The 144,179-nt window shown below is 40.9% G+C and overlaps 3 protein-coding genes and 1 long non-coding RNA gene across 4 annotated transcripts; 2 read left to right on the forward strand and 2 right to left on the reverse strand.

Annotated features, from left to right (window-relative positions):
• Positions 1 to 34,897: 34,897 nt before the first annotated feature.
• LOC124271234 (peroxisomal membrane protein PEX16-like) lies at positions 34,898 to 46,949 on the reverse strand. Its single transcript, XM_046706314.1, is given in 12 exon segments — positions 34,898 to 35,200; positions 36,345 to 36,409; positions 37,152 to 37,271; positions 38,623 to 38,695; positions 39,474 to 39,562; positions 39,564 to 39,617; positions 41,458 to 41,561; positions 43,167 to 43,293; positions 43,915 to 44,051; positions 44,053 to 44,058; positions 44,469 to 44,581; positions 46,796 to 46,949. Coding segments are annotated over 12 exon segments (1,071 nt in total). The 5' UTR covers positions 46,917 to 46,949; the 3' UTR covers positions 34,898 to 35,138.
• Positions 46,950 to 47,419: 470 nt separating this feature from the next.
• On the forward strand, positions 47,420 to 88,148 carry LOC124271233 (LARGE xylosyl- and glucuronyltransferase 1-like). The gene is made up of 20 exons (XM_046706313.1): positions 47,420 to 47,541; positions 47,826 to 47,927; positions 50,488 to 50,584; positions 61,029 to 61,131; positions 61,943 to 62,069; positions 62,868 to 63,039; positions 64,360 to 64,394; positions 65,587 to 65,682; positions 67,041 to 67,120; positions 70,568 to 70,649; positions 73,637 to 73,768; positions 75,007 to 75,132; positions 77,785 to 77,946; positions 79,611 to 79,916; positions 80,504 to 80,659; positions 81,100 to 81,206; positions 82,674 to 82,746; positions 83,179 to 83,303; positions 85,139 to 85,237; positions 86,774 to 88,148. Exons 3-20 carry the CDS (start codon positions 50,488 to 50,490, stop codon positions 86,859 to 86,861), a joined length of 2,166 nt encoding a protein of 721 aa, XP_046562269.1. The 5' UTR covers positions 47,420 to 47,541; positions 47,826 to 47,927; the 3' UTR covers positions 86,862 to 88,148.
• A 7,849-nt stretch (positions 88,149 to 95,997) lies between these two features.
• On the forward strand, positions 95,998 to 96,379 carry LOC124271236. The gene is made up of 2 exons (XR_006896979.1): positions 95,998 to 96,043; positions 96,168 to 96,379. It is a non-coding gene; the product is annotated as an uncharacterized LOC124271236 (long non-coding RNA).
• On the reverse strand, positions 96,188 to 140,455 carry LOC124271232 (vesicular glutamate transporter 2.2-like). Its single transcript, XM_046706311.1, has 13 exons — positions 139,689 to 140,455; positions 129,199 to 129,317; positions 128,160 to 128,277; positions 114,370 to 114,457; positions 112,053 to 112,139; positions 111,213 to 111,346; positions 108,032 to 108,178; positions 107,660 to 107,792; positions 106,796 to 106,906; positions 102,360 to 102,487; positions 102,102 to 102,186; positions 97,928 to 97,977; positions 96,188 to 96,745 (listed from the first exon to the last, which is right to left on the reverse strand). The coding sequence occupies exons 1-13, from the start codon at positions 140,055 to 140,057 to the stop codon at positions 96,557 to 96,559; spliced, it is 1,758 nt and encodes a 585-aa protein (XP_046562267.1). The 5' UTR covers positions 140,058 to 140,455; the 3' UTR covers positions 96,188 to 96,556.
• Positions 140,456 to 144,179: the final 3,724 nt, after the last annotated feature.

Raw genomic sequence — 144,179 nt, forward strand, 5'->3', positions numbered from 1 at the left:
GCTAATGCTGATGCAGCTACTACTGCTTAATTTTATCATCATCGTCATCGTTATCATCACTATCATCATCACACTACCACCATCATCATCATCCTTGTCATCGTTGTTGTTTACGTAACGTTTCGGTTGCAGACATGAGCGGTCCCATCCTGACGTGCCCCCCGCCCCTTCACCAATACGCTGACAGCATCCAGGTGACGACACAGGTAGAGTGGGAAGAACCGATGAGCTATGACGAAGAAGACGGGCAGATAAAGTAGGTTCTTCAATATTTCATTGTGCTTCTCCGACAGCAGGGTTAAACCATTGCATGTCAAGCAGCCTTAAGAATTGAACGCGAGCTTATTCGGAAGTGCGTGCGTCATATACCAGTTTTATTATTCACGCTAAAATATCATATTATGATTATTGAAATGATGGTTGTTGCATTTTCTATAAATGTTCTAAAGTCTCCATAAATAATTATTGCGACGGCAGACTTGGCCTTTCGATCTGAATTCTATGGCCTGCTTCAGCGGAGAAATTTGAGAACTCGGCCCTTCAAATGCAAGCAAACTATTTCAATAACAGTACGACAGCAGGTTTTACAGGTATGCTGGTATACCTAGTATTCAACCGACACCTGCTATAATATTTTGTGTCTGTGTTTCTGGATACTGAGTAAAAAAACATATACCAAATTTTGTTACAATGTCAGTTGCTTAGGCTAGCTAAATTTCATATCGCTGAATTGTATCGCATACACTACAATTTTCTTTCCCAGTACACTTCCCCTTCATTTGGTTTTGGAGACACTGTCATGACAGAAAATAGGCACAGATAGAAAATGAAAACAAACATTCAGTTTGTGTCGGAGGTGAGGTGAGGTGAAATTGGGTTAAACGTCGTGTTTGAGAATATTTCGCTCATATGACGACACGCATGCGTGTGTATGTGTATGTGCGGCTGCTTGTACTAGCCCAGACTTAAGCTGGTTTTATAGTGCTAGCCCACGGAGATACCATGCAGCAGTGAAGCATGAATACCCCATTCAGACACATTATACTGACTCCGAGCCGACCAGTCCTTGTTGTGGCCATTAATGCCGAGCGCCAGGCAGGGACCAACAAGTACCATATTTTAACGTCTTTTGGTATAACGCGGTCGGGGATCGAACCCGCGACCTTCCGCTCTCCGGACAGACGCTCTAACCACTACACCACGGAGGCGGTAGCTTTGTGTCGGACTGGGTGAGTGTTGTTAATGTTGTACGCTGCTGTTAATTTTTTTTTTTTATTTTTTTTTTATTATTATTATTATTATTTTTTTATTATTTTTTGGGGGGGGAGAAGGAAGGAAGAGAGGAATGGGGGGGAGGGTGTGTGTGTGTGGAGGTGCAGTGTGCGCACCGCCCCTTTTGTCCTGAGAGTTTATTAATTGACCATTGAAACTCTCGTGAGTTCTCAAGAGTGTGCAACCCTCCTTTCTCAAAAAGCTGTATCCGCCCCTGTTATTGTGGATAGACGAGTTTGGGCAAGCAAACTTATGGTTGATAGAATGAGCACCGATGTGGGGACTTGTTCTGTTCCCCATGTGTGGAATTTTAAGACACCCATTTCTTGAGTCAATTGCTGGAATATTCTTAAAGCGGCATACAACGGCATTCGCTCGTCTATTCCGATCATGGAAAACCTATGGGGATATATAGGTGGGTGTTTAACAGCATAATTCTTTCACTGATTTGGACCTAATGAAGGCTCTATGTACCACGTTGTTTGTTACCACAGACCAAAGAGATATGGCCCAGGACCCAAATATACATTCGGTGAGGGCGTGAAGACTGTGCTGTATCTTTCTCGAGACAAATCGGGCAATTTGGGAAAATGCGAACTCAACGTTACCGTTGAAGGTATATTATTGTGGATCATTGTTTGATTGTTGTTTAACGAACCTGTGAATAATCTGTCTGAATCAAATAGAACAGTGTTATTGTATGCAACGTTTGTGTGAGAACGCTAGTCAACCATGTCTGAGCACACGATCCATATGGTGGCATCTCACGTAGGGCTGGGACGGGTAGGAATAAATTGAATCGAGTACCCGCATATGCTTACCCGAATCGGAATCGAGTACCCGGAAATGTAAGGAATACAGCGCTTCTGTCAACTGTCTGAATATTCAATCACGGGTTGACAGAGATATTTATAGAAACTTGAAAGGATGGCAATAAGACATTAAAACAGATCTTAGGCTATTTAATTTACGTCTATTTAACCAATATAAAGAGTATCAGCATTACTTACATTCCTCGTTAAAACACAGAACTTTTCGTTCCCGCCGCTCATGCGTAGATAAATTACATTCGTTAATAATAACCTTCATTAATCGGACAATACCAATGATGTAAATGTGTGTTACGTCAATTATGAAAAAGACAAGTTATTATCTGCCCTTGTCATTACAGAGTTCTCTCCCTTTCCGGGGACTCGATTCCTAGAAATAGGACTCGATTCCAGGTGTCCCCGACCCGGATTCGAGTACCCGTCCCAGCCCTAATCTGACGACTTGCATTGAGTCCCAGGGATCTAACCCGGGATCTCTCGTCTTGTAGATCTCCGATATAACTGACCCGTGAAGATCTGGGTTAGAATTGGTCTTCAGTAGCCCATGCTTGAAGAGGCGACTAACGGGATCGGGTGGTCAGGCTCGCTGACTTGGTTGACACATGTCATCGGTTCCCAATTGCGTAGATTGATGTTCATGCTGTTGATCACTGGATTATCTGGTCCAGAATCGATTATTTAAAGACCGCCGCCATATAGGTGGGATATTGCTGAGTGTGGCGTAAAACTAAACTCACTCACTTATAGATTGCAGCGAACACCATGCCATATAGCACACAATTGTCAGTTTGAGTGAAAACCTCGTTATATCAGCCAAACAAGTGGTTGCAATGACGTCATGAACAACGCTCCACGCTGTCGGGTCAGGATGACCCGCAATCAACCAAGTCAAACATTTCAACCATCTGATCAATTTTCGTGATGTCAAAAATTGAAACCACTCGCTAAGTACCCTTTAAAAGGTAGCTATCGAGCGCCAGTTCCAAGCGCTGCTTAATCCCATCACGACTGGTCGTGTGTTCTCAACACTTGTGATTTCTACACTAAACGTTTTAATGTTATAGTGTGACGTAAGTGGGTCACGTTACTTCTGCAACGTTTTGTATATCGTTCAATGGCATACTCTGATGATATCTTCCTTCAGTTGTACGATGTAAAATGGAAGCGAAGTTGGATTTCCCTAACGGCCATTACTCCTGCCACCCGAACAGCGACTTCGTGTACGGGTCGACGTGTGAATACGGATGTTACGAAGGATACGAACTCGTCGGTGAGAAGAAAGTCACTTGTCAGAAGAGTGGCAAATGGTCGCACGCCATTCCAAAGTGTAAACGTAAGTTGATAACACCTGTGGATCCAAAGGGGATAGGATCCGGGGTAGTCTGTCTCACAATCCCTGAATCACATTATTTTACGTACTGCCCGGCCATTTCTGTAATGCTGATTTTCCCAGGTAGTGAACCTCCAAACTCAATGGGGCTCCATTTAAATATAAATGGGTTTATTTGTAGGGGTGTGGGGAGGGTGGTCAGAGACTGTGTGTGTGTGTGTGGGGGGGGGGAAAGCTTTTGAAAGTATTTAAGACTATCGGGTATTAAGTGAGAACGTATTGTAACACACAGGAGAGAGTATTTATGCATATGTTTTATCACAACTATCAAAAACATTCGTAAGTCATCTGGCTACCAAAATGCACCACTCCCCGCCTGTAAATATTTATGTATCTTTTCAGTTCTGACTTGCCCCTTGTTGCAACCATTCGCGGCCGGCACCTTCACGTGCTCCGACAACAACAACTACCGCAGCATCTGCTCCTACACCTGCAAGAAGGGCTACGTCATCACAACGGGCATGTCGCGCATCCGGGTGTGTATGGCGGACCGGTCTTGGCGTGGGGAGGAGCCTTTTTGTGATGGTAAGTCTACCGTTTCTCGTGATTTAGATTTTCAAAATTAACTGCCGGGCAAAAGAGAGTGTACACTTCAATACTGGATTTGAACACAAAATTCACAAACGTCACCATGATGAAACCAGCTGCCGAAACACACACAAAAAAATCCCAAACACAACTATGTGACCCGTATCAAGTAGATCGCCATCGAAAAACCATTTCTCGTTTTTAACGATAATAATAGTTTATAATGCACACATTTCCACGTCCGTAAGCATGTTAGGCGCTGAAAGGTTATAGTCACATTTACATGGGCTGATCCAGGAAAATTGAGAGGGCGGAGGTGTTTCAGGGAGAGTTCGAACACCACCACCCCACCCACCCCCACCCCCCTTGGCTCCGCCAACGCAAAAAAGAAATCTTCAATGTGGTCTTAAGTCATTTTCAAAGAGAAACCCCACCCCCCTTGGAACTGCCCATGATTTATCCCACCGGGTACCCATTTTCTGCTGGGTGAACAGAGGCAATTTTGAACAAACTCACTTGCCTTAGGTGAAACCACATGTAGAACGTGTGCTCCGTCGTGGGGCAGGACAGAAGTCCTAGAAACTCTCAGGTGTCAAGCTGCCAAACAGGGTCACGAAGTCTCCACGCCCAACGATGCTTAACTTCAACTGATTTGTGACCTGACCTGCACAGGACCACACGCCGCCATACTTTGTTTCACTGTGAGCCACCATCAAACATGGGTGTATGTTTTAGTCCCGACACTTTAGACTGTGTAGTGAGGGAAGGTTCTAGTTTTGTAACATTATTTCCTTAGCTATGTTAAACTTAAATTTGAATTCCATCTACCTCGTGACCGGAAATATGAACCCTCCCGAAATATGGACAGTCACCACAAAGTTCCAACGCAAACCTGAGACACTATGATTGGTTAGTGGGTTTGTTGTTTAACGCCACACTCAGCAATATTCCAGCTATATGGCAACGGCTGTAAATAATCGAGTCTCGGCCAGAAAATCCAGTGATCAGCAGCATGAGCATCGATCTGCGTAATTGGGAACCGATGACATGCGTGGACGAAGCCAGCGAGCCTGACCACCCGATCCCGTTAGTCACCTTTTACGATAAGCATGGGTTACTGAAGGCTATTTCTAACCCGGCTCTCCACAGAATGTTACGGCGTGTGTTCAGGCTAACAGCCCAGCGGAGTTGTAGTGATTCTATGAGTGCTTCAAAATAGATATCGGGAGCGGGCATGTCATCTTAAATGAAAAATGTATCTATTAGACTATTACATTTCCTTGCATAGTATCAGATCCCGTATATTTAGGTTCCAGAACCATATAACTGGATGTTGACAAAAAATGTAAATTTCAGGAAGTCATCATGCTCGACTTAAATGAAATGTATTTTGTAGCACCTTTATTAGTCTTAAGATCATCGAAAGCTGATGTTGTTGTTGCCGTTACCGAAAGTTTGTATTGTATCTTGTTGTTGTGATTACTCTATTAAATTGTTACGTAATGTTTTGTTCTTAATAATATAACAGCACCACTACGTTTATAACGAACACATACAACAAACAGTATTTTAGCCCCGGCCACTTTGTCTACATGTTCGTCGACATTCTTTATAACGAACTACAATTAGTCATCCATTTGAGCTCGTTGTAATCGTAAAGTGCTACTATTGTCATTAGTCTTCTAACCATTATTTCAAGACAAGGAACCACCAAGGTTTACCAGTTGCCCAGGAAGTGTGACAGCTGTAACAGACCGTGGTTCCATGTCAGCCATGGTCAAGTGGGATGTGCCCCAGGTTCGTGACAACAGTCAGGAGAAAATCAAGTCAGAACGTCACAGTCAGATCCAGAACAACGAAATGGCAAAGATCGGAGTGTATGACGTGAAATACGAAGCTCAGGACGCGGCAGGCAACAGTGCAAGGCCATGTAGATTTAAAGTTATAGTGAAAGGTGTGCTGGTAAAACTACAGCCATATTGTTCTAATACCATATCAGAGTCACTGTGTTACTGGAATACATTGAAACACCAATAAGCGACCCCGTCTTTGTTAGAGTAATAGCACATTACTGGAATACATCTAAATCCCCTTTATTTGTTCGTTCGTTCGTTCATTCATCAATCCATTCATTCATTCATTCATTCAATACCCAATCCTGGTCAATCAGTTAGTGAGAGAGTGATAGGGGGAGGGAGGGGAATTCGAAGGTTTTATAATTGTTCCGTTCAATCGTTCCTCCTCTTTCCTCTGATATTGATTGCTTCGTTACAGCAATATCCTGAAACACGGCATTGTCCGTATTATAGTTTATAACACGATTACTTCAGTATACTGATGCTCAGATCAGCCTGAAATTATACACACGGCGATTCTACTGTTCAGAGCGACGTTAAACCATTAGATGTTTTTTATAAAGCGCCCATTAGAAACCGCCCCTGTGATATAATATTACTGTGAAATGATGGAATTTCAGGAATATGATCATTCACATTCCCTCTACCATAAATATAAATTATATATACAAGTAGTTTAGCTTTTTATCAATAGAATTTTTAACAATTAGAAAGCTTCGTTAACATAGTTTTGGGGGGGTGTTTTTCAAATGCACCAGGAATTTTGAAATAGAAGGAGAAATGTATTACGTTAAAAGTTAACATATCGGGAAACGAAGAACCCAATATATGTGTTTCAGAAATAGTTAAACATGTCCAAAAATTGTGTTTCAGATCTGAAGTGTCCAGTTCAGTATGCCCTGCCCTACATGAAGGTGTCCTGTGGGTCGGGCACGGGGATCGGGTCTAAGTGTACCTTCAGTTGTCAGGCAGGATGGATGCTGAACGGGACAGAGAGCACCCAGTGTCAGGTATCCAAGACCGTGCCGCCCTTCGCTACCTGGGACTGGTCAGCTGGTCGACCTATATGCAACGGTAGGGGTTGTCCAGTCGCGGATTAATAGTGTAATGGGGGAGAGGGCTGGTTTCATAGTGTAATGCTTCCTCCCCGCCAGCCCCCACACCTCCCCCGTGCGCAAACCCAATAAACCCACTAACGCCTAAATGACTTCACCATTATCACAACCACCACTACATCCCCTCACCCCTTTGGAATGTACAACATAATTTTCTCCAGTGGCTAACGGTATGGTGTAGTATGCACCCGTATGACAAAACAAAACACTCACGCTCACGCACACGCACACACGCACACACGCACAAACACATGCACGCATACATAGTACAAATCCCTGACAAAACGCTATTTGTTTTGGCCAAAGATCGGTTTATTACTTCTTCCTTTCTCGCTTGGAAATAATTGTCTGAGTTGGAACTAGTTGACCTTGCCTTTTGTCGCTGACCCACTAATAGTATCAATGCGCATTTTATACAAAATATTTCGAGATTTTCGTCATTTTCGACGATAAAAATTGGGACTGATATTATGAATCATTTTCAAACGTCTGACCTTTTTCAGCCAAAGACCCATGCCGTAAGCCGGATCCTCCGATCAACGGTGCCCTGGCCTGCGACTTGTGGGAGAATGGGCGGTTTTGTCAGATGCAGTGTATGAAGGGGACAGACATACCGCCTAGTTTCACAGCCTGGAAACTCTTTGTTTGTTCCGAATCCGGAAAATGGAACTTTAAAGGGGCCCTCCCAGCTTGCGAGAGTGAGTTGACCAACATATAAAGATCTCATTGTGTGGGTGTTTTCAAACCTCTCAACCGTGACATTTTATTCAAAGTGCTTGCGTGTAGGTAAATATTGCTTAGATGCAAAGATATGGAATAGGGTGATTTAATCTTAAACGTATGACGGATAAAAGTTATGTTTGTGAACAACATTTTTGAAAACATTTGAAAGAGCCCATCATTTGAAAAGATCATGCTGAGAGTTGTATGGAACTAAAAGCACCGAGTGTACTTACTGTATTTCCCGTGTTCCCATGATGAAACTTAACGTTAACCAGAAAACGGTTCGTTAAGGAAGCGGTGGTAACATTTGCCTCACTTGACCAATAGTCAAGTTCCCCGAACAGGCTAAGTATTGACGGTAAGAATGAACTCGACACAATTGCTGGTCTTATTGCTGGACTTCAGCGATGAAGCTCTTGACATAGGAAATATGATTGGTTACCGAAACCCACACGATTTGCATAATTGTTTGTTGATAAACCCCATGGTATTTATCATGTTCCCTTTAAAGTCTTTAATAACGGTAAGGCGGTTATTAATTAATCCCTCGATCTTTGGGAAAACTGTATTAATTTGTACAATACAGATTCATAATTATTTATATCTACTTTTTAAACATACTTGCCAGTTTTCACACTGATTACAGACGGAATAACAAATAATAACACATATGTTAGGGCTGAAGTAACATTGGGAACAATATTGCTGAAAGAACTGATCTAGTGTTTTCACAATTATTGTTGTATACCATATTCGACAAATTATGTAAGTATTCCAACGACCTGTCCTCGTTGCTTTACATGTATCAAGTGTAATGAAGGGCAGCGAGAAGACTCCCTTTTGACCAAACAAATATGCATATTTTTTATCATTTTTCAATATTAAATATTTGTACGTTTTGGACATAAAACAAGACCAAATGTGATGTGTATTCTGGAAGACTGTTTAGGGTATGTGAATATGATCAAGTTTTGGGCTCACACTGATACCCCTAGATGTCTGGGAAAAGGGTACTTCTTTGATCTTTGAATTCTGACAATTGGCAATTTAAGGCTAACCTGGAGCTATTGGCAACTACTACGAGAAGGGTGGGCAAGGGTCAAGGAGTTTATTTATCTTGCTGAGTAACACGGATGGTGATACTATAGTGGTACGTGTGTACACGGCCGACATGGGGGAATAGGCTTGGCCTTTCTCGCTGTGATATAAGTAAAATGCTGTACAAAGCGGCGTAAAACACAGCTCATTCACTCATTCAGTGAAACGTGAGTGAGTGAGTTTAGGTTTACGCCACACTCGGCAATATTCGAGCTATATGCCGGCGGTCTGTAAATAATCGAGTCTGGACCAGACTATCCAGTGATCAACGTCATGAGAATCGATCTACGCAATTGGACTCCTTGAAAAGTCACTCGAAAGAATTCATCAGTTTTTTTCCACTTGCTAGTATACATTAACACTGTATTGAGATAGAACAATGACGGAAGTTTGTACGCCATTTTGTTAAAGCATTCGCTCGTCACAGCGCAGACCCGGGTTCGATTCCCCACACAGGTACACGCGAATTCCATTTCAGTGGTGATTTTGCTGGAAACATTTCAGCAGCACACAATCCTCAAAATATCACACCGAGGTGACAAAATCATCCCCATCGTTAGGCATTGACCATTCAGGGCACTTATTCTCGAAACGTTCGTAGCTCTAAGAATTCTTAACTTTGATCGTAGCCAATGTGTTAAGAATGGGCTTAAGAAGTTCGTAGGGCTTAATAAGTTTCGAGAATAGCTAGCCAGTTTATTAAGGTAAATGTTAATGCAATGAAAATATAAAAATGATATTTCATCTAAACCAACATATACTCATGCCAATAACGATTGTCACCCTCTTCAATTTTTTTTTTATTGGAGAGAGGGTGTGGGGTGGGGGTGTGAGGTGTGTGGGGAGGGGGTGACAACCATTATTGGCATGAGTATATATTATTTTATCTACCCTATCAACACATAATTGATGCGGGAAAGAAATATGAGAGCAGGTTCGACGTTTATCTTCACAATCGTCAATTATTTTGCAGCAGAATACTGGATGTTCATACTTTATTCACATATCCGAGCTAACACACGCATTTGTGCCTGAAGTGGAAAGTTCGCGCTACGAGTCGGACATTAATTTTTTAAACATTCAATAAAACCCCTAAAAGGCAAGAGCGTAAATACATTACTGTCCTACATTGTGACGCGAAAATGTCACGATTCAGTCATGATCGAGAGTTTGTGCACTGTTTCATGTGAACACGATCGCGTCTGGGACGAGAACATTTCGATTCCCAGTCGCAATCGATGAAACTTTCGTGCTGAACAATCATTTAAACAGTGTTTATTTTCAGTTTGTTCATGAAATATGCACTTTTTGCATCGATGATAATAATAAGTATTTACATGGAGCCGAAAGGAGCCAGAAAGTGATGTTGGGAATTATTCGTTTTGTTGAAAAACATTTTCTTGGACAGGCAGAAATTTTGTAACCTCTAAATTTGTTGATAGACTACACAAAGGTTTATTATTCTCTTCCTCAAAATCATTTTTTGAGATTTCTAGAATGTTTTGACTTTCCTACACGATTACTTGTTTTACTCAAGTCTTTAATGAGTGAGTGAGTGAGTTTGATTTTACGCCCTTTTAGCAATATTCCAGCAATATCACGGCGGGGGGACACCCGAAATGGGCTTCACACATTGGGCCAAAAGGGGGAATCGAACCTGGGTCTTTAACCACTAAGGCTAGCCCACCGCCCAAGTTTTTGATGAATCTAGATCTCAACTTGAAATGTATTCGTAAGGGCAGGAACTGACTTTAGCGAAGGAATATATCAGGGCGATACTAAGTGAGTGAGTGAGATCTTAATTATTTATGTACTTCTGTTTTCTACAACATATTGCTATCAGGGTAGCCGAGTGGGCAGGCGTTCGCTCGTGCACTTGAGCGGGCAGATTCACTTCACCGCAAGAGTTTGGTGCTAAAAGTGTCGCAAAAAACATATTCATCCAGAAACTTACTCATATGTCTAAAACATACCTAGGGAATCAGCCGACCCGTGAAGGTCCGGGTTAGAACTGGTCTTCAGCAACCCATACTTGTCGTAAGAGCCTACTAACGGGATCAGGCTAGCTATTCTCGAAACGTTCGTCGCCCTACAAACTTCTTAAGCCCATTCTTAACACTCTGGCTACGATCAAAGTTTCTTAGAGATACGAACGTTTCGAAAATAAGGGCCCAGGTCAGGCTCGCTGACGTGTCATCGTATCCGAGTTGCGTAGATCGATGCCCATGCTGTTGATCACTGGATTGTCTGGTCTAGACTCGATTATTTACAGACCGCCGCCATATAGCTGGAATAGTGCGGCGTCAAACAACAAACCAAGCAGACCTTATTCACATTGTATTATTCGCAGAGTCTAATCGAGCGAAAAAGACGGTGATGTCAGTGTCCATGCACTACTACGACGGACAGTGCCCTGACCCCGAGGTCAAGAAACAGATCAGAAAGAACTTCATCGCCGCCTTGAAGGACACGCCCTTCGCTGAGACCTGGAAGAAGACGGACAGTAAGCCTGAGAATGTGCGGGTATGTATCCGTTGAATTCATCTAATCCATCCGAATGTTCTTAATTTGTTAGTTGTTTAACGCTGAACCAAGCAATATCTACACTATATGGCGACAGCGTGAAAATAACAGACCATCCAGCTGCTGCTGCTATCAACAAAACCATTGGATCTGTAAAATGGTCACCCACGAGATTCGATATTTGGGACCGTTCCTACCGTTGTATACACAAAGGCGGCTGTCATATAGTTGAAGTATAGCTGACTGCAGCATTGAGCAACAAGCTTGTTGACACTACTGTTCACTTTCAGGTGATGTGTGGCAAAATACGACTTAAACGAAGTGTAGACGGAAAGAAGAAGTTCAAAATAGAAATGAAAGTTGACGTCGAAACTACTTTAAACAGCTCCATGGGTATCCAAGAGTCGATGGAAAACGTGAAGACCAACGCCAAGAACATCTTGACCTTAATGAAGGAGGACGTAAAGGGAGATAAATCTAAACTACTTCCGTCAAGTCTTGCTCCTAACAGGAAGGTGGAAGTCGAAACCGATGGAGTCCAGCTTCATTGTCCTTCGGGACAATTCCCATCATACAGAACGTATGGCTGTGGTAAGCAAAGAAAGCAAACCCCTTCTGAATCACTATCGATGCAGAGTGGCCAAGACTGACTGACTGACTGAGTTTAGTTTTACGCCGCTATTAGCAATATTCCAGCAAAATCACGGCAGGGGACACTAGAAACGGGCTTCACACATTGTGCCCATGTGGGGAATCGAACCCGGGTCTTCGGCGTGACGAGCCAACACTTTAACCACTAGGCTACACCACCGCCCCACAGAGTGGCCAAGAAGCCTAAGACGCCACAATTCATTGTTCAGAGTTGCGTTCATCTTTGACCTTGCTTTCGAATCAACGTACCCAGATTGTGTTTTTAGGTTTGGGAGCACCAAACTGGTGCCACTGGGCCAAAGTTGCATACTTCTAAGACCTGAATCACAGATTTCCCTCCCCCATAAGCTGACTTAACAGAAAACAAATTAAACCAAATTCACTCACTCACTCGCTCGAGTTGCACTACATGTTACTTGACAGAGTCGTGTCACTTAGCTGGTGTCCGCTTTCGCGGAAGGTATGGTATGCCAGGACTATTTCTGGTCTGGTAGGTTTCGCTATAACACTGCACTGGGCCTCGCTAAATATTATCAGATATACTTCGATCTGTACAGACAGCATGGAAAGGAAATGCTTGATGCTTGTGTTTGTATTGGCGTCTTGATTTTATGACAAATCGTTTTCTATTTACAAATTGACATTTTCATATTGAAGTAAAGAGCCCAAATCAATAACATTATGAAATGATTGTAAGTACCACACAATAGATATTGTCTTCCCCTCCACACCCTTCATCTTTGTACCATATGATCAAGTATTTGCGACCATCTGAGGGAATACCGAGGTCTTGTACCAACTATCTAAGACGTACCTGTGTAGATGGTAGCTTCGACATTGGTCAAAATGCGATCAGTGTCGTATGCAGATATCTCTATTAACTCATTGTTATATACAGGTATTTCAATACATGGAATTTGTTTGTACTTGTACATGGAAATTTATAGGGGATGGTTAACATCATCATCTTCATCTATACATGTGTGTCCCTTTACCTGTACTTCCAGTGGGGTGTACACAAGGCACCTTCTTCAACACAGACACCAGGAAATGCGAGGAGTGTCCTCGCGGACAGTTCCAGACCCAATCTGGGCAGAACGAGTGCGTTCAATGTCCCCTTGGCATGACAACGACGTTGACGGGAGCTACCACTCTGGAACAGTGCAGACGTAGGTCATCATAAGTTATATTGCTGTATATACAAATTAATTTGAGATCAAGGCAAATGCATATTTTAAGTTATTATTTACACTTATATATTTTCGCAGGCTTGACTTTATGGCAATGATCTGTTAAAGTATTGTATATTGCAGAAGTTTCGTAATTTTGCACAAATTGTTATAATAATATGTTCATTCCTAATTCACCGTTAGTTTTGACTATTGTACATGACACTGGATCCCACCCATCGGCCATTGTCTAGTGTCAGGGCGATTTTATACTTATCGTCTGATATACCGTTATAACTAAGGCTTAGTGGCCGACCACTACATCTTCAGACAGTTTATGTCAGAGAAATACATCGCAAAACAATTGATCACAAATATTTGATATCATTTAATAAGAAATGTAAATCGATGTGTGATCATTAATCCTAGCTATTGATCCAACCGGAAAGTGTTGTATTGTCGCTTATTTCAGAAATTCTATCCATACAGTTTAAACCAGCCATAAATATTTAGTCTTGAGAGAAGTAGGGAGACGTTCTGTGATAGTCTGCCTCCTGTTTGCCTTTGAGTTTGGTAGGACTGACTGACTGACTGAGTTTGGTTTTACGCCGCTTTTAGCAATATTCCAGCAATATCACGACGGGGGACACCAGAAATGGGCTTCACTCATTGTACCCATGTGGGGATTCGAACCCGGGTCTTCGGCGTGACGAGCCAACGCTTTAACCACTAGACTACCCTACCGCCCCGAGTTGGGTAGGAACACCTAGATGAATGATAGGCACATGTCCATGGCAATCACCGGCTTCATGTGCTACTCTCTCAATAACCGTTAACCGTGACATCTATTTCAGCTGAATGTCAAGCAGGCACCTTCTCTGCTGAGGGCGTGGAACCATGTATGCCATGCGAGGAAGGTCACTACCAGCCAGCAAGGGGAGGTAAATCATGTCGGCAGTGTCCTGGTGGTAAATCAACCATGTTCCAGGGATCCAAGAACGAATCTGACTGTGAAGGTAACATTGTATTCAAATAGTCATCGTCACGTGCAGGTATTTTGTCACAAAATATATGTTCTTGAAACACATTTTACTAATCCTTCTGAAACATGCGTTTGTTTGTTCGTCCTTATGTCGGTGATAGTGTTTGTTGTTGTTGTTGTTGTTGATTGTTATGTTTGGTGATTAACGCCCCACTCAGCAATATTCCACCTATATGCCGACGGTCTGAATAATCGAGTCTGGACCAGACAATCCAGTGATCAACAGCATGAGCATTGATCTACGCAATTGGGAAAATATGACATATGTCAGCCAAGTCAGCGAGCCTGACTACCCTATTCCGTTAGTCGCCTCTTACGACAAGTATGGGTTGTTGAAGACCAATTCTAACCCGTATCTTCACGGGTCCTTCTGAAACAATATTGAAAGGATTAATAGCTTGCACCTTGAGTCTCATGACAACGAATGCCAATGTATACTTGTCGATGGTTTTTTTTTTCGAATACAAACTGTGCTCGTGCTGTGAGAAAATCAGAGTTAGATGAATTAAGAACATCAGAACACATTTCAGTCATAAGGTGTTCCTTGAACGAAGTGAGGTGAGGTGAGGTGAAATTGGGTTTTACGTCGTGCTTGAGAATATTTCGCTCATATGACGACGTGCATGCGTGTGTATGTGCGGCTGCTTGTACTAGCCCAGACTTAAGCTGGTTTTATAGTGCTAGCTCACTGAGATACCATGCCGCAGTGAAGCATGAATACCCCACTCAGACACATTATACTGACTCCGAGGCGACCAGTCCTTGTTGTACCCATTAATGCCGAGCGCCAGGCAGGGACCAACAAGTACCATATTTTAACGTCTTTTGGTATGACGCGGTCGGGGATCGAACCCGCGACCTTCCGTTCTCCGGGCGGACGCTCTAACCACTACACCACGGAGGCGATCTCCTTCAACGATATCTCATCCAGTACATAATACACAGCAATAGTTGTTCTTTAACCAATATCGTAATTCTTTGTAGATTTCGACCTGTTGTTCTCAAACGGAGGCAGTGCACGTGATGAGATTGACCTTGATGCTGACAGGCATGTGACTGGTTTCGTGCTATCATTCTGGTTGAAATTATCGTCATCCGGGCAATCTGTATCGTCATCCGGGCAATCTGACGTCATGACCTTAGCATCCCAAAACACCTTACACTGCCACATAGACGAGGACGGAAAGTTTGTGGTACATTCTGAAAGGTGAGGTCAGTTAACGAAGTGTATCTCGTCACTTGCATTTGGCTGATGTATGACATGCATGTCCATACTTCATATCTATATTTCACAGCCTTACTTTAATAAATAAGCAAATAATTTCCCTGGCCCTTGCGGCACAAAGTTGCTGTAATCTGTTGATGGCTATTCAGTATCAATATAATCAGAATATGTTCATATTCATCTCGTGTTTATGTTTTAGAAATGCAAGTATACTGAAAAACATCACTTCCGACCGATGGGTGTTCTTCCATATTAAGGTCACAGAGGAGTCATTTGCTGTCACCGTCGATGGCGAGACATCGACACATCAGAGCTTTGACGGCGATGCGGTTGTTCTTGCAGAATCTCTCAACATACAGTTAGGAGGTACAGTGACGACCATTTTCATACCCGTCGATATTTCAGTGGTTTATATGTGTATGTCCCCCCACCACCAGGGCATATCCACATCCGATATGCAGTGAAGTTGTGACGCCTATTTATTTTAAGCCACGTAAAAGGTGTGTCTTATGACGATCAGAACTCCGTGCCGGAACTTGCATGACCCCTACCGTTGCCAGGTAATGAGGCCTGGGCCCCGTTCCTCAAAGCGATCGTAGCGCTAAGATGATCGTAACTCCCATACTTTAACATAGACTTACAACTGTCGTAGCGCTACGATCGCTTTGAGGAACGGGGCCCTGGTTTGGAGAAGGTGGCCGTGAGGCTATAGCACGTGCAGTCATTTCTGTAATTTCTGATCGCTCATTGTTCTGTTCACATCCTCAGGAGATGGTTTCGAGGGCAGCTTCCACCAAGTCAATGTATGGAGTGAGGAAGAGGCTCCCGAATCAGACGCTCAACACAAATGCTCATACGTTGATACCGGGGATATACTGTCGTGGACTAGACTGGCGAAAGTACGACTCTTACACGGATCACTGCAAACTCCAAGTATCTGTGATGGTACGGAACACTGTCAAGAACACAGGGGTTCGACTTTTACAAAATTCTACCGCTACACTCATTACGTATTTTATGTATGGAGTGTAGCGGTAGAATTTTCTAAAATATTTATTTCCTCACCAATTTCGTTCAAAGCTGAAATATGTGTTAATCAAAACATATAAAAACATTATACGATTGCAAAAGTCTAGATTTTTATCTTTACAAAAAAAAATCCAAACAGAGTCGAACCCCTGTGGTCTCAGTTCACACCTTACGTCTGTGTCATTAACATGAACATTCGTTTATAGGGCTTTGTCACTGAAAAGAGAATGATTGACTTGCTAACAATTTTAACGTTGGACGTAAGTCATGAGAAGTCCATGGATAAGTAAACAAAGTGTCTAGACGCACGTCTCCGACTACGAGACTTACGCCTCATATGTAGTAAATTGTTTTTAACTGTTGCTTTTCAGCCACAGACGACTGCCAGACTTCTCCATGCCTTCACGGAACCTGCACTGACGGCCTGAATACTCACTTTTGTGACTGTGAAGAAGGATACAAGGGGGATAACTGCGACAGTGACGTGGATGACTGTCAATTCAACATGTGCGAGAACGGAGCGACCTGCATAGACGGAGTTCGAAACTACACGTGTGCCTGTACGCCTGGATTCAGTGGCCAGTTCTGCAACGACGCAGTTGGTAAGAATTTGTGTGAATTTTGAAAGGTTTCAGTTTGATCACTGTGACATATATTTTCCTACATAATTGTCTTCAAACATTGGCTAAGTGATGATGACCCAGTCGTCAAAATTCGCTGTGCAGAAACACGTTTTCGTGGGTTCTTATGAATTTTCGAAATTTGTCACCAAAGTACGCGTTTTACTTCGTGCTTTTCTCCAAGTGTTTCAGTTTGGTTTTTGGAAAAATCAGATTGATAAAACTACTTTACGTCTAACCATCCACATTTGATAAATAAATAAATAAATAAATAAAAGTGTTAGATATGCCATTCCGCATACTGTGTGACTTAATGTTTTTCAACACTCAAATCTTTTGATGAATCCTTTTGTGTTGTTATCATTCTCAGGATACATGAAATATCGACGGTGCACTACTTTTAAAATTAAAGAACGCTTGATTTGTTTCATATGACTTCTGATTGTCACAGCAAGATAGTATTGCAACACAGCGTTCTGTCTGAGGTTTGTCAGCGTTCTGTGTTCTGTTTATCGCTACTACAGTAGTACACATTAAGGTGTATTTTCTCTTTTTAGACGCACATGCTAACACATGGTACTGACAACCATAGAAACAGAATCTGGCGATTCTGGGATTCGAACCCACGACACTGCACATCGAATCGCGGTCTTGTTCAACCGTGTCCCCCGTGCCAATAGTTCGAGTCTTGTGAGCTGAAAGCTGTCTTTTTGGATATATGTGTGTCCGTTGGTTTCAGTGAATGGGGGATGGGGCGCGTGGAGTCAGTGGTCGGAGTGTTCCAAATCCTGTGGGGGTGGGAAAAGGACGCGAGACCGACGTTGTGACAGCCCCACCCCCTACAACGGGGGCACACCCTGTGGCGGAGAACCCAGTGAAACTGAGAAGTGTTCTAGAAACAGCTGCCCTGGTAGGGTATTACACAAAGATTCTTTCACATTTTTCCAAATAATGCAACTGTTCATTATATCATCGAAAATAGTCGAGGGATTTGCATTATTCCCTGTGTCGATGTGTTCCGTAAACCTACCATACATCCATCTTTGGATAACTTATTATAGAACTCCTTAGGGTTTTATCCGAGGTATATTTGCAAACACGTCAATAGAAAGTTATGCATTCATTCATTCAGTCAGTCAGTCAGTCAGTGTTAGGTCAGGTCAGGTCAGATTCTCATAAAAACCGTCCAATCCCATCGTATTGACAGAAGTGTCAGATTGTTTGTGTTTTGAGTCTGTGTTCTATTTGTCACTTTCAGAGTGTGCGCGGTTAGTTGCACCAGACCATGGCACCCTGAACTGTGAAGAGTCCACGGGTTTACTGAGGTGTCACGTGAGCTGTAAGGAAGGGTACGCTTTGGAAACAGAACCACGTGACTTCTACGAATGTGGTGACGTCACGGGTCACGAATGGAACTTCCGGTCTGATGGCCCCGACAATACGTCTCTTCCAAGATGTTTGAGTGAGTGGTGCCCAAACAAACTGACCATTATTCAAAGACTGCCATTCTATATCGGAATCCAATGTGTTATACACTTCGCCCACTATTGTATCACATGTACAGTACTGCATCCTATCAATACTCGCTGACTTGCTTGGTGCATATCATTGTACCCCATGCGTAGTTCGAAGTTCATGTCAATCACTGGTCCAGGCTCGAGTATTTACAGACTGGAATATTGCTATACGACATTAAACAAAAAACACAAAACAAATTGAAAATTGAAGCGTATTAACTATCATTGTGATCCCTGGAAACTTGCCAACGCATGTCAGTTTGAATCAAGACAAACATATAATATATCAAACTTGCAGATATGTTTATCTTCGTTGAAATGTGAAACTGAAAGGTTCAGCGTATTTGATCGAGTGGTTGATTTAATTCAGTCAAAAGTCCTCTGTTAAAGAGAGAATACATTTGAAACTTAGAATTGAAAGCAGTCGCTGAAACTGTGCAAACTAAGGCCCACATACACGAATATGGTACCTTTATAAAATACATCACTATCGAATCACCTTCTCTGTTTATTCCTGTGTTAGCCCCGTAGAGCGGAAGGTCGCGGGTTCGATCCCCGACCGCGTCATACCAAAAGACGTTAAAATATGGTACTTGTTGGTCCCTGTCTGGCGCTCGGCATTAATGGGTAGGACTTGTCGGCTCGGAGTCAGTATAATGTGTCTGAGTGGGGTATTCATGCTTCACTGCGGCAGGGTATCTCAGTGGGCTAGCACTATAAAACCAGCTTACGTCTGGGCTAGTACAAGCAGCCGCACATACACATACACAAGCATGCACGTCGTCATATGAGCGAAATATTCTCAAGCACGACGTTAAACCCAATTTCACCTCCCCCTCACCTCGTGTCCTGTGTTAGCCACCATCAAAGGCGATACTTTCCTTTGTCCGTACTTGTGTCCCGGTGATATTCCTGGAATACTTCTAAAAGCGGTGCAAAACCATTCTCACTCTCTCGCTCGCTCCTTTCTCTGATAGTTTAACGTTCAAATGCCTATATCCCAAAGGCTCATGGTTTCCAAGTAGATGCAGTAATATGGCATCGGTAATATTGTGGGAACTGAAATCACAGTTTGGAAGCGCGGACCTACCGCCAGACAGGAACCACGTTCATGCCTTTGTTCATGATAAAAACATAACCGGGAGCTCCCTGGACACGAAACAAGGAAAGCCCACATTGCAGATATGCTCTGTAATCTACTGGAATCAGAGGCTTGCTGTAAATCCAGAAACATAATTTCTTAACAGGCGCAGTATAAAACAAGGTCCCATTATCGAATACATTTACCATGTGTCTTTTGCGTGACTTAAACGTGTATTCCGATCTTTTCTAACAGAGGTAGACCCTCCTAAAGAGATGGAGATAACCTTTAACGCTGGGTATGGCGATCTCTACTGTGATGCCAACGTCGATGACGTCATTTCCGTGGTGAACAACTCGGCTAAGCGAGTGGCCGAGAGTCTTCCATGTGCCAAACTGGGTCTCTGCTTAGTGAAAGCCACGGGTGTCCAGAACTGCGAGAGGGGAGGAAGACAGAAGCGGGAGGCGGGAAAACCTACCGTTGCATTCACTGTCACTGTGGCCAACACACCTGGATCAGGTAAGATGTTAGATGTTGTCAGCACACGAGCAACTGTTTGGAGACCTGGGGTTCCTTTCACAAAGCAACCTTTACTAAGGTTAACCTTAACTCCCATTCTTTAACATTGCACTAAGGTTACCTTAGTGACTTACGATAACCTTAGTGCTTTGTGAAAGGAGGCCGTGTACAGGTTTTATTATTAACATTTAAATAGACTTTTGCTTAATAGCAATGTATATGAAACCATACTCTAAAGTTTTACGATTAGTGTGAATCATCTTACTCTGTTCCAACAGATACATTGTAGTGTGGACAATCTTGACAGATTGCGATCTTTGACATTAAAGTCCGATTCTCTTGGACATTTCAGCCATTATTATCACGATTTAAAGATATTTTATCATTTTTTAAAGAATACGCTATTATTTATTTATGACTTGGAAATAGATTGCATAGATGAATTGGGCGTAAAGATATATCACAAACGGATGTATTATTTGAAATAACAAGTCTCCTGAATCAGTTTCTAAGCCTACAAGATTTATGACCATTCGCATATCGTTCGATAATGGTGGTCTGCTACAACCATCATGACGAAAACGCCGTACCGTTTCAGAAATATAATACTGAAATAAAGTATGCGCAGTTATTTTATTCCGGTTGTATATGATTATTGTACATTGTAAATAGACTCAATGTGTGGGGAATCGTCCTTGGTCTATAATAGGAAAGTCTTCATTGATCAGACCTTTCCGGAAGAGCGGCACACGTTATGAACATAATGAAATATCGCGGGTTGCTTCCCTTAGACAAGTCAGGATTCAGTGAGTGTATGTGAAACTTGATTGGTCAGCTACGCAACCGTGGGTGTTACAAAGACGGTAATCGGCTCAGACCTTCTGCCAAGAACTTCTTTTCAAAGCGTTATAAAACCAAACTAAATCACATTAAGATACCAATCAGTGTGCAATGTGTGGGTTTGTGTTAGTACCTGCTTAAAGTGGTGACAATATTTTTTGCGCTTCCAGGTGTCCAATCCAGCATGCGTCAGTTGAATGGCGCTTTGATCCATCTCAAGGACGCTGCGCAGAAAGGCAAGTTCACAGTGTACGTCGCCGAGAAGAAACACGACTTGTCAGGCGAGCCTCGGGTCATGGCGGGGGTCACGTGTGAGGAAGGGTTCACGAGGGTAGACACACACTGCAGTAAGTAGAAATGGGAGTTATTTTCTCATTGAAATGCCTATGTGCATTTATACTGACAGGGGTTTGAACGTTCATTGTATGAATAAGCTAGCTTTGTACAGTGTCTATCGCTGAAAGGCACATGCACCTTGAAATAATACCGTTATATGTTCACGTCATCTGAAACAAGGACACCCCAAATGTGTTACATTCCAGCAATATATTGTGCACTCCGATGTTGTTTATGTTTGGTTGTTGTTTTACGCCGCACTCAGCAATATTCCAGCTATATGGCAGCGGTCTGTACATAATCAAGTTATCAATATCATGAGTGAGTGAGTGAGTTTAGTTTTACGCCGCACTCAGCGATATTCCAGTTATATGGCAGCGGTCTATACATAATCGTGTTATCAATATCATGAGTGAGTGAGTGAGTTTAGTTTTAGGCCGCACTCAGCAATATCCCAGCTATATGGCGGCGGTCTGTAAATATTGAGTCTGGACCAGACAATCCAGTGATCAACAGCATGAGCATCGATCTGCGCAATTGGGAACCGATGACAGGTGTCAACCAAGTCAGCGAAACTGACCACCCGATCCCGTTAGTCGCCTCTTACGGCAAGCATAGTCGCCTTTTATGGCAAGCACATGGGTTGCTGAAGACATATTCTACCCCGGATCTTCACGGGTCATCAATATCATGAACATCGATTGAGATACACTGACATATGTCAACCACGTCAGCAAGCCGTAACCACCGGACGCTGTTGACGCCTGGAAATAAAGACCTTTACAGATTGAATCGAGTCTGGACCAGACAATCCAGTGATCAACAGTATGAGCTTCGATGTAGTAGTGTAGTCAGTGTAATGGGACAATGTCTACCATATACCCTCAGTTCCGTGCGCTCCGGGGACGTTCTACCACCACGGGTACTGTGAGAAGTGTGGGAGGGGCAGCTACCAGCCCCTGGAGTCCGAACTGTCCTGTCACGACTGTCCGGCGGGGGTCACCACAGTCGGTCGGGGTGCGACAGCCATGGAAGAGTGTTCTGGTATGTGAACAGAACACAGTTTGTCTCTAACGTGATACCTGTGAAAATAGAAATTATGTTTGTGCTCATTTAGGTTGAATATTTAGGAGATAAACATCATGTGTTGGCCAATTTCCGGGTGTTATTGAGTATTTGAAGCACGGGAATTCATTTGGAACCGACGGCGTCAGCCGGAGGTTTCAAATGGAATATTCCCGTGCTTCAAATACTCAATAACACCCGGAAATTAACCAACACATGATGTTTATCGACATAATAAACACAAAAGTAAACCAAAAGGTCCACACACGTTTTTGTGTCTGCACTCATTGACATAGAATACGGGTACAGCAGTGCAATGTCATCAGCCGGCCGTTTCGGCTGTCTCGCATGGTAGCATCTGGAACTGCTCATTTGTGACGTCATTCGGACTTTACGTCACAATATGATTTGAATGACGTCATCTCAGCTGACGACGTAACAATACAATGGTGTGAGCGATGTTTGTATGTATTAATACGCAGAGAATTTCCGGGAATCGAATACCATTTGATCACGTTTTTCAACCAATCAGATTAAAGAACACAGTGACTTTTGGTTTACAATTAAGTATGATTTTCTTATCATCTAAAACAGGCTTCCACAGGAGAAAGCTTCCGTGAAACCAAGACCTTTAAACTCCACTGTGACGTCACAGCTTACTATGACGACACAATAAACATGCATCACTAATCTCTCCTTAACAAAAGCTCGATAAATTTACTTCTGTTACTGTTTTAGCTAGTTTCAAAAATGATTCTTGTTGATTCATATGCATACTTATATATCAAAAGTCATCTGTGATATTCTCTATTCCTAACAACAGACTGCATTGAACTTATATTAATTTGGTACTCTAACAGCATTATCGTCATCGAGAGGTAATTCGACATAAACGGGACGGCTTTCACATTTCGACTGATGTACTCGCACATATGTTATCCTGAGATATAACTTTGTACATTTTCCTTATATGGTTCTAGTGACCTGTGACGCCGGACACTACATGAAGGACAAGGACTGCCGACCTTGCCCTCAGGGAGAGTATCAGAGTCGGAAAGGTCAATCGTCGTGTCATCAATGTCCTAAAGGGAAGACAACTCTTCGCGATGGCGCTATTAACGATAAAGAATGTCAAGGTAAATAAAAGAATAAAATAATATCTGGACTCATAAAAAGTGGGTTTTCGTAGTAACACAACTCCCTCAAGGTCGTTGCTACAAAAGTTGTTTTTTCTAAAATGGGTGATAATTGTATAATTCTATTTTCTGTAAACATATTGTCCAGGGCATAGATTTTCGAAGCTCTCTTAGCGCTAAGATAGTCGTAAGTGCCATACATTAACATTAACTTACGACTATCTTAGCGCTAAGAGAGCTTCGAAAACAGAACTTCCGTCTTTTCCATATATAGTTACGGAGTTTCGAAATTTCTTTTCCGCTGTTTTCAGAAACAAACTAATTGAATCAATAAACAGCTTTATTAGAATCAAGTTAGGTTCCTTTTAGTTTTCACAAAACGTAAAACATACAATCTTGTTTTCAGCATCAGAAACGCCCCCTGACAAAGAAGGAGCAGGTAATATATATATGGTCTAGATGTGCTACAACTGACCCTCAAAGTGCGGTGGAAGTTGTCAGCGATGTACTTGCAAATGATATTCATAAAGACATACATCCACCTGTCCATATTACACGTGTGTTGCATGTTAATTGTTTCTCACAAGAAGATATCGTCCGCAAAATTCCGTGTTCACATCTGTTGATTTGAATCATTTCTCACCACCATACACGACTACCTGTTGACGGGGTGAGGTAACCCTAGAGTCGTCACCCAAGGCAAGCACATGGCCCCCTATAGGTATGAAGCCCATTACAGGTGAAGCCGTACGTAGCCGTATGTGTTATTTCAAATAAAACAACGTTTTGTGATGCTCCATTCTTCAAGTATGGCATTGCATAAATAGGTCCACTCTGTCCTTTTCTTGCAAGCAAGTGTTCACAAAATATTGTTATTTCTATAGTTTTTATTATTACAAATATATATTTTAGCACTTGTCCTTAACACTGAAAATAAATGCCAATTTCAATCCGACCCCCGGTAATTCGCAGGAACCACGGGAATGGTTCCTGCGGTTGGTGCAGGTGTACCGATATGCGACTCCTGGATATATAAATTCTTCCTGTATCTCTAGACACCACCCCTTGCAGTCGTCACTGCTTGACACCGCCTTGGAAGGGATTGCACAAGTCATCGGACTTTTGCTTGGGGAATTCTTCGCCATCAAGGCGTTGGCAAGTTCCACAAGCGTCTGAGGACGATTTAAGGGCGTCCCATTGATGCTCGATCGGGTTCAGATCAGGCGATTTGGGAGTCGTGAGGTCGCAGGATTTGGTTGATGTGTGATTTGCTGTGAGATTGCCTTGAACCAACACTAGCTCTGATCTGACCCTGTAGGACAAGGCTCCCCACACCATGACCACCTCATCCATCAAATCTGCCCACATGTCGAACGCAGTTCGGAGCAAAACATTCGTGTCGACGTCGATAGACATGTTGTCTCCCATCCCGTCGATTCACGAGAAAACGCGATTCATCGCTGAACCAAACGCGTCGCCAGTTCCCCAGGTTCTATGCCCGTACGCTGTTGCACCAGTGGACACATCGTTGTTGGTGTAGTCGTGTCAGGACAGGTCCAATGCTCGAATTCCCACTTCTCTCATACGATTTCTGATGGTTTGGTTGGATATTCTTGGAAGACCAGGCACCTGTCCTGCAGGGTCCGTTTCTGTAGCAAATCGGTGACGTGGGTGAAACAGTCGGTTCTGATCAGGATATCAGAGCAATCTTGCTCTTCCACTTCTGGGACGCTCTTGGGTCGAATTCAATCGGGTATATCGATGCCATAATCGAGATAGGGTGCTGATATGCAGGTTGAAGTGTCTTGCAACGGCCGACAGGGACTCCCCTGCTTCCAAACATCCAATGGCGATATTTCGGTCAGCAGCATTCAATCTTGACATTTGTTATCATCCTTTACGTCGTAAATTTCGTAATAAAATGGGGAACTTGGTTTTGCCTTTATATAGTCGATGTCTCTACTCATGTGTCCGACACATTGCATTACGTGGAAAACCTTTTTCTGCGTGCACTTTTCATGTATCGTTTTCATTTCTAAATGACAGACATTTACACACATTTTGGGATGCGTTTGCGCGGAAAACAAAACAACCACGACATGATTAACGGGATTCATAGGAATTGTCTTAATGACGTTGGTACAAAACATATTTTTTTTTTACTAAAATGGATGATAATTGTATAATTTTATTTCCTGTAAACATACTGTCCAGGACTTCCGTATTTTCCATATATATTTACGGCAAAGAGTTCCCGAATTTCTTTTCCACTGTTTTCAGAAACAATTCTCTAACGTAAATAAGTGAATCAATAAACAGCTTTATTAGAATAAAGTTAGATTCCTTTTAGTTTTCACAAAACGTAAAAAATAACAATCTTGTTTTCAGCATCAGAAGAGCCCCCTCACAAAGAAGGAGCAGGTAATATATATATATATATATATATATATATGGTCTAGATGTGCTACAACTGACCCTCAAAGTGTCCAAAAATATATCGAAATGAACTGAAGAAAACGCCTGTGCAATTTGGTTATTTGTTTAAGATTGCATGAAGAGGATGGTAATTCTGCCACAATGATTAAATTCTACCACAGTGGGAAACAGTAATGATCTGCAAGTAATTCAACATATGTTTATGTTGGAAAAAATAAGTGAGCTCCTGAACATTGAAAAACAAAGGCAGTTCTCAAATTCGTAAGGTACATCGCGTGATTCTCATTTCAGCTGACAAGAGCTCAGACGGCGACGAAGCGAAAGTAAATCAACCCCACTTGGATATACCGATTATCATCCAGACCAGGAAGTTCCCCGTCGGCATCGTCATCGGCGCTGTCGGCGTCTTCTGTCTGTGTGTAACGGCATTCGTCCTCATCGTGTGTAAAATCAGGTAGGTTGGTAAATGTTCGATTGTCTGCAGACTCCTAGATCCAGGCCATAGACTAAGTCCAAGACAAGTCTAGAATGGCTGGGCAAGTCTCGATCACGTCAGTTCTAGCCTTGAAATAAAGCATTCTCACCAGGCTCCTTTCAAATTTTCTTTATCTTTGTAAATACAATGACCTTATTTCTGGGACTCAGTATCAGTCTAGATGGTTAGGCGGACACTTGATTATTTACAGACCAGGGCCCCGCTTCACAAAGCTATACTGAAGCGCTAAGACTCTTCTTCCTCCTATTCTGTAACATGGACTTACGACAGTCGTAGCGCTACGATAGCTTTGTGAAGCGGGGCCTTGAATATTGCCTTGTGCAGTGTTGAGCAAAAAAAACCATTTTCCCTGAGTGTTTGATCCTCTTATCCGTCTAGACACAACCGGTTCAACAAGATCAGGGTGAAGGAGATGGAATCTCAGCTCCAGGCCATAGCCCGGGCCGTCACCTACATCACCGTCCCCATCACCGGCATCCAGCCCAACAAGGTGATGCTACAGCCGGGGCACAAGAAGGACATCTAGCCTCAGCTTCACTTGGTATCAGGCAAGGATGTCTGCTCTCGGGGGGTCTTAGGGGCTATACTCAACAGAGTTTGATGACAAGAATTTTGAAATCTTAGACATTGATGTTATATTTATTGGCAGTTGACGTGGTCTTACAACTGCATGCATAATGGCTTGGTGCAACACTTGATACTCAATTTATATATGTCACTTTTCTTTGTTACAATCAGCATGCTTTTTTCCTGTCATGAGGATACAAATATTTTGCAGTTTTGTAATGAAATCATTACATCTATTTCTAACAGTAATCAACATATACAGAATGAATAATTAAATAGTTAGCAATATTTTCAAAGATGTTTCAGGGCTTTGGGGTAGCCTATTGGGTAGCCTATTGGTTAAAGCTTTCGCTGGGCTTCCTGAAGACCAAGACCATTGTACCCATGTGGGGTATCGAACCCGGGTCTTCGGCGTGACGAGCCATAGCTTTAACCACTAGGCTACCCCACCGCAACCGCATGCTCTTACAGGAACTGCTTGTGTTATAGTTTGGTTTACAGCAATTCTTCAAACCCACCTGCAGTATTTCTTATGTTCAGGTACACACGATATTAATGTTGTTTCTGTCATGTTGTTATGCTGATGTTTTAAAATGGAATTGTCAGTTTTTTTCTCTTATGGTAATCTATGTAAGGAGAATAAATGAAGAGAAGTATCACATCTGTGAAGAATGAGTTCATCGAATATTTTTGGATACAAAAGAAAAGTGGAAGTAAGAAATGCACAGAAATTCAAGCTGGTACTGTTTACAATATATTGAGAGCTGACACTTGTGTTACCATTCAGTACTTAGTTTGAACCCTTAGCATCATGTATGAAAATGTGAATTAGAATTACATTAGAATAAATTATGTCCTTATGATTATACGATTATGTCATCTGAAAGGGGTTGGGTAGAGTCTCCGAAACAAGCTCTTTCAGTAAACGTAATGTGGGAAGTCACTTTAACAAGCGATTTTAGTTTCAAATTACATTTGTATGCACTTTATGCACACAGTATCTGCGTTTGATTCTAGACGACTTCTGCCTGTCTCAAACACACAAAATGTTTCTTGCATATTTGGTTTCCTGAAGTTTGTGATGCATTTATTGCGGTTTTTTGGGGGGTACCAAGATAAAGCGTCAAACAAACTGGGGATCGTGTGGCTGGAACAAGGCAAAGGCAGTTTGCTTGAGGTTGACAGATAATATGTACAAAAATTAAACATAAAAACAGCTGTATTTGTATAATTTTCTAGGTAAGGCCGACTACTTTGTTAGGCCGACTACTCTCACCTACTTTGTAGATTTTCCAAGTTTTATAGCTAAAATACATGGAATTATCATGAAACGGCCCTCCCATTATAAGAAATTATAGCTAAAATACATGGAATTATCATGAAACGGCCCTCCCATTATCAGAAATTTGCGGGCCGCTGCAAATGATATTGGACCGCTCAACCTTAACGACGGGCCACTATCAGTTCTGTTGTCAAGTGACGTCATAGTGGGTGCGTGGGCTTACGGTTCATTCGACATTAATTGGCTTTCGACTGGCAGATATTCTGGGTCAAACAAGTCAAAGCAACCCGAATTCCCGCTTTAAATAGCGGTAATATTGGCTTTCTTGTTGGTGCTAACCTTAACAATTGCACTATTAAGGCTGTTGATGGACCAAAACCGAACACTGACATAGTTTGACATGTTGCAGGCTATGGTCTTGTCAAAGGCCAAGGTCGAATATCGTCACTTTCTGTTGTGACGTCACTTGAATTGTTCGATGACGTAATTGCATTCGGGCAGTCAACCCCGTCAGAAGTTGATTTGGGTAAACTTACAGTCAAATTCCTTCATTGTTTCCTTTTTCTTTTCAACACAAATTCCATGTATTTTAGCAATAATAACGGTAATGTTATTTTTGAGGGCATTATCATTTGCAGAAGCCCTCGGTCTTTTTCAACTGCCCTCCTTCGTCGGGCAGTTAATGGAAGACCTCGGGCTTCTGCAAATGATAATGCCCTCAAAAATAGCATTACCCTTATATTATAGCTAAAATACATGGAATTATCATGAAACGGCCCTCCCATTATCAGAAATTTGCGGTCCGCTGCAAATGATATTGGACCGCTCAACCTTAACGACGGGCCACTATCAGTTCTGTTGTCAAGTGACGTCATAGTGGGTGCGTGGGCTTACGGTTCATTCGACATTAATTGGCTTTCGACTGGCAGATATTCTGGGTCAAACAAGTCAAAGCAACCCGAATTCCCGCTTTAAATAGCGGTAATATTGGCTTTCTTGTTGGTGCTAACCTTAACAATTGCACTATTAAGACTGTTGATGGACCAAAACCGAACACTGACATAGTTTGACATGTTGCAGGCTATGGTCTTGTCAAAGGCCAAGGTCGAATATCGTCACTTTCTGTTGTGACGTCACTTGAATTGTTCGATGACGTAATTGCATTCGGGCAGTCAACCCCGTAAGAAGTTGATTTGGGTAAACTTACAGTCAAATTCCTTCATTGTTTCCTTTTTCCTTTCAACACAAATTCCATGTATTTTAGCAATAATAACGGTAATGCTATTTTTGAGGGCATTATCATTTGCAGAAGCCCTCGGTCTTTATCAACTGCCCTCCTTCGTCGGGCAGTTAATGGAAGACCTCGGGCTTCTGCAAATGATAATGCCCTCAAAAATAGCATTACCCTTATATTGTGTGTACAAGCAATAATGTGACCAAACTCAATGCACTTACTACCTAGATTATAAGGTGGATACAATTTATTTCAATTTCAGCAATAAAATAATTCTTTCAAAAACACCAAACCTTTATGTTTGAAACAGTCAGGGCAAACTCCACGGCTGCCCATTAGTTTCAGCCATGTGACAAAGTATGGACACAATGAAACTTGCTGGCCTCTCTGTTGTCTATCAGCAATAGTGTCACTTGAATACCATCAATTTTATTCCAGATATCAATATATTTTTGAATTTTGTTACACAAGTTTAAGGATCTGGTAACATTGTAAGCTCAAACAAGGTAATCAGAGAGAAACACTTCTCAAAGGAAAAGATTTGGATGGTGGTTGGGTTGTTGTTTAACGCCCCACTCAGCAATATTCCATCTATATGGCAGCGGTGTGTAAATAATCGAGTTTGGACCAGACAATACAGTGATCAACAGCATGAGCATTGATCTACGCAAATGGGAAACCATGACATGTGTCAACCAAGTCAGCGAGCCTGACCACCCGATCCCGTTAGTCGCCACTTACGACAAGGATGGGTTGCTGAAGATAAATTCTAACCCGGATCTTCATGGGTCAGAAGTTAAAGAGCTCCTGATTCTTTCATATTTGCCATACTTATTCTGTCACATTACAACTTGATATCCTCATCAACCAAGGATCATAATCCAGGTAAACATGGCACCAAGTCTCATGTGTGTAATTGTCCCTTCGCACCAGAAACAGGGATTACATCAGTCACTAAAGAAAATATGAAGGTCAACAAATAATCCATCCAGCTGATTTCGTATCATTTTTATTGAAAATATATATTTTAGTAAATCATGTATTTCTGAACAAATCATTGCAATTCACATAAACATCATATAAAAGTTCGAAATGTACAGAATATTGAAATGGTGATAAAAACAGAAATGTGCTCCTGAAATATTGCACAAATGACTCGAAGCAATAAGCAGCAATATGTGTTGACAGCCGCAGACAAGACCACTCCTGTAAACCATCTCTTGTATTATTAACTTCCAGACAAGAATTGGAGGAAGTTTCTATCCAATTAACCACATATTTTTTCAAATATTTATCACTATTTCAGAACTAGCCCTCCCCACACCCTTCCGGAACACACCCGATACCATTGACTTCATAATTATATTATCATGAACCTATGTGGGGCTATCAAGAGTGACATGCATTTATAAATACATATTTATTCTCAAAAATTATATTTTCTTCGGGGCACTGTCCACTCACAGGAAACAGATAACTCTGTCAAGTACAGTTTTTGTTATTGTTATTTATCTTGTGCTGTGTTCCTCTTCAGGGCTTTACCCAAAACCTGTTTGTAGGATTAAAACAATGTTTTGTTATTGTTTGTTACCCCACATATACCTGGGCTACACTGACAAGCTATAATTCTATATACAAGCTGTACTTGATGTACTGCCAGACTCTCAAACAAAACATATTGTATATTACCGTCAACATAATCTTTATCAATAATCCATTGTGGTGGGATATTAAAGCAAAAAGTAAAAAAAAATGGCAGAATGAAAACTAGCCCTCTATCAACATCCTTACAGCTAATATAAACAAAGCTTAAGCCAGTCTCCTACATACAACATATACAGGATGTTAACAATATTACCCACAAAGGTCAATCTCCAGACAATTACAGGTCCTAACTCTGCAGTTAAGTGATTCTCAATGCTGATTGGTGAGTTCAAGTAATATGATAATACCCTAAAAATAATCCGTTCTTGTGATCAACAGGTGGACCGGACTTAGTTCAAGTTTTTCTGTATGGTGAGGTGAGGTGAGGTGAAATTGGGTTTTACTTCGTGCTTGAGAATATTTCGCTTATATAATGATGTGCATGCATGTGTATGTGTATGTGCTGCTGCTTGTACTAGCCCAGACTTAAGCTGTTTTTTATAGTGCTAGCCCACTGAGATACCATGCCGCAGTGAAGCATGAATACCACACTCAGACACATTATACTGACTCCCGAGGCGACCAGTCCTTGTTGTACCCATTAATGCCGAGCGCCAGGCAGGGACCAACAAGTACCATATTTTAACGTCTGTTGGTATGACGCAGTTGGGGATCGAACCCGCGACCTTCCGCTCTCCAGGCAGACGCTCTAACCACTACACCACGGAGGCGGTTCTTCTGTATGGTTACATTATATATACTTTTCTGCATGTTTTCTGTACTATTCAATGATCAACATCTACACAGAGACCTCAGCCTTCCACTCTATAGGCGACTTGACCATCAAGGTGTTTGACAGAGAAGAGTATAATACTTAGTACTACAGAAGCCATCACAATGGTCAACCACTGATAAACAGAGGCTATTAGAAATTGCAATCTCATTAACATCTGACTGTTTACTCTATGTAATGCAGAGATGCCAACACTAATTTAGCCCAATTAGTATTTTGGCCAAAAACTGATGCAAAAATTAGTATTTTGGGGCCAAAATTAGTATTAACTTTTCCAAAGAATTTTCATATTAAAAAAAAATAGTATGTAAATATATAGTCTAAGACCTTGTTATTAACATTGTACTCATCTAAATAAGCCTTATAGTGAATAAATTATGGTTGAAATATATTGTGTATGGTATGTATGCTATTTTATACTTTAATTTAATGTTCTATTTTTAAAAATTCATATATTTATACTGCTATGGTAGTCGCGTATTTTGTGTTGTTTTTTCGTAATGAATACGATAAAATCATATGGGTTGGCATCTCTGTATAATGCCCAAAACTACCCGCGTGAAGATCTCAAAACCCTGAAGGGTGTATCACCTAGACGTTGACTGCCCATTACATGGAGATGCCATGGCGCATGGAAATGGCTGCCTTCATACACAGCCAAACTGTAAGATGTATTCAGAAAAAGACGTTAAGTTGGATTTCAAGCTACAGAAATCAGACTCACTGTTTTGAATGCTTTGCTTCCATGAATTTGAAGCCATGATGTTGATCTGACAGGTTGATAGATCAAGCAAAGATGTATCATATCACAGTAAAAGATCTGTCTTCAGTTACATAAAGGTGCTGGACAGTTAGCTGTGTAGTGAGTGAGTGAGTGAATGAGTTTAGCTTTATGCCGCACTCAGCAATATTCCAGCTATATGGCGGCGGTCTGTAAAGAATCGAGTCTGGACCAGACAATCCAGTCATCAACAGCATGAGCATCGATCTGCGCAATTGGGAACCGATGACATGTGTCAGCCAAGTCAGCGAGTCTGACCACCCGATCCCGTTGGTCGCCTCTTACGACAAGCATGGGTTACTGAAGATCAATTCTAACTCGGATCTTCACAGGTTAGTTAGTTGTGTAAAATATGTATTAATTAATAAATCTTTGGCAATCTTGGACTACACATTTACATCCATCTACCCCTGGCAGAGGCGTACATCACAGGACAATCGTGCACAAGAATCACCGAACACAAACGTTACCCAGAACCTACAGCTTGTTCAGCTTGACCTGAGCTACTCTACATATGCATGATCCGGGAGGTCAAATGGCACAAACGGCAGGTCGAGTTAACTTCCTTAAATAGGGGAGCAAATAATGTTATTAATGTTGCTGCTCGCTGCCTTAAAGCTCGAATCGGAAACAATAAGCCATCTGAAGTTTCTTTTTTAAAGAAAGTTAGGACATTGCTGAAGATTTCTCTACACTGAGGTGTCAAAGGGCGACCTTGTCTCGACTGTTCGGACATGTTGACAATCAATGCACCCCTTCACAATAATAGACCCAACCAGTTGTGACACGGTCACGCAATGCATTAGTATTCACTTGATCAGGTCAAGCTGAACCAGCTGTACATCTGTATACAGAATGTCTTCGTTTTTCCTTGGATCGAAAACCCATTTCAATATGCATATTCAATATAAACAAGAATATAGAAAACACGTCAAAATGATCAAAATATTTTAGAAATATGAATGATGCTCACATTCTGAAATGAAATCAAGTAAGGTCTATTGATGATCCCTTTTCCACATTACACAGACAGACCAAACTGTCTATTTCACTGTTTAAGGTTTAAACACTCTTTTCAGAAATATTTTCACAGAATGGTCCCATAGAAAACACACTAATACAATGGGTAGCTACATGACACCGTTTCGGCCTATGTTCTTATCCTCAACCCAGACATTTCAAAGAACACTTTGTGACTATGTACAGAAGTTGTTGTAATAGTGATAACACAGGAGACTACATAACATGAATGGCATTTCTAGCTTTACCATCACGTAAACACAACCTAAAGCAGCTGGTTAGGAATGCCAGGTAGAGACCAGGGCTTAGATTTTCGAAGCTCTCTTAGTGCTAAGATATGTAGGTTAGTGTTAATGTATGACACTTACGACTATATTAGCGCTAAGAGAGCTTCGAAAATCTAGGCCCTGGGTCTACAAATGACTTATGATACAATGTCAGTCTGGGTTATGGTAATTCACAAAACAAGAGATCATTGTTGTATGATTACAAAAATAGACTCCGACAGGTGCGTAGCTACCATTATAAAAAAAAGGGGGGTTACACATGACTGTTGCTAAGAAGGTGGGCAAGCTCTCAATGCTATCTAAATGTAAAGCTTTGCAACCTATCGAGCTTACAAGAAAAAATTTGGCTTGCTATGCACCTGTCAGAAACCATTGTACAGTATACATGACACTGTTTCTTCACTATGGTTCACTAATCTTTCTATGTATAGTCAAATTATCACATCGTTTGTGAGTTTGGTTTAAAACCACTTTCAACAGTATTTCAGTTATATCATGTCAACTTGAAGATGGTGGAAAGCTGGAGGTGATGCAAGTCTTAGACGCTTACCACCTTGGTGAAATCCATACAAGGCTATGGTGATGACAAACCCTGTAACATAATGAGGGCAGACAGAGGACATGAACCCATGACTATAGGTTCATGGTACACCCAAGGGACACGACTCTGTACAGTCAATTGTGGCACCTCTGACAACTGTTCTGTAAATGCCCTCTCCTGATCTTAACCTACTCAAACATGATGTATGTGGTGTTTCATCCCTTTAACAGCGCTAATTGCAATGGACAAAGGTATAATGATGGTGCAAAGACACAGGTTAATCTGGAATTCTTAATGGACTTTCCAAAGGGAGACAATTCAATGTTCGAAAAATTCAGACTGATTACATGAAATATTTATAAATGAGTTGTTGCGCTTCACAAAATACCGGGACCAAATCAACTGGTCATGTTAACGATGTTAACTACTTTTCCATCAACTATGTTTGTGCATGGTTCTGTGGGCTTTGGTCAGTGGTCCAGTGTGTGTTGTTTAGGCTGACCACACATAGAAGTATACCTTTTGCCACGTGGGAAGGTACGCCAAAAGGGGCCCTGTGGAAGAAATCAGAATCAGTTACCATGGCGATGATCAAAACAGACATGATCTGATAATCAGACAGTGTGCTAGTTATTTGTCAACATTACCACAACCTGCATCAGCCTATAGGCATAAATTCACCAGAGCTCCAGATAAGATTTAGCTCATGTGGGTACTGTACCCAACGTATTTTTTGGGAGTGGGTATTATGAATGTTGAGTGGGTATTTCATTTTCCGTTACCCACTGCTTTCAAATATGTGCGTATTTCAGTCATTTTACTCACCTAAGTATTATGTCATTGAGTAAGTTTACTAAGCAGGTATGTTCTGCCTTATGTCATACCTAATCAAAACCAACTTAAATATAATGGAAATGATTTCATAAAAAATCCCTCATCCTATACTGACAGTTCTATACAAGTTCTATAGTAACAGTACAACGTGATAGCAATCCATGTCTTTTTCATTACGCAAGCGTTTTTTATAAATATATTTCGTACGCATTAGTTTTAAACATTTTGCGTATCTAACATTTTAAATGCGTAATTGGTATGCAACAATTATTTTTCAATGCGTAATTGGAAATTTTCTATGCGTATTTTACCCGTATACGCAGCTTATCTGGGCCTCTGAACATTAACACAACCTGCATCAGCCTACAGGCTTAAATTCACTATGTTTTTCAATCATACATAGCTCTTTTGTTGCTGTATTTAACCAACAATGTAAACAAATGTTTAGTTTCTGCAAGACACAAGAAACAACAAATGGTGCCAACCCTCTTTTGTATGTCAAATACCTGCCCCTGTATTCCACAGACACCAATGCAGGATGTTTGATGCCATTAAATGTTTATAAAGTTCTTTTGGTGTGTGCATGCCAATATTTAAGTGATGAAATTAATTTCAGGGTATGTTTTGTTCAAAAAGAGACAGATCAATCAAGAATTTAGCTGATTATTACGAGCATTGTCCAGAATTCTATGTGAAAATCAGTGACTAATTATTTGAACCAACTCTGACCACTGATACGACTAGAGAGACACGCTGAATGTCTCCTGGCCGACTCACTGATCTGCCCTGGGATCTCTACAGGGGGAACACGATGGAATCCCCCTTTCATGTCTTATCGATGGCACTGAAGCTACACACACTTACTGATGAGCAAGGAGGTGCCAGGAATGTTATCAGCCAAGATCTTCATCAGGAATATTATCTTCGCTCTGCAACAAGACCACAGAATAGCAATTAGTTTCTTTGAAAATGGACAGTATTCTTCAGCCATGTTGCATCAAGGACAAACCACAGCATCATCAGTAGTCATACAATGATTTTTTTTGTGGTGTGTGTGTGTGTGTGTGTGTGTGTGTGTGTGTGTGTGTGTGTGTGTGTGTGTGTGTGTGTGTGCTGATTGGTTGAACAACATTACATGAGATTGGATTCTTGAAAACCTTTGGATTTGTCCCTAAGCATGAACACTTTCTTTGATAACTTAAATTTATTTAATATGTATTGTCTAACGTCTGTAAGAATCAAGTAAGAAGAGCTGATAAAAAGTGCTGACATCTTGTCGATTTTCAGATTTTTACATCATATTGTGTATTCAATGCCGGGGAATCTAACATATCTGAGAATACATGTACAGACTATCTACTTGCATGAATACTCAATGCCAATTTGAAAGCGGTCAAAAGTAACACATGTTATATTTCGGATTACAGTTTCTCAGAATTCCAGTACTTTAGTTGGGTGGAGACTGCTGTGGGTGAGTGGGTTAGATCGTGACCTTGTGTGCTGAGAGTGGGTTCGAATTCAGGATGGGACTCAACATAACAAAAGTAAAAGAATCTGTCCTGAGAAAGTGAAATCCGAAATATAACATGTTATATCTATGTGTACTGTGTGCTGACATCAGGGAAGGATGCTGACTGGATAATGTCTTCATATATATACATGTTAACATACTGTGAGTATCTGTCATAGAAGGGGGACCTCAGCAGGTAATAGAGCAGCATGAACGTCCTCCGCCGCAGTTCACCCTTCTCATTCTGGTTCAAGTCGGCCGGGTCGCCCATCATTGTCAAACTACACACAGAACAAAAACATGGTTAAAGTTGGCCTCCTTATAATGGTTGTCCATTTCAAAGTTTGTTTGTCTCTTGTTTCTTGCACTCAGCAATATTCCAAGGCTGTTGTTGACATGTCTTTATCTGTTTACATAGGTGATTCAAACGTTCATCAACATAAATACTGTTCTCCCATATTGTGCATTATAATGTATCAACTAATGTGTCTCCAATTCTTGAGAGAGACAACCATAGACAAAATATAATTATAAAATGATACAATTTCACCTGCCTACACTAACAATTTCTCACAAGACCAAAGATAGACTGTATCGAGATACAAAGAAGGGGAGACTACCTTAACCAAGAGTACAAAATCTCCTTTGACTGTAATATCAAGTCTGTATGCGAAATATGCATTATGTCGCAAGCTCACATTAAATCTCCAAATCATCATCATCATCATTATCATCATCAATACCAAGTAAGGATACGATATATGGATGAACACTAATGTACCCTGGGATTTTAAAATGGGGATCACATCAAAAGAATTCAACCATCCATCGACTGTGACCAAGGCTATTACATACCCCAGCTTACCATCATGTCATCCTACACTCCAGTGAGACTTAATCCTCCTGTGTTTTTACACAACTGGCTTCATTTGCATTTACCTTAGATCTCCTGCCGTGTATACTTAACAGTCTCCTGTAAAAATACTACTTAATAAGTGTATAATGCCTCCCTTCACTACCCTGTACATCACTTGCTTGATAACAATGTTAGAATCTACACAGAAACGTCGTTCCTCATTGTAAATAACAAAGGTGTTCATCAGTACATCTTATCCTCACTTAGTACTCACACTTCTGTATGCCTCTTGAAGAGGAACTGAAATATCCCCATAGCTTGCGTTTCAGTGAGTGAGGGGCAGTGGGGGAGTCTAATGGTCAAAGCGTTGGCTCGTCACGCCGAAGGCCCGGGTTCGAATCCCCACATGGGTACAATGTGTGAAGCCCATTTCTGGTGTCCCCCGCCGTGATGTTGCTGGAATATTGCTAAAAGCGGCGTTAAACCAAACTCAGTCAGTCAGTTTCAGTAAGTGACTCAGCATTATTTCCACAACATGACAGCAACCTCTAAATAATCAAGTCTGGACCAAACAGACTGGTCAGTGACAACAGCAACATCACCAGCTCCAATGCAATCTACCAGGTCTCGAGTCCGATCACTTTAGTCACGTTGTTCCACAAGCATGGGTTGAAGGAAATACAAACCTGGAATACTATGGTCCCACTTGTCTAATAGAGCTGACAAGTACCATAACCTAAGAGGACCACATGATCAACAACAAAGAAAATTCTCACCTTGAGATGTCCATCCCACATGAGATGAGCCAGGGTTTCCATGATGACAAGCCAAAACCATACATACTCATCACTGACACTCATTAAGAAATACATGACATTATGAATATTATGATTATGTTAATAATAAGAGATGAGATATGCCAAAAGGCCATTCTAAACAATATGCCCCTGGCTGGCAAACTGGCAAAGGTCATTGTAATGATTTTATTGAAAGCTATTTTTAGCCACCATGTTCAAGGTCAAAGAAGTTCATTCATCCAGCCCTACATCTATGTTGTACATGGTGTCTTTACAGTTTTACTTCAGTTCCAGAGTAATCATCATGAGTTTGATGAAAGTGTAACCCATACATTGGTCGACCCCTTTCGACAGACTGCTTGTTTGGAGCCTCAAACATTCGGCTTATCTACTGTCATATATACGGTATCAGTCAGATAATGAATAGTCAGTTATCATCTTGTTCAAAACTGTGATATCTTTAAAGTTCTCATTTTCTCATATTCAGAGAATTCTTACCACTGCAGTCAATACAGTCCTTTTCCTCTACACATTCTTGCCCTCGAAGAAATCACCAAAATATGGACTGGGCAATTTCAGTTTTCAATTTGACAATTGTTCTTGATATCAGCATTTGGTCTAGACAAATCCCAGAATGTAGATGCTCTAGTGATCACATTTCATTCCTGGCGTTTTGTAAAGATACAGATGGGTGGGTGTTAGATAGAAAATCATTATATCAGTCAGAACTCAGACCTTAATTTTTTGTAAATGTAAATTCAGCAATAAATGTACAAAGCAAATGACTTTTCAACTGATTAAAAATGACAAGCCACGAGTTACAAGGATACAGTGGACAATAGGTTTGACAATGTGAAGTGTCTCCGCCCACACTCTCTGGCGAGACAAGGGAGTTGGAGCCAGATCCTTTCTCCTCCCACCACGGGTATCTGTCTGGGTGGGGATGGCCCATGTCCTCATGCCCAGGGGAAGGGCTACAACGGGAGAACCCCACATCTTACACACAAAACATAATACACTCAAACACCTCAGCATCAATTTTGACATTGAAGTCACTTAATACTTCATTTCAACATAAAGTGATCTTTACAAGGACTATTAATATAGAAAAACAGTAAAAATAACATGTAAGAGTAATATTAGTCTGAAGATGAAACTCAATCAGTGAGCCATGCTTTCAACTGTAGATTGAAACTTTAACTCATTCGCTAATATACTACTCACACTTTGCTAATGATCACAGTAATTCACAACTTTACTTAAACGTAGATATATAATTTGAAATTGTATCCATGGATAAATAATACTATGGTAACCCAGGGGTGGAAATGACCTATTGCCCGACACTCGAGTCCAGTGGTTTTTTCTGTCGTGCAAGCAAATTTGTATATCACACTGTACCGGTGTCCAGTTGACTTTCCAATATTAATTATGTTGTTTATTTAAAAAATCAAAAAGAAAACGGCCGGTATAGTGGAACTATTATCAGGGCAAGTGATTTTACATGTGCCACTGTACCGGAGTACACTAGCAATTTTGAAGTTACTTCCACCCCTGTAACCCCCGCTTTAGGCAAACAGCAGGGATTGGGATAGAGAGCTTTGACAATGAGCCATTTTCAGAAATATTTACCATACCAGAATTTAATGGGCCATTTTTTATTCTAATGTGCAAAATGACCCAGGGCCTCTGCCTTTCCCAATCCCTGAAACAGTCACTTTAATCTAACCTTATGCACTTGATACATGAGTAACCATTGAAATGGCTTTCATGGCACCAATGAACCATTTTGCAAATCAAATCATTGACAAATACACAACAGCTGTCAATAGCAGGTATAGGTTCCACAAGATGAAATGACAAACTGAAACCTAGGATCCATGCTTACAAAAAGCTTACACATTTAAACCAAATTTGACCCAACATCATAGTTTTCCATTGAATCCATGATTTGATCCTTAGCAAAGTGTGAGTAGTATACATGTCAGTGCTCGAGATATAACATGAAAATCAAAACAAAGAACCTTAATGCAAAAAACTGAAGTCTTGGGGGTTCCTTCTTTATGAACCTCAGTAAAATGAGATCTATTACTCTGATACAATACTTCCTTAGTTTACAGGGGCGGTGGTGTAGCCTGAAGGTGAAAGCATTTGCTCATCACACAGAAGATCCTGGTTCGATACCCCACATGGGTACAATGAGTGAAGCCCACTTTAGCACCCATTTTATTGCTGGATATTGCAGCATGAAAGTAAACTCACTCATTCTTTAGTTTAATCTGGGACATCTGAATGAAGCATTCAGACAATCACTCCTTATTTCGCCATTTTGAAAACCAATATAATGAGTGAGTGAGTGAGTTTAGTTTTACGCCGCACTCAGCAATATTCTAGCTATATGGCGGCGGTCTGTAAATGATCGAGTCTGGACCAGACAATCCAGTCATCAACAGCATGAGCATCGATCTGCACAATTGTGATACGATGACATGTGTCAACCAAGTCAGCGAGTCTGAGACCCATTAGTCGCCTCTTATGACAAGCATAGTCGCCTTTTGTGGCAAGCATGGGTTGCTGAAAACCTATTCTACCCCGGATCTCCACGGGTCTACCAATATAATGAGGGAATTCCAAACTTATGTTATGTACTACTACATGATTTTGCATTCTGGCATTTCTGAGTGCATCTCCTTCCAAAAAAGATTCCAGTTTTGATGGTACACTTGATTGGGATGTTTAGTCTTGCATTCTACGACCCCCTTAGCAACATGCACTACAAGTGCCGACTGACTGAACAGACCAACTGATGCTTACCAGCTGATATTTTCCTCATGACTTTCCCAGACCGTTTCAAGGTGAAGGTCATGGGAGCAGTAAAACCATTTCTGTATCCAGCTTCTCCAGGTTCGGGAATCCTCCTGCACATAAACAAACTGCCATTGTAGCATTGTCAAATTTACTGGGCTTGTATGCAGGATGTTCTGAAGTCACCTGTGAATACGCTTGCTGCTTTGTGGCTTGCCACAGCCTGCTTTCATTAGTTTCAACGAACACCAGAACGTCATGACACCAATAGGTGTAGGTGCGTCAGATGTTTGCGGTATTCTTTCCATCACATTCTACATCCTTGGGGTTATCTATTGTAGGAACTCCTTCAATGTCTGACTGACTAACTGACTGAGTTTAGTTTTACACCGCTTTTAGCAATATTCCAGCAATATCACGGCGGGGACACCAGAAATGGGCTTAACACATTGTGCCCATGTGGGGAATCGAACCCGGGTCTTCGGCGTGACGAGCCAACGCTTTAACCACTAGGCTACCCCACCGCCCCCCTTCAATGTCTGACAGTGGGATGGTTCACACAAGTTTTACAATGGAATGTGGCTCATTTGACGTCAGTGACGTTCTCATTGCATGAGCTTACCAGACCTGGGCATGTTACCATTACAGATCACAGTGACTGAATACATGCATGGGTGATGGAGAAACAGTGTATAAATAACAATGCTATTATAGTCTCACTTTTACCATTATATAAACACAAAATGTCATTGATTTCATTTAGTGACGATTTCAACAAAGGTAACAACTTAACAACTGACTTCATTTCAGCATACACTATCATTTCAGCATATCAGCTTTATACTAAAACACAGTGTGAATTTAGAATATTTCATTTGGTTGACAGTCCATAGCAGGTGTCTGTTCTGCACTGTACAGTACTGGACAGCCATCATTGTGTCAGATGTTAGGCCACTTGTCTTGCCTATTGTGTTACCTGTGAACAGCTTCTATGTTATCTGCTGCCAGCTGTTGACTTACCCATTGTGCTAGCTGTTGTGCCACCTGATGTGTCAGCTGTTGCTGCCTTGTCTGTTAGCTGTTGTGATACATGTTAGCTGTGGCATTACCTATTGTATTACCTGTTGTGTTAGCTGTTATGCTACCTGTTGTAACCGTTTTTGTTATCTGTTGTTACCTGCTAATAGCTGCTATGTTACCAGTTGCCTCAGCAATTATGTTATCTGATGTTAGCCATTGTATTACCTGTTGTGTCAGCTGTTATTCTACCTGTTGTTACTGTTTCTGTTATGTCAGCTGTTATGCTACCTGTTGTTACCGTTTCTGTTGTGTTAGCTGTTATGCTACCTGTTGTTACCGTTTCTGTTATCTGTTGTGTCAGCTGTTATGCTACCTGTTGTTACCGTTTCTGTTATGTCAGCTGTTATGCTACCTGTTGTTACCGTTTCTGTTGTGTTAGCTGTTATGCTACCTGTTGTTACCGTTTCTGTTATCTGTTGTGTCAGCTGTTATGCTACCTGTTACCGTTTCTGTTATCTGTTGTGTCAGCTGTTATGCTACCTGTTGTTACCGTTTCTGTTATGTCAGCTGTTATGCTACCTGTTGTTACCGTTTCTGTTATGTCAGCTGTTATGCTACCTGTTGTTACCGTATCTGTTATCTGTTGTGTTAGCTGTTATTCTACCTGTTGTAACCGTTTTTGTTATTTGTTGTGTTACCTGTTCTGTTAGCTGTTGGGCCTCCTTGTTTTTCTTGGAGACAAGCTGGCGATCAAGTGGCGCTATGGGTGGCATGGGCTGGATGCCATGCTTGTAGGTGGCCAGAAGGTAGAAGCGCAATGTGGCTCTGAAATAACACAGACATCAAATTACATGGGGATGTGAAATTGTGTCTTTCATGAAACTCCCACATGTATTTTCTACCACAGGGCATTCACAAATATGTTTAGCTTTGTCCATTTGAAGTACAGGGTGCCAGTTAGAGGGCTATGTTTGATCCACCTTCAAACAAAGAGAGCATGACAGTGTCATTTCACAAAGATAAGGTATTAACCATATACAGCTTACAAACTACAGCCTCTTCCTTTCCAAAGAGATTTAAAACTGTATTAAACAAAGTTATTTTGTGAATCATAATGTGCACAGAATGAGTTTGTATCATTCAGTCATGTCAAAGTTGAAGCACCTCTCCCATTCCTTTCCACAGTAAGCAATTCTGTCATTCTGCCATGGGAATTAATTCATGTTTCCTTAAGACATTTAACCCAGTACCTGTCACATTGTATCTTACAGTCTATGATCCTGGGTGGCACAAGACTCAAAACATGTAGCACACAATTCACAAAGGTCAATGTTGTGTAGTCAGCCCAAATCCTGACAAGCCCAAGTCAACATCACAGAGCTCAGTGTATGGAAATGATCAGGGTCAACATCATTTGTAATCTGATGAATGAAGTTGAGAACCTACTTGCATATCTGAATAGTTGCTATGACGATCCACTTCCCTACTTCTCCCCAAAGTTTGTTAGCAGCGACCTCAACAAACACCTCTACGTACTCCAACACCGTCAGCGTGCCAGCAGCTGCCCCAGACGGCTCCTGAGACAGCGCTCTGAAATGTATATAATGATGATTGACACAAACTGTCTACAGTCCAACACATAATAACCAAATATCATGATGAAGTATACAAAGTCTAAACCATCCTGTTACCAGCTGGTTATTGGTGATTCACTCAATTAAATGAAGATTGATTGGTGGTCCAAAAAAACAAGCATTTGGACGCCATTATCTATGATTTATGACAGCTTACCAGTGCTACCACGTGGGATATGTTGTAAGTCCAAACAACCAAGCATTTGGACCCCATTATCTATGATTTTAGACAGCTTACCTGTGCTACCATGAGGGAGTTATTGTGAGTACAAACAGGATATTCACACAAGGAATACTTACTGCTTATATCTTCAGTGCTTCAACTACTGATAAATGTCAACTGCAAAATAAATATGCTTAACCTACCACTTTGGGAATAATCTTGGCTGTTTGCTTGAGGATGGCATCATTGAGAAACACCAGTAGGTTTGAAGATGTGTACATCAGCTCGGACAGAACCTGTGCATTGCGCAGTCGACCTGTTGACAGAGTTTTATTTAACAACAGTCAAAGATAGTCTTCTCCACCTTACCCAGCTTGGGTTTGCCACAACATTTCAGTCATGACACAATACCTCATGATATTTTCCACAATTATCGGGGAACTACCACATCTTCCATGTGCCCTGGCTAACATTAATGACAAGAGGGTGTTTCAGTTGCTAAGTATGTGTTGGTGCAAAAGACTGGATAACTAAATGTTTGTATTGAGTTATGTAGTTTTGGCCAAAGGTGCTAAGGTAATGCTAATCATACTAATTATCAGATTGGGTTATTGAAAAACTTTGCACAGTGTTTCTGCTGGACATTCTGACTGGCTAGCACTTCGAATACCGGTCATTTGTAAAATTTACCGGTCAAGTGATCATGCTTTTCATTGTAAGCGAGACCTTGCAACCTAACAACCAATAAAATATTTAGAAGGTATTTCAAAGCATCAATGCCACTATTTTTAGCCTGGCGTTTTCCAAAACTACTATTTTTTTATTTGACAACACCTTGATGTCATTGTGAAAACAATCTTTTTTCGAGGAGAAATAAAATTGACAGAGGTAATTAGAAAATTGATTTTTATCTGGTATATACCAGATAACGGAAACACTGTTTGCAGATATTACTTTTTGGAAAAATCATTATCCATGAATGAAACAAATTTTGTACCACAAACTAAACAATATCGTAATGTGATTTTTTTTATCAATGTAAATTCATTCCTTGGATGCAGGTAGACAATACTAAAACTGGAATATACTGAGTGAGTGAATGAGTGATGTTTTATGCCACCTTTACTTTAGCAACATTCCAATAGCTCTGTGGGGAACACTAGAGTGAGTGAGTTAAAATTTAACGTCACATCGGCAATATTGCAGCCATATCGTGACGAGGGGGACACTAGAAATGGGGTGAAATATAGAGAACGTCACACTGTAATAGATTTCAAAAAGCATTATGTGGAGGAAAGTCACATCACAGCTTGAAGTTAACCAGGCTAATGATTAAGTTTCTTAGCCCACAACCTACAATGTGACCGTAAGGGTTATCACCAAAAAATTATACCAAGATTACCAAGTCAACAGCATCCACTTGGTCGTTTTAAATCACATGAGCAGTAGCCATTTTCTCCATGAAACTCAAACCTTGACTACATCACATCACCCTGCTGTAACAGGGTTTATGTGATGAGGGATGTGCATCCAGTATGAACTAACATATACCATGTATACAATGGCCACAGACACTGATACTCATTGTATCCAATTCTAGATACAAATTATATAGTTCCAGAGGCCCAAACAAGCTGCGTATCCGGGTAAAATATGCATGGAAAATTTCCAATTACGCATTGAAAAATAATTGTTGTGTACCAATTACGCATTTAAAATGTTACATACGCAAAAGGTTTAAAACAAATGTGTACGGAATATATTTATAAAAATCGCTTGCGTAATGAAAAAGACATTGATTGCTATCAAGTTGTACTGATAGTATAGGACAAGTGTTGTACTGTTAGTATAGGATGAGTGATTTGTTTATGAAATCATTTCCATTATATTTAAGCTGGTTTTGATTAGGTATGACATAAGGCAGAACATACCTGCTTAGTAAACTTACTCAATGACATAATACTTAGGTGAGTAAAATGACCGAAATACGCACATATTTGAAAGCTGTGGGTAACGGAAAATGAAATACCCACTCAACATTCATAATACCCACTCCAAAAAAATACAGTGGGTACAGTACCCACATGAGCTAAATCTTATCTGGAGCTCTGTAGTTCCTGTGAATATAACTTCATAGAATACTGTACGATTCATCCTTGTTGAATGAAAGAAATGCCTAACCCATACCCTACCTTACAACTAACCCAAAGGATTGTAAAAGTTAAAAGGGTCCGAAAACCTGCTCTGTGGGTAACGGAAATGGTGTTGGCATATACGGTGTTAGCAAAACGTCACATCTATTGCAATAAAGTTGCCGATTCATAAATTGTTTTCCTTTTCTTAGATGTGTGACCCAGCAGAAGATGGGTACCCGATAGGATAAGTCATGTGAGATGTGCATTTCCCAAAACAAAGCGAAAATAGAAAACGTTCAAAGGTTGTGATAAGGCCGAAATCGAGCCTGGTCTAACCCGTGTCTGTTAATTACACGACTGCCACGACATGTGACTGTCTGTGACAATCGCCTTACCTGCAATGACATACGATAACAAACGGAATGTCGTCTCAACCTGACCAACTGTGTCAGGATTTTCGCGAACACTCCGTTTGTATTTTTCACACACGTTCTTCAGCAACTCCGACATGTCCATTTAGTGTGACGAACCGAAAGTGTTTGAAACGTCAATGTTCATTTGTTGTTATATTTGGTGTAGAGCCAATCAGAGTCCGCGTAACATCTGCAGCCCCTGGCTCTAAGCTGGTTCCACACAGTGTTTTAGGTATCGCTGTGTTACATCTACATCACCGAAGGTCGCTGATGAGAGCTAGAAGAAGAATGTGGACGTATTAACCGGATGCAAGAAATTTGGAACATCATTATGTTCAAAAGTAAGCTCGTTTTACGAAACAAGTGGACGTTACAGTCACCAAATATACGGCCTGAAAAAATTACAGTAAGTTGCTTTGTTTAAATCAGTGTATCCATGACCTAAGCATTGAAATACATCACGAACATACGCGAACTGATTTGCACCGAAAGATAATTTTTTGTGCGCGAATTTACTTATACGATTGGTTCGTTTCAGACATTGGTAATACTTTTGTTAGTTTGGTTAACATATGAACACTCTTGTTCCGGATTTTTGCATGACCGTTGTAATGTAACGTTTCATTGGTTGTAGCCATGTTGACAAAGAAAGATAATCTATCGTCCTCCTCTTCCGAAAGATGAATCAGAAGTGATTTCTGTTGTCTGAAACTATTACTAATTCAGAAGTAAGTATAACACGCTAAAAGAAATCTGGTTGTAATCAACGTTGAAAAAAAATAAGAAAACACCGCAAAGACACCTATTTTCGATATAACGTTGTACTCGACAGCTCGGATGGCATGTGACAATGACTTGAAAGAATACTTTTCAAAATATATGGCAATGATAAATAACCACATTATTGTATGTTTTAAATTACAAGACGTAAATAGTTGCAGAAAAATAAATATTAGGATTTACGTGAAATTATTAAATGTCATTCTGATATGTTTTTGTTGTTTTTTTTCAGTTTTTCTTTTATCCAGGAATTTACAAGTATAACTACTAAGGACATGTCAAATATCAAGTGGATGTTGTCAGTTGCTGGTGCTGAGATTTGAGCCTCCCCAAGGTAGATCTATTTGTGTTCGCCTAAACATTGTCACTTATAGCAGAACATAACAAAGCGTCCATGCAGTAAATATCTGAATATTTATGAAAATCCTATTTTGTGTATACTAAGTAGTCACACCTGTTGCACCCACTGCTTGAATCAGTCATTGTTCATAGAGTGATTCACTCAACAGGCACCTGTAATAAATTATCAGAATATAGATTTGTTCCTAATGGGCCCATGGGAAACTACACTCCAAATATGTCTCAGACTTCAAGCCTTAAACAGCAAGATATATCCTTTGCAGGATTTCTTATGTTGCTTAAGGACATATGCTATACTGAAAGGTTTATTGCAATGAAAAATAATAAATTTAGTTATTTTACTAGGAAATGGCATAACTAAGATACCCTACTCTGACATTTTAATTTAGCATGCATACAATTTGACTTACTCAAACTAATGTATCCGGCCTACCTTTAGAATACAGCACCACAAACTTTAAAAATACGTCATAATACCCTTTTACGTAATATAATGTGATTTTGTTCGAAAGCACGTTCTCGAAACAATGCCCTATGACGCCTGCATGGCAACACGGTTGTCTGGCTCAGCGAGTGCGTATAAGCTCCGCTCACTGGTGTTTCATCTCTACGAGCTATGTCATTGCATAAGCCCAACGATGTTGAGAGTTTCCAGTAGTTGTATACCGGGGATGCGCAATATTTTGCAAGCACCAGTTTGAAATATTTTTCTTTTTTCACTAATACGCTCATATTTATTTGTATTACGGGCTGCTGAGGTGTTATGTTTTGTGTATTTTGTATTTTTTAATTTTTTTAATTTACATATATATATATTTGTCATTCAGTAATTTGCACCATTACATAGAAAAGTGTTTTATTAGTATTTTATTTTTCGAAGCGGTAATAATGCATTACACTAGACACGTCAGTGGTGTTTGCGCCTATTTATTAGGATTAATTCAAGGGATTGGGGTTAGGGCTAGGGCTAGGGCTAGGACTAGGGTTAGGGTTAGGGTTTAGGGTTAGGGTTGGGGTTGGGGACCTAATGCAATATATAGTACGTACATGTCCGGGTGGTTCGGTCAATGCATTCTATTTATTAGGATTATTTCAAGGGGTTAGGGTTAGGGTTAGGGTTAGGGACCTAATCCAATATAGCAGGTACATGACCGGTGTAATACGTGAGTACCATTTGTTGTTTTTCCTTTTTGCATTTTAATACTTTTTTTTCACACAAAAACGGGAAACCAAAAACGTCGAAAGTACATTATGCAATGGGTTAATGTCGAAATTTTGGGCTAATGGAAATTGGTCTGGAATTTGCACTCAAGCCTCTTTCACACGCAACATAAATTTTGTAAAGTAATGATTCGAAGGCTAACTCACCCGAGTGCCGTCACTACACATGCTTATGTCTCCCTCGTTCCTTAGTGCGATCCACATTATCCTTACAGTGTTCCCTACATCACTTTTCTGTCACAAAATCACCGATTTATATAAAAAAGCGTCATTCATGCATGCACCGTGAAATCTACGTCTGACGCCTGGCGTCAACAACCCTTTTCAGTTTGAGGCATATCGGCTCATTCCACGCCACACGTTAATTTGTAGATTACGGAATGGTACGAGTGTGCCAAATGGCATCGGATCCATTCGGCAATTGTCCGGAGAATAAAATCACGAGACACCAAGTCTACCCGTAGCATTCGTAATTGTCCGTGACCTATTCGACTCTTTCCATTCATTTCCGTGACGTCACAGGAATGACTCGATAAATTTGCACATTGTGCAACAGTGTGGACGTAGCTCAGTCGGTTAGCTGTCGAGCTAACAATCCGAAGGTCGCGGGTTCGCCTCCGACGGGTTCTCACAAACTGGTTGCTTGTCTTAATGACACGTGACCTACGGCAGAGATCGTCCTCACGAGAAGTTGTGGTGCTGTATTCTAAAGGTGCTCCATGTATCCAATACAGTTATAACATTGTCACCTAGCTCCTGTCTATCTATATAAGTACACCCTCATATGTGTGTACAATTTTGTACATCAACTTGATGATGTAACTGCCAACACATGTCACTCTTCTGTCTGTACATGCAACTTGAAATGGAATAAAAAAGATAAAAAAAATAAGTTTCTGACTCTCTACTCCTTGGGTCGGCACTGTGCTACAGTGTAATCAATTCCCTCCTAATTCTCCCCACTACTTGACTTTCAAGGATCCATGAAGATAAAGTAGAAACAGGTTGTAGTGAAATTTGTATTGTGTTATTATTTTATGGATTTCTTTACTGTACATTGCTGAACTTAGCCTCTTTACATATATTGATAAGTTCATGACCTTGTGGGACAATGCAAATACATTTCACTTTCATTTTTGGCTGGTATCCTGAGTTTATAAACTTATCTCTCTTGAGATATATTTGTCATATTTGTCCCACAAAAGATTCAGGAATTTCTTGTCAGATTTGAACGTTTACCCCACTTACTTATAAAGACTCCTATACACTCCACAGCTGTTGTTGTGTCTGATGTTAGTGATGTTGTGTTGTAGATGTTGGTGCGGCTTAAGAAGAAGCTGCTGCTCCTGACACTGATCCTGGGTGCCATTCCTGTCATCTTCATGCTGTACCTCGTCATCAGCACAGATGGTGAGGGATGCCTTTCTGTCTCAGTAGATATTATTTTAAGTTATCTCAATTACAGTGACGTGACCTTCGGTTGGTTGCTTTGTTGTTTAACTCCGCACTCTGCAATATCCCAGCTATATGGCAGTGGTGTGTAAATAACTGAGTCTGGACCAGACAATCCAGCGATCAACAGCATGAGCATCAATCTAAGCAAATGGGATAGTTAGTGAGCCTGACCACCCAATCCCGTTAGTCGCCTCTTACGACAAGCATGGGTTACTGAAGACCAATCCTAACCCAGATCTTCACGGGTTGACGTTAGGAGTGACAGAAGCTTATGAGTGTGGGTTTATCATTCTTGCGTTTGACAGCAGCATCACACCCATGTTTCTGTTTCTAGCCAAAGTGGTAAACGTTTAAAATCTACATTGCTTTGTGCCCCCATGAGCTGACATGACATACTATAACTGAAATCCTATTGTTAGATCCTATTGGTCGACTACTGTTAGATGAAACTCATGCTCTCCGTATCTCAATTTGCATATTTCAAAATCTTAATCAATATGTTTACAGTATTTCACTTAATTGTTGTGAATAAGTGAGTATGGTTTTACATTGGCTTTAGCAATATTCCTTCAAAATCACGGTGGGGGACACCAGAAATAGGCTTCACACATTGTGCCCATTAGGGGAATTGAACCTGGGTCTTCAGCGTGACTAGCAATGCCTTAACACTAGACTAACCCACCACCCTCTTAACTATTGTGCCACAGCAATACAACACTCCAGGGTTGGAAATAACCCATTGCCCGACGCCCAAGTCCAGTGTTTTTTTCTGTCGGGCAAGCAAATTTGTATATCACACTGTACCGGTGTCCAGTTGACTTTCCAATATTAATTATGTTGTTTGTTTAAAAAATCAACAAGAAAACGGCCGGTATAGTGGAAAAATTATCAGGGCAAGTGATTTTACATGTGTCACTGTACCGGAGTACACTAGCAATTTTAAAGTTATTTCCACTCCTGCACTCATTTTAGCCACAACCTTGTAGATGTGGTAGACATTGTGTTGTGGTAACCTGACCATGCTAACAGTGTCAGGTGTGTTCCAAGTCAGCCACTGGATGATAGCGTAGCCGATTGGTTAAAGCAATGTTTTTTAACGCCAAAGACCCAAGTTAAGTTTCACATGAGTACAATGTCTAAGGCACATTTTTGGTTTTCCCTGCTGCTGTGATATTGCTGAAATAAATGCTAAAAGAGACATGAAACTATACTCACCTGCTCACTGGTATGTCTGGTCCAGACTCAATTATTTACATGCCAAAATAATACAGCTGGAATATATTTTTGAAAGAAGCACACAATATTTTGTCACTGTTGCTTAAAAGAAGTAATAGAGAATCTTGCTAATTTATTAATTTCATTTTGACTTACCACTTATGTAAACTTTGTCCAAGAGATGAAAATATACATGATTGCGTAAAATGCTGTATGCAGTTATTTTATGTATTGTTATGCGTATTTGTTTGTTTTGTGGTCAGTGTGGTATTCAAGTAATGCCATCCATCTTCAGTATGATTGCCAGTTTTGTAAGTGATGAGCACAAACTTTCAGCCAAAGGTTCTGCCACCATTTTTATCTCTCCCTCAGAAATAAAGGGGGATTTGAAGGGTTTGAAATCATTGCTTCCATAGATGAATGTCACTTTCGGTTACCAAAGTCATGAGGTAGCTGTACACTATTATTAAACATTCAGGTAATGTTTCCATCTTTACACTACTGCCTAAAAGTTAGTTCCCTTTACATGCATGTGGAAACCGTGACACAACCCGTGTGACACACCTGTTCGCCATTGACGACCTTCGCCTTAACCTGCCCCACACTGAAAAGAGTCAGCGATTTGATGGGACATATTTTATTTTTAGCAAATGAGCTCCCTTGCTCTTTTCAGTGCGGGGCAGGTTAAGGCTAAGGTAAATCAATGGCTTAACGGCACTGACTACTAATTCAGTTTGCGATAAATAAATGTACGTAAACTCATTATGACAGTGAGATGTAAGTGTCTCCGAAAGAATGGCGACTAGCACGCTCACAGGCGCCATCAGTTCAACATGTTTTGGTGCATGTTGTTTGTGTATACTGTGAAATAAACAAGAAAATGGGTGAGTTACCGCTACAAATTCTGAGCAGGGATTTTGGCTCGGAATCAAGAAATCACGATTTTTCGAGCTTCCGAAGACCCTAGTTCCCAAAGTACTGCTTCGTGTTTTGTGCTGTATGTCTCATTTTGTAGGTAAATCTATTTGCTTGAAATGTGTGCATACTTTAAATGGGATTAATACAGTGAGCAATGTTGAATTCGCCCTGAAACGAACCTGGTGTGTTGACCTCGTTACATCCCTTTCCTTTTATATAGTACTAAGACCCCGTCAGTGACAGTATATACCTTGATGGCAGTTTTTAGCATTACAATCCCCATTGTGACACACCTTGCTCACGAGTCGCATTGGTCACTCGTGTGCAACACGTGCCACACGCATCTCGGAGGGAACCATAGGAGGTCATAACAGAGAGATCAGTTTTAAATGATCTGATAAGGTCTTTTAAGATGTGATCTTGCAGGAAAATGCGAGTGATGTAATCAATCAGGCCTATCTTATATATGACCTTTGGTTTGTACATGCGTTAAAAATGATAATAATAATAATAAGGGTACTTATACCGCGCAATGCTCCACATCACAAAGGGGCATGCTCAAAGTGCTCACAAACACCACAACATTATTAACCCGGATACCCAAGCTGCCTGTAAGGCGCTAGAAGGTTATAGTCATTTGACTTATCTTTCCGGGTACCCAGTTTCTGCTAGGTGAACATAGGTAATTTTCAACAAACTCACTTGACTAAGGTGAGACGACATGTATCACGTGTTCGTTGTGGGGTAGGACTGAAGTCCTAGCAACATCTCAGGGGTCAAGCTGCCAAACACAAACACCCATCCAAGGGCTGTCCGAGCTCGACGTTGCTTTGTGACCTGAGCTCTATGCACAGGACCATGCGTCATCATAATACACGCTTTGACATGGTGTTCTTGTCATTGAAAGGTTTGTGTAAATTCACATTAAACAATGTGCTAAAGTTGGTACTTTACCCACTGCACAAGTGGTTGTCATCATTTCCTGGTCATCAGTATATTGCTTTTTTGAGCAATTAGTGGTACCACCCCCCACCCTCTGCTGATGACAAATAAACAGGTGTAGGTTTATATTAAAAAGATCATGGTGATATGACAGCAAGGGAGTATTGATTGCTGTATTGCATGCAAGTTTAATTGCCCAAAAAACTGGTCACGAAGTGGGAATGGGATATCGGTTTGAGTTCCATCTCTCCATCCGAGATGATGGGGACAGATTTTCTCAAAACACGTTATAGATAGGTAAGCCAAATTTGGTATGTGTTTTTTGGACATGAATGCCTTGATGGAGTTCAAAAACTGAAACCACGCTACAATTTGTATGGCCCTTGTTATGCGTTTCTTGGCTTAGTGCACGGTATCACCAATGTTGACAGATTTTCTCAGAAACCGTTATAGATAGGGAAACCAAGTGTGGTATGTATTTTCAGGACACAAAAAGCGTTGATGGAGTTCGAAAACAGAAACTGTGTTATGATTCTTTACAGAGTTATAGCCCTTGCCATGCCTTTCTTGACTTAGTGCACGTTATTGCCAATGGGAACAGATTTTCTCAGTAACCTCTATAGATAGCCAACTGTGGTATGTGTTTCCAGACATGAATGTTGTGGTGGAGTTTAAAACAGGAACCAATAGGAACAGAACACTGTGGAATGGGATAGTGATGACCATGTCTTCTTGTTATTTATATGGTTACAGAGGCCCAGATAAGCTGCGTATCCGGGTAAAATACGAATAGAAACTTTCCAATTACGCATTGAAAAAATAATTGTTGCGTAACAATTACGCATTTAAAATGTTAGATACGAAAAAAGTTTAAAACAAATGCGTACGGAATATATTTATAAAAATCACTTGCGTAATGAAAAAGACATCGATTGCTGTCAAGTTGTACTGTTAGTATAGGACAAGTGTTGTAATGTCAGTATAGGATGAGTGATTTTCTATGAAATCATTTCCATTATATTTAAGTTGGTTTTGATTAGGTATGACATAAGGCAGAACATACCTGCTTAGTAAACTTGCTCAATGACATAATACTTAGGTGAGTAAAATGACTGAAATATGCACATATTTGAAAGCAGTGGGTAACGGAAAATGAAATACCCACTCAACATTCATAATACCCACTCCAAAAAAATACAGTGGGTACAGTACCCACATGAGCTAAATCTTATGTGGAGCTCTGTGGTTACGTGACGATCTTCCTGAACCAGCGCCTCGACTTTCTTCACAGTGTCCATATCATAGTCAGCAAGGGGAGTCCACTTCTTAGCTTATCTGTGAGGGACATATGACCGATTTGAAAATTTCTTTCCATCTCACAACAGTATCATAAGGTGGGCGATCTTCACCATAAACAGATTTCATCTCCTCGTGAATCTGTCGGACAGAGCAGCCCTTCAAGTGCAAAAACTTGATAACACTGCACGCCTCAATTTTCTCCATAATGGGGTTACTCATGTTTTGGATCAACAAGCACAAGATTGAATAAAGTGAAGTAAATAGATTTGTTCCATTTACTTGATAAGGATCACTGATGTTACCTTCAAATTTTGATCATAATTTCTCAATATATTCAATGGCGATAATTAGAACATTTTGATATCCCTTTGTGTTACAATCAGACTAAAACTACAGGTGATATTTTCAAATAATGGCATCTGATGGGCATCCACCATTCTTATTATCTCATTGCTTAGATTGAAGAAATTCTGCCAAGGTAGACAGCTGCCCAGTCCCTGTGTCTGTCACGGTCGAGGAAGCAGGTGCTGCCCAGCCTTGCAGCAAGAAATTGGTGGCGCGAAACATGATTCGCTCTGCATCAGTGCCCCTTTAAAGTATGCAGGAGTGAATTGTCCCTGTGCATAATAAAGTGGGTTAATGCCCGTTGTTTATAAAGGAAAAATGGAAAGAACCTTTGTTCTCTTCTTACAGACGAGTTACAAAACATTGATTGTCGGCTTGATGAACCCGAGAGATGAAGCCTAGATCTATATATATACATCAGGGGTGTTCTGGAATATGGTTCTTCGGCACCTAATGCCCTTACTGTCTTAAGTCAGATTTATTAGTATTTCAGTGTTTTGTTTTTGTAAGGAAACTAGCAGCCAGTGAATCTTCCACCTAGCTGATGTTTGCCATATTAATTATTAATATCCATTTTCTGTTGACAAACAAAAGAACTACAAATATAAACACTGTCAAACCTCTCGGTAGAAGCGGACTTCAAATTATCAGTTATTTGCGCACTGATTACTTGACTCAGGCTTTCTGGGTCAGATAGTGATTTAGAGCGAAACGTGTGACATGTCTGTTGTGCAACAGTATGGTAGGCGGCGCTGTGATGTTGCTACCAACCATACATGTAGCAGACGTAAACAATCATCACGATGGTGTGAAAATAAGGTTATATCTTGTTGCATGTATCTTCTTAAAAGGCCTTGTCCATTCATAAAATATCAAATTTATCATGAACTAGCGAGACAGCCAAACACCTCTATTATTTGGAAATGTATATGGTTTAACATATTTTTTACTTCTGAAATACAAGGAATGTGGATCTGTGAACAAGCCAGGCGCTTATGCACACACCTCTCCCATACAACATAGAGAAAATAAAACACAACTGTGGTGACATCATAGAATAATCATTTGAGTGTTGTTGGCAAGTGTAATCAATATAGCCGTAACAATGTCGCATATCAATCAACATGATAACAGTATATTAAAAGGTATATGGAATAATTATGGAATTATGTTTCATATATTTGCATCTTGCGAAATTATGGAGTTCTCTTACCTACGAGGGTGAACATATTGGGGTTCATATTTTTCATATGATGCCCTAGGGCAAAATATCACTTTGTCATTGTACGTGATGTCATGAACAATGCTATGACGTCACATTTCTTCTATGATGTTGCGTTCTACATGAGGCGACGACAGGTAGCCAGCCTATATTTGAAAGTAGATTTGGGTTTATTTTCCTCAATTTGACAGAAATTTTTCGGTAATAAATAGAACATTATATTCATGCCCATATCCTACTATGTTTATGACACTCATGCCTAAATATCGGTATATCCATCGCTCTCGCTTTTGAAATACCAACATTTAGGCACTCATGTCGTAAACATAGTATGACATGGGCACTTATATAATATCCTCTATATATGTTTCATACCTTAGCATTTAACAAAAGCAGGAAATCTACCTGATAAAAGTATGAAGATGTGCACTGATTTCAAGATTTCCATATTTGTTTTTAAATTTGAGCTGGAATGATCGTAAAGAATAGATTTAAATCAAATCCTTTAACAAAGTAATACGGAATTTCTCTGATGAAATCATAATTGGAGCAGACAAAGAAATAATGTAGATTGTCTTCAATGTGGTAGCCACAGTTACACGTTACACTCTCAGGTACATATATCTACTAAATTTGTCAGCGTAGAGATCGCTGCAAGCAAGTTGGAGGCGGAAGTGAATGATTTGACATAGTTAGGTTTGAAGTCATTTGTTTGTTCTTAATCTCTATTTGAATTAACCAAGGGAGGAGCAATTGTACTGTCTGAGGGTAGAGTATTCCAAATATTGAATATTTCAGGAAGGAATGATTTAGCACAGTTACAAGATGTACAATTAATCCTTTGGATGTTTGGATGGTTTCTTAAATTATAAGTGGTTGAATTAGATACTTTATGTGGTAAGGGAGATGATAAATAAGGAGACACTAGATTGTTTCCATTTTATAAAGCATACATAGCTTTAGAAAATGTCTCCTTTTATCTGAAGGGGTCAGATTTGTTTCGTCATATGGTTTATCATGACTGGTGCCACGGAGCTCCAAATATAGTTTATCATGACTGGTGCCACGGACAGCTCCACATATAGTTCTGACTGCATCGAGGTGGAACTTTTCAATAATAACTTTTGTTCATTTGTAAAATTGTTCCAATATGGCTGGCATAATCGAAAATAGGCAGTATAAATGATTTTTGCATAGTTTCCAGAGTCTTTCTATTGAGGTGATACTTAAAACTTCTAAAAAAAGGTACGTATCAAGTAAAGTTGCTATATTAGATGTAGTCCAATATACTGGCAATCAGTTTTCCGTCACAATATAGATGACGCAATGCTGGTAGGGTGTAGTTCATTGACACTGTACATTCTGGGGATTGGAAAGAAAGTCTCAGGGGGAAAAGCCTCAATTTTGGCTAGGACAAAAGTCACAGGGAAAAAAGTCACAATAAACAATTTTATGAAGTTTTGTTCTAAGATGCCTGGCGGTTAGAACAATAAAAAAAACAACCCACATTATCAGACAATAAAGGTATAGTTTTTTTGATGACGTAACAATTGAATGACGTTATCCCGTCACTGCGCCATTCTAGTGTGTCCCCTCATAATCGAACCATTTTACATTACGTCACAATGTAAGCGACGTCACGATGCATGTCAGTTGTCATCGCCTCGTACGGTAAACTACTCCGTTGCATCCCGTTTCTTGGTTTGCTGTTGCTTCACGCAGCTAACATCACTGGTGGAAACATTACGTTTATGTTTTACGACGGTTATAATGTGTCAATTGGATTCACAAGTTTTCAGCGACACGGTAACGTTCGCAATGTTTACATTCCCACAATGCAATCGTGGAATGTCGCTTGACTACTCAGCTTCATCTGGATGTACTGATCTAAACTTATGTTGGTAGTAGAAATGCAACGTTCATATTGCCCCATATGGTTTACGTTAATGACAGATGTAATTAAAATAATTCAGAGAAGATATTTAATCTGAACGTAAACCGTCATCAAACTGTTATCATTTGGGTTTTTTCTGGTAACGTTCGTGTTAACATAGGGGGGCAGACACATCAATAGAACAGTGCACCAGTTAGCCATGTGCGAGGATTCTTAATTTAGGTCACCGACACCATCGTTTGTTTTCTGCCTTAAATTAATCGTAATTATCCTTAGAAAGTATTAAATTTGGCATCTTAGAAAAGAAATACAGTTAGCTCTTCCACCATGTATAGTGTAATAAAACACACTTTCGCCCTGAACTATTATAGCGTTAAAGCACTTTCGGACGCCTTGAAGCGTCCTCGTACTTTAACTATAATAGTTCAGGGCGAAAGTGTGTTTTATTACACTATACATGGTGGTAGAGCGAACTGTATTTCTTAATTAATGTCATCATGATCATAAATCATACATTTTTAAATGAATAATAACTTCAAGCACTTATTTAATTAGATAATTGATTAGCGTTCTACTTGCTTTCAGAGATCAATCAAAATTTTTTGTTAAGTCAGATGTTCCACCCAACCCCATACAGGAACTCTGGGACTGATTTGCACTCTTTAACCTCGATCCTTGCACAATTTCTGAAGCTGGAGGAAAACCATATCTAAGTATGTCACCAGGTTATCGATGTCACCAGGTTATCGATGGCATCAGGTCCTTGGGGTTTCATGGAACGCAGGTGTTCCATGCCCTCTTTCACTTCATCTATTGATCTAATGCCAGGCCATTGAGCATGCCACAGTAAATTCGGAATTCTTCGTCGGCTTAGTAGTGTGGCGCCAATCTCAAGTCTTGTATGTTCTTTCGACGTGTATGCTGACTCCACATTTGTCCTTCAAATACTATTTTCAAACCGCCTTTGTTCCTCTTATAAGTATAATATGGAAATGTAAAAGGGAAAAATCTAAAAGATATATATACACTGTATATTCCCTTTTTGCTTAGAAGCATGTTTCATATCCTAAGAAGTAAAAACAAAATGATCAAAAGTGATTGTGGTCATAGTGTTTTCAAAACATTTGAAGTACTTTGAAACATGGTATACTCACTGCTATATTAACAAAGTATAATCAAAGTAATATACTAAGTAATTGATTTGATTAAGAAACAGTTACATCACGTTTTTTGGCAATTTCAGCATCCTCCTCCTATGTTATGTTATGTCAGGTTAGGGCATTAGTTTTGGTGACTATGTTCTGCCATAAGTACTCTATATAAAGGCTTTTGATAATATTATCTAGAATATATCATCCAGACCCACTAATTAACACCCAAACCTGCAAAGCCTTAGGCATATTTCTTATCAAAACCTGCCTTCTAGTTCGCATACACACAACTAGTGCTAACTTAAGAAATACAAAAACAAAACATAAAAGCAAGCAAAACAATTACCAGCCAAACCATCCCATAGTTCATCCCCCCACCACTTCTGGCAAATTTCGGGGCGGTGGGGTAGCCTCGTGGTTAAAGCGTTCGCTCGTCACGCCGAAGGCCGGGGTTCGATTCCCCACATGGGTACAACTTGTGAAGCCCATTTCTGGTGTCCCCCGCCGTGATATTGCTGGAATATTGCTAAAAACGGCGTAAAACCATACTCAGCCAGCCAGTCTGGCAAATTTCCGATTTCAGAATTCATCCAAATTTAATCATGCAACCCTAACACAATTCGTCAAATTCAACTGAAACTTGGTCCCATGTTACACACATGGTACACACGTGTGTGTCTCATTGCACATGGCGTGGGACACAGGATTCAAATGTGTTGCACACCTGTGTGACACAGGACTCACAAGTGCTGCTCGTGCATGTCATATGCAGGCTGCACGCGTTATCAACGCATGTAAGGGGAATGAATGTTTAGGTAGTAGTGTATGTCTTATTGTCAGTGTTTAAGACTTGCTTTGATCTTCAGTTAATGGAATCAGTTACATTAAACATGTGCAAGTGGAGTAATTTCTTTAGCTTACTGTAAACAACGGTTATAACAAGCTCATCACATTTTTTGGGTCGTTATATCCTAAGTTTGTTTTAAGCATTTTGACAGTGTATGAAATAAGCCAAAAACCCAGCCAGACATCAGGGCTGGTAACTTCAAAATGTTACCAGTCCAAAATGGATTTAACCAGACCAGACACCAAGATATGACTCAGATGTAAATAACATCTCAATTTTTTACCAGACCATCGGGCTGGCTAGCTGTAAATCTAGACCGCCCGTCTGAAATCTAACCTGTCTCGGGCGGTCGGACGGGCCAGACCATCGGGCTGGCTAGCTGTAAATCTCGACCGCCCGTCTGAAATCTAACCCGTCTTGGTCGGTCGTACAGGCCTTATTTCATACACTGATTTCGACTAAAATATCCAGCAAGTATCCAGAGCAAAACATGACAGATTGTTGTGTCCATCAGTTTATTAGTGTGTAGTGTGTGTGTCTGTCTGTATATATGAACTCTGTGACAGATCCTTACAGTGCTGAGGGCAGCGCCGGTCACCTGGAAACAAGGCTGGCCGAGAGGGTCAACATTTTGGACGAGCAAAACAGACTGCTGAGGAAGCAGCTCAGGTAATACCTTGGTAATATGCAAACCTTGTAAATACAGACAAATCATTCACACACATGTTGTTAACACATATACCTTGCAAACACGCACACTCGCACACGCGCGCACGCACACACACACACACACACACACACACACACACACAGACAGATATCTTTCAGGGAATTGATTACTAAATAGCAACCTTAATTCTGCAATCACATGATTTTTTTTTATCTTAGTCTATGGTGAATCCTTTTTGTTCCCTTCTCCATATCCTCTGGCTTCTATTCTCTAACTATATCCTCTTTCCACTCTTCTGTCTCTATCCTCTTCCCTTTCTCTATCCTCTTCCCAATCTTCTGTCTCTATCCTCTTCCTTTTATCCTTTTCCCTCATCTGTTCTTCCTTCTAAACCCCTCTCTGTATTTTCTCTCTATCCCTTCTCCTTCCACCTCTTTCTACCCCAATCTCCCTCCCTTCCTTACTCCCTTCTCCCTCTCCTTTTGAGACACTCTCGACTCATAAAGATCCAGGTTAGAATTGGTCTTCAACAACCCATGTTTGTCAAAAGAGCCGACTAACGGAATTGGGTGGTCAGGCTCACCCAGTTGGTTGACACATGTCATCGCATCCCAATTGTGTACATCGATGCTTATGATGTCTGGTCCAGACTTTATTATTTACAGACTGCCAACATATGGCTGGAAGATTGCTGAGTGCTGCATTAAACAACAATCAAACCAAACCAGAAACTTCCTCTTTATCACCACCAAGGCTTTAGCTCCTTCTTTCTGTTCTCTTTATCACTTTACTATATCCATTTTTATCCAGTCAAGCCCAGAGTCAGCTTCTGAAAGCGCATATGAGTCTGGCAGCAGAGAACGACGTTGTATCTCAGACCGGCAACAAGTCCAGGGTCAAGTGCATCAACTCTGAACCCGAGGTGCCCAAGTGTGAGGTACAGTTTCTTAATATTGCTCCATTTGTACAGGATCCGCTGAAGTAGTCCTTAACGTGTGTGAATCCAGTGACAACAGGTTACAGATGTTGGTTACATTCCACAGTACCATCTCAGTTCAATCCCAGTTAATGTTTAATGAATGTACGCACCTTACTCTCAGCCTAGTGGTTAAAGCATTCGCCTGTCATGCCGAAGACATGGGTACAATATGTGAAGCCCATTTCTGGTGTCCCCTGGCTTGATATTGCTGGAATATTGCTAAAAGCAGCACGAAACTCAACTCACTCACTCACGGTTTCCCCACCTCGCTTGATTCTTCACAAGTGGCCATGATAAAACTGGAATATTCCTGAGTGTGGGATGAGCTAGCAGGCAATGATTGTTGCCATGGCTACAAAGCATGTTGACATGACTTGTTATGTATGGTAAATATATAGTATTGCTTTCTTGATCACAGGAAACGGTTAGTAATTTCATTCATGTTAACATGTTAACTTTCCCAACAAAATGAAAACATGCATGATTTTAGAAATACCAGTATCTTTTCAAATGTGTTGTGATACATATCCATTAGTATTTCGTTCAGTGGTATATTGGTAATATAGTGCACCTAAAAATATTTTTAAATATCAAATTGTTTAAATCAGGTGAACTAGAAACATTGTGTAGGTTACAGTATAAACACTGACTCTCCAGGAGGTTTGCATAGATAGACACACACTGCTTATAGGACAGACATGTCAGTCGTGAGACTCAGTTGGTATCCAAATTAATTCCACTTTCATATTGTTTCAGGTGATCCAGGTCGCAATTGTCTGTGCGGGTTACAACTCAACACGTGATGTAGTCACGCTTATAAAGAGTGTGTTATTCTATCGGCGAAACCCACTTCACTTCCATTTTATCTCAGACAGTGTCGCAGAAATCATTCTCAGGAATCTGTTTACTACTTGGAATGTTGCTGGAGGTGAGATCACCAGTCTGTGGTTTAACATGTGCTTACTTTAGATGTTTGGTGATTCTGGATAGAAACGGTCCCCAGCAGCCTGTGCTGGTCGTAGGAAGGGTCCAAATGGGAAGGGTGTCCAGTTTGTGGACATTTTTTATAATGTGTCTTTTTTCACAATGAAATTGATTGTTGCTGACAATGTCAATCACAGGATTTTCTAGTCCAAACTCCATTATTTACAAGTCACTTTCACGTAGCTGACATATTGCAAACACATTCATGTTTGCAAATTGTGTTTTGTTGATCCAGAAAAATGTCAACTGTTTTATTCCCTTTATATTCTTCAGACCAGTTTCCAGTTTATTCTTATAATTTATTTGGCCACAATAAAACATTTGTAAGATTTCATCAAGTTTTACATACTAATGTGAAGGTGGTGACATTGTAGCTAAAATGTATTTTTAAAGAAACTGTTCAAGGAATATGTGTATGTAACGTCTTTACCAATGCGATTCATATACAAGCTATTTCATTGTGGAACTTAGTGTATTGAAACTGATTTGGAAAATTGTTGTGGGCATTGAAAAGCATGAATATTTTATGGAAATTAATTTGAAACACTTACTGAATCCAAGAAAGCATTGCTAATAATTCATGAATTCATCGCTGTGGGCAAGCGGGGGCGCGGTGGGCGAGCTGTCTAAGGCGCCAGGCTAGTAATCCAGCAAGCTTGGAGATGCTGGGATCGAGCCCACCTGTGACCGGGTGTAAAAAACCTTGGAGTCAACTTTGTCTTTCAGTGTTGTCACAACCCCTAGTGTACAGTACACAACTCTGTGCACTTAAAAGAACCCACGAATCTGTTGGTAGATGACCAGATGGTGGTCACATGAATACGTGCAAACACTTAGTTGCAGGTACAGCAACGTGCAGTAAAACTTGGACAAAGTGCTGTGACTATTTGTCCCAGTCCACCCAGCTGTGAATGGGTACCTCGTAAGGATGGGAAAGCCACATTAACTCGGTGCGCCTAGTAGGCAGCAAGAGTTGTATGCTCCCCAGGGAGTTGAGATTGAAAATACGATGTGCCGTTGTGATGGACATCCAATGATCGAGGGAAAACAAAGCGCCTTTGAGCAGTTGTACTGGATATCGGCGCTATACAAATGTTTGTATGTATGTATGTATGTATGTATGTATGTATGTATGTATGTATGTATGTATGTATGTATGTATGTATGTATGTATGTATGTATGTATGTATGTATGTATGTATGTATGTATGTATGAATATGTATGAACTGATAATATTTAATATTAAATATTCTCTGCTTCCAGTTGAAGTCAGCTTTTACCCAGCAGATGCTGTTAAGGTAAGATATTACTCATTACTTTACCTTGCATTAACACATTCCTTTCTGAGATAAGTGTACCTCACCATCATTTTATATACCATGCTGAGAACTGCTGAAATTATTGTGTCATTTAGTGACCTTAAATGAGCATATCCAGTTGTCATAAAGGGTGATAACTCTAGATGTGTTTATGTAGTCTGCCAGCTGTCAAGTTGTCCATTAACTGGTTGATTTAGCTATACTTGTGAAGACATTTGAGGTCAATGGGAACAACCATGAAGTGGCTTGAGGTGTACTGGTTTAGAATGTATTGGCTTGAGGGGTACTGTCTTAGGGTGTACTAGCTTGAGGTGCATTGGCTTCGGGTGTATTGGCTTGAGGTGTACTGTCTAAGGTGTATTGGCTTAGGGTGTACTTGCTAAGGGTGTGTTGGCTTGAGGTGTACTGGCTTGAGGTGTACTGGCTAGGGTGTACTGTCTTAGGGGGGTTTGGCTTGAGGTGTACTGTCTTAGGGGGTATTGGCTTGAGGTGTACTGGCTTATGGTGTATTGGGTTGAGATGTATTGGCTTGAGGTGTACTGGCTTAGGTGTATTGTCTTAGGGTGTATTGGCTTGGGGTGTACTGGCTTAGGGTGTATTGGCTTGAGATGTATTGGGTTGAGGTGTACTGGCTTGAGGTGTACTGGCTTAGGGTGTATTGGCTTGAGATGTATTGGCTTGAGGTGTACTGACTTGAGGTGTACTGGCTTAGGGTGTATTGGTTTGAGATGTACTGGCTTAGGGTGTATTGGCTTGAGGTGTATCGGCTTGAGGTGTACTGGCTTGAGGTGTACTGGCTTAGGGTGTGTTGGCTTGAGGTGTACTGGCTTAGGGTGTGTTGGCTTAGACACTGCATATATATCAGACCATATATGTGTTCTTACTATGTTGACTATGGGAATGACTGAGATCATTTGACATTACAGTGTGAGTTTTGTACGTATGACACGTGGTGAACTGGGGTTTAAGGATGCACTAAGGATTGTTGCATGATGTGGGCGGCTTCACGTACTGGTGTGCACTGGTGCCACAGTATAGTTATCATACACTGACAGTTTGCACAGTTAAACGTGGATACCACTGGGACACATCAGACCTTCAACACACCATGCATGGAGTCTATCCACAACAACATGGAGACAGGATCTTTGACAACTGTTGAATGTTTCAGCCGGACGTGTCGTGGATCCCGAACCGCCATTACTCCGGAGTGTACGGCTTGATGAAGCTGACCCTGCCTAAAACATTACCTGCTGACCTAGATAAGGTACACTTGTACATTGTCACACTACTTCAACCACAGACAGCATCAGATTCGTATTCTTGATAAATTCCTTGATAAATTTGGATATCACCTTTACCAGGGCTGTGTATTTATAGATATTGATAATCGTTAACTAAATATTAATAATATCGAAGCAGCCCATGAATAAAAGATCTAACTTTGTATATTGTGTGAGTAAATTAAAACGTTTGTCTACAACAAAAGTGAATGTACGATATTATCGCTAACTCACTTTTCATTTCGATAATCATGAATAATATATAACATCCATGATATTATCGATCATTTTGGTTGGCCTTAGCTTTCACATATTTACTAAACCCCAACGCGCACACACACACACACACACACACACACACACACACACACACACACACACACACACACACACACACACACACACACACACACACACACACACACACACACACACACACACACACACACCTCGGATAGCTAAGTGCCCATGGCATGCAATTTTTGGGGGAAATGTCTATTTCTATATTTAAAAAGGTATTTGTTTATATATATTTATTTTCTTGAATTTAAAGCTATTTGGACGTTGAATTTTGACATTTCATTCAGTGAAAACCTTTTCCTCCTTATTGGCTATGTTTTAGTGAAATGCATAGCCATAAAATAGGATGTAAATTATTCATTATTACCTTAATTAGTAATTCAGTTTGCAAATATTTTTATGACATTTGTGCAGTTGGGACCAAATATTGACCTCTCAGCAGGTCATGGTAAATCCTCAGCCACAGCTTCATTTTGAGACTGATTAGCATAGGTACTGATGGTAGTGATTGAGATGTTGATGTTTTACTCTCGCTTTTATGCTTTGATTGTGAACTGATCAGTGGTATTTATAGCATTAGAACAGAGACTTATTCTGTTGAAAATTGAGCATATCAAGTGCTGATTCTGAAAGACTTGTGTTTGCAGAGTGAGTCTAACATTCTGCAGTTACTGTACCAGTCGCTGTCCCTGGGCAGAGTTATGTCCCTTAACATGCCAGGATACTCTAACCATGGGTTTGAATCCCAGACTTTGTGGTTTGTCTGCACCACAGCCACGATTGTGGGTTTGATGGTGGTGACGTCACAATCAGTGGGAGATCACAGGGTACTCCATGGTAACATAACAAGTAACAGTAACATGATGTGTAAAAGGTCGACACTTATTCAGTAATGGAAATGTTAATATATGTATGATTTGTTTGGTGCCTGGGTCTGAATACATTTACAGCTTTAACTGAGGGGAGCAAGATAAGATGACATTATGCTGGGTCACCTGCTCAGGGATGAAAATCTCAAGCACATAATGTTTTCTGTTTGCAGGTGCTTGTTTTAGATACTGATGTTACATTTGCAACTGACATAGCAGAATTGTGGAAAATATTCCGCGTTTTAAAGACAAACAGGTAGGTTTAGAACTTTGATTCCCTGGCAGTTATTCTTATCCATCTTGTTCATCTTGTTGATAATCTTCAGCATTACTTTCTACTAATCATTATTGTTTTCATCAATATATTGGTGATTGAAATATACAAAAAAAAATTCCTTATCCTGACTCATGCTAATTATGCTTGTCTCCTTCTCCTTGCGAATGATAGTGGAACACTTGAAATCCCTTGAAGTTCCCTTCTAAAAAGCGGACGTAAAATCACTACTCACCCAGGAGTTGCCTCCCTTGCCCCTTTTCCATCAATAGACGTGCTAAGGACCTGGTACGTAGGTATTCACAAGTCATGTCTAAATCGAGTGATTGCGCTGATAACCGTGTGTTATCCACTGCTGCAGACATTCATAATTCCAGTGAATTGCCGAACGTTTCTCGGGAGCAGGTTGATGTACCAGTGGGGAACGCCGGAGGCCATAAGACATCATCATCTACTGAGCTGACCTCATCGCAGATGAAGAAGGCTAAATCATCTTCTACGCAGAAGAAGAAGGCTACTACCATGAAGACTTCATCGAAGTCTATATTCAGTTCTACGCAGAAGACGAGGTCTTTCTCAGCCGAGATTGTTCCTCCAGGAGAAGCACAAGTTTATGATGATCCACCAATCCTCATACCGGAAGTCTCCATCGTCAGTAAGAAGACGAAGCCTGCTTCTACAGCTACATCGGCATTGGTATCAGCGCAGACATTGACAGAAGACTTTCTATTAAATTGAGCCTTTGGGGGGACCTGGTCCCGTACCACCATTGTGTATACTACTGGACTACCTGAAACCATATCTCCTATGGTGGACTCGGAAGTCGAATGTTTGCGGAGGAACCTTTTTGACAGCCAGTTTGCAACACTCATCTCTACGTGGATGCCTCCCTACAAGGATGGGGTGCGCACTTCAACAATGAAGTGGCAGCAGGGAAGTGGTCGAGTCAGGATCAGAAGTCACACATCAATCTGTTGGAGATGAAAGCAGTAATCAACGCTTTACAACATTGGTCCAGCGTACTAAAGAACGCTCGACTCATGGTACACACGGACAACTCCACAGTGGCGTTTTACATCAACAAACAAGGGTCAACAAGATCAACAAGTCTGCTACAACTCAGCTTTCTCCTGTTCAGCATAGTCGACGACCTGAACATCTACATGAAGGCATGCCATATTCCGGGAGCAAAGAATGTCATAGCAGACGCCCTAGCTCGTCCACTACAACCATCCCCGACGAAATGGATGTTGCATCCAGAAGCATTCCAGTTCATCATACAGACTATAGGATCCCCACTAATAGACTTGTTTGCAACAAAATTCAACAAACAGCCACCAACATTCGTCTCACTGATTCCAGATCCTCAGGCATGGGCAACAGACGCTCTAAGCATCTCATAGGAAGGACTAAACGCTTACACGTTTCCACCTCCTGCACTGCTACCACAAGTACTACAGAAAATCAAGCAGACGACACTGTTCCATCTACACGCGTGGAGCGTATTAAAGCTTGCCTGAAGACCAGAGGGTACTTCGCCAGAGCAGCGAAAGCAGTTACACTAGCGCTACGCGGATCAACTCGCAACTTGTACGACGACAAGTGGCAGAGATTTGAACAGTATGCAAAGAGGAAAGGCTTTACAGCAGTGAAAGCAACACATCCTCAAGTGGCGGAATACTTATCTCATCTACGACAGACGAGACACTTAAAAGGTTCATTACTCTCAACTTACTTAGCTGCCCTCAGTACAGTTATCACCATGAAAACGGGTATCAAGCTGACCAAAGTACCAGAGATTCTGGCACTACTACGCTCGTTCAAGTTGGAAGACCAACAAAAGAAATTTAAGGCTCCTGCCTGGGATCTCAACATAGTGCTACGACATCTCACCAGTGATGCCTACGAGCCTCTAGAACGGACATCCTTTGAACTTCTAACTCAGAAAATGCTGTTCCTGATCGCCCTAGCAACAGCTGCACGGATGTCAGAAATAAATGCTCAGGACTTTGAACGAACACGATTTGAATCAAGACATCGTACATCTTGGATTGAGATGGGATTTTATCGCCAAGAACCAACTGCCCGGTCAGCCTGACAGACAGTTCCACATCCCAGCACTATCTACAGTCCTTGGGCCACAGGATACGCAGGATCTATCCTTATGCCCAGTCAGAGCACATAAAGTCTACCTACAGAAAACTAAAACAAGGAGACGAAAATTCAAGCGCCTATTCATCCCCTTATCCACTGAGACGCCCACGGAAGTCTCGCGGACAACGATATCGATCTGAATGAGAGCCGTTATACTATGGGCCTATAAAGCAGCAGGACTTAAACGAGCCTCCAACCCACACGAAGTCAGAGCCCTGGCGTCAACACTTGTTCTGCATGGAAACTGCTCGATTACAACTGTAATGGAGGGCTGCTTTTGGAGATGGAACACAGTGTTTGCCAACTACTACCTCAGAGACATTGCAACCGAAGACATCTCAGGCCTTCACCAGTTTGGGCCACTTGTTGTAGCACAACAACTAATGGTTCCACAAAGGCGCTGAGTAAATCTCACCCCTTGTTATCAAGTGACTTGTGAAAACCAATGCTCTGGAGAGCAATGGCTATAAGTCCATGCACATGTCTAGGACAGACTAGCATGAGTGATCGACCCTGTACTTGTATAGGACATACTCGTACATGAAGAAGGGTCGCATCTCCACTTGATGCGCACATCAAGAGATGGAGTTGCAATAGATAACTAATGGAATATTAGTATATCTAAATCCACAAGAAAATGTCAGGAGAAGTTTCGGAAGAAATCTGACAAGTTGTGGTTCCCCCCAAGGAGAAGTTGAAAGAACAGAAGCTTCAACAGTGTTGTCATAAGTTCCCATGGGGGTAATACAGGACATAAATCAACAACTAGTTAATCCAGAACATGGCCTGACCCACCACCGTTTCCGACGGATCCTGCAAGCATAATTAGCATGAGTCAGGATAAGCAAAAATATGTAATTTTCTGACTAAAATTGATATTTTATACTTATCCTGACTCATGAGGGTAGCCCTCCCAACCTCCCCTCTTATGGCACTCTGGATTTCCCTGTAAATCTGGGTGTCAGGCATTCATTCGGACAGAGTGACAAGGCATGGTCGGTCAGGTGACCAAAAGGGCGCCAAAGGGGCAAGGGAGGCAACTCCTGGGTGAGTAGTGATTTTACGTCCGCTTTTTAGAAGGGAACTTCAAGGGATTTCAAGTGTTCCACTATCATATAGCAAGGAGAAGGGGACAAGCATAATTATCATGAGTCAGGATAAGAATGAAATATCAATTTTAGTCAGAAAATTACATTTTGATGAGCATGACAAGAGCACTATGTATGTTGTTGCTGTGCTACATTGCACATGAAGTGACTCAGTCTATATTTTACAGGCTATAGGTCTTGTAGAAAACCAGAGTGATTGGTACTTGGGGAAACTCTGGAAGAACCACAGACCCTGGCCAGCACTGGTGAGTTTCATGTAGACATATGGTCAAGATCATTGTTTGGACTTATGTCTGGGTTAGACAATGGTCCAGTGAAAATAACAGCCTGATTGTTTATGTGTAACCTTGGACCGAAGGGGATAACTCTTGACTTTTCCTATGTGGTGTCCATGTAACCATGCTTTCAAGTTTTGAAAATTTCCTAATTCTCCATCCTTACAACTTTCCTGTATAGATATAACAGACTTCAAAGACATCAGTTTGTTACAACTGATAATGTTACTTCTGGGGGTGTCGCGATCTGGCGAATGACATCCTTTGAACTACTAACTCAGAAAAAAAATGCTGTTCCTGATAAGCTCTAGCAACAGCTGCACAGGATGTCAGAAATAAATGCTCAGGACTTTGAGCGAACACGATTTGAATCAAGACATCAGCGACATCATACATCTTGGACTGAGATGGGATTTTTATCGCCAAGAACCAACTGCCCGGTCAGCCTGACAGACAGTTCCACATCCCAGCACTATCTACAGTCCTTAGTGGGCCACAGGATACACAGGGATCTATCCTTATGCCCAGTCAGAGCACTTAAAGTCTACCTACAGAGAACTAAAACAAGGAGGCGAAAATTCAAAGCCTATTCATCCCCTTATCCACTGAGACGCCTACAGGAAGTCTGCGGACAACGATATCGATCTGGATGAGAGCCGTTATACTAAGGGCCTATAAAGCAGCAGGACTTGAAAGCGAGCCTCCAACCCACCTGCGAAGTCAGAGCCCTGGCGTCAACACTTGTTCTGCATGGAAACTGCTTTCGATTACAACTATAATGGAGGGCTGCTTTTGGAGATGGAACACAGTGTTTGCCAACTACTACCTCAGAGACATTGCAACCAAAGACATCTCAGGCCTTCACCAGTTTGGGCCACTTGTTGTAGCACAACAACTAATGGTTCCACAAAGGCGTTGAGTAAATCTCACCCCTTGTTATCAAGTGACTTGTGAAAACCAATGCTCTGGAGAGCAATGGCTATAAGTCCATGCACATGTCTAGGACAGACTAGCATGAGTGATCGACCCTGTACTTGTATAGGACATACTCGTACATGAAGAAGGGTCGCATCTCCACTTGATGCACATCAAGAGATGGAGTTGCAATAGATAACTAATGGAATATTAGTATATCTAAATCCACAAGAAAATGTCAGGAGAAGTTTCGGGAAGAAATCTGACAAGTTGTGGTTCCCCAGGAGAAGTTGAAAGAACAGAAGCTTCAACAGTGTTGTCATAAGTTCCCATGGGGGTACAGGACATAAATCAACAACTAGTTAATCCAGAACATGGCCTGACCCACCCACCGCTTCCGGCCGGATCCTGCAAGCATAATTAGCATGAGTCAGGATAAGCAAAAATATGTAATTTTCTGACTAAAATTGATATTTTATACTTATCCTGACTCATGAGGGTAGCCCTCCCAACCTCCCCTCTTATGGCACTCTGGATTTCCCTGTAAATCTGGGTGTCAGGCATTCATCTCTGGACAGAGTGACAAGGCATGGTCGGTCAGGTGACCAAAAGGGCGCCAAAGGGGCAAGGGAGGCAACTCCTGGGTGAGTAGTGATTTTACGTCCGCTTTTTAGAAGGGAACTTCAAGGGATTTCAAGTGTTCCACTATCATATAGCAAGGAGAAGGGGACAAGCATAATTATCATGAGTCAGGATAAGAATGAAATATCAATTTTAGTCAGAAAATTACATTTTGATGAGCATGACAAGAGCACTATGTATGTTGTTGCTGTGCTACATTGCACATGAAGTGACTCAGTCTATATTTTACAGGCTATAGGTCTTGTAGAAAACCAGAGTGATTGGTACTTGGGGAAACTCTGGAAGAACCACAGACCCTGGCCAGCACTGGTGAGTTTCATGTAGACATATGGTCAAGATCATTGTTTGGACTTATGTCTGGGTTAGACAATGGTCCAGTGAAAATAACGCCTGATTGTTTATGTGTAACCTTGGACGAAGGGGGATAACTCTTGACTTTTCCTATGTGGTGTCCATGTAACCATGCTTTCAAGTTTTGAAAATTTCCTAATTCTCCATCCTTACAACTTTCCTGTATAGATATAACAGACTTCAAAGACATCAGTTTGTTACAACTGATAATGTTACTTCTGGGGGTGTCGCGATACGCGAATGTATCGATGCATCGATACATTTTTACTGACGATACGATACGCGATACATGCTTGCGTGTATCGATTCATATTTTAAAACTTTATCAATTCAAATTTTTATGTTATATCCATCTCCTTCAAAGTCTTGATAGTAAAATTATACGAGACCGCTCCGATAAATAGATGTAGCTAGCTTTACTTAAAAAATAGGTTGGAAACTAACAGCTTTTGTGATTGGCTTGACTATTTTGATGGACCAATCAGCGAGTGCGTACGTTGCCGGTAAGGTTATGCTATGAAAAGGCGCGAAAATTATGTATCGCGATACGTATCGTATCGTGACCTTAAAATCGTGATACGTATCGTATCGTGAGATTGGTGTATCGTGACACCTCTAGTTACTTCTGGAATTACTCGAAAATGGAGGGTGGTTGGTGGCAAGTAGCCCAGAAAATGGTTGTAGTGCTATGATCTAAGATTGAGTATCTTAGTGCTACACTTTGTGGAATGGGATACAGTAGCCATGGTCTCTCAGTTTTCAAATTCTTCATTTTCAGTTACCTTAATTTACTGGTTGGCTTTTAATTCATTTGTGTTTAAAACTTCACAGCTTTCAGAGGCATTGAGAACTGTTGTTCATGAAAAGATGAAAAGAGGTAGAAAAACAAGTTAATTGCACTACTATTATCACCAGAATTAAGCAGAATATTTGTCCATATGGAACATTTTAACTGCAAATAATATTCCTTGAAAAGATTCACAGCTTCAGACTGAATGAATAGCTTGGATATGTGGAAGACATGCAGATTCCTGTTTCTCTATTTCCAGGGCCGTGGTTTTAACACTGGTGTAATACTCCTCGATTTAAAGATATTAAAGGAACTAAACTGGATGCAGATGTGGAGGCTAATTGCAGAGAAAGAGCTGATGAGCATGCTAGTTACAGCTCTGGCAGATCAGGTCAGTACACATTATAGACCATACACAGCACACACACTATAGACCATACCCAGCACACATAGTATAGACCATACACAGCACACACACTATAGACCATACACAGCACACACACTATAGACCATATACAGCACACACTATAGACCATATACAGCACACACACTATAGACCATACACAGCACACACAGTATAGACCATACACCGTATACACAGTATAGACCATACACCGTACAAACACTATGTACCATACACAGTACACATACTATATACCATACACAGTACACACAGTATAGACCATATACAGCACACACACTATAGACCATACACAGCACACACACTATAGACCATACACAGCACACACACTATAGACCATACACAGCACACACACCACAGACCATATACAGCACACACACCACAGACCATATACAGCACACACAGTATAGGCCATATACAGCACACACAGTATAGACCATATACAGCACACACAGTATAGACCATACACAGCACACACAGTATAGACCATACACAGCACACACAGTATAGACCATACACAGTATAGACCATACACAGCACACACACTATAGACCATACGCAGCACACACACTATAGACCATACACAGTACACACAGTATAGACCATACACAGCACACACTATATACCATACACAGCACACACTATTTACCATACACAGTACACACAGTATAGACCATACACAGTATAGACCATACACAGCACACACACTATAGACCATACACAGCACACACACTATAGACCATACACAGTACACACAGTATAGACCATACACAGTATACACACTTTAGACCATACACAGCACACACACTATAGACCATAGACAGTACACACACTATAGACCATACACAGTACACATAGTATAGACCATACACAGCACACACACTATAGACCATACACAGTATATACCAGACACAGTACACACACTATATACCATACACAGCACACACACTATAGACCATACACAGTACACACAGTATAGACCATACACAGTATACACACTTTAGACCATACACAGCACACACACTGTAGACCATACACAGCACACACACACTCTATAGACCATACACAGTATACACACTATAGATGATACACAGCACACACACTGTAGACCATACACAGCACACACACACACACACACTATAGACCATACACAGCACCGTGACATCCCAACCCTGTATGTTGTGTGATTAATGTCGGTGATGTTGCAGGACATCTTCAACGCGGTGCTGAAGCAGCACCCCTACATGGTGTACAAGTTGCCATGTCAGTGGAACGTCCAGCTCAGTATGAACACTCGCAGTGAGCAGTGCTACAGTGACGTGTCAGACCTCAAGGTGGGTTCACTCCTCTCTCAGTAACCTTGGCATTCAGAAATCTGTACTGGCGGAAATTACGTCACAGACATGTATTCTGACCATAAAATTGCACTAATCAGCAGGCTAGTGATTGTGCAGAGTCAGTCGGTTTCAGTTGAATGATCAAGTGTTGCAAGTGTCATAAGTTTATATTTATGACATAGTGTTCACAGCATGGTGTCTATAAGAACTTATGATTCTCAGACTCCTTGTATGCACAGCATGATGTTACGTAAGTTACCATTGCTTGTTATTTTTACTTATCCTGACTCATGATCTTTGCTTATCTCCCTTTTCTTTCATGCGATTGGTAGTGGAACACTTGAATACCTTTGAAGTTCGAAGCGGGACGAAAAATACACTCACCCACGAAGTTAGCCCCTTTTCTCAGCGCAAACAGTCATGTGACCAGCCTTACTTGTCACTGTCTCCCTTTTAAGCCCAAGCCGATGGTTGGCGGAGCACTGGAGTCCCGATATGACGACATTATATCCTTTTATTTAAGGTCCTATTCTTCAAAATTAGGCTGTGTATAGATTTGGCAATAACTACTATGTATTTATATGTAAAGAAATTATTTGTGTTTGTGTACTTAAAAAATTACATGTTTGTTCAGCATTCTAGAAGTTGGTGAGTCAAAAGAAGCATACGAATATATTGATCACAATTTCTTGTTTATTGCACAGAAGCGCTACCTTTCCATGTAGATTCTTACACCATCATCAAGCTGGAAGTGACCACTAGTCTGCAGAGGAGCCTGCCCTTGTGAACTGTAGCATGAACATTTACATTCCTTCAGTAAAGTGTAGTAGTTAGATTTTTACATTTCTGTAGCTTGATGGCCTGTTTTTTTTACAGTAAGCATATGCTTTTGGATCTAGAATCCAGGGGACCTATTCTAACCTTGATTCTCCATGGAACTAAGGCACAATGTGTACAGGAGCTCTGTGTTTCAGATATTCCACTGGAACTCGCCCATGAAGCTGAAAGTCAAGAACAAGCATGTAGAGTTTTTCCGCCAACATGTACCTCACCTTCCTGAATACGCGATGGCAACTTGCTGCTTGAGGAGCTGTTTGGATGCGGAACACCGGGCTCAGCCAATCAGGTTCAAGAACAAGGTTAGGTGATGTCAATCACATTTATAGACCCAAGATCAACTTAACTTTTGGCACCCTGTTTTTTCAAGCACTTACATAAAACTCCTGAATATTTTTTAAAACTCCAGCTCTACACAGTATATACCAGACACAGTACACACACTATATACCATACACAGCACACACACTATAGACCATACACAGTACACACAGTATAGACCATACACAGTATACACACTTTAGACCATACACAGCACACACACTGTAGACCATACACAGCACACACACACTCTATAGACCATACACAGTATACACACTATAGATGATACACAGCACACACACTGTAGACCATACACAGCACACACACACACACACACTATAGACCATACACAGCACCGTGACATCCCAACCCTGTATGTTGTGTGATTAATGTCGGTGATGTTGCAGGACATCTTCAACGCGGTGCTGAAGCAGCACCCCTACATGGTGTACAAGTTGCCATGTCAGTGGAACGTCCAGCTCAGTATGAACACTCGCAGTGAGCAGTGCTACAGTGACGTGTCAGACCTCAAGGTGGGTTCACTCCTCTCTCAGTAACCTTGGCATTCAGAAATCTGTACTGGCGGAAATTACGTCACAGACATGTATTCTGACCATAAAATTGCACTAATCAGCAGGCTAGTGATTGTGCAGAGTCAGTCGGTTTCAGTTGAATGATCAAGTGTTGCAAGTGTCATGTTTTATTTGCGACATAGTGTTCACAGCATGGTGTCTATAAGAACTTATGATTCTCAGACTCCTTGTATGCACAGCATGATGTTACGTAAGTTACCATTGCTTGTTATTTTTACTTATCCTGACTCATGATCTTTTGCTTATCTCCCTTTTCCTTGCGATTGGTAGTGGAACACTTGAATACCTTGAAGTTCCCGAAGCGGACGTAAAAATACACTCACCCACGAGTTAGCTCCCTTTTCCCGCGCAAACAGTCATGTGACCAGCCTTACTTGTCACTGTCTCCCTTTTCGCCCAAGCCGATGGTTGGGCGAGCACTGGAGTCCCGTATACGGCATTATATCCTTTTTATTTAGGTCCTATTCTTCAAAATTAGGCTGTGTATAGATTTGGCAATAACTACTATGTATTTATATGTAAAGAAATTATTTGTGTTTGTGTACTTAAAAAATTACATGTTTGTTCAGCATTCTAGAAGTTGGTGAGTCAAAAAGAAGCATACGAATATATTGATCACAATTTCTTGTTTATTGCACAGAGCGACCTTTCCATGTAGATTCTTACACCATCATCAAGCTGGAAGTGACCATTAGTCTGCAGAGGAGCCTGCCTTGTGAACTGTAGCATGAACATTTACATTCCTTCAGTAAAGTGTAGTTAGGGTACATTTCTGTAGCTTGATGGCCTGTTTTTTTACAGTAAGCATATGCTATTGATCTAGAATCCAGGGGACCTATTCTAACCTTGATTCTCCATGGAACGAAGGCACAATGTGTACAGGAGCTCTGTGTTTCAGATAATTCACTGGAACTCGCCCATGAAGCTGAAAGTCAAGAACAAGCATGTAGAGTTTTTCCGCAACATGTACCTCACCTTCCTGGAATACGATGGCAACTTGCTGCGGAGGGAGCTGTTTGGATGCGGAACACCGGGCTCAGCCAATCAGGTTCAAGAACAGGTTAGTGATGTCAATCACATTTATAGACCGTCAACTTAACTTTTGGCACCCTGTTTTTCACAATTTACATAAAACTCCTGAATATTTTAAAACTCAACTCTGTTCATATGGTAATTGTATACTGTGACCTAACAAGATATTGATTTTAGTAATTCTAAAACGATTATTAAAGATTTTGCCTTTAAACCTGTCATATAATAATTGTAAAACTGTAGAGAGTTTTACGAGGGGTTAACGCACGTGATGGAAAAGCCAACAACATTGTAAAATGTGTGTCAGCGTGATATGTACATGCACGGGTATTTACATTAGCACGCTCAAGTGATGTCAAAGATCGTCAACACACAGGTTGTGGTAAAAATGATGTTGTACAAAGATGACCGGTAAATCATCAAAAGAGTTCACAACTTTCTCAAGCGCAAGGCAAAGGGAAAAAAAACCTCTTTTTTCAATTGAGTGTTTCTCCTAAAGACACTTAATGCCACCAAGATCTGCAAAAGAACATAGCAAAGAGTTATCTCCCATGACACTATTTCAGAGACTGACGATGACATGACAGTTAAATCGGGGACCGTCTCAAAACATGCAAAGAAAAGATAGCTCGATGAATTCGATAGAAGGGTTTTGAGGGACGTCATGCGTCGGTTAAATCGATCCAGTTAGTCCATATCGTTAAGCAAACTGAAGAAAATTTTGTTCAAAAGAAGACCATGACATCAATGTATCAAAGCATACCGTATGCAAGCTGTTGCTCAATCTGTTACAAAAGATTGAGCAACCAGTATTTAAAGACTTCAATAAATCAACTTGAATGGATTTGTGATGATTTTACAGTCCCTTTCGATTTGCTTGCAGGCATAACAATGTAAACAAGATGCACGCGTGTCACACCATGTTGTTTGCTGTTCCATCTTATCATTTTACTCCCTTGTATAACTACTTCTATTTTTCATATTTTTATAAGATGGCTTCTTAAGAAGAAGCTTTAATAATTGACATAAAATTATGAAATTTAAACCTTACATAGGTCATAAGATATAAAGAGCGTATGCCTAAAAACATTTTGAAGGCATTTTTGGTTAAAAGGTAAATTGTGAAAAACAGGGTGCCAAAAGTTCAGTTGACGGACTATAGGAATACAGCGATTTACTAAAGGATTATTTCCTTTCTGAGTCTATCAGATGGGTTGGTGCCATGGTGCTGTTCAATTTACCTCCCCCTGTAATGTCACCTATCCTTGGTAACATCCTATTCATCTAGATGAGACGTCCACATCCATTATTGATTAATGGAACAGCTACCTGAATGCGGAAACTTGTCATGTGATATGAAAATAATCCCTGACAAGAAGTATGGTAAGATGATGTTATCCCATACCACTTGGTAATCCGAAACATATACAAACCTCAGTGTCTATACCATATCGCAGCCATATTAACAGTTGCAGCTCTCAGAGACAGGAGCTTGTGCTATGGCAGGTAATTCTGGGCAAATTTTCTAAACATGTACATCTGTTTTGTATACTGTAAACGTACTTATTTTCGCGTGGTGCAATTTTCGCGGAATTGACAGTTTAGACTACATCGCGCGGTCAATTATTCGCGCATATATATGTATATACACACACTTCACAAATTCCTAACAAATTTCAAACTGACTTTCAGTTGATATCCAACGAAGACGACGAGTGTTATGACTTTCGGCGGGAGCGTTTACTGGTCCATCGTACCCACCTGTACTACTTGAACTACAACTACCAATACAAGGAGGATGATGTGACGTTGGTTTCGCAGCTCAGTATGGACCGTCTCCAGATGCTGGAGATGATCTGCAAACACTGGGAGGGTCCCATCAGCATCGCCCTCTACATGTCGGACGCTGAGGCACAACAGTTTCTCCGCTATGCACTGGGCTCCGAAACACTCATGTCTCGCAAGAACGTTGGTTATCATGTTGTGTATAGAGATGGGGTGAGTCCTGATGTGACCAGTCTTATTTGATTGGACTTCTTGTAGATACCGTAGTCGGCCTTACATGAGCTTATATTGTATAATTGTGTCTGTCATTTGTTTGTCATAATCATTTACATTCACAAACTCTTCTCTGAAAGCTTACCTGTGTTGGTCTTTATCAGCCCATGCTTGTCACAAGAGCTGATTAGCTGGATCGGGTGGTCAGGCAATTCTAATTTCTACGGCAGGAACACCAGAAATGAACGTCATACATTGTACCCTAGTGGGGAATCGAACCTGGGCCTTTGGTGTGATGAACAAATGCTTTAATTACAGAAGGTTGTACTGCATTCTGAATTGTTCTTATTTTCTCAACAATTTCATGAGTGACTTTTCTTTCCAAATAAGTCTATTTGAAATGTATGTATTCATTGAAGATTGTGCTATTCTGAATATCTTTTTTAATTCAGAAAGAACTATACTAATCTTTCCAAATACATCCTTTCTTCTGAGTTTTTCTGGTGATCCAAGATTCCTCTATTACATAGAGCAAGTACTTTGTTGAGATTGTTATTACAGAAGATTGTTCTGTTTTCTGTCTCCAGCAATTCTACCCCGTCAACTACCTCCGTAACGTGGCGCTCAAGCAGGCCCCCACACCATATGTCTTTCTGGCAGACATCGACTTCCTCCCCATGTATGGGCTGTACGAGTATCTCAAGAAAGCCGCCCCAATGATGGAACTCTCCACCAAGAAAAAGGTAAAAATATTCACCTCACATATGATCCTCAAGCAACATGGTGACCTTCAATACTTTACAAGGCATTGTCAGATCTTCGGGAAATAGAGCTATGGCAGTACTGAGATAGTTACTGAATATCAGGGCCCGTTTCACAGAGATATCATAGCGCTACGACTGTCATACCTCCTATACTGTAACATAGACTTACAACAGTCGTAGCACTACGATAGCTTTCTATCTTTCTATAGCCCAGAGTAGATCAGATTTTATATCTTCATCCATGAAATCTTATTCATGTAGAACCTTTCCAAATCAAATTGATTGTGACTTAATGGATTGGGACATTGCTCATAATATCAATCACTGGTTTGTCTCCCTGTAAATATTAAAACTGGTTAGTTACATAGTGACTTGTTTACACAACAAACAAACAAACAAATCCATTGTTTATGTTCCAGGCTTTGGTGGTTCCAGCGTTCGAGACCCAGCGTTACCGACTGACTTTCCCCAAGTCTAAGGCTGAACTCTTGACCATGCTGGACATGGGTACCCTGTTTACATTCAGGTTGGTATTTCCATAAACGGTGTGATGCCAGATGTTTGTCCTTCAGTATATGTTTCATCAGTTGCTGTCAGAATCCATGTATTTTGAGTAATATGTGCCACTGGTGGCTGTACAAGGTGTACCAGCTGAACTGTCTTGTACAAATAGATCGGGGACGGTACATTATGATTTACCACACCCAAACTTGTGGGCATCAGGGGTGGTCAACATCTAACATCGATATCAGTTGGGGCTTTCGTCCCACATTTACCTGACATGCTGTGATAATGTTCAAAGTGGTGTTGAGCCAAATGTGCTATTTAGAGGACTCCTGTTAAAAAAAATAAAATTTCTGAAGCTTGAAATCATGACTGTACCATCGAACCATGTGGTGTTTTCTACTGATGAGTTTTCTGTAGTGCCCCAAAGAACAGAACACCCCAGTTGCCATTTGAACAGTGCACCCCAGTTGCCCATTGAACAGTGCACCCCAGTTGCCCATTGAACAGTGCACCCCAGTTGCCATTTGAACAGGGCACCCCAGTTCCCCATTGAACAGTGCACCCCAGTTTCCCATTGAACAGTGCACCCCAGTTTCCCATTGAACAGTGCACAGCAGTTGCCCATTGAACAGTGCACACCGGTTGCCGATTAAACAGTGCACCCCAGTTGCCCATTGAACAGTGCACCCCAGTTTCCCATTGAACAGTTCACCCCGGTTGCTCATTGAACAGTGCACCCCGGTTGCCCATTGAACAGTGCATCCCGGTTGCCGATTAAACAGTGCACCCCAGTTGCCCATTGAACAGTGCCCCCTAGTTGCCCTGTGTACCCCAGTTGCCCAATGAACAGTGCACCCCGGTTGCTCATTGAACAGTGCACCCCAGTTGCCCATTGAACAGTGCACCCCAGTTCCCCATTGAACAGTGCACCCCAGTTTCCCATTGAACAGTTCACCCCGGTTGCTCATTGAACAGTGCACCCCGGTTGCCCATTGAACAGTGCATCCCGGTTGCCGATTAAACAGTGCACCCCAGTTGCCCAATGAACAGTGCACCCCGGTTGCTCATTGAACCCCGGTTGCCCATTGAACAGTGCACCCCGGTTGCCCATTGAACAGTGCACCTCAGTTGCCCAATGAACAGTGCACCCCAGATGCCCATTGAACAGTGCACCCCAGATGCCCAATGAACAGTGCACCCCAGATGCCCAATGAACAGTGCACCCCAGTTGCCCAATGAACAGTGCACCCCAGATGCCCAATGAACAATACATGTGTATGTCATTTGCGCAGGTTATGCAGGTCCTTGGTATTAATATCATGATTCTTCTTAATTTGTTTAGCAGTAGTGATATTTCCCTTACCCCAGGAGGTAGATGGCAAGTCAGCAGCAAGTCATATGTTACATCGAGTGACAATAGAATTTGATCTCTAACCTTTGAATGCAATCTGAATGAGGGTAAACTTCCATGTGACTATTTGAACAGGTTCCATGTGTGGCCACAGGGTCACGGCCCCACCGACTTTGCCGAGTGGAGGACAGCCACAACGCCCTACACTGTGAGTGAACAACGTTGTTAATCTTGACACCATTCTCATGGATTTAGGGTTAGAACTGGTAACCCAGCATATATTCTCATCATGAAGTCATATTTTGAATTTTCTTTTCTGTTCAATTGGGTCATTGGTACAACTCCGGCTATTACGAATTATTGTTTTTGTGACTTATGGAAGAATGGTTATTATCGATTTATGGTATAAATAGCAATGTGAATATTAAAAAAAAGATGTTTGTTTATAAATAATGATGTTGGTTACCACACTTCCAGTGTTGATCCATTCAGGAGGCAGTGTTATATTCTTGAAATCAGCAAAACTGGCAGAAAAAGGAAAAGACCGTTTCCACATTTGTTCCATATGAATTGTTCATATTTGGTCACTGAATATGTGTAACATAAAATACATTACACGTAGCTGATTTCATGTGATCAGGTGACCTGGAAGTCCGACTTTGAACCGTATGTGGTTGTGCGGAAAGACGTCCCCCTGTATGACCAGCGCTTCATGGGCTTCGGATGGAACAAGGTGTCACATATCATGCAGCTGGACGCTGAGGGGTAAGTAGCTCACTGACCTCCAATACCCATTGACCTGAGTAAGACAAACGACATGTCAGATCTAAATGCGTAGATCGATGCTTATGCTGTTGATCACTGGATTGTCTGGTCCAGACTCGATTATTTACAGACTGCTGCCATATAGTTGGAAATTTGCTGAGTTCGGCATAAAACTAAACTCACTCACTCACTCACTCTCTGCTACAGTACGCAATCTGTTGATCAACTGACGTTGGTAACCTCACTGACCTAACACCTTATTGCCTTCTGTAACCTCTGTACTGTTGTTCTGACCCTGTTGTCCCACTGACCTGTTGCCACCTAGTCCTCCTTTTCTCTACTGACCTCTGACCTATTATTGACCTCTGTTACCTCTGTGTACTGTTCTGTCCCTGTTGTCCCACTGACCTGTTGCCACCTAGTCCTCCTTTTCTCTACTGACCTCTGACCTATTATTGACCTCTGTTACCTTTCACACCGCCGTTGCCCTGACCTATGACCTTTTGACCTAAATTACCCCACTGAATTTACAATTACCCCACTGACCTCTGTGACCAGCTACCAGGTGTCGTCAATTAACTCCCTGATGTCCATCACTTCACTGGTCATTATCAGAAGCCCAGATAAGCTGCGTATCCGGGTAAACTACGCATAGAAACTTTCCAATTACGTATTGAAAAATAATTGTTGTGTACCAATTACGCATTTAAAATGTTAGATACGCAAAGAGTTTAAAACAAATGCGTACGGAATATATTTATAAAAATCGCTTGCGTAATGAAAAAGACATCTATTGCTATCAAGTTGTACTGTTAGTATAGGACAAGTGTTGTACTGTCAGTATAGGATGAGTGATTTTTTATGAAAGAATTTCCATTATATTTAAGTTGGTTTCGATTAGGTGTAACATAAGGCAGAACATACCTGCTTAGTAAATTTACTCAATGACATAATACTTAGGTGAGTAAAATGACTGAAATACGCACATATTTGAAAGCTGTGGGTAACGGAAAATGAAATACCCACTCAACATTCATAATACCCACTCCAAAAAAATACAGTGGCTACAGTACCCACATGAGCTAAATCTTATCTGGAGCTCTGCATTATGTACAAAACCTCATCAGTATCTAGAAGAATTCAAAATTTAATCTCAATGTATTCTATCTGAAGCAGTCACGACATAATTCTACTGCATGGTTTGTACATACTTGTCCTTTCTGCTTCCCAAAGCTGTAGGATGAGATAGTTGTGAGCAGAAATGGCTCATGGATTCCTAGGAAGTATTGTTAAGTGTTCTTGAGTGTTGATATTGTATTTCATTCAGGGTACGACCGCCTCCGTGGTGTAGTGGTTAGAGCGTCCGCCCGGGAGAGCGGAAGGTCGCGGGGTTCGATCCCCGACCGCGTCATACCAAAACACGTTAAAATATGGTACTTGTTGGTCCCTGCCTGGCGCTCGGCATTAATGGGTACAACAAAAACTGGTCGGCTCGGAGTCAGTATAATGTGTCTGAGTGGGGTATTCATGCTTCACTGCGGCATGGTATCTCAGTGGGCAAGCACTATAAAACCAGCTTAAGTCTGGGCTAGTACAAGCAGCCACACATACACATACACACGCATGCACGTCGTCATATGAGCGAAATATTCTCAAGCACGACGTTAAACCCAATTTCACCTCACCTCACACCTCATTCAGGGTACACCGTAAAGCCCTTTAGTACAGTCTGGGTAGACAAGATGGTTTTACAGAACTACTCTATGAAATGTAATGTTTGTAACATATCCATTGGTGTGATTTTTTCTGACAGATGTATGTTTTTTATTTTTCAGATATGAGTTTGTCGTTCTACCCAATGCATTCATCATTCATATGCCTCATGCTCCTAGTTTCGACATTGCCAAGTTTAGATCAAGTTCATTATATAGAAAGTAAGTATGAAAGCTCTTATGATTTTTTTGTTTATATTGGGATTCAAGGTGCTCTGTTTGTCACTCTTTACTGGTAAACCTGGACCAAGTTTGACACTCTCCTCAACAAAAGGTTTTGGAGCCATGGCTGTCATAACTCCAGGCTTAACACTGGCATAGAACTATCATTTTGTCGATCGGGGCGGTGGGGTAGCCTAGTGGTTAAAGTGTTCGTTTGTCACGTCGAAGACCTGGGTTAGATTCTCCACATGGGTACAAGTTGTGAAGCCAGTTTCTGGTGTTCCCAACGGTGATATTGCTGGAATATTGCTAAAAGCCGCATAAAACTAAAGTCACTCACTCAATCATTTTGTGGATCATCTCCTTGGGTATCCTTGGCCTTGGGATGGACACAGTATAGCAGGGTCAAGGTTTACTGTCTTACAGCCACCCTTTATGATGGGGGCTACGATGGCTATGGCATCCGAGACTTGCATGTTTCGTTACAGTGTTCCTCAGAGACCTCAGTCAGTTTTGGCTTTCTTGCACATGACAACTGAGCTACTGTTCGATTAGCTGTACTCATTAAATAAATCAGTCACAACAATGCATCACTGTTAAGAAAACTGTATTGTGAGGACCCATTCCCTGACTTTGTGTTTCTTGGTAAAGCCCTTATACGCAATGCAACTGGTGTCTGACTGTGCGTGATTTTGATTTAAATTTATTCTACACTTGTTATCTCCCACGATATGATTCAAATTCTCTGGTGTTGTTTATGTATGACCCATAGGACGTGTTACCCTCGTACTCAGCATTAAGGGGATACGACAAGGACGTTTATCTCAATGTCTGAGTGGGCTATCCATGGCATGCTATCTTAGTGGGCCTGGACTGAAACAATCATGAAAGCTACATTAAATCCACTTTAGCCTCATTTGATTTGGGGGCGATGGGGTAGCCTAGTGGTTAAAGCATTGGCTCGTCACGCTGAAGACCCGGGTTGGAATCCCCACATGGGTACAATGCGTGAAGCCCATTTCTGGTGTCCCCCGCCGTGATGATGCTGAAATATTGCTAAAAGCGGCGTAAAACCAAACTCAGTCAGTCAGTCATTTGATTTGGAGTGGCTGTCAAAACTTAATGAAGACAGGTGAGTGAGTGAGTTGGGTTTTATGCTGCTTTTAGCAATATTCCACAGCAGGGGACACCAGGAATGGGCTTCACAGCCACTAGGCTGTCCTACTTTCCCTAGAAAGACAGGTGGGGGCGGTGGGGTAGCCTAGATAAAGAGTTCGCTCATCACGCCGAAGACCCAGGTTCGATTCCCCACATGGGTACAATGTGTGAAGCCCATTTCTGGTGTCCCCTGCCGTGATATTGCTGGAATATTGCTACAAGCAGCGTAAAACCATACTCACTCACTCACTCTGAAGACGGGTATCATGGTGGAGTAAAGATTTTGATTTTAATGTGATGGATGAACACATGTCTGCACTTTACATGGAGACTTGTTGCTAACAAAGCATACAATTCAGGTATTCTTTTTTGTTTCAGATGTCTGAAATTAGTGAAAGGGGAATTCCAGAGAGATTTATCCAAGAAGTATGGCATAAAAGCACTCAAGTATTTGTCCGTGGAGTGAACTGAGTGGGTCAGGCCACGTTCCTGCCTCAGTCGATGTGTCAAGTGTACATACATGGAAGAGACGATGAATGTCAACTGATGTGAATGTGTGACAATGAATGGCAGTGTCTGTGATGTGATTGTGTGAGTTCTGTCTTGAGTGATGAATGTCAAATGATTCATTTTAAGTTCTTGAAAGGGATATTTTTTATCATGTGAATGGTTGTTATTCTTGGATAGAGTGCAATAATTGTTCCATATGCTGCCACTAGCAAGCAGTTATCACATAACATTGAGACAGATGATAGGCTAGGTCATGTTGATGGGTAATCTGGAATTATTCTAGAATATCAGGTTCAACTCGGGTGTCCAGAATCCAGAGTCGCCCTTCAGTCACTAAGGGACCATGACTAAAGATCTGCATATACTAGCTGAAACATCTACGACCATCAACTTAAAGATCTAAAGCTATCGACTAAAAGATCTATCTGATCTATGGCTATGGACATAAAGGTCAACAACTCATCTATACACAAAATTAGATGACTGTTGATTTAACGATCTAGAACTGTCGACTAAAAGATGTACAGGTCATGCTTGCGCGCATGCACGCACACGCGCACACACACACACACACACGGGACATTGTATTTTCAATCTCAACTCCCTGGGGATCATACAACCATTAGGTGCAGCAAGTTAATGTGGCTTACCCGTCCTTACGAGGTACCCAATTACTGCTGGGTGGACTGTGTGGGTCAGTATAAGACACATAGTACCCGCAGCTAGGTGTTTGCCTCCAGCTGGTCATTGATGTGTAGTGACTTAATGATCTACGGCTAGGAAATGAAAGATCTATATTAAAAAAACATACAATTATTGATGAAAAGGTCTACAAATATTGACTAAAAGACCTATGGGCATTGACTTTAAGATCTATAAGTATGTACTAGATCAACTTGTATTGACGGAATGATCTACACCTATTACAGATCGATCGGTATCTGTGACAACAGAAGGTGTCAGGTTGATGTGTATTTGCCCAGTTATAATCAGCTCATGACCCGGCTTTGTTCAGTGTGGAAGAACTGACATCAAAGTTTTGTACTCAGGCATTCAGCTTCCAGACAGTAAGTGAGTATTTGTGGAATACATGTGGCAATAGAGATGGTACTCTTGACGCTGTTGTTTCCATATTTTGTTCTTGTGCTCCTCTGTGTTTGTGTTAAGGTTGTCAGATTGTTTTAACCAGCTAGGTAAGGAGTTATGAATGACGATAAGAAAACAAATAATTTTGTTTAGCTCACTTGTTTTGTTTTTTTGGTTTGGCTTGGAGATGTTTGGGATAATTTTGTTTGGGTGATTTTTTAAAATATATATAATGTAAAATTGTTAAAACGCGGGTATTTTGTATTTTAGTGTCATCAGGAATGAGAGTTTTAACATGGCCACAGGGCAATCACAAGACATTCAGGTGACATGAGTTAAGATTTTACATCCCATCAGCATTATTACAGTCATATAGTGAGGAGACCAAAGTTACAAATATACGCAACTGAACTCCATCATTAACACAAAGTCTCACTCAAACGCAAGTTTCAACATACACACTCCAACATAACAATGCTATTAACTATTTGAATGAAATTTACAATTAAATTGCAGAAAACTGGCCAAATTTCAAAATTTTAAGAACAAGCCTGTGAGTTTAGTTTTATGCCGCACTCGGCAATATTCCAGCTGTAAATAATCGAGTCTGGACCAGACGATCCCGTGATCAACATCATGAGCATCGATCTGCGCAACTGGGATTAGACGTTTTAGAACAAGCAACTGGTAATGCAGCAACTAATTACTTTTGATGTGACAGCTCACATGGATAAACATTCAGTGTGCTCTTTGGAACTGAATTGTGCCAACAAGAAGAATTTCTTTTCATCAGTTATGACTGTCCCCTGGAGCAAGACTAAAAGCAGTTAAGGAGCTTTCCCCTTCCATGTGGATTGATAGATCCTTTACATTTCCTGAATTACTGTTGAGTCATGTTAGTGTACACAGCTGGGACAAGCAAATAAGACTGGGACTTAAAGCAATATAATGCATCTCTCAGCTAGGCTAAATATTTTATTGATTAGTTACGCTTTGCAAGAAAAATAGACAAAAATATATATCGAAATACTGCCATTTTCTCACCCAAACATTTTATGGCATCCACCGACCCGCGGTGTGGCATCCAAATCATCACATGACACAGCCCGGCATCTTGCATCAACATTAAGTCCTTTCTTATGTTAATTGATTGATCGTCTGTTGGTACAGCTGTTTTGGTTGTAAAAACAAGTGCTTGTCAATACGCACTGCCTCAAATCCCTGTTTTATTGTATATGTACATGTTGATGATATTGATTTGTAATATATACTGGTCAGTATAAGTAAGGGATCATATAAAGTATGAAATGGTATGCTCGGTCTCCACAACAAAAATATGTTCCATGATCCGTGACTCTTTTTTCAGTACATATATATGTGTGTGAGCTCAATCAAGGCGGGTATACCCAGAGAGATTTTTGTCATTGTTTAGCATCTGATAGAGCATACTTCAGCTAGATGTAGCATTTTGTTACAGATCATATGAATGAGAGAGTTAAAATTTAACCTTGCATTAGCATTATTTAAACCATATAGTCCCCTGAGAGATTTTAAGCATTGATTAGCATATGGTAGAGGATACTTGAGATAGATTTAACATTTTGTTACAGATCATAAGAGTGAGAGAGTTAAAATGTAACCTTGCATTAGCATTATTTAAACCATATGGTGCTGTATGATACATTGTACTTGTAAGGGTACTGGTATTGGGAGGAGTCCTTATCTTATCACCATGGTAACATCGTGTCTTGACCTATCTCCCAATATGGTTTCATTTTGTGTCCAGGGCCCCGTTCCACAAAGCGATCGTAGCGCTAAGATGATCGTAACTCCCATACTTTAACATAGACTTACGTACTGTCGTAGCTCTACGATCGCTTTGAGGAACGGGGCCCTGCTACAGAGCAGGATTGACTTGAAGCTAAGAATAGCTGCCCAAACAAATTTTGAAAAATTGAAAGAAGCAGCAAGAGTACACCAGCACAAAGTGATCTTTGGGCTATGATCGTAACGCCCATTCTCTAAGTCGTAGTACTAAGGACGTTTCAGGAAATTGGGTACAGTGCTTTATTGAACACAACTGGGATGACAGGTAGCATATTGACTTCAGCAGTCTTATCACTTACATGGAAAAAATTTCCAGCCAAGGAATCGTTTATGACTACAACCTGAATCTGAACACAGATACATATCCTGCATTGAGGCGAGGATTTCTGATTTGTTGATTCCTAACCCTTTCAGCGAGGGCCTCTGTGGTAAGTGACTGTTGAGATGGAGATTGTGATGCCTCTTCTCAGATGAAGCTGTGGTTCTAGAATAGGCATAAAATACCCTATATCATCAAGGATAGGGCTACATCAGAATGTGTACCTTCAGACTATTATCATTGTGGAAGTACAGAAATGAATGTATTCAGTAATTCGACTAAGCCCGATTCTGGTAAAAGGCTCAAATAAAAGATGTTGAGGCATTTTTAGCAGGATTTGGTATCCAGGCTATTGTACCTATTTAAAGGGTGCTGATCACGAGAAAATGGGGTACCAAGCTGAAAAAAGTGATTTTGACCCTCAAACAAAATGGCCGCCAAAAGTCAAGTTTCCAAAATTACAAAAATAGAGATACAGTCATAGGCGAAAATACCTACAGTAGGCCTGCTCTCCTCACTGTTCCCTTTGAACATACATTTACATTTTCTGAATCCTCTTGAGTTATATCAATGTAACAAAAACTAGATTTGTGTTATATATATTCTAAGTATTTTTGATTGCACAAAAAATGTTTTCGTTACATTTGCGAAAGTAACAAGTAGGTTATCACCAGTGTTTAACACGAACAACGGGCTTGTGTTCTATTTAATCACGAGCAACTTATCAATGAATTTTAATCACGAAAGTAGTCGTCATAATCTGACCTTAGGTCGTCACCATGGAGTAGCCAATCACGAGTTTGGAAATTGACCCCACACGTTTGATACCAGATTTCCAACTAGGGTTTCTCACCCACACGTATGTAAGACGTCTTTCCCACTCACTGTGGGATTTTTTTCCATAATTGGAATCAGGAAAGATGTTTGTCCTTTGATCCTGTGTAAGAACGACAACATTAGGTCTGCGGGTTTTGAGGGGCGGTGGGGTAGCCTAGTGGTTAAAGCGTTGGCTCGTCACGCCGAAGACCCGGGTTCGAATCCCCACATGGGTACAATGTGTGAAGCCCATTTCTGGTGTCCCCCGCCGTGATGTTGCTGGAATATTGCTAAAAGCGGCGTAAAACCAAACTCAGTCAGTCAGTCTGCAGGTTTTGTTACAATAGCCAAAGTCTATTACAAGCCAGCAGCCAGACTCGTAATTTTTTTGTTTGGAAAAAAATAAGGATATCAGACGCCATATTCAGGTGAAATGTTTGAGATGTGCCCAATGACATATCCCTGTGTAACATAGATATGACTAGATATGAACATATAACTATAATTTAGATATATCAATGTGTCTAAACAGTTGGTTTAGCTAGTCAATCAGGTTTGGTTAGGCTAAAAAATGAAATTGAACCAGATGATGTTGGTCCCGTCCAAGAGGAGCTCTTCGTTAGCAGTCGTTTGATTTTCAAGGTGGAAGGATTGTTTTCTAAAAACAACATGTCAAGCTTCTTTGATAGAAAACGAATAACATGCTTAGAATCGCAGCATAACACGATGTTCCCTTTCTTTCAGACAAGTGTATAAAAAAACAGTTTATGTGGTCAATTTTAATTAAAAATGAGCACTTGTTTATGTTTAGAAAATAATTGGCCTCAAAGCAACCCCATTTTTAAATCAAATGATTGCTTTAAGTTTTAGAGGGCATATGTAATATACTCATGTGGCCATTTTGTCATGTCATTCATATTGTCATTTTATATCTATATGTATGTATAAGATGACGATTTTATAATAAAATGAAACTTCTAGTCACTCACTTCTTTGTATTTTGAATGTGTAACTGAAGTAGCGTTGGCAGCACAACAAATATGTGTTGAAGTTAACACTTGTACTCTAAAATTAACAAATCAATACAAAGGTATTACTGTGGCTGTACAGGGTAATATGATATAAGAGCAGTGATGACAGCAGTATAGACAATGATGGTAAAACATAGACGACCAACTGAAGAATGAGGGGTATCCTCTTCTGTTTTGAGGGGCGGTGGGGTAGCCTAGTGGTTAAAGCGTTGGTTCGTCACGACGAAGACCTGGGTTCGAATCCCCACATGGGTACAATGTATGAAGCCCATTTCTGGTGTCCCCCGCCTTGATGTTGCTAGAATATTGCTAAAAAGCGGCGTAAAACAAAACTCAGTCAGTCAGTCTTCTGTTTTGATGTACTGTGTCTCAACTGGCTTCAGAAACACTTTTCTGAGGTTCGGACCACATCTCAGGCATGGTTTCCATCCTGTTGCCTGGTCGATGTATACTCAAATCTGGCTTTCATGGGTGAACCTTCCATCGAGATGCCACACCTCATGAATCTGAGTTCATTCAGGGGACCCTGATGACGTCACATCGATGACGTCAAGGTCGCGCGTGAGGTGCTGAAGTAGTGCCATGTCATTTGATTGGCTGAGCCCTACTCTATAATGACGGACACGGTCTGCTTCCTGCTCACGCACAATGAGAGGATGCTCGAACACGCCTACCTGGACAGGTTGAGCAGAGACAAGAGTTATTTCTTATTCTTCACCGAGCATTGGTAGCTGTATGAATCCCAACATACACCTAATGTAGTGGATAACGTCAGTCGGGTGGTGTATGCCGACGTTATGGATTCATGACCAGGCAATCCTACACATGTCTTCCGGGGTGGGAGCATAAACGTTTTTATTCGTTTTTTCCTCTTTAGGGTTGTTCAGGAGACTGTCTTACGGCCTCTACTGCCTGGTTGGTAATCGTCAGCTGTATGCTCGACTCTGGATGAGTTTGGACTAGAACAGACCCCTTCTGCATAAGCCATTTTAGAAGAATTTACTGCGTTAGTTTAAAGGACCGTACATAATTTATGGCAAGGGCGAAATGATTGTTTTTATGGGTAAGCATGTACAATGTGACTGCGCTCCCCCCCCCCTAATTATCTACAAAGTAAGTCCCCCTCCCAATGTCATGTACAAAATCAATGACCGCCCCCACCCCCTTCCCATATTTCTTAAGCATAATGTTTTAATGTCTACAATTGCTGAACCCCCTAGTACTTGTGTACGGCATTGATGACCCCCTACCTTCCAAAACAAAATGGGTGACCCCATCTTAAAATCACCATCCCCCTAGCCGTAAATTATGAACGGTCCCTAAGAGAAATTATTTCACGTACATTTGTCTATAAACAAAGAGTTCGCCAACACAACAGCAGCCTTTATTGTTGTGTTTCTGTCTACTTGAGTCCACAAGATGGCGTCAAAGTCAGTAATTTGTGTGGCCACCATTGGCAGCAATTGCTGTTCGGCACCGTCTCGGTACAGACTGGATAAGTCGACGAAGTCACTCTTGCGGAATTCTTCCCCACTCTTCCTGCAATGAGATGGCCAGTTCTGGAAATGTCTGAGGCGTGTTTTGACGTTGACGTACACGTCGATCGAGTTCATCCAATGGGTGTTCTATCGGGTTTAGATCTGGTGATTGGGAAGGCCATGGCAAGACAGTAACGTTAGAATTAAGTTAGGTAGCGGACCGTGACGCGTGCTGTATGTGAAGTAGCTTTGTCATGCTGGAACAACTCCCTCTGACGGTCCATAATCGGAAACACGTGACGGGCAAGAACTTCGTTGATGTACCGAGTTGCTGTCAAATTCCCCTGAACCACCACTAAATCAGATCTTTGTGTGCTGGATATTTGACCCCACACTATGACACTGCTTCCATCGAATCTGCCGACCTGTCGAATGCAATTAAAGGCAAAACGTTCATTTCTCCGACTGTAAACACACTGTTTATGCATATCTTGGATATGCTCGTGCTCCAATCAAAGGCGAGCATGCCTGAACTTACATCCCGATAACTTGGAAAATCACTTGATTTCCTTGTTGATAAGCCAGTACCCCATACTTGTCGTAAGAGGCGACAAACGGGATCGGGTAGTCAGGCTCGCTGGCTTGGTTGACACATGCCATCGTATCCCGATGCTCATGCTGTTGATCACTGGATTGTCTTACAGACCACCGCCATATAGCTGGAATACTGCTGAGTGCAGCGCCAAACAACAGAACACAAAGAAGAAGTCTGATCCTTAGTTTGCTAGCACCATGCCCGATAACATGGTTACACAAAGGTAGAACCGGCCCGTAGGATATGGGTAATTTGAATATTTTACACCTGGGAGATGCTACGGCGATAACTCAACCGATCTTTTGTCTATACCTCCATGTTGAAAAAGGTCATAAGAACAAAGCAAAAATGCCACAAGTGTGTTACGTTCATATAGTTTTATTATGTTTATATTAACATACCTTTACAGCATAAATATGTATTGAAAAGAAATACAGCACCCATTTACGTAGTAACATTCTTAACAGATGCATATGGTCTCCGAATAATATTCCTAATAAATACAGCACAATCTTTACACAAATCTGGCGGATCTCACTTGAATGACATTTGGCACATTATCACTGTCTACAAATACAAATATATATATATGGTAATGTGACATCAGTATTTAAACCATCGGTGTACAATCTGTAAACAAGCGACTCTTCAGGGCTAGATAAACCAGAGATCGATATAATGAACGACATATGTTGTCGTGCAGGTACATCTCCTTAGAAGAACACTTTAAAAGACCATAAAAAATCATAAGGCGCTTCCCGACACGAAGGTGCCTAAAAAGCAGACCAAAGTCAAATATTGTGGCCTAAAACATGGGTCTAGATCATAATCATCTTACAGGGCCCCCCTGCCTTACATTAGAAGGTGTAGGGCAAGGTGTTGAACTTTCAATGGCGTTTGTTTAAACAAACAAGAATTTGCACCCAAAAATGCTGAAAAGAATTACAGTGGAAGCCCCGGTATCCTGGTCGGACGATATTTACGTGAAAGGAAATATTTACTACACAAAATGCTTCATTTAGCCGGGATTCCGGATCCGGACTCTTACCAATTTCAATTACCAACAATGGAAAATATATAGGATTGTGTTCCACCTAACTGACAACATCCGCGCATGACGGAATTAACCCTCATGCATGGCAGAAGCTGACCTACCGTATGCCCTGAATCACTGACAGAAGTATATAGTATGTCGTGACGCACTGATAGAAGTATATAGTATGTCGTGACGCACTGACAGAAGTATATAGTATGTCGTGACGCACTGACAGAAGTATATAGTATGTCTTGAGGCACTGACAGAAGTATATAGTATGTCTTGAGGCACTGACAGAGATATATAGCATGTCTTGAAGCACTGACAGAGGTTTATAGTATGTCTTGAAGCACTGACAGTGATATATAGTATGTCTTGAGGCACTGACAGAGGTATATAGTATGTCTTGAAGCACTGACACAGGCCTATAGTATGTCTTGAGGCACTGACACAGGCATATAGTATGTCTTGAAGCACTGACAGAGGTTTATAGTATGTCTTGAAGCACTGACAGTGATATATAGTATGTCTTGAGGCACTGACAGAGGTATATAGTATGTCTTGAAGCACTAACACAGGCCTATAGTATGTCTTGAGGCACTGACAGCAGTATATAGTATGTCATAGAGCACTGACAGAGGTATATATTATGTCTTGAAGCACTGACACAAGTATATAGTACGTCTTGAAACAGTGACAGAAGAATATAGTATGTCTTGGAGCAGTGACAGAAGTATATAGTATGTCTTGAAGCACTGACACAGGCACATAGTATGTCTTGAAGCACTGACAGAGGTTTATAGTATGTCTTGAAGCACTGACAGTGATATATAGTATGTCTTGAGGCACTGACAGAGGTATATAGTATGTCTTGAAGCACTAACACAGGCATATAGTATGTCTTGAAGCACTGACAGAAGTATATATCATGTCTTGAAACAGTGACAGAAGTATATAGTATATCTTGGAGCACTGACAGAAGTATATAGTATGTCTTGAAGCACTGACAGAGGTATATAGTATGTCTTGAGGCACTGACAGTAGTATATAGTATGTCATAGAGCACTGACAGAGGTATATATTATGTCTTGAAGCACTGACACAAGTATATAGTACGTCTTGAAACAGTAACAGAAGATTATAGTATGTCTTGGAGCAGTGACAGAAGTATATAGTATGTCTTGAAGCACTGACAGAGGTATATAGTATGTCTTGAAGCCCCAAGAGAAGCATGTTGTATGACTACAATCATAAACTTAATTCTGTTTAGATACAGGGTTATAGACTACAGTTTGGCTAACCACCCCTTCCTACACGTCTATTTACATATCACAATTGGTATATCGCAGCTGTCATATGGTAAAGCTGTTTTGGTACTTATTCACTGTCCTTTTTGGTAGGTACTCTGTACATTTATATACACGTTAAATAATGTTTCAATATTTCTACTTGTACACAAATCCTCATGATGTAGATTTCTGCTCATCTGAAACGGCGACGTCTTCGTGGCTGTCATCTTTTACCGGGGCAACATTGTCGTTGGCAGAGTCTTTCTCTGTTGCGATATTATATGGTGTTGTCACCTCCACTGGTCGTTTAGAGCCTTGCACTGTAAATGTTTTATAGGGACGTTTGGCCAGCGGGTCAGTTTTCTGTGAGAGAGGAAGCAATCGTTAGGTTTCCTATGAATCAACTTAAAAGTAATAGTGAGATTGTTTTATGGGTTTGTTCATTAACGCCGCACTCAGCAATAATCCAGCCATTAGACGGCGGTCACTAAATACTCGAGTCCGGACCACGCAATCCAGTGATCGACATCGTGAGCATAGATCTACGCGACTGGGATACGATGACATGCATCAACAAGTCAGCCAGGCTGACCACCTGATCCTGTTAGTCGCCTTTAACAAGACAGGGCCCCGTTTCACAAAGCTCTCGTAAGCCTAAGATCTCGTAACTTTTCACGTAGCATTCGTACTTCCTATACTGTAACATTGACTTACGATAGTCGTAGCGCTACGAGAGCTTCGTGAAACGGGCGCCAGGTCCTAACTCGGAACATCACATATAGCGAGGCAGTGAGGGCTCTGAACACTATTTAAGTCATACGTAGACGTGTCAGCTTGTAGTGGGGGAGAGTCTGCAGTGATGCAGGTCCTGTCATTGGTTGCTGACAAAACTAGAAATATACACCTGGAAAATAGGGGATTCAAATCCAAATAACTGGTTTCTGGTATGCCAAAGGGACATAACTCTTCTCAGCCGATCGCAGTAACCATGGGACACGTGCTAACAGTAAACCGACTGAGTGATTGTTGTATTACGCCGCGGTCAGCACTATATCAAATACTTCCCGGTGACCCCAAAACCAGTGACCCGTGAAGATCCGGGTTAGAATTGATTTTCAGTTACAAATGTTTGTCGTAAGAGGCGCCTAAAGGGGTCGGGTGGTGAGGCTCACTGATTTGGTTGACACATGACATCGTATCTCAATCCCAGTAGATCATGCCTTTGATTACTGGATTGTCTGGTCCAGGTTCGATTATTTACTAACATCCGCCATACAGCTGGAATATTGCTGAGTGCGACGTAAAACAAAACTCACTCACTTACTGCAAAACAGTGGTTGATACCATGAGCAGCAGTATACAGTTTCTGAGTTCAATGACTTATTCACTCAGAAAAGTAAAGGAATATAACAGGATGAGAAATGACAATACTTGGACGTATTACAACGATTTCAGGTTCAACAGCATGAGGTTACAAAGTTCCCCCACGGCATAACCAAAACCTGCCAAGCGCCAGATCGAATCAGTTGACTGTATTGAACGTACCTGTACGAGGCGGATATGCTCAGGTGGCGTAGCCCAGGGCTGCTCTTCACCTGATGATGCACAAACATTGAGGTAAAAGGCAGCAGTTATTGTCATGTTCACATTGATTATGATAAGCGTGCATAGTGATCACAGCTGCACATGTATCCCCTTTGGCTGGAGGAGCTGAACATCAGCACACATTATTTTCATTACATCCAGCACAGTATATACACAGCTTCCCGCCAACACCTACATGTTATAAAGACAGCCTCCTGTCAACACCTACATGTTATAAAGGCAGCCTCCTGTCAACACCTATATGTTATAAATCGAGTCTCCTGTCAACACCTATATGTTATAAAGACAGTCTGCCGTCAACACCTACATGTTATATAGACAGCCTCCTGTCAACACCTATGTTATACAGACCGTCTGCTGTAAACACCTATATGTTATAAAGACATCCTCATGTCAACCCCTAAATGTTATAAAGACAGCCTCCCGTCAACATCTTCATGTTATAAAGACAGTCTCCTGTCCACACCCATATGTTATAAAGACAGTCTCCTGTCAACACCCATATGTTATAAAGACAGTCTCCTGTCAACACCCATATGTTATACAGACAGTCTCCTGTCAACACCTTTATGTTATAAAGACATCCTCATGTCAACACCTATATGTTATAAAGACAGCCTCCCGTCAAGACCTATGTCATAAAGAGTCTCCTGTCAACACCTTTATGTTAAAAAGACAGCTCCCCGTCAACACCTATACGCTCTCATCAGCATCGATATCTTACTAAGTTAGACTCCCCTCAACGCCAGTGTGCTATATAAAGTAAGTCCCCCACCAACATGAAATTTCTTACAAAGCTGGCTTCTCTCAACGCCAATCTGTTATAATGCAAGCCTCTCTTTGCTCGTATATCAGTTATACACAACCATACTTTATATCTGATTCCTTGTAGACTAATACAAAACCAAAGGGTGTAAATCTCGATTAGCCTCTTATCATGATCATACGTTTTCTGTGAATGTACTCAATAGAAGATAGAAATTTCTTGTCTGTTTGTTCAGATGTTTTAATGGTCTTTGTTTATCAGCTGATAGTATAGTTTTCGGTCTGTTTATCGGGAAATTAGATATTTTTCAGTGTTTTTATCTGCTATAATGTGTCTTAATATCACCAGCTACAATCTCCAGTACAGATACACGGCTGTCATACAATCCAATATAGGATGAATACACTGCTTTAGTCATTACCATATATGAATATCACTAATTACTGGTTGAATTAATTACACGCAGACATAAGTATCCAAACATATAGACCTATTTTAGTTACATTATGCAAATCTGACGCTGGGGGGTGAAGAGTTCACAGGTATATCCGTCGTCCATGTTCTTCACTGAAATTTGGTAGGCAGGCTGAAATTAAGTGTTTTGAGACTCATCCGGGTCCCAGATCCCGAGTACCTCCCAAGAGTCATAGTCGTACACTGATGAGACCTGCCTTCCTTGGCTATGTTCGACATGCCACTATGGACAGTGTCCGGGTTCGAATCCGGGTCCACCCTGTTTTTCAGCACCATACCCGTACCTGTGTCTTCATCAAACTGCCAACTGCCTGAGACCTAAGATCTTTGGGTGTTCCGACACACCCTTATAAAACAGATTCTGTTTAAAGTGGCGTTCGACCAAATTGACCCATTCACTCCAATATTTATGAACTGGTCAACGAACAGTATCGTCAAGGCTGTGGAACTATACAAGCCACTTTTACCTCCCATTGATTAACCGTAAGTCATGGCATTGTAGCTGTCATAATGGCGGGTTTATGTCTAGGACACAGAATGGGAGGTGTTTCAGTGCAGTACTGAGGACCGCGCTGTCGTTTGTTCCTGGGCTTAGTACCAAGTATTAGTCACGTGATCGAGAAACCATTAAGTAAAATATTTAATCTGTTCAAAGTGTTCATATACAAATACATTTTATGTATGATAAATATCAACTTTAATCTGGCAGTGATATATACCTGATATAAACACGGGGTTTCTGGTATAGAAATCGGAGAGAGTGGTCACTTGAATTTTGTCTACACCGTGTCCAAGGGGTCATTTCATTGTCCTCAGCATAGTGATAACATAATGTGGTGTTACTTTAGATCAGTGAGTCATTATGACACGTAGGCCATTTGGTCAGACTCACTGGATCGTAGACAAATACGATATGTCTAGGATTTATGTTTTTAATGAATTGTGTTAAAAGCAGCGACCACAGTAAGATTGTAGATTTACCAACCTGCCAATAAATATGGTTCCACAACTAATTTTGTAATTAGCAGAACCATCTGAGGTATAGCAACAACTATAACATCTTGGTCGGTGGCTCAGTGAACATTTGTACGTAAACTTCGCAATTAATGAACAGGCTAAATCAGTACGTCGAGTTCTTGGTGGTTTATATACTGATGGTCTTAAGTATGCATTTATACTTAATTGTATGAATCCTTGCCCCAGCCTATTATACTATCTGGTGCTTACTTTTTGGGTTGTATGAAAATATAAGGTTAAAATCTCACCTGGACCCAATAGGTGATTGTTAATCTCACCTGGTTGTAATGGGGGATTGTTAATCTCACCTGGTTCTAATGGGGGATTGTTAATCTCACTGGGACCTAATGGGTGATTGTTAATCTCACCTGGACCTAATAGGTGATTGTTAATCTCACCTGGTTCTAATGGGGGATTGTTAATCTCACCTGGACCTAATAGGTGATTGTTAATCTCACCTGGTTCTAATGGGTGATTGTTAATCTCACCTGGACCTAATAGGTGATTGTTAATCTCACCTGGCCCTAATAGGTGATTGTTAATCTCACCTGGACCTAATGGGGGATTGTTAATCTCACCTGGTTCTAATGGGGGATTGTTAATCTCACTGGGACCTAATGGGTGATTGTTAATCTCACCTGGACCTAATAGGTGATTGTTAATCTCACCTGGTTCTAATGGGGGATTGTTAATCTCACCTGGACCTAATAGGTGATTGTTAATCTCACCTGGTTCTAATGGGTGATTGTTAATCTCACCTGGACCTAATAGGTGATTGTTAATCTCACCTGGACCTAATAGGTGATTGTTAATCTCACCTGGTTCTAATGGGGGATTGTTAATCTCACCTGGACCTAATAGGTGATTGTTAATCTCACCTGGACCTAATAGGTGATTGTTAATCTCACCTGGACCTAATAGGTGATTGTTAATCTCACCTGGACCTAATGGGGGATTGTTAATCTCACCTGGACCTAATAGGTGATTGTTAATCTCACCTGGACCTAATAGGTGATTGTTAATCTCACCTGGTTCTAATGGGGGATTGTTAATCTCACCTGGACCTAATAGGTGATTGTTAATCTCACCTGGACCTAATGGGGGATTGTTAATCTCACCTGGACCTAATAGGTGATTGTTAATCTCACCTGGACCTAATAGGTGATTGTTAATCTCACCTGGTTCTAATGGGGGATTGTTAATCTCACCTGGACCTAATAGGTGATTGTTAATCTCACCTGGTTCTAATGGGGGATTGTTAATCTCACCTGGACCTAATAGGTGATTGTTAATCTCACCTGGTTCTAATGGGGGATTGTTAATCTCACCTGGACCTAATAGGTGATTGTTAATCTCACCTGGACCTAATAGGTGATTGTTAATCTCACCTGGCCCTAATAGGTGATTGTTAATCTCACCTGGACCTAATGGGGGATTGTTAATCTCACCTGGACCTAATAGGTGATTGTTAATCTCACCTGGACCTAATAGGTGATTGTTAATCTCACCTGGACCTAATGGGGGATTGTTAATCTCACCTGGACCTAATAGGTGATTGTTAATCTCACCTGGACCTAATAGGTGATTGTTAATCTCACCTGGTTCTAATGGGGGATTGTTAATCTCACCTGGACCTAATAGGTGATTGTTAATCTCACCTGGACCTAATAGGTGATTGTAATCTCACCTGGTTCTAATGGGGGATTGTAAATCTCACCTGGTTCTAATGGGGGATTGTAAATCTCACCTGGACCTAATAGGTGATTGTTAATCTCACCTGGTTCTATTAGGTGTCGATAAACTCACTTGTGGCTGTAAATCTCACATGAGTTGATTGGTGACTGCGACAAAACTCACCTGAACCTAATATCATAAACAGTATGGCAGCTACTGCGACTACGCCGACGGTGATGTAGAACACGTGCCTCCAGCCTTCTAAGTCCTTGAAACAGAGAATCGAAAGCAAACTTCACTCTAAAAGAAGAGACTCGCAATACTTTGAGGATGAGGAACCTGTATCTCTTTAAGAATATAGAGTTATGTTCGCTTTGAGACAAAGAAACTTGCTTCACTGGCTTCTTTACGTAACATGTCATTGACGTGTTGTGCTTGTACCTCATTAACAGTTAGCTCCCCCGCCACCAGGGGCGCAGCAATAGCCCCCAAGACGCCAATCGTTGACGTCACACCCACCAGGAACGAGGCGTGTCGTGTGGAGAGATCGTAGTGATTAATCTGCCAACCTGGAAGAAACAAACACCTCTACATTACAAACAGTCCACAGACGACTTTCCTTCATCCTTCTGCAAACACAGATTACCCGAGAAGATCCGGGTTAGAATATTGATCTTCAGCAGCCCATGCTTGTCGTAGAGAAGACTAACGGGATCGGGTGGTCGGGCTTACTAACCTGGGCCTAGATTTTCGAAGCTCTCTTAGCGTTTAGATAGTCGTAAGTTACTGTTAAGATATGGCACTTACTACTATCTTAGCGCTAAGAGAGCTTCGAAAATCTAGGCCCTGGGTGCCGTTGTACAAAACAATGTTAACGCTACGCCAGTCGTAAGTCTATGTTAAGGTAAGGTATGCGAGTTACGATCACCAATGTGCTAAGATCGCTTTGTACAACGGCACCCTGCTTGACACATGTCATCGTGTCCCAATTGTGCAGATCGATGCTCATGCTGTTTATCGCTGGATTCCAGACTCGATTATTTACAGACCGCCGCTATATAGTTGGAATGTTGTCAGACGTTGAACAAACAACAGACAACCAAACCAAAGCGGACACAGATGACATGAGAGATCCTAGAGCTGCGAACACATGTCATCTTCGCAGAGACATTACACCATCTAATGTCGCTTGGAATCAATATTAAATGTATGACCTACATCAGTGGTAGCTGTTTGCTACAAGAAGAAGCTAACAGGCTGGGAGTAGGGCGGAAGTCATGCGGAGTATATAAAAATCGTCAGATACGTTTATATTTGTCATGACTGACTGACTGAGTTTGGTTTTACGCCGCTTTTAGCAATATTCAAGCAACATCACGGCGGGGGACACCAGAAATGGGCTTCACACATTGTACCCATGTGGGGATTCGAACCCGGGTCTTCGGCGTGACGAGCCAACGCTTTAACCACCTGGCTACCCCACCGCCCCTATTTGTCATGAGACTAGGTCCAAACTAAAAGGAAGCGTTGAAGACGTCCCTGATCTCACTAATCAGGGTAACGTTACAGTTGGAGAGCTTGATCTCCATCCTCCCGTTGTCACACATCGTGTGTGATGATGACAGGTGAATTGGGTAGTAGTGGGTTCGTGTCGTGTAGTGAATGTGCGGTGTGTTTTGTATGTGTTATATGTGTGTTATGAGTGTGGTGTGTGCTGCGTGTGCGCGCGTGCGTGCGTGTGTGGTAGGGCCGAGTTTGAGAACTGGACAGCCGACCGCCCAGCCTCAATCCAGCTGATGTACGTAATAGGCGCCATTGTAAAGTTAACTTGTGGTAATTTGGTCACCTTTGTCTTCCCTCGCCAGGTGGTGAGGTGAGGTGAAATTGGGTTTTACGTCGTACTTGAGAATATTTCGCTCATATGACGACGTGCATGCGTGTGTATGGGTATGTGCGGCTGCTTGTACTAGCCCAGACTTAAGTTGGTTTTATAGTGCTAGCCCACTGAGATAACATGCCGCAGTGAAGCATGAATACCCCACTCAGACACATTATACTGACTCCGAGCTGACCAGTCCTTGTTGTACCCATTAATGCCGAGCGCCAGACAGAGACCAACAAGTACCATATTTTAACGTCTTTTGGTATGACGCGACCGGGGATCGAACCCGCGACCTGCCGCTCTCCGGGCGGACGCTCTAACCACTACACCACGGAGGCGGTCCCCTCACCAGGATCAATAAGTACCTATAGCAGTGCAACTGTATCATATATATATTTACCAACAATGTAGATTTTGATTGGTATAAGAACATACAATGGAGACCCTGAACCATAAGGTTAATAAATGACAACTGACTTAAAATAAACTACTCTTAGCTGCTATACGACTGATGTCAAAACAATTTGTGTAAACACACTTATTTACTGAGTACAACCTGATGAAGTAAGCTGCCTGGAACTTAACCGTAGGATAAATGTTCTGTGTTTAATGCACGTTAATGGACAGTCTGTCTCAGATTACTTTAATACTGGATTTCAAACAAGGGTCTAAATATTCAATATTCCTATATACTGAAACATAATTTGTTTCGGAGAATACTGGAGATAATTTAGCCACATATTCGAAAAATATTCCATCGGATGATCTGACTAATGTTTGGCGTCTCCACTCTAAACAAAACCAATTTCGCCGAAACAAAATCTGCCATCAACATTTACATGACGTGATAGGTCCCTGATTTATTGACATCCGCCATCTGTGACTGTGTTTGGTATCCAACACAAGCCGTATAAATTCACCGATCTATAAAACTGCATGTAGTTATATCTAACGTTCAACTTTCACCACTCGTCGCGAATAGCTGCATCATTGCTGATACGTCGTTAAGCAATACTCACTCACTCACTCACTCACGCGTTCACCATCTCGCCCTACATTTTCATTCCGACATGAAACAACACAGGGCCTTCTTTCCTCACTTTCTCTACCGCTGTGGATCATAATGACCCCGCGTGATTAGCTATACTCTTACCATTGAATACCATTAAATACCACAGTCGGCTTGATCTTAATTAAGCTATATTATTAAAAATTCGTTCAGAAGCAAAGCGATTTGATCTACGTCATAAATGAAGTGACTGTAGCTTTGTCTTTCACATTTCACATTTTCCTAATATAGGTTACACAATTAAAGGACTTTTTATTATTCTTTGTTGATATTTTTTCGCTCACCAAACGCGGCTGGTATGTTGTAAGATGTTTTACGTATGAGGTAGGATAATTTGTGAGGCCGTGATATTGCCGTTAACCACTCACTCACACGAACAGTGACGACGTCCTAATGTAGTCCACAGCCACCGTCAGTGTATATCGGCATATACGAATATCACAGAACCGTTAATACCTCAAAGTTACAAAACTACTGCTCTTCAGTACACATCGTCTATCGATAGAATTGATTTTGTCAAAATTGATGCTCCTAAAACACAAAGGGTTCGCGTTAGTTATCTCTGCCACTACATTTTCAGAACACTGAAGTGGGCGTGGGTAACCTAGAGTTCGCTTGTCGCACCAAAGACCCGGGTTCGATTCCCAACATGGGTACAATGTGTGAAGCCCATTTCTGGTGTCCTCCGCCGTTGCATTGCTGGAATATTGCTAAAAGCGGCGTAAAAATATACTCATTCACTCAGAACACTAATACGCGACACTACTATTTCTAGGCGTTTCAGAAAATAAACTTTCAATTTCTGTAAATGCTGTACCTAACTTTGACAGAGCAAAAAGAAGAGTATTGTCAGTAAAACGTGCCAATGCCATATATTCGTTTCTCATTGGCTTAGATTACTAGATACCCCATCTAGCAGCTGAACTAACCATTTACACAATGTGTCACCATCCCCTATGTACTAACCGTCACCTATTTGCCGGAGATGAAGGTGTGTACATAGGCCTATAGAGCTTCATCTGCAGAACCGTCACCAGCAACACCTCAATGACATATGGCGTGGCAACAGACTGTAGCAGCATCGCCAACAATTGCGTGCCCAAAGTGTAAGCCTTGAAACATCGCACCTTCCCATGCTACGTAGATATATCATATAGAACTGTCGCTCCCTAACACATCCGGAGACCCCACCCATATGTAGTGGATAAGCCGGTGTCCGGTTAGTGCAAGGCCAGTGGTTGCATATCCGGGGTATGTCATACCACTAGTCGTTAAACATGGTGCTGGGCGGTCGGAATGAGGGCATTAATCAAAGACCGGCAATCTTGGAATCGGTATCTTTGTCAAATCTGCGGCATACTATCTCAGTCGGCTAATCTTAAACACGACATTAATTTCATCTCACCTCAACATATAAGGCTCAGTGATTGAGTGAGTGAGTGGGTTTAGTTTTACGCCGCACTCAGCAATATTTCAGCTATATGGCGGCGGTCTGTAAATAATCGAGTCTGGACCAGACACTCCAGTGATCAACAGCATGAACATCGATCTATGCAATTGGGATACGATGACATGTGTCAACCCAGTTAGCGAGCCGGTCCACCCGATCCCAACAAGCATGGGTTACTGAAGATCAATTCTAACCCGGACCTTCACGGGTTATAAGGCTCAGTATGTACAGTATAGAATGCTAGCGTCCTGGGCCTAGATTTTCGAAGCTCTCTTAGCGCTAAGAGGGTCGTAAGTTAATGCTAATGTATGGCACTTACGACTATCTTAGCGCTAAGAGAGCTTCGAAAATCTAGACCCTGCTCATTATAGCGATTAATTGTTGTGTCCGTTTATTTATATCAGAACGCCAGTATTTATGTGAGGTAACGGTTTCTAAAGACAATAACGACAATGATCACGATCAACATAACATACCTGACACCGCTAGGCCGCCAAAGCCCACTCCGAAAGTGAGAAAGACGATCACAGATACCTTGTTCCGTATAAAGGTGAGGATGAAGAACGACAGAGTCTGAACCCCGAACGCTGAAACAGAAACAGAAGGTATTATGTCACAATGCACCAACGTTTCCTCATGCACCAACGTTAGCTGGTAATAAGCTCACTGGTCAAATACGACAAGGTATGAGTGAGTGAGTATGGTTTTACGCCGCTTTTACCAATATTCCAGCAATATCACGGCGGTGGACACCAGATATAGGCTTCTCACATTGTACCCAAGCGGGGAATCGAACCGGCGTGACGAGCGAACGCTTTAACCACTAGGCTACCCCACCCGTTGAGAAGGTATGATAGAATCATTAACAAATGCATGTGTTCCATGTATATAAGACTTTACTGTTGTATGCAGAATACTGGAATTGTTTCTGTGCGCCTATCATGACCAAGCACGGTATTGATTATAATTGGTGGTAGCTCAGTTGATTGCATGGCATCCACAATTTTCTCTTTGCTTCAAGTAACGAGTACATACTTGAAATTTCAAGTTTTTTTAAGGAAACCTGATATAGCAAGAAAATACTTGAAATTTTAAGCCCTTGAAAGAAAGTCAAAGAACGAAAAAATACTCAAAGTAACGGGAAAATAGTTGAGGCAACGAAAAAATTCACAAAAGTGGCAGTATTAGGCTTTGGTAGAAACTAATTCGCTGCTTTGGATTGTTGGTCGCGTCTCAGTCACTGGTTTGTCTGGTTCAAATTCGACTACTGACAAGGCGCCTTGATATTACTGGAACGTTGTTTTAACGACGTTAACTCCAGCACTAAAGGTCAGCATTACCTATTCCTGTTAGAAGCTTCCTAACCGTGACTGTTCTCAGCTTGCTCCTCAGCAGCAGACAGTCTGCGATGTAGCCGCTTGCGAACGCCAGCAGCACCTTCAATATGTGGGGCAGCGAGGAGTACACGCCGTTCTGAAAGGTCAAGGTTACGTCAAGGAAGCGTAATCTAACGGCCATTTTCTGTTTAACCTGTGCTTCGAGTTTGCCGTACGGAAAAAGGGTTAAATATTGTTCATTTTACTGTTCAAACTCTTTCACTATCTGGGAGAGACGTTTACTAGAATATCAAACTTTGATGGACATGATTTGGACGCTAAAACTACGAACATATGTCGAGAAACAAAAAGCATGGTTGAACAAAGTATACATACCTCAGCTATGTTAAATCCAAATAAGCTCAGGTAGAAAGGTTCGTTCGTTAACATTAAAATAAACACCCAGTTCCTGGCAAAATGGCAGAAGCAGAGGGCTATCACAGCAGGTGAAATAATTATGCGTTTCCAGGGTAACCATGATTCCTGAAAGAATGAAAAAATGATTTTGCAAATATTGTCCGTTTATACAAAATGGTAACGATGTCACAAAGTGACATTGGCAGCGCGCGATTATGGACAAACATATCAAATATCAAACAGCAAGAACCGTGAGTGAGTGAGTTGAGCAGTTTTCCAGCAGTATCACGTCGGGGGACACCAGAAATGGACTTCACAAATTGTACCCATGCTGGGAATCGAACTCGGGTCATCGGCCTGACGAGCGGACGCTTTAACCACTGGCTACCCCATCGCCCCCAATAGAGTTGGGAACCCCCATCATGCAAAACATTATTCAAATTTACAATTCCCGTATCGTAAAGCTGTTCTCATTCCTCTGAGAACTTCACGTCTGGATCAGTCAGGTTTCAGTGTGTTTGTAGGCACAATCCTAAATTTTAGAATGTAGCTCAGAGGTTAGTTTATATTGAGGTTAGTTTAGCTTGAGGTGTCGGGATCGAGCCCACCTGTGACCGGGTGTAAAAACCTTGGAGTCAACTTTGTGTGCAGACTCTTTCAGCGCTGTCACAACCCCTAGTGTACAGTACACAACCCTGTGCACTTAAAAGAACCCACGAATCTGTTGGTAGATGACCAGATGGTGGCCACATGAATACGTGCAAACACCTAGTTGCAGGTACAGCAACGTGCAGTACAACTTGGACAAAGTACTGTGACTATGTGTCCCAGTCCACCCAGCTGTGAATGGGTACCTCGTAAGGATGGGAAAGCCGCAATGCTCGGTGCGCCTAATTGCTGCAAGAGTTGTATGCTCCCCAGGGAGTTGAGATTGAAAATAAAATGTGCCGTTGAGATTGACGGCCAATGATCGAGGGAAATACCATTGCCTCGAGCATGTACTAGTTGCATGGATATGTGCGCTATGTAAATATCATATTATAATAAAATAATAATCAATTTTACTCTACCACAGCAGGATATGTTTAATTAACCTAGGTACATGCAGACATTCCATATGTATCATAACTGTGTTACCTGTAAACATAAATGTGATTAAAATTCATAAAACGCCTGATCGTGACTACCTGGCAAGCCAAACTAAACAATTACTCTCACATCGCTACCTGTCAGGTTGGTAAGCTGTAGTTGATCAGTTTGGTGGCAACATGTGTGGAACCATCATCATAAACATTTACAATCAGACAGAAACACTCGTCACGTGATTACTGCTATTACTGAGCATCACAGCTGGGTCGCGCTTTAACAATGGCGAGGTCTGCGTGGAAACTGAAGTATCACACGCTTTTTAAAATAATCATTACATTGTTTATTATTTACAGATGTCGACAAGGAGAAGCCACTCAGTTTACGTGATCTAGTAGCTATTTCTTTTGTCGTAACCATATAATCTCGAGCATTTGGTGAAAAAGTATTGAATGTTCTAAGCCAATATGTGTTTCTTAATTAGTTGTCAGTATTAACAGGGGAGAATAGAAGACGGGGAGTGGCCTTTTATCGACAAGCCATCGAGGTATATGCCTCCACTCGTCACGTGACCAGTTTAGCCAATATGGCGGAAGCTTAATTTTTAAGATTGAGCCTGATTTATTTTCAAGTGCTGAGTACATTCGCTGAGTGTTGTGACAACTGAAAACCTTCATGTAGAAGGAAAGTCACATATTCTGTCACTTCATTTTAAGTCAAATAATTGTTATTAGTGTCAGTATTAGTACAGTAGATTTGTAGTAAAGTTTCAAGTCGGCATAGTAGCTCACTGGCTTCAGTACACAGCGAAGAAAGACTAAATTCTATCGATAAAATTTCTTTCACATATTCATTTCATTTTTAGAAGGGAAATATACCTTTAGTTCAAAGGTGTTTGCAAGTAATAGTGATAGTTTTATAATTTAAAAAAAAATGTGTTAGGGTGTATTTGAGGTGTGTGATAAATATGACATATCGCCGATCTGATCTGAGCCGCCATTGAAATACTACATGGCGATGTTTAAGTGTTTCTAGTTATCATTCTAAGAATCTTCTTTCACATACACCTTTAATTTTTATGAGGGGAATATAACTTCAGTTGAAAGGTATTTGCGAGTAATAGTGATAGTCTTATAATTTTAGTAAAACTGTTAGGGTGTATTTGATGTGTGTGAAAAATATGACATATCGCCGATCTGTTCTGATCCGGCATCAAAAATTGATGCTTGTGGTGCTTGAGAGTTATAGTTCTAAAACTTCTTTCTTTCTTGTTGATCTTAGTATTTGACAAAACTGGAAAGGTGTTTACAACGCTTTGTGATAGTTTCTGTTTTTGAGGGGTGTGTGACAGTGTCAGTTAACATTCTGTCAATGTCCATGCCATTGCTCTTCATTCATTCATTCATTCATTCATTCATTCATTCATTGTAAAATTCCGACTGATACAATTAATAAACTGGCTGAAGTACTGTTAAACGCAGCTGAAGTTGCGCTGGGAACGAACCAAGTCACTGTGTGCGTTGGAGCATGACGAGGCACACGCTAATTAGTACAAATGGTAAAGAAAGCAAGCGAGTGACCTATCCCTGTTGTAGAGTATCCCTGGTTTTAGTCAAAGCGATATGAGCCAGGTTCGACGAGATTCCGGAGTATTAGTGAAAGTATGGTGCCTAACAAAGCGATGGCCCTAATCAGCCACCATATGAAAGGCCGGTGAAGGTTCTATATTTACATGGAGGAAACGGTAGGTAGCCCACAGACAATTCTTAGAACAGTCAGCTGAAGATGACTTGAAATATGTGGTACCAAGGTCTATTAGAAGACATCTTCCACCCATAACGATCTGACAGAAGAACACGTTTTGCAGAAACGATCTAGGGGCACTTTGGACTGACGATGTTGTCAGCGGAAACGATGGAAGAGTAGTTGGATGAGAAGAGGTCTTTGGTTTTGTTACGCAAAGGACCCGTGTCGCCCTGAGCGATGCTCAAACCTTATATAACTTTAACACTGACCAAGGCAGACTCATCCCAACTCACGCCTATCATTGTGCCACCTGTAATCGGCAATTTACCTGAAAGTCGACGACCTGGCTGCCTTGGGATTTCTGTAAGTAAAGCAGCTCCGAGTCGCTGATGCGTCTGTGGTGCGACGGCTTTTCACTCGACATCAGCACCCACACCAACATCCACAACACACCAGCGCCACCTACAGAGGAACGGAATGCATCACAATTTTTCGTGAGAAGCATTGCATCAAAACAGCGAGCAGGAAAGAACACTGGGAGCTAGGGCATGCATTTTCTAAAAACATATTGGTGTCCCCAACGTCTCCATATTAAGAATTCATTTCAAATTGAATTCTTAAATGGCTGGATGAATTATGAATGAGTATATTTCAATTATTAACATTGATATTGAACCTGAGTGCCTGATATATGTGGGCACGAGTCTTAGTGTGCCCAAATGACATTATGGCTAGTAAGATCGTGAATATCATGTGGGATAGTGATAAAAATTAACAATTGGTTTTTCATGAATATAGAACGTTTATCAACATTGATGTTCCTTGTAGCCTCATATACATGTGATAATTTGGCTTAATTTGGCATGATCGAATGAAAGAGAATACTAACTAACTGAATATCAGTTTTTTTCATAAAGCTAAAAGTGAGCAGAGCATGAACTACCTTTTTCGCTTGTGTTTCCTTATTGTACTGAGAGATGTAATTTTGCCATCGTTATGTGCAGTGTTATATACTATTACATAATATAGTTATTCTGAGATGTTATGATTGCTGACGTTTCGAAATAAGTAGCGGATTAACGCAAAGCGTGCACACCGTCATTTTGTGGGTCAAGAAATCCAGAAAAACGCGACAGCCGCCATTAAAGAAGAAATTATCTCCCCTTACCGTTGACGTAGTAGATGTACTGCCAGCCGATGTAGTGTGTGATGAAGCCGGCCAGGGGGAAGCCGATCACAGCTCCTGCATAGGCTCCTGGAACAGGAACAGCGAACAACGTTGACGTTGACCGACGTTGTATACACTTACACTCAAATATTTAACACTGTGCGACAGACATTTGTTTAATGGCATACACATGTTCTCAATATCCACGTACAACATTGATTGTATTTCTATGTTTTGTTTCAGATGAAACACATAGTAACGCGACCCCATAAAACTCATTTGTCGTAAATTACATAAATATCGTCTTTGATAGGCATGTAGAAGTTGGAGGAACACGAATACATAACACTTTTTATGGATAACAACTTCTTTATTCTGAGCACGACGTTTCAGAGCTTCCGCCTGATGAAGGAGCAAGAGGTGGATTGATGTATTTCCAATTTATTGACATCGATAATTATTATGACAGCAGTATTGGTGATATCGTGAGCCGAATAAATGATTTATGAAATACAGCCTGCCCCTGTGGATTATATTCGTGACTTTACGGTACCATGTGTTCTAGTGAATATCGACTCCATGCACTGTATACGCCCTGAACCACGGCAGTTATCATTATGGTTAAGTGATATAGGCTTGGTTAATGCCAGATACATTACAGTCCGTGTATCAATACGGATAGCCGGTGACCTATATGTCGCGTTCTTATGACCGGACATCAAGGATACGGGGCAAGTTCTCTTTTGCTCGTGAAATAATACCTTTGCAGCTTGGGTAGTGTTTCTATCATTTTAAACAATATATTAGTTGCACCACGACTTGCTTTTTAAATAGGATTCTTTTTCATTTAACCATACTTACTGTTGAAGATTAAATACACATTAAAAACTTTTTTTTCTTTACAATGTGTATACCATTACATTACCCCAAACTAAGCTGTTATATTTTGATTTAGAGATACCCTAGACACGTGTAACGCTTGATAGTGCGCTGTTGCAGGACTAATCTCGCTCTCACAACACAAGACCGCCTCCGTGGCGTAGTGGTTAGAGCGTCCGCCCGGAGAGCGGAAGGTCGCGGATTCGATACCCGACCGCGTGATACCAAAAGACGTTAAAATATGGTACTTGTTGGTCCCTGCCTGGCGCTCGGCATAAATGGGTACAACAAGGACTGGTTGGCTCGGAGTCAGTATAATGTGTCTGAGTGGGGTATTCATGCTTCACTGCGGCATGGTATCTCAGTGGGCTAGCACTATAAAACCAGCTGCAGTCTGGGCTAGTACAAGCAGCCGCACATACACATACACACGCATGCACGTCGTCATATGAGCGATATATTCTCAAGCACGACGTTAACCCAATTTCACCTCACCTCACCTCACCTCACAATCATACACCATGGTTCCCAAATAATATCACCCATACTTTTATATACCCTACTTTTTAAAAGTGCATTATGAGTTGTTACCCATAAGTACTTTGCTCTTATTTATTATAAAGTATAAAATAGATATTTTATTCGAAACATCGGTCTCCTGTTCTTGTGATAAAGCGTGCGCGCCTGTACACTCAGTAGATCCCCGCTGCGACATGAATTGAGTAAATATATGCTTTGAAATATAGCTTACATGCATACCCGGAACAAAGATGTTTCCCTATGCAAGCTCATATAGTAGTTCAATACAACAGTTACCAGTACACCAACAGCATTCGGCCATAAACTTAATTTGACGCCTGCAGTGTCAGTTTAATGGCTGCGGGGTGTAGTCGTTTTGGTTTTATTTCTCAGAACAGCGGAGAATCCGTTGTCATGACTCAGATTTAAATGCAATAAAAAGTTATGTTAATTCCAGAACACAGAATGTTGGTTTACGATCCTGAATTAACCGTTAAAATTTCGGATTTGTTGTTGAGAATAAGTTTATTGGGATTGAATGGTTTAAGTGCTCAGCAGGAACAAAGAATATGTAACATTGACTGTATATTAACCTGTGTACTGGTGGTATTTGGAAGCCGTCATGTCAATGTCTCCATCATCAATATGCCATACATTTGCATGTTTATGGAGCGGGCTGGTTTATATGTGCGCTCAGCCAAGGGTTTATTCCAAATATTCAACAACAGGAGGCCCAGTCTTGTAAGACCTAATACGATATTCACTTCAGCGAGTCAGAAACCTATGATCTTGCGTTCGAACCCCGGTTCCCACGTGATCATGATTTGGAACCATCGCGCCAGGACATGGTGCTGCCAAGCTGTAAAGGGCAATCGGGCGAGTAATGTAATTACACGTGTATTAGCTGGGGATGACTCACCTGTGAGAACAGCGGAGCCCAGTCTCCCCCTCTCCTGCGGGGTGGACCAGTGACGTAATATCCCGTAGCAGGAGGGGTACAGCAAGCCCTGGGGGGAGCAGAGGTTTGAAGTTATGAAAAACATTTATGTCAACTTTGTACACCTCGAAAATATAATATCCAGGACATCTAAAACGGAAAAAATACAAACAAGCTACTAGATTAACGGAGGTTGTCGTTCAATATATACTACTCACACTTTACTAAGGATCACAAAATTTCACAAGTTTACTTAAACGTAGATTTATAATTTGAAATTGTATCCATTTAAAACTGGATAAATGATAATATGGTAACCCCTCTTTAGGCAAACAGCCACTTTAAACTAACCTTATGCACTTGATACATGAGTAGCCATAAAAATGGTTTTAATGGCACCAATCAACCATTTTGCAAATCATGGAATGAGTCATTGACAAGTACACAACACCTGCCAATAGCAGGTATGGGATCCACAAGATGAAATGACATACTGAAACCTAGGATCCATGCTTACAATAAGCTTAGATATTTAAACCAAATTTGACCCCACATCATAGTTTTCTGTTGAATCCATGATTTGATCCTTAGCAAAGTGTGAATAGTATACTACAGAGAGGCATCTACGCTGTTCAGGTGTTGAGATGGGGAGTTAAACATGGTTGGATTATTTCACTCTCACAGCCACGCGCATTCGCATATGTGTGCGTATGTATGTGTTTGTGTGGGTGGATATGTATGTGTGACTGATTTTGTGTGTGTGTCATTTGTTTTAGTGGGTGTATGGTGTGTATGTGTTTGTGTGGGTGGGTATGTATGTGTGACTGTGTGATTTTGTGTGTGTGTGTCTACTTGTTTGTGTAGGTGTATGATGTGTATGTGTTTGTGTGGGTGGATATGTATGTATGTGTGATTGTGTGTGTGTGTGTCTACTTGTTTTAGTGAGTGTATGGTGTGTATGTGTTTGTGTGGGTGGGTATGTATGTTTGATTTTGTGTGTGTGTCTACTTGTTTTAGTGGATGTATGGTGTGTATGTGTTTGTGTGGGTGGATATGTATGTGTGACAGATTTTGTATGTGTGTCTATTTGTTTTAGTGGGTGTATGGTGTGTATGTGTTTGTCTGGGTGGGTATGTATGTGTGACTGTGTGATTTTGTGTGTGTGTCTACTTGTTTTAGTGGGTGTATGATGTGTATGTGTTTGTGTGTATGGGTGTGGTCACACATGTAATGGCACACCGCGCCGCAGAATACCATTGATACCCCTCACTATTAAATGACTCCAACTTTGTTTTCAACCTTAACGCTCCTATATGACGCGACACAGAGATCGAACCGCCGACCTTCCCTTCCCCTTTGTCTCTTTACAACAGGCGGTCGTAACTAATTCACGTCGGCTCACTTTCTGATGAGATTACTGCCTACCTCCATATTGACAGCGATTCCTGACCCTACTGCACTGAGACCATGTGTGTTTTATTTACACCGTCTATCATGTCTACAGGGGTGTTAATTTCAATTAAACAGCTGTTGAAGAAATCCATCACACTTTGAATGAAAACACATACAACCATGTCATGCGACCGACGGGACAAGAACCCTATCATGCAAGGCGATACTCCCACACAACTGTGTTGTGCCACAGTTACAGGCAAGGAACGAGTGTTTAATTATACAAAATCTATAATAATCGTAGGTGTAACTCATAGCTGTAACATCCCCTTTTACTTTTCTCCATAAAAGCTGTATTAATTCCCCCTCTGTCATTATTAGCTCCAAAGAAATGTACTTTCGTTTGTGTGTGAACACTCCACTAAGAAATGCCAGATCGATATCAGACAATGGTCTCCATTTCGAAATGCTGAATCGACATATTGACCAACAGCGTGTAGGTTTTCAACATATTGCTACGCATTTCAGTGTTCAATAACACAGGTGTCTCCCATTGACCGAAAAGTGAAAATATTGTATTTCAGTGGTGGTGAAACTGTCGCGCGTGTCGTAAAAGGATTACTCTTGGATTATTCTATTGGTTCTTAAGGGTCCGACAATTTTAATTAATTTAATGTAATTTAAATTTTATGGGAGACGGACATACATATTTTGAACACGGTTTGAAGTTTATGTCTTTTCTCTCAAAGGTTGCCAAATTACATGCAGTCAAAATTCCTTCCCGGTTGATGTTATGCTGATCCTCCTGTCATGGCAAATATATATACTGAGCTATACAAGTTACGCATCATGGATGTATAGGTTGAACCAAGTGAATTAATCAGGTTGCACCATCAAAATATTGCCTGCGCCATGTTATAAACATCCTGTAGGTGTAACTGACAACCGACATTGTTTAACAGCAGGGTGAGAGGTATAGTAATAACCAACTTCACTATCTCCAGAAAAGCTCACACTACTATATATCTGGAAGAATGTTTTGATAGGTTGTTGCTTTCAAACTGACATTTTCTTTAAACTATGCAGTTTCTTTTCCGTTTGGCAAAATCAACATGTTCATTAATGCATGCAATGTACTGGGTTGATATCTGGCCTTCCATATAATGTCACAAGACTGTGTGAAACGTGTGGCCTACGTAACCGACTGATACGTATGGAAACAGACTGTTGACACTTTTAGGTTCTGGTTATTGATTCACCTAATACATGCCACAATAAAAATAGTGGGAAATGTTACCTGCATGCTAGTAATGATTTACCTGCACTGGGTGCAACCTAACAATACAAGTTACCTTTAATAGGAATGATTTACCTGAACTGGGTGCAACCTAACAATACAAGTTACCTTTACTAGTAATGATTTACCTGCACTGGGTGCAACCTAACAATACAAGTTACCTTTACTACTAATGATTTACCTGCACTGGGTGCAACCTAACAATACAAGTTACCTGCACTTTACTAGTAATGATTTACCTGCACTGGGTGCAACCTAACAATACAAGTTACCTTTACTAGTAATGATTTACTACTGGGTAACCTAACAATACAAGAGTAATGATTTACCTGCACTGGGTTACCTGCACTGGGTGCACCTGCCTAACAATACACAAGTTACCTTTACTAGTAATGATTTACCTGCACTGGGTGCACCTAACCTAACAATACAAGTTACCTTTACTAGTAATGATTTACCTGCACTGGGTGCAACCTAACAATACAAGTTACCTTTACTAGTAATGATTTACCTGCACTGGGTGCAACCTAACAATACAAGTTACCTTTACTAGTAATGATTTACCTGCACTGGGTGCAACCTAACAATACAAGTTACCTTTACTAGTAATGATTTACCTGCACTGGGTGCAACCTAACAATACAAGTTACCTTTACTAGTAATGATTTACCTGCACTGGGTGCATCCTAACAATACAAGTTACCTTTACTAGTAATGATTTACCTGCACTGGGTGCAACCTAACAATACAAGTTACCTTTACTAGTAATGATTTACCTGCACTGGGTGCAACCTAACAATACAAGTTACCTTTACTAGTAATGATTTACCTGCACTGGGTGCAACCTAACAATACAAGTTACCTTTACTAGTAATGATTTACCTTTACTTTAGTAATGATTTACCTGCACTGGGTGCATCCAACCTACCTTTAATACAATGATTTACCTGCACTGGGTGCAACCTTTACCTTTACTAGTAATGATTTACCTGCACTGGGTGCAACCTAACAATACAAGTTACCTTTACTAGTAATGATTTACCTGCACTGGGTGCAACCTAACAATACAAGTTACCTTTACTAGTAATGATTTACCTGGGTGCGCACTGGGTGCAACCTAACAATACAAGTTACCTTTACTAGTAATGATTTACCTGCACTGGGTGCAACCTAACAATACAAGTTACCTTTACTAGTAATGATTTACCTGCACTGGGTGCAACCTAACAAACAAGTTACCTTTACTAGTAATGATTTTACACTTTAACAATACAAGTTACCTTTACTAGTAATGATTTACCTGCACTGGGTGCAACCTAACAATACAAGTTACCTTTACTAGTAATGATTTACCTGCACTGGGTGCAACCTAACAATACAAGTTACCTTTACTAGTAATGATTTACCTGCACTGGGTGCAACCTAACAATACAAGTTACCTTTACTAGTAATGATTTACCTGCACTGGGTGCAACCTAACAAGTTACCTTTACAGTAATGATTTACCTACCTTTACTAGTAATGATTTACCTGCACTGGGTGCAACCTAACAATACAAGTTACCTTTACTAGTAATGATTTACCTGCACTGGGTGCAACCTAACAATACAAGTTACCTTTACTAGTAATGATTTACCTGCACTGGGTGCAACCTAACAATACAAGTTACCTTTACTAGTAATGATTTACCTGCACTGGGTGCAACCTAACAATACAAGTTACCTTTACTAGTTACTAGTAATACAAGTTACCTTTACCTGCACTGGGTGCAACCTAACAATACAAGTTACCTTTACTAGTAATGATTTACCTGCACTGGGTGCAACCTAACAATACAAGTTACCTTTACTAGTAATGATTTACCTGCACTGGGTGCAACCTAACAATACAAGTTACCTTTACTAGTAATGATTTACCTGCACTTTACTAGTAATGATTTACCTGCACTACAAGGTGCAACCTAACAATACAAGTTACCTTTACTAGTAATGATTTACCTGCACTGGGTGCAACCTAACAATACAAGTTACCTTTACTAGTAATGATTTACCTGCACTGGGTGCAACCTAACAATACAAGTTACCTTTACTAGTAATGATTTACCTGCACTGGGTGCAACCTAACAATACAAGTTACCTTTACTAGTAATGATTTACCTGCACTGGGTGCAACCTAACAATACAAGTTACCTTTACTAGTAATGATTTACCTGCACTGGGTGCAACCTAACAATACAAGTTACCTTTACTAGTAATGATTTACCTGCACTGGGTGCATCCTAACAATACAAGTTACCTTTACTTTGACTGCACTGGGTGTAACAATGTTACCTTTACCTGCACTGGGTGCAACCTAACAATACAAGTTACCTTTACTAGTAATGATTTACCTGCACTGGGTGCATCCTAACAATACAAGTTACCTTTACTAGTAATGATTTACCTGCACTGGGTGCAACCCTGTTACCTTTACTAGTAATGATTTACCTGCACTGGGTGCAACCTAACAATACAAGTTACCTTTACTAGTAATGATTTACCTGCACTGGGTGCATCCCTAACAATACAAGTTACCTTTACTAGTAATGATTTACCTGCACTGGGTGCAACCTAACAATACAAGTTACCTTTACTAGTAATGATTTACCTGCACTGGGTGCAACCTAACAATACAAGTTACCTTTTTATTAGTAATGATTTACCTGCACTGGGTGCATCCTAACAATACAAGTTACCTTTACTAGTAATGATTTACCTGCACTGGGTGCAACCTAACAATACAAGTTACCTTTACTAGTAATGATTTACCTGCACTGGGTGCATCCTAACAATACAAGTTACCTTTACTAGTAATGATTTACCTGCACTGGGTGCAACCTAACAATACAAGTTACCTTTACTAGTAATGATTTACCTGCACTGGGTGCAACCTAACAATACAAGTTACCTTTACTAGTAATGATTTACCTGCACTGGGTGCAACCTAACAATACAAGTTACCTTTACTAGTAATGATTTACCTGCACTGGGTGCAACCTAACAATACAAGTTACCTTTACTAGTAATGATTTATCTGCACTGGAGCAGCCAGGATACATTGAAACTGATCCCTGAAATCCTGATAACTTCTTTGAGTGGAATTGTTGAAGTTGAGTACAATACAAGCAGGACAACGGCACGAGAATCTGTACCGAAACGTCGCACTCACAAATAAAAGACGTTGTTATGAATTTGTCAGTATTAATATCATGATCCCGAAGTTTGTTTGTTCAACAACCAAAACATGTTTTACATTTGTAATTATCTATTTATTGAACCATTAATAGATATTATATTATGTATGGTTTCGTAAACAATGAAATAGAATAGAACACTAAAATGAAAACTATTAATATTGTTTTAAACATTAACTACATTTGTTCGTTCATACGTAACTGCAGTTACAAAAAACCAAAACACGTTTAATATCGGCTGAAACGCTTACACACGAATGAGCTAATGTATTCGATAATTTTTTAACAATGATAACCATTCTGTTTTCTGCGTTCTGTTCCATTTCGTCAAGTTGGAGGATATCCATTCCAAACGGGACAGTGTTAAAAACTTTCCAACACAATACAACATTTTATGTTTCTTGGCTCAGTGAAATATAATAAACATACCTGTAAAAAAAGTCTTTGATCATCCACTAGCAATTGGACCATGTTATCTAAATCGTGGTATTTACATGCTGTGACCACCTTACATGACAATGTCTGGCTAAGCACAGCATACACCCATATTTGATGGTAAAACAATCAAGGAAATGGTATATGATGGCGATTAACTTGATACGGGCATCACAGTGGTGGTATCGACTTCAACTCTTCAGTGTTGTGGCAACTGTCTCCAAATTAGTATAGTTTTAACAACGATTGTGATCTCTTGTTCTGTACCTAGTTTTGAATATTCTTTTTTCATACCGGAATGTGCGTTGTATAGGTAGAATTGCTTTATGCAAATAGACCCTTGGTGTCGGTTTTACAAGCGATCGTAACGTTACGACTGTCGTAAGTCGGTGCTAAGGCATAGGAATAACTGTAGCAGTAGTGCTTCAAATGTAGTAAGTTGGAGCTAAGGCATAGCAATACTGTAGTAGTAGTGCTTCAAATGTAGTAAGTTGGATCTAAGGCATGGGAATACTGTAGTAGTAGTGCTCCAAATGTAGTAAGTTGCATCTAAGGCATGGGAATACTGTAGTAGTAGTGCTTCAAATGTAGTAAGTTGCATCTAAGGCATGGGAATACTGTAGTAGTAGTGCTCCAAATGTAGTAAGTTGGATCTAAGGCATAGCAATACTGTAGTAGTAGTGCTTCAAATGTAGTAAGTTGGATCTAAGGCATAGCAATACTGTAGTAGTAGTGCTCCAAATGTAGTAAGTTGGAGCTAAGGCATAGCAATACTGTAGTAGTAGTGCTTCAAATGTAGTAAGTTGGATCTAAGGCATAGCAATACTGTAGTAGTAGTGCTTCAAATGTAGTAAGTTGGATCTAAGGCATGGGAATACTGTAGTAGTAGTGCTTCAAATGTAGTAAGTTGGATCTAAGGCATAGCAATACTGTAGTAGTAGTGCTTCAAATGTAGTAAGTTGTAAGGCATAGCAATAAGTTGGAGCTCAAAGGCATAGCAATACTGTAGTAGTAGTGCTTCAAATGTAGTAAGTTGGATCTAAGGCATAGCAATACTGTAGTAGTAGTGCTTCAAATGTAGTAAGTTGGATCTAAGGCATAGCAATACTGTAGTAGTAGTGCTTCAAATGTAGTAAGTTGGATCTAAGGCATGGGAATACTGTAGTAGTAGTGCTCCAAATGTAGTAAGTTGGATCTAAGGCATGGGAATACTGTAGTAGTAGTGCTCCAAATGTAGTAAGTTGGATCTAAGGCATGGGAATACTGTAGTAGTAGTGCTTCAAATGTAGTAAGTTGGATCTAAGGCATGGGAATACTGTAGTAGTAGTGCTTCAAATGTAGTAAGTTGGATCTAAGGCATAGCAATACTGTAGTAGTAGTGCTTCAAATGTAGTAAGTTGGATCTAAGGCATAGCAATACTGTAGTAGTAGTGCTCCAAATGTAGTAAGTTGGATCTAAGGCATGGGAATACTGTAGTAGTAGTGCTCCAAATGTAGTAAGTTGGATCTAAGGCATGGGAATACTGTAGTAGTAGTGCTCCAAATGTAGTAAGTTGGATCTAAGGCATAGCAATACTGTAGTAGTAGTGCTCCAAATGTAGTAAGTTGGAGCTAAGGCATAGCAATACTGTAGTAGTAGTGCTTCAAATGTAGTAAGTTGGATCTAAGGCATAGCAATAACTGTAGTAGTAGTGCTTCAAATGTAGTAAGTTGGATCTAAGGCATAGCAATACTGTAGTAGTAGTGCTTCAAATGTAGTAAGTCGGTGCTAAGGCATAGGAATAACTATAGTGGTAGTGCTTCCAATGTTTTAAGTTCGTGCTCAGGTACAGGAATAACTATAGTGATAGTGCTTCAAAAGTCGTAAGTCGGTGCTAAGGTATACGAATAACTATAGTGGTAGAGCTTCAAAAGTCCTAAGTCGGTGCGCAGGTATAGGATTAACCATCGTGGTAGAGCTTCAAGTGTTGTGAGTTGGCTCTTAGGTATAGGTGAGCTGAGGTGAAATGGAGTTTAACGTCGCACTTAAGAATATTTTAGCTCATATGACGACGTACATGCGTGTGTATGTGCGGCTGCTTGTACTAGCCCAGACTGAAGCTGGTTTTATAGTGCTAGCAGTGGAGCATGAAAACCCCACCTAAACACATTATACTGACTCCGAGCCGACCAGTCCTTGTTGTACCAATTAATGTCGAGCGCCAGGAAGGGAAAAACAAGTACCATATTTTAACGTCTTTTGGTATGACACTGCCGGGGATCGAACCCTCGACCTTCCGCTCCCCGGGCAGACGCTCTAACCACTACACCACGGAGGCGGTCTATAGGTAGTGGTAGCGCTTCAAGTGTCGTAAGTTGGTGATTAACTATACGAGTAACGATAGTGATAGTGCATAACTGTGGTAAGTCTATGCTAAGGTAACGATAGGGACATAAATGTCATTGGCTAGTGAAAAAAACACCCTGACCTCTATTCAAAATAAAATTATATGCATGTGTTTAAATAGTCTTGCATATTTATTCAATATCATAAACAGTATTGTGCTTCTACAATTAACATCTGTGCAGTTACTGTTATTGCTTTCGGGGCCATACGCAATAGCATGAACAATGATAGATGAATTAAATTATATTATCTGCATTGTAGTATTAATTCAGTAGACCACAGTGCCATGGAACAATAAACATGTAACATATGTCAGGGCGAGGGTTGGCTGAAAGGTTCTGGGACTAATTAGGAAGGCTGTAAAACACACCGTCAGCAGTTATCATGCATCAAATGCAATTCTCCCTATGCTTACAAGCTGATGTTGAACCATATGGAAAAGCTGCAGGTCTCCAATCTGCTAGGTTGCTGAAGCAACATGGAAAGAGGTTGGCTGTCGCAATGTCATCAAGGTGGAGGTTACAAAAAGACTATGAAACGTTAGTACAGATGAATACAATAGACAAAATAGCTGTGGAAATCGTATGAGATGAGTGAGTGAGTATAGTTTTACCCCTCACTTGGCAATATTCCAGCTATATGGCAACGGTCTGTTAATAATGGAGTCTGGACCAGACAATCCAGTGATCACCAGCATGAGCATCTACGCAACTGGGACATGTGTCAACAAAGACAGCGAGCCTGACCACCCAGTCCCGTTAGTCACCTTTTATGACAAACATGGGTCGTATGAGATTATCTAAGATCAGAAAGACCTTCATCTGCCCCCACTCACACAGCCAATACAATAGGCATCTCTCGTGAGAGAGATGAGAATATTCTGAGGAATGAACTGGGTATGACAAAAATTTCGGCACCCTGACTTCCGTGTCCTCTGAATCCTGATCAGAAAGTCTCTAGGCTCCTCATGTTTCGTTGTTTTGAATCAGACCCAGGTGGTTTGTTTAACGACCTGTAGCCAAGGATCAGTCTCAGATCCACCTCCACCTGACAGAGACTACACAAATAGTCATGGAGCTGAAAGCAGTCTCCTCCTAATAAGTTTTGTCCATCGGTTGGTCAGTTTACTTCTGGACTACCTCCCAACTGGTCAGATAATATGGCCAATACCATGCTAATCTGCTCAAAGAACCGAGTGAGAGTTCCAAGCAGCGTTCGAAAATAATCGCCGGCCTGGAGGCCCAGCGCCGGTTGTTATTGTATCGGGCCTGCAGTTTCAAAAATTTGCAGGCCCTTGTGGCCTTCAGTAAATTATCTGTCATCTTTTTTTCAACTGGAACCTTTTCCAAAATTATTTTTTAACGTTCGGGAATACGATAACTTACAGTTTCACTTCCTGGTGTTTCCGCACAGGCATGTCAACACCAGTCTTTAACAAATGAACACTTCTCTCTGGCTTCGCTAATTGATTTTGTAGATACAGTGTGAAACTGTGTAGTCGATTTTGTTTTATTGGCTTGAGGGCCTGCAGATTTCATTCAGGGCCTGTAGATTTTAAAGCCGGCAGGCGTCAGCAGGCCCTGATTGCCAACTGACAAATTAAGTATTGCAAACACTGGTTCCAAGGCTATATCTTGTGGACAACTCACGAACGTATTTAACCAGAACAATGCCTTCAGTGCACCTTGCCTACAGTGTTATCAAACTACTTCATGGTTCAGGGCACACAATAGCAAACCTTTATCCCTGTACGTTAATGTCAACAAACAAGGAATACTTTTAGATAGGGTTATTAGAGTTGTAGTTTATTTTATATATATGAACATAATAAAAAATGGATAACAAATATTTGACATTCTGAGAATATTGGTCTCTGCGGCAAAAACAATACAAACATACTATTTCTCTCCAAAAAGTCTTTTTGTGTGATTGTAAACAGCTTCAGCGCCTAAAGGCGGCAAGTTTAACTTTTTCTTTTGTTTTAGAAGCGTTTGAAGAACTATCCTCCAAAACGTCACAAAGAAAACGGACGTGCAAGTACGAGGAAAAGCATGCGGTATCGATCACTATAAAAAGGCAAACGTTGTGTTTAATTGTGCCATTCGTTTTTGCCTAGAAAAGAGGCAATCATCATACCACGACTGAGTGCCGCCAATCGAATCATCGCCAATAGGCCGCTTTGATGCTGCAGTTGCCCGACATTTCAACGTCCATCAGAGCACCATATCTCGCTTTTGGGATCGTTTCCTGCAGATCAATTCCGCGGCCGTCCAAGCGTTACCACCCAAGCCCAGGGGCCAGGACCGCTACATCCGTGGAGACTGAACAAAGCATCCATGGTTTGAGAAGAATTTCAGACCCAACTGAAGTGGGGGTTCGACCAAGAAGGCCAGTTGTCGCCCATGTTTTGAGAGACTTTCATCCGCGGAATCGTTGGCTTTGGTGTCGTAGAGTCCGGAACTGGAATATTAGGAACTTCGGTGATGAATCACGATTTCTTCTTCAACGGCGAGATAGAAGACAGCCTGTGTAACGTCCCCTAATTGCATTCGACAGATTCGGTGGAGTCAGTGCTATGGTGTGGACTGCGATATCCAGCACACAAAGATCTGATTTAGTGGTGGTTCAGGGGAATTTGACAGCAAATCGGTACAACAACGAAGTCCTTGCTCGTCACATGTTTCCGATTATGGACCGTCAGAGGGAGTTGTTCCAGCATGACAACGCTACTTCACATACAGCACGCGTCACAGTCCGCTACTTTGCCAATTCTAACGTTTTTGTCTTGCCTTGGAGTTCCCGGTCACCAGGACGTAGGTAGAGATTATCACCCTCCCTAACGGTCGCAGTCACATAGGGCGTCTCGGAATGATACGGGGCACGATATGGAAAGGAGGGTCATAATATGTTTATCACTTAATACTCACCATGTTAGAATCTATCATTCTTAAAACCCTTTCATACTCTACAAAAATATTTCACTCAGTCACTCAAAAAGATGCCCCCACCAAATTTTATTCAACAGTAATTCAACAACAGTAGATCTAAATGTCAATTTTCTTCTTGTGTTTTCGTTTTTCGGGTTTTTCATATTCCGTGTCTCAATAAATTCATCCGAAGGAATTTGATCCCGCTCCACTTATTCATCTAGTTCCATCAACCTATTGGAAAGCGACGTTAGCATCACCTTCCAGTTTCATCAAAGGTTGCCGCAACTAAATCTGACGTCATGGAACACATGACGTCATTGTATTGTGTTACGTTCCATGACGTCGCATGCAAAATTGAGGGGTCAGATATCGGTTATCTTCCCCGCTCGGAGCAGGGAAGATATAGAGAATACTACACGAGGTCTCATTACATACGAATTATACGAAACGAGTGTCCTTCCTATGGTATCTGACCGAGCGAAAGCGAGGTCAGATAACATAGGAAGGTCACGAGTTTCGTATAATTCGTATGTAATGAGACCGAGTGTGGTATTTTATTTATTACCCACGTCTTACATGCATTTAAATTGACAAAATAGCGTATTTTTGTTATGTTTTTGGTTTCAAACCGAAACCGGTTTCATAAAGAGGTTGCGGAAGAGTTTTGTACTGTAGTACAATATTTGCATGACGTCACAGTAATGACGTCACTGCCATGGTAACCGACGTCACGATGCATGTCAGTTGTCATCGCCTCGTACAGCCTCCTACAGTAAACTACTCCGTTGCACCTCGTTTCTTGGTTTCCAGTTGCTTCATTCGGCTAACATCACTGGTGGAAACATTGCGTTTATGTTTTTTCGACGGATATAATGTCTCAGTTCGACTCACAATTAAACAGCGACACGACAACGTTCGCAATGTTTACATTCCCACAATGCATTTAAGTTGTAGAATGAATGAATTCACGTGTTTGTTATGAATGAAAAAATAGTTACGTCAGAATGTGACCTAATTGAGAGGTCATCGGTTATCCAATCAAATCGTTAGAATTTCAGGTCAAGTCGTTACGACACAGGTCAACGCGATACGACACTCGTGTGACGTACGAGATTAGTATGCAACTACCCATACGTTGACCACGTGGGTAATAAATAGGTTATCTTGCCGGGTCCAGATATGGACCCAACGATTTTGCCAATATCGGGGTAGAGCAAAGAAATGCACATACGGGGAAATTATTACTGTATTAAGTGATAAGGTCTAATATGACTGGAGAACAGAAGCACTGCTGACATCTCCTCATCATATATGCGTCGATATCGTACGATAGTCGTCGAGTTACTTAGTGATGGAAACCATGCTTAGAACTACGATTGTTTACAGGTCCCACCAACGAGACTAGGTCCACGGCCCTTGTTCACGAAACAATATTAGAGCCTCTATCGTCTAATTCAGTGTTACGACAGTAACGTCAGGGTTCCGTTCCACAAAGTGGATCGTAAGGGGATCGTAACTCTCTTACGTTATCATTGGCACACGAACAATGCCTCCAATTAGGAGATAAACATCATGTGTTGAATATTCCCGTGCTTCAAATACTCAATAACACCCGGAAATTGGCCAACACATGATGTTTATCGACATTGTAAACACAAAAGTAAACCAAAAGGTCCACACACGTTATTGTGTCTGCACTCATTAACATCGAGTACGGGTACAGCAGTGAAATGTCATCAGCTGTCTCCCATGGTAGCATCTGGAACTGCTCATTTGTGACATCATTCGTACTTTACGTCTCAATATGATTTAATGACGTCATCACAGCTGACGACGTAACAATACAATGGTGTGAGCGATGTTTCTATGTAATAATACGCAGCGAATTTCCGGGAATCGAATACCAATTGATCACGTTTTTTAACCAATCAAATTAAAGAACACAGTGACTTTTGGTTTACAATATAACTTATGACTGTGAAAACGGTTTTGCCGGTTGCATTAACGCAAGCCCTAAGTTGGCTTTGTGGAGCGGTGCCCTGGTGGCCGGGCAGCTGGTCGTGCAGCGGATAGGAAGTAAACCCCCATCACCTCACTCACCTCGCTGAGTCCTTGCAGGAACCGGATTATACAGGTAAACACAAAACTGATCTCATCGATAGAAACAGGGAGGAGGAGATTTAGAGCTGAAGACAACAGGATGCTGCCCCCATATAACCTGAAACCAAGGAATATAACGCAATGAGGATTATATTTATGTCTCAACCACAATGTCCAGTCATCTGTTTTGTGGCGCTGGATGTAATTTTAAATGTCTATACCACGGTACTATCTATACAGTGAAAAAATAAATTCACGTACTTACACGGTAATGTTTCAAAATGTATACTTTTCAAAAAAAACCCATATCATTCTGAATAATATTTATCAGATCTTATAATCAATGAGAGTTCATCAGCGTATATCTAAACAATCCAATCGTTCACAGAACATCGTCTCGGACACGTATCGTTTCACAACAGTTTAAATTTAACTGACGGTACTGATCCAAGTAGATTTTTGTACGCAAATGTGTATCTTTTTCCACGACAGGATCCGCTAATATATGTTTTACAAAGATCAGCATTACACAAATATCTGCCTGTATGAGCATACCATTTATACATAAATTGTATATTTAAATGTCATATTTCATGCAACATTTAATACTAGTAAACGTAATAACAATTTTGTTGTGTAAAATATATACTACAATGGAGGATCTAATTGCAATAAACGTCAGCGAAACGGTAGAATTACAATGCATTCAACACTAAAATATATTATGAGTGCGTTAGCAGCTGTTTTCGCTGAATTACACAATATTTCAATCATATCACGAGGTTACAACTCAAAGTGGGACTGAAGCTCAGAGAATGTAGCACGTTTGCATCATTCGTGAACAAGACGAGCAAGATATGGTGACAGACCCACACTCATGATATAAGGTTCAAACCCCTCATGTGTAGGATTCTTTGTCACTCATCAGCAGGAACTCAACTATCACAGTGCCCAAAGCTTGTGCACTGTCCGTGCCTCTGTAGTGCTGATCGGATGAAACCGATGTGAAGAACATTACTGCAATACACAATTCAAGTACCTGTGACACGGAATTCTGGTTGCTAGGTACCCTGCGGGTAGATGCGTGATGAGGTACCCCATGTAGAACACACTATGGAGGAAGCCGATCATCCTTGTGTCCCATTTGACGTTCGGGAGCTGGCAAACAATGACATCTTAATAGTTTATCAGAACATATACGGTAACAACAAACAGTGGAATCATGTTAATATATGCGCTGCTCTATGCTCAAACTGATATAAGGATAGTTGAAGAACATAAAGAGAGGATTCTGAGTTTCTTGAAGTATGAGCTGATCCATTTTGCAAAACACATCAGATACAAACAGAGGATTTTCATTTTATATGAAGAAGTTTACACAAACTCTCATGTGAAGAAGGTGAATATTTTCTATACTGGCGTACATATATATTGAACTAAAGACATTGGATGTTTATTTCTATACACACGGACGTACATACACATTGAACTAAAGAGAGTGGGTTCTCATTTCTATACGCGCGGACGTACATACACACTGGCATAAAGACATATTGATTTCCGTATGCCATGACGTACATATTGACATACAGACATTGGATTCCCGTTTTATGTGCGGGCATGCATACAAATGATAAATTCCTATTTCTATGACACGAGGATGTTTTCATATAAAAATGTGTACACACACTGTAGCTCAGTGGATCCTCTGAATAATTCTGCATAAATATTCACATTCATCTGCGAATGCATCGTTTTTTCATGAAGAGTCATAGACTGGATTTGAATATGAATTATGACCTAAATTTATTCAATTTCCATGATTCCGTTCAATGTCTGAAGTGATATTTTCACATGTAACATTGAATATTGTGTATTTATTTTATAAATGCGTGTTTTCACATCGGGAAATCTACATACTACTGAAAAGAAAGTTGACGAATGGACTGTACTTACATATATGTATGGAAAAAGGGTATAGAGGGTGTAAAGTGTGAAATGGTAAGGGGGTAAATATATGGAAAACGTTTTTACTTCAAGGGTAAAATGTAAAATGTGGTTCAAAATAAGTTAAAAAATTAGAAACTGACAAGTGTTATAATATGAATTCACGTTTGTTAATAATGGATGCAATGATGTGTTACGCTGCAGTCAACAACATGCCTGAAAATGTAGGCGTTTGTCTCAGAAACCCAAACAACCGTTAGAGTATGCACACAATTATCCAAATATCATACATTACCATATATCCTATCATATAGGTCTCCCCTCCGAGTGAGTATGGTTTGATGCCATTTTGTAGAATATCCGTATAGGAAAGGGTTATAAAAATGTATAAAAAGACAAAAGAAAATATTTGCAAAAGTCCTCTTCAAACCGAAGATCAATGGACATTATAAAGAAATAAACGTCATAAACCACCTCCCTAAACCATATTAGTATCATAAGGGAAGACGGGGTGTATTGGCGGGTGTCTTGAACAAAACTAATGCACTAATAATCTCACCCCCAGTCGCTGCAGCTGTTGATAATTAGGAAATATGTGAGTACGCTTCAAACGTTGCCTTAACTACATACGGACTTAGAAGAGCCAATGGTACTTAAAGGGGAAGACTCAAAGTCTGAATGTTTCAAAATATGAATTGGTTGTTTCTTTAAGGAATATAAATTTGCTCATTATTGCGACAGGTTCTACCTGTGTTCAGCGCTACCATCGCTGCGCTGCACGAAGCGACACAAGTCGGAGGATCGAAGACGAGAAGCTGTCTATCATTGAAAGGGATATTCAATAATGAGGTACAGTCAAACTGACACGTTTTGTGTCGTGTTTACACGACTTACAGCGTGAAGCTACCGTGAACCTCACCTTATTATGCACAGTATTTATAAACAACTACACAATATCCTGCTGTACCCATTCCCCATCCCATGCTTGAAAACGGTATAAGAATTTATACCGAAAGGTCGCAATAGTACAAGAACTTGGTCATCATAAATACTTGTCATTCCTATTGCTTGCAACTTCTAGAATGCCTCTCAAACAGTTCAAACAGTACACATTCTCCCTTCAGAGACTTCAGGTAAAGGAACTGGTTATAACAAACATGGTGAAATGTGAAATCTGAGAAATATTATCACAAGACATAATGATTTACCTTTTATATTGTGTTTGCGTTTCTGGTAGGCCGAGCAACATACACTGATATGGATGAAAGTATATCGCACGTTTGAACCATTGCTTGCTATTGACGGATACGTTTCATGTATGGAACAGATAGCGAATGAAGACAAAATGCAAATATTATAATTACAAGCAAAATACGTTATGTGTATGATATCATGCATTTACCGTTATCGAGGAATATATCCGCCACTCTCCACAAACAGGAACAATAGCTCATTCATCCTAGCTGTACAAGAAACATGTCGGGTTTCGTTGTAACAATTCAATATCTAAAACTATCTCGAGATATTATAAAACGTGTTCAACTAATCACGGAAGTTTTTTCAGCTGATTCACATCGGTGTCATGTCTCATTGGTCAGCTGAAATAGCACGCGTGACATCTATTTTTTATATTTACGGTTCTTTAAAAGGTGGATTTAGCTAGACATAAGTGAACAATCAATCAACGTTTCACTGGCTAATTCTTTGAAGAATTTTGTTTTTACATAGGCGCCACGATATGGGTGTATTCCGTCTGCTCTAGTCAACCTACATCCATAAACATCTTTTTACAAATCCACTGTGCAAGATAACAACGCTCAATCAGTCACCGTATTATCGATTAATTCTTAAATTAAAGACTCAACTGGCCATTCCTTTCTTGTTGTGCTGTCGAGTGCATATTACATAACTTGCAAGACATTCACCACATCAAAAGTGTAACCCAATCTTTGTACAATAAGAAATTGCACCAGACACCACTAATGCCCCAAACGAACCACAGATTGCAATACTTCAGAGGTGGGGGGTGGGGGTTGGGGTGTTGGGGAACTTAATTGAGTTATTTTGCATAGTCGAGGTAATCCGACGGCTGTCACCAGAAATTAATGCTTGTGATAAAACCATGAATTGAGCATCAAGTGAATAATGTATCACATGCAGTCTGCCTGATAAAGAAAGGTTGTTACTGTTTTGAGTGCATAAAGTGAACTTCATTTATGCAAATAATGCGTACAAGTAACTGTTGTATACCGAGGTACATAACTGTTCATACAGATGTAGACACGTGTTCGAGTTTGCAAGGTGAAAGGTTTTGGTAAGCATAATCCGATCAAATGTTAGCACTCACGGGGATTCCCCTGTTTGTCAACGAGGTCCTTCCCAGCTGTACTGAAACCCAGTTCGTGGAGTCGCTGACGCTAACTGGCACCCGCTGATTACCCGGGCTAATTACAATGGCGACGACTAAAAGCTGGGAGCGTTGCGTCCCTTTAACGGTGAATACTCGGATGGTAGGTGATTGGAGATTATTGCAATGTTATCCTAATCAAAACAGTTATTTAGCTGGTTTGCTTTTTACGTCCAATAAAATTGATTGTTTTAAGATATTTGAGACAACTCATTCTCTTGCCTATTATAAATTAATGATAAATTTATCCAATATATTGTTAATGACAATATGATGTTTCAGTGTATATTTGGATGAACTATCCCGGCAATGATTCAGCACATACGGTTAAGGATTATTCATGGCCTTCTGAAAACGTCAAATTTTACAGTTTCGGAAAAATCTTGATATACTGGTAAACAAATTGCGTGTGAACTGGAAGTTGGGATTGGAACAAGAATTCAGAACTGCAGATAACTTTTTGGGTCATTGGGCTATGTACTCGCGTGTGTTCATCTCAAATGGGTATCCTAATTGTCCTTTGAGTAACCAAATAAATTGTACCCACCTCACTCAAACTCAATTGGGTATTTTGCTATTTTCCATTAATTTTAAATCTATAAGAAAGTTTAAATGTTAAGGTTTGTTATTTATATTTATTCTGTAATATGAGAAACTGTAAGAAAGACTCCAAGTTGCCAAGTTCCTGAAATACAACCTCTCAATATACTTCAGTTATTTCATCTATCCACAGGTACGCAAGCTAAGGTTTGACATTTTTGTGTATAGGCATGTAAGATCACATTAATTGAGTTTTTACAAACTTTCAAGCGTACTTGTACGCAATAGACTTAATAGGAATTGAGGTTTCACATAAATATTTGCGTAATGTACGCGGATACGCAGCTTATCTGTACCTCTGAAAAAATATATATGTGTATATGCATATGTATATATGTATATATATATATATATATATATATATATATACACACACACACACATATATTCTAGCCATTAGAAATCAAAGTAACCATTAACTTAATGTCTGTACTGTTCTAATTGCTTTGGTTTGATCAAACATAAACATAAACGCTAAACTAATTTCTACTTAGCCAGTAAAAACACAATGTATCTGTTTGAGGTAAGGATTGTAATTATCAGTAATTTGCCGTAATCTGCGTTATGCTTCATGATCTGAGTGTTGGTGTCAATAGTTTTTCAAGAGCAAATATTTTCGGTTGTGTCTTTGATTTCCGCAAAAGCGCAACCTCAGGCATGCAAAGTAGGACTAAAGATTTAATGAGGAGGATAAAAGCAGCTGGATATTCTATATATACTGAACCGCAAAAGAAACGCGACTTTTCAAAACCAAATGCAAAATGTTGTTCTGACAAGGTGGTATTTTTATTGTGATTGCAACATTTTGTCAACATGTTTTTCAATGCAAACTGACAGTTATTACCAACATCAGTGTGTGTTCTGATGAAAAGCATATCGACCAAACGCACCTAAAAAGACAGACGTGGTAAAAGGTTCCGTATGACATTCGTGAAAATGAAAATGCACGTGCAGATCGTGAGAACCCTACCAATGAAAGCGAATCCCAAACACGACTGAAATCTTTCTTGTGTTGACACAATCGCCATACCACGACGAGAGATGAGAGGAACCAAGCCATGGGACGAGTGCAAGTTGGCCAGACTGCACGGAGGGTAACCAACCACTTTAAGGTTCATGTAAGGACAATCTACCGACTGCAGGAATGATATCCGGCCACTAACAGCATCCAAGACCGTCCACGCCGTGGACGACATGCAGTAGCATCACAACGTCAGGACCGACAGACTGTGCGCAACCATCTGCAGGATCGCTTCGCCAGAGCCACGGAAACAGCTCGCCAGACCATTGAGAATCACAAGAGACCCATTAGTGCCGATACAGTGTGTCGACGTTTGCGCGGAAGAAACCTCTGCTGTCACATTTATATCTATGCAGATGACATTGCTCTGTTTGCTGCTGACGAAAAATCTTTACAGCATATGCTAAATTATGGCTCCTCCTGGTGCAAAAAGTGGCGTTTCCAAATTAACAGTAAAAAAACCCAAAATTGTGCACTATAGGTTTATTCTATAGCTCAATTACGTTTTATTTTCAGTTGTGGCTCTGTATCAATCGAAATCATACATGCATATAAGTACTTGGGCATTTGGCTACATGAGCATTTGGATTTAAACTTTACAGCTAAGGAAATTGCCAAGTCAGCGAGCAGGGCATTAGGTATAATTGTCAGTAAGTTTAAGGCAGTTGGAGGTATGTCCTTTGATGTTTATAACTCTTTGTATGATAACCTTGTACAACCTATTTTATCTTATGGTTCAGCTATGTTGGGGAGCAAAGAATTCAGATGTATTAACATCGTTCAAAACAGGGCTGCACGTTTCTTTCTTGGTGTTTGTAATAAGACTGCAAATCTTGCAGTTAGGGGTGAAATGGGGTGGCTCTCCTGTATTTCTAAACAACATATAGCAATTATTCGTTTTTGGAGAAAATTAAATATGGCTGAACCATCAAGATTGACTAGTTGCATTCAAGCTTGGTCCTTGAAGTTTAGAAAATCCTGGGATAGTTTTGTCTTAAATTTCCTCAGGCATATTAATTTCCAATCTGATAATGTTTTTGCAGTTACTCACAGGGATTTTCTCGTTATCAGAGATAGGATAATTAGCATTGATCACGGATTTTGGTATCGAAGTTTATGGAATGATAATAGACAGGCCAATGGTAATAAACTGAGAACATTTAGATTATTCAAAAATACTCTGGCAGTTTCACCTTATGTTCGTTCAGTCTCCGACCGCTCTCAGCGAAGTGTTCTCGCAAAATTGAGATGGGGCTCTCTCCCCCTAGAGGTAGAAGTTGGTAGATTTTCCCGCCCCAAAACTCCATTAAATCAACGTATATGTAAATACTGCAATTACTCTGAAGTTGAAGATCAGATACATTTTCTTACCTCATGTCCATTTTATTCAGATATCAGATCTACGTTATTGTGTTTCGACAGCCGATGGCAGAGTGAGAAATATCCTGTTTATGCCAAAGCTGTGACCCTATCCATAACACGTTCGTAGCACTAAGTGTTTTGGTAGCCCGTGATAAAGTATAGAGTTACGATAGGTCGTAACGTTACTAACGCTTTGTGGATCTGGGCCTTGATTTTCGAAGCTGTCTCAGCGCTAAGATAGTCGTAAGTTAATGTTAAGGTATGGCACTTACGACTATCTTAGCGCTAAGAGAGCTTCGAAAATCTAGGCCCTGGACCCTGGATACTAAGAAGGTGACGATCAGTCTTATTACGTTTATTTGAATGTCTATGTACGACTATTTTCATTAGTATTTATATTATTGATGTTATTGATGATGTCACTATTGTATACTCACTGACCTGTACATAGAAGATAAACTTTGGTGGCATATCAGTGTATGTAGTCGCGATGTGGTCCGCTACCCTCACTCCCAGAGTCAGTTTGAAAATTTATGCAATAGATGTTATTCTTTACTTTGTGCAATCAGAATGTCAACAGGTGCTTGAAGTTCATGTACATATACACAGGCATATCGTTACACTTGCATGATTAATTAGTCATAATTTCTGAATATCCAACGAGAGTGTATACATTTCATTTGTGAATGCTATACCTAGCTTTTATTGCTTATATTTAATCAGTCATATTCTAGAAACATATTATGTTAAATCATTTCTGTGCTTTATGAGTAACCAAGGCCCGTGAGATCATCAGCTGTTGTATCCCCTGCAAGCGGACCTAGCACATGCACGGTGCGTGTGTCAGTGCTTGTTGTATAACGCCGCACTCCGCAATATTATACGTATATGAAGCCGGCTGTAAATAATCGAGCCTGGACCACCCAATCCAGTGATTGACATCATGAGAACCGATTTATTCAATTGGGATACGATGATACGCATCAACAGTCAGCCTATCTGACCAAAGGATCCCGTTAGTCGCATCTTATGACAGGCATGCGTTGACCAATTCTAACCCGGATCTTGTGGCACTGTTTAATAAATATTTTTCATTGTTTGTTCAGGATAAGATACGTGGCAAATTTCATATTATGAAGTATTGCACACAAACGAATAGAACAGGACAGTGAGTTGTTGGTAAGATTTTTCTTTTTGTCACCTGAAACAAATATATAAGAGTCATCCCGCGCTGGACACCATGCACGTAACTGTGTACATGTACTGATATATGTAATGACTGATTATCATAGGGATATCTTACCTACTAGTTAGTTGTGATTAGTTTAAATTAAAATAAAATATATTTCAGGAAGAGATTTTTTATGGATGTCAACTTCTGTATTATGAGGAACACAAAGTTTCCGAGTATATCGTTACTCCTTCATCAGGTGAGTGAATGGTATGGGACAGATAGCGTATAGCATATGGACATGTAACAACAACATGGTGGTCTTGTACTGGTTGATGGTTATTACTGCATGTTTGATCGATATGTAATTTGCAATAATGGTGTTGGTCTTTTTAGATGAAATATATACTTCTGATTAAAAGCATAGCTACCTACCTTATATATCGGTGAATATATTTACTAAAAGAAATAAATTCTAACAGTTGACTTGTCGCCATATTATTTATTACCATTTACAAAAGGAGTATTATTCTATTCAATAGTCCGTGCGGATGTATTGATAGTTATACAGATCGACCAAACCTAAGGCACCAATGGGAGTCACTGTGTTAATGCTACTTGTATTTGTTTTCGGATTAACCTAGTTTGTATACAACATCTCTTCTCAGGCCAGGTGAGCACTGTATGTGTTTCAGGGGGAAACAGTGGCAGAGTATATTGTCCGGAAGGTGGGGTGAGGTGAAATTGGGTTTAACGTCGTGCTTGAGAATATTTCGCTCATCTGACGACGTGCATGAGTGTGTATGTGTATGTGCGGCTGCTTGTACTAGCCAAGACTTAAGCTGGTTTTATAGTGCTAGCCCACTGAGATACCATGCCGCAGTGAAGCATGAATACCCCACTCAGACACATTATACTGACTCCGAGCCGACCAGTCCTTGTTGTACCCATTAATGCCGAGCGCCAGGCAGGGACGAACAAGTACCATATTTTAACGTCTTTTTGGTATGACGCGGTCGGGGATCGAACCCGCGACCTTCCGCTCTCCGGGCGGACGTTTTGCCCCGGAAGGGAATAACAATAACATTAATGAGTTGAAAGAATACAGATTTGCTGCTCAGAATGATCATAAGTCAAATATATTTTGTGAAGCATTACAAAAACTTTAGACAGTCTTATGTGTACTCGTAATAAACATAGCCCAGTGTGAACCCAGCATCATGGCACATTTCATCTAAAAATGCGTTCTTTGTCATCAACATTATCGGACATGTACAGCATCATTCTTCACATTATCTTTGCTAGATTTAAACAATTACAGTAACCAACCAACCAACCAATCAATCAATGTTGCTTATGGTAAGAGGCGACTAACGGGATCGGGTGGTCAGGTCCGCTGGCTTGGTTGTCACATGTCATCGGTTCCCAATTGCGGAGGTCGATGCTCAAGCTGTTGATGACTGGATCACAGGCTCGATTATTTACAGACCGCCGCCATATAGCTGGAATATTGCCAAGTGAGGCGTAAAACTAAACTCACTCACAACTGAAGATCAATTCTAACCGGATTTTCGCGGGTTGTTAAACAATGAACGAAGTGTTTTTAAATGGTAGTTGTGGAGGTATAGAACGCTACGATTGTTACCTCTGTTTAAGAAAGTTGTTAATTTTCATCGTATAACTTCTGCTGATGTAAACAGGTACTATCCAAATTTAGTGAATACTGTCGAAGACACTTGTATGCAACCATACATTTACCTCGTGGCATCACTATTTGAGAATGAGTCATGAACAAATGCTCATAATATACTCGGAATCGTGAAATTATTGTTGCTGGAATCAGATAGTTCGTATGATCAATGATTTGAACATGTTTTTTGTCCGCAAAGGGATATGACGGACCTACTGACTGAGTTTGGTTTTACGCCGCTTTTACAAAGGGATATGATGTGACGTTTATATTTCATTGTAATTTGTTTTTTATTCAACAGAGCTGCAGGTAGCTTTTTGGGTCATTGAGTTATGTACTTGTGTTTATCTCAAATGGGTATCCTAATTGTCCTTTGAGTAACCAAAAAATTGTACCCACCTCACTCAAACTCACTTGGGTATTTTGCTATTTTCGATCAATGTTAAAGCTATAAGAAAGTTTAAATGTTAATGTTTGTTATTTATATTTGATCTGTGATATGAGAAACTGTAAGAAAGACTCCAAGTTGCCAAGTTCCTGAAATAGAACCTCTCAATATACCTCAGTTATTATCTATCCACCGGTAGGAAAGCTAAGATTTGACTTTTTTGTGTGTATGCATGTAAGATCACATTAATTGAGTTTTACAAAATTTCAAGCGTACTTGTACGCAATAGACTTAATAGGAATTGAGTTTTCCCATAAATATTTGCGTAATTTACGCAGATACGCAGCTTATCTGTACCTCTGTTTCAATAGCTATAGGAGGTACAAGAAGTATCCCTGAAACGCTAGAAAAGGTTAATAACTACTTCCACATAAATTGTTTCATGTCTTCATCTTCATACAACTTCTAAATATCTATCAGAAACTACACAGTTCTGTTCATGTCCCTATATGGCTGCAATAGTGCCGACTGGACGTTAAGTTATAACGAGTGAGTGAGTGAGTTGGGTTTTACGCCGCTTTTAGCAATATTCCAGCAATATCACGGCGGGGGACACCAGAAATTGGCTTCAAACAATGTACCCTTATGGGGAATGGCACCCGGGTCTTCAGCGTGACGAGCCAACGCTTTAACCACTAGGCTACCCCACCGCCCCTGATTTACAACGACTGACTGACTGACTGAGTTGGGTTTTACGCCGCTTTTAGCAATATTCCAGCAATATCACGGCGGGGGACACCAGAAATGGGCTTAACACATTGTGCCCATGTGGGGAATCGAACCCGGGTCTTCGGCGTGACGAGCCAACGCTTTAACCACTAGGCTACCCCACCGCCCCGATTTACAACGAACACAGGCATGACAATAATTACTGTTTACTTACATTGATGAGAGCCTGCAGCGTCCCGACCTTATCGTGGGCTGTTTCGTCCAGTATGGTCATCACGGTAAAACCCACGTTTGTCCTCATGGAGTTAATTATCACCATCCCTATACACATTAGGGCTATGATGGAGTACCGCAATGGACAGCAGGTAGAACCTCGTCCAGACTCCCCCTCCTCAATCACTTCATCTACATCTTTCTGTCCTTCTGTCATTTTATTGTCACCTCTGGAACTGTCACCTGGATTTGTTCCTTCGTCCGTTGTGCCATCTCCTGGTGTTATTTTACTGCTTGAAGTTACATCTCCATCTTCATCATGACCCTCTTCCCCAACCTTCTTTGAGGTCCTGTTTGTAACCATCGTCATGTCGTCTCACAAGCCTTCACCAGGTAAACCAGAGCCGTTGTTAAAAATCTCCATTTAACACAAACTGTTTCTAAAATGATTGAAATTACAATCATATATCATTTCTAAGCACAGTGCATGTGTCCATCATCTTCACTTAGTGAGGCACAAAAACACTCACACCAGCTAGCCTCCTGTCATAGGAACACATTGACACAGGTAACTTCATCCGTGCCCATGCACGTTCTGCTGACCACGCTGAACTGGTGCATGTTACATGACTGGGAACGGCCCCTCTCCACGTCACATTCCTGCTAGTCCCAGTAGGTAGATTCAGTGCTACTGTGACAGGCTTCGCTGGTCCCTGTGCTTGTTATTGTGGTGTTATAATGCCATCTGTTGCGCTTTGGAGTTTCATCGATTAGAAGTATGTGCTGTGATGACAGTGTTCCTACTGGTGGCCCAGGCTGTGCAGATGGGACATTGTGTCTGTGGCCTAGGATAATTACTGATATGTAGAATAGTCTCCACAGTCCAGTTAATCACTTGGATTGTGAATCATAATGGAATAAAGGAATTAGGACAGCATACATGAATCAGTTTGATTAATTCTCATCACTATAATCATTTTGCAGGTTACATTCTTGCAGTTTAATACTTATTTCCGGTATCTATCTGAAATGGAGGTATTAATCTAACGGTTAATCTCCCCTCCTAAAATGTTCGTTTCCCAGCATGAGTACACATGTGAAGTCGATTCCTGATATATATGGCAGGAATATTGCTTACATTTGTATCAGGAATAAAAACGTATGTGGCGTGGACAACTCCCTATAAATATGAGAATACCTACGCTCATAGGTACACTTGGACACCTCCACACAAAGTTAAATTTGGACACCAACATTTACAAGTACATATGGACACTAATATTTACGCTAACATATAGACGCCTATGTTTACACTTATGGACACAGTCACTCAAACTTAAATAAGGACACCTGCGCTTACACCTACTTTTTGACATCTACATTTACATTTACATATGTACACCTGCACACATGGGCACATGCATTTACACTTCTATATGGACACCTACATTTACACGTACATATGGACGCCTACATTTACAAGTAACTATGGACACCTACATTTACACGTACATATAGACACCAACATTTACACGTACATGTGGACGCCTACATTTACACGTACATATGGACGCCTACATTTACACGTGCATATGGACACTTACATTTACACGTGCACATAGACACCTACATTTACACGTACATATGGACGCCTAAATTTACACGTACATATGGAACCCTACATTTACACGTACATATGGAACCCTACATTTACACGTACATATGGAACCCTACATTTACACATACATATGGAACCCTACATTTACACGTACATATGGAACCCTACATTTACACGTACATACGGAACCCTACATTTACACATACATATGGAACCCTACATTTACACGTACACATAGACACCTACATTTACATGTACATATGGAACCCTACATTTACACGTGCACATAGACACCTACATTTACACGTACATATGGAACCCTACATTTACACGTACATACGGAACCCTACATTTACACGTACACATAGACACCTACATTTACACACACATATGGAAGCCTACATTTACACGTACATACGGAACCCTACATTTACACGTACACATAGACACCTACATTTACACGTACATATGTAACCCTACATTTACACGTGCATGTGGACACCTACATTTACACGTACATATGGACGTCAATTATACGTGCATGTTGACGCTTTCATTTACTCGTATATATGGACCCCTACATTTACACGTACACATAGATGCTTACATTAACAAGTACATATGGACGCCAACATTTACAGAGACATATAGACGCCTACATTTACACGTACATATGGACGCCAACATTTACACGTACATGTGGACACCTACATTTACACGTCCATAATGACGTCAATTATGCGTGCATGTGGACGCTTTCATTTACTCGTACATATGGACCCCTACATTTACACGTACACATGGATGCTTACATTTACACGTACATATGGACGCCAACATTTACACGTACATGTAGACGCCTACATTTACACGTACATATGGACGCCTACATTTACACGTACATATGGACGCCAACATTTACACGTGCATGTGGACACCTACATTTACACGTCCCTATGGACGTCAATTATGCGTGCATGTGGACGCTTTCATTTACTCGTACATATGGACCCCTACATTTACACGTACACATGGAGGCTTACATTTACACGTACATATGGACGCCAACATTTACACGTACATGTAGACGCCTACACTTACACGTACATATGGACGCCTACATTTACATGTACATATGGACGCCTACATTTACACGTGCATGTGGACACCTACATTTACACGTACATATGGACGTCTACATTTATACGTACATGTGGACGCTTTCATTTACTCGTACTCGTGGACCCCTACATTTACACGTACACGTGATTACTTACATTTACACGTACTTATGGACGCCTACATTTGCACGTACATATGGATGCTTACATTTACACGTGCATGTGGACGCCTACATTTACACGTACAGGTGGACCCCTACATTTACACGAACACATGAATGCTTACACTTACACGTACATATGGACCCCTTCATTTACACGTACATATGGACGCCTACATTTACACGTACATATGGACACCTACATTTACACGTACATATGGACGCCTACATTTACACGTACATAATGACGTCAATTATGCGTGCATGTGGACGCTTTCATTTACTCGTACATATGGACGCCTACATTTACACGTACACATGGATGCTTACATTTACATTTATGGACGCCAACATATGGACGTAGATTACATTTACACGTACATGTGGACGCCTTCATTTACACGTACATATGGACGCCTACATTTACACGTACATATGGACGCAATTACATTTACACGTCCATATCGATTACATTTACACGTACATATGGACCCCTACATTTACATCGTACATATGGACGCTTACATTTACACGTACATATGGACGCCTACATTTACACGTACATATGGACGCCTACACTTACACGTACATATGGACGCCTACATTTTACACGTACATATGGACCTACATTTACATGTACATATGGACGCCTACATTTACACGTGCATGTGGACACCTACATTTACACGTACATATGGACGTCTACATTTATACGTACATGTGGACGCTTTCATTTACTCGTACTCGTGGACCCCTACATTTACACGTACACGTGATTACTTACATTTACACGTACTTATGGACGCCTACATTTGCACGTACATATGGATGCTTACATTTACACGTGCATGTGGACGCCTACATTTACACGTACAGGTGGACCCCTACATTTACACGAACACATGAATGCTTACACTTACACGTACATATGGACCCCTTCATTTACACGTACATATGGACGCCTACATTTACACGTACATATGGACACCTACATTTACACGTACATATGGACGCCTACATTTACACGTACATGTGGACACCTACATTTACACGTACATATGGACGTCTACATTTATACGTACATGTGGACGCTTTCATTTACTCGTACTCGTGGACCTCTACATTTACACGTACACGTGATTACTTACATTTACACGTACTTATGGACGTCTACATTTGCACGTACATATGGATGCTTACATTTACACGTGCATGTGGACGCCTACATTTACACGTACAGGTGGACCCCTACATTTACACGAACACATGAATGCTTACACTTACACGTACATATGGACCCCTTCATTTACACGTACATATGGACGCCTACATTTACACGTACATATGGACACCTACATTTACACGTACATATGGACACCTACATTTACACGTACACATGGATGTTTACATTTACACGTACATATGGACGCCTACATTTAAACTTACATGTGGACACCTACATTTACACGTACACATGGATGTTTACATTTACACGTACATATGGACGCCTACATTTAAACTTTCATGTGGACCCCTACATTTACACGTACACATGGATGTTTACATTTACACGTACATATGGACGCCTACAT

The sequence above is a fragment of the Haliotis rubra genome, unplaced genomic scaffold (genome assembly GCF_003918875.1).
Source record: "Haliotis rubra isolate DU_JTF1 unplaced genomic scaffold, ASM391887v1 Scf159, whole genome shotgun sequence".
NCBI classification, from domain to species: Eukaryota; Metazoa; Mollusca; class Gastropoda; order Lepetellida; family Haliotidae; genus Haliotis; species Haliotis rubra.

What these genes read in the sequence shown, in the direction of transcription:
- LOC124271232 (XM_046706311.1), bottom strand. Translation starts at nt 140,057, where the DNA reads ATGACGATGGTTACAAACAGGACCTCAAAGAAGGTTGGGGAAGAGGGT. An exon ending in GAAGCTTCTAACAGGAATAG is followed by an intron (nt 106,907 to 107,659) that starts GTAATGCTGACC and finishes TTTCTGTTTCAG; the next exon opens with CGTTCGGGGTTCAGACTCTG. An exon ending in GTTTATGATATTAGGTTCAG is followed by an intron (nt 97,978 to 102,101) that starts GTGAGTTTTGTC and finishes GTGCATCATCAG; the next exon opens with GTGAAGAGCAGCCCTGGGCT.
- LOC124271233 (XM_046706313.1), top strand. Translation starts at nt 50,488, where the DNA reads ATGTTGGTGCGGCTTAAGAAGAAGCTGCTGCTCCTGACACTGATCCTG. An exon ending in CCTCGTCATCAGCACAGATG is followed by an intron (nt 50,585 to 61,028) that starts GTGAGGGATGCC and finishes ACTCTGTGACAG; the next exon opens with ATCCTTACAGTGCTGAGGGC. An exon ending in CCAATCAGGTTCAAGAACAG is followed by an intron (nt 77,947 to 79,610) that starts GTTAGTGATGTC and finishes ACTGACTTTCAG; the next exon opens with TTGATATCCAACGAAGACGA.